At 36.3% G+C, this 112,095-nt stretch overlaps 3 protein-coding genes and 1 non-coding gene across 4 annotated transcripts; 2 read left to right on the top strand and 2 right to left on the bottom strand.

The window, feature by feature from the left end:
- Window positions 1–3,617: 3,617 nt before the first annotated feature.
- On the bottom strand, window positions 3,618–10,757 carry LOC131158180 (codeine O-demethylase-like). Its single transcript, XM_058112854.1, has 4 exons — window positions 10,319–10,757; window positions 6,521–6,768; window positions 5,956–6,283; window positions 3,618–4,163 (listed from the first exon to the last, which is right to left on the bottom strand). Exons 1-4 carry the CDS (start codon window positions 10,565–10,567, stop codon window positions 3,927–3,929), a joined length of 1,062 nt encoding a protein of 353 aa, XP_057968837.1. The 5' UTR covers window positions 10,568–10,757; the 3' UTR covers window positions 3,618–3,926.
- Window positions 10,758–19,983: 9,226 nt separating this feature from the next.
- On the top strand, window positions 19,984–20,091 carry LOC131159053 (small nucleolar RNA R71). The gene has a single exon (XR_009137667.1). It is a non-coding gene; the product is annotated as a small nucleolar RNA R71 (small nucleolar RNA).
- Window positions 20,092–56,841: 36,750 nt separating this feature from the next.
- Window positions 56,842–106,246, top strand: LOC131158181 (probable anion transporter 6, chloroplastic). Its single transcript, XM_058112855.1, has 15 exons — window positions 56,842–57,376; window positions 69,353–69,498; window positions 70,427–70,526; window positions 70,822–70,874; window positions 72,984–73,058; window positions 76,163–76,243; window positions 76,669–76,727; window positions 80,569–80,636; window positions 85,975–86,090; window positions 97,533–97,569; window positions 98,025–98,120; window positions 99,302–99,443; window positions 99,556–99,608; window positions 105,677–105,763; window positions 105,869–106,246. The coding sequence occupies exons 1-15, from the start codon at window positions 57,005–57,007 to the stop codon at window positions 105,965–105,967; spliced, it is 1,584 nt and encodes a 527-aa protein (XP_057968838.1). The 5' UTR covers window positions 56,842–57,004; the 3' UTR covers window positions 105,968–106,246.
- A 418-nt stretch (window positions 106,247–106,664) lies between these two features.
- On the bottom strand, window positions 106,665–110,456 carry LOC131158182 (heparanase-like protein 3). Its single transcript, XM_058112856.1, has 9 exons — window positions 109,968–110,456; window positions 109,254–109,290; window positions 108,805–108,988; window positions 108,563–108,711; window positions 108,237–108,476; window positions 107,959–108,148; window positions 107,746–107,871; window positions 107,179–107,278; window positions 106,665–107,100 (listed from the first exon to the last, which is right to left on the bottom strand). Exons 1-9 carry the CDS (start codon window positions 110,211–110,213, stop codon window positions 106,789–106,791), a joined length of 1,584 nt encoding a protein of 527 aa, XP_057968839.1. The 5' UTR covers window positions 110,214–110,456; the 3' UTR covers window positions 106,665–106,788.
- Window positions 110,457–112,095: the final 1,639 nt, after the last annotated feature.

The raw sequence follows: 112,095 nt of genomic DNA on the forward strand, positions 1-112,095 counted from the left end.
ACAATGGATACATGTGATTTTCATATAAACTATAAAAACCATCACAGTCATCAAAACCAATAAAAAAAAAAAAAAAACCAGTACAATAATCCAAATAAATCAATCTAAACATGCCTATATGGAATCAAAACCAAACAAAACAAACAAAAATAAAAACCAGAGGAAAACCAAAATGATGTCAATTAAAACGAAGGCTTGGAATACTTAACTTATCCATACGAATGAGACCTCTCATTTTAATCGACATCACATCACCTACAAAATATCTCCTCGTATTGCCTCCCTAACCTTGACGAGCCAAGAAATCCGTCACCTGATTACCTTCTCTAAATTGGTGCTTTATAGAGCAATGAAGACCTTGTAACTCCTCCTCTAATAATTCCCAAAAGTCCCATAAGTACCAGGAGGAACAAAGTCTAGATGTGAGTCATCCCACCACCAATTCTGAGTCGCTTTCAATACAAATATTCTGATATTCCAACTCTTTACAGAGCCTAACACCACTAGTAAGAGCTTGCAACTTCACTCTATTGTTAGTACCTGACTCAAATTTTTTGGAGAAAGCAGCCTTGATATTACCAGATGAGTCGCAGATGATACCACCACCACCACAAGAACCTGGATTTCCTCTTCAAAAGCCATCAATATTTAGCTTCAACCAACCTACTAGAGGCTTTTCTCACACTACTTTGCAAGGAGTTCTAAACTTCGACATTTTCTTTTTCACCTGGAGCTCTTCTAATAAATTCTTATTTATAGAGGGCAGAGAACCCTTCACGCATTCTGCAATTTTTACGAGCCAAAACCTCATAGATAACCAAACTGCATTCCCCGACCCATACTTATCTTCCATATAGGCTTTACATCTCAGCCATAGTCTCCAAGAAATTACAGTAGGTAACAAACTGACAATCTTACCTTTTTGAGTTGATTTTTTGGCACATCTAAATCATCTACTAATTTTCACCTTCCATGGTTCAGCATGAAAATTTAGAATTCCCAAGATAGATGCTACTCTCTTCCATACCATGCTTGCGATGGATCTCGTACTCGGAACATGATTGAGACTCTTTTTTTATTCATGCAGCAGTTGCAACAAGATACCATATCAAATCTCAGTTTTTGCACTCTCTCATCTACAGGTAGACATTAGAACATGACTTTCCACATACACAATGATACTTTCTTAGGAAGTAGTTTGTGCTAGACCCATTCCATCCACAGGCATTGCTCCCCTCTAATTCTTATCACCTCCCATGCCAAGGCAATTAAAAATTTTCCATTTATGGAAGGCTTCCAAATAAACACATCAAGCCCTGCTTTGTGCTTTATAGACGACATCAAAATCTCATATGTTTTGGGGACCCCTACCAAATCTTTCAGCACATCGATATCTCAATTCTTAGACTCCCATCAGTCTTGAATCTTTAACTCAAGATGTTGGATCATGTAAGAAGACTCGGCAAGGGGGCCACTGCTCAACCACTTATCAAACCAAAAAGAAGTTTTTCCTTCTCTAATCTTCACATAAACATTCTCATATACCTCTGGAAAAACCATTAAGATTATCTTTCAAAATTGAGAGCCCGTAGGAGTAGACCTGGTTGAAGTCATATGACCTGATTTAACATATTTAGCCTTAAAGAAATGGGTCCAAAGATTATCTAACGTGATAAGTCTCCATGCAAACTTCATATGAAAAGATCTTTGAAGATCATTAACGTCCCTTACGCCAACACCCCTTTCATCTAAGGGTTTACAAATCTTTGACCAAGCACACTATTTCATTTTCACCCTACCATTACTCTCCCCCCCAGAGAAAAGAATAGAGAATGGAATTTATGTTTCTAATCACCATCAAAGGAACTGAAAGAACCCCTAGCGTATGAGTCGTCATGCACGATAAAAAATGTTGAATAAGGACGAGACGACCTCCCTAAGACAACAACCCCATCTTCCAACTCGTCATCTTATTTCTAATTTTTGAGACCAACGGTTCAAGCATTCTAGTAGTAAGTCGTCCAGGAATCAAAGGTGCCCCAAGGTACGTCGCTGGAAATTTTCCTTCCACAAAACCCGTCAAACGAAATAGTTCCCTTCTTCTGGAAATGTTGATCTTGTTGGACAAGAAGACAACTACTCTTTCCTTGTTGATTAATTGGCCAAACCAACTTTCATACAAATCCAACGTCTGTCAAGATCAAGTGCTTACCAATTCACCTAAAAGCAATTGCTATTAGGGAGGGCGGAACTTTATTTCCTTATACTCCTAAAAACGCAGAGCCCTGCACTAAATGGCAGGTGGGCATAGGGGCTGCAACATTTCTGGTGCCAACGGGCGGCCTGCTACGTTCTCCAACAAGTTGGTTAGACTGTTGGCCCCCATAAAGCCAACAATCTCCCCCCCCCCCCCCCAGCAGCTACCTTGGGAGCGCTCAAACCCGTGACCTACTCTGATACCAATTGTCAGGATCAAGCGCTTACCAGTTCACTTAAAAGCAATTGTTATTAGGGAGGGCACAACTTTATTTCCTTATACTCCTGGAAGTGCAGAAGCCCCGCACTAAGTGGCAGGTGAGCATAGGGACTGCACCATTTCTGGTGCCACCAAGCAGCCCGCTATTGCTCTCCAACAAGCTGGGTACCCATTAAGGTGCCCATAAAGTCAACACGAATCCTTTACTGTCTTTATGGAAATAATTCTCTGGCAGTACTTCATTGTTCATGATAAGTTCATCGACAGTCTTGGATGGTGATTTTGTTGTTGCAGGAATTGGAGATCTAGCCATGTTTCTGGTAAGTTGAGTAATGTCTTGTTGCATTTAGTAGAGATATGAATAGTTTGTAGATTTAGCAGTTTCAAGATGATTTAGCTGAGTCTGAGGTGGTGTCCGGGGATGGTAGCTCTTTTCCAAATTTTCTAATCAGTCAAAGGGCCCTGGTTTTTAGATTATGGAGTTGTAAAATAGTGATGGATGACATATGCCTGGTATATTAATTATTTGGTGCATACTTTAGCTTTGCTCAATTTCAGAACTGTTTCAAATTATACAGTTGTTTCATCTGAAGCAGGCTCTATGGTTCATGATGCTTGGCTCATTGTTTTGACTTTTAATTGCACAAATTGCTTTATAGGGAAAAGCATCTTCAATTTCTCAACAGAAACTTTTTCTTTCCTTTTACTTTTGGCTACCTTAAAGAACAAGATACAAGCATATAATCAGTAGAATTAAGATTGGTTTTGGGGAGAAACACAGGCAACAATACCAACACATTAAAATACGACGTTCAGCACATCTGAAAGTATGGTGAAAGTAAAATAAAGAGTTCTTGGGATCAAATTTGATCAATTTCATCCAGACTCCTTTTTCTGCATTTTTCATATTTTTTTCCTTGCAGGGAGGGTAACCTTCTGAAAGAAATGTTTAAAGTGGAAGACCCTACTCCACTAGGAACAACCTTCTGCATCACACAAGATCCTCAGTCCCAACCAGTTCAGTTTTTTGGTGAATTTCATGTATTGCCGCAAGATTATAAATGTGATGTCCGAAGTCATGGGAGTTAATAGTCTGCTGATTAAACATGTTGTAATAAGCATGCAGCTCCTTCATGACAGATTTATGACGACAACCATAACAATGTGCATTTCAATGTATATAACTTCATTTCAAATATACAATCAAAGTGCATTTGTCTTGCCCAATACGGTGATATATTAATTGATTTTAGCAAGAAGGATTAGCAGACGTGCCCGATAGGTTATTGTTACCAAACATTGGCAAAATTATTCAGCGTCCCAAGCTGATACTGATACACAAATCCAATGCATTTCCTGAATGATACATACCATATATCTGCCACCTGATTAAATAAGCATTAGGCTTGTTAAAGACAGGGCGATTGACTTTGTTTTCTCTCAAGGGACTCTAAACTTTCACTGTGTCAAGTGCTATTTTCCCTTTCTGGAAGCATTCATAGTTGATAGCAGCATAGTTCTTCACATTTCTATACAATCTTGGCCTTTTCTCATCTACCAAGCCATTTGCTGGTCCTATCTCTTTTTCTGGATCTGGCTCGTTAAACATCGCAACTGATATCCTCTCATGTTCCGAGTTTGTCACCACCCTGTGCAGTGGGCTTTTGAATATTCCATTACTCATTATCTGCAAGCATTTGGATAATTTTTTTTGGCTTAATGTATACATTCTTAGAAGCTATATATGCATGTCAGTGCAGAATAATTCATTGCAAACATAATAAGAAATGAAGTATATTTTTGTATCAAATTTTATTGTAGATATGCAAAATTTATAGGGGGCTAAAAGCAAGGTGGGTCATATTTATGCAGCAACTATCAGGAGCTACAGTCCAAAACCTCCTAAGCAAAAGACATGGGTGAGTGATGACTTTTAGAAATTAAATTGAACTCGTTTGTCCATTGAGTGGTGTACTTAGTACAATTATTCAGAAAGTCTCCTTGGACTGGGTGATATATCTAAAGTGAATCCATATATCTAGGTACATAGGTAGATACATTTATTGTAATTAATATTAGTACATGTATAAGGCTTCATCTTTGGGCTGTAAAGCAAATCCAGAATAGCACAAGCACTTGGAAAAGGGTTCTGAAAATTAGACAAATTGCATACAGATGGATTAAAGCTGAAATTGGGAATGGAGAAAAGGTTTTCTTATTTCATGATAACTGGATGGACTCATCTCCCATTCTTAATAATTTCAATGATCACCTACCAATGGAGTTGGCCTTTCAATCAATGCACAACTTGCTGATTTCAGCAGGAATGGAAGGGGGAATTGGCCAAGAAGTTCATCTCATAATGCTGCTCAATTAAAATGCAATCTGTCATGCACTTTAATTCCTGGAAAAGAAGAGGAGATATATCTTGTTACACTCTCCCTCAAAGGATTATACATTTAATTCAGCCTGGAACCTTGTTATAAACGAAAAGGATTCAGTCACATGTTCCAAGCCATATGGTTCAAAAAGAATGTGCCAAGATTCTCCTTTATCACTTGGTTGGCTATCTTAAAATGACTTAATACTCTATGCAAATTGACAAAATGGGGTATTGTCAACAATTCAGTTTGCAGAATTTGTAGCAAAGCAGAGGAAGGCAGAAACCATCTCTTTTTCAGCTGTAAAGCATCTAAGAAAGTTTATATGAAGTTTTTTGTTAATTTCAATCTTAACGGACAATGCAAGTTTTGAAATGAAGATTTAGAATGGATTTATTCATTTGGAAAGGAGACAAAAAATTACATATGGAGGCTAATTTGGGCTGCAACTGTATATCAGATCTGGACAGCAAGGAATTCCCTTGTCTATAATCAAATAGCATTCAGTCCTGAAGCTATAATCTGCAAGATTCAACAAGATGTTCAAGTTATTTTCAGTTGTCAGCTCTGATGGCTAACTGTTTTGGCCTTTGATTTCTGTCTTGCTGATGTTGATTTGTTTCTTAGCCTATGGTCTGGTGCTTAGGCTGTTCTTTCTCATTGTATTCTGTGGTATTTCCCTCGGTAATATATTCTCTTACTTTTTGTGGGAAAAAAAAAAGCCTATAAATAGCTATGAAATCAAGCCATTGTAATCAAGGAGAATCAAATTTTCAAAGTGTTCCACATTTCAATTTCCACTTGACTCCATCTATGAATTCTCTATTTGCAAAAGTGACAACCTCAAACCTAAGCATGGGCCTGCCTTTCCTATGTAATGATTACTTATCTTTTTACTTGGAATTGTAATATTGTCAGTAAGAAGAGGAAGAATTCACTATTTTGCATATTTCAATTTCCATTTCTCTCCATCTACAAATTTCTCTATTGTGCAACAGTGACAACCTCAAACCTAAGCACGGGCCTGTCTTACCATGTGATGATTCATGATTGGTTATCTACTTTTATGTAATTATGGCACTTAGACTAAGATTGTACCTGCATTTGATCACCAAGGTTGACAAGAATGGCATACGGGATTATGGGAACCCTGAACCATCTGTCATCTTTGAAAAATTGAAGACCTTCCACTTCTTTGTCTTGCAAGAGAATGGTAATGCCTGATCTATCTGAATGAGGTTTGATACCAAGAACCAAATCAGGTCTCACACAACTTGGGTAAAAATTAAACCTTCCTAGCATTAGTGGTTGGTCTCCAAACTGATCCAAGAAGCTGCTCTCTTCCAACTTCAATGACCTTGCCATGGCCTTAAAGAGAAGATCCATTATAGACTTTGTCTTTATAGCATATTCATTTAAAACCTCCCTGCAATGAACATAGGCAATCTGATTTTGAAAATAAGGTAAACAAGTGGTTATTTAGCTTAAAAATAAAAAGGAAAAAAAATGGCCCGCATCAATAGCAAACAGAGTAGTGGAAGGATATTTCCTGCTAATAATGACTTGAAAACTAGAATTCCAAGATAGTTACTGACACATATTTTAGAAACAATATACTTTTGATCAATATATAGAAAAATTAAAGAAGAGAAAATAAATTCACCTGAAATCATTTGGATTATCTGGCCAAAATTCAAGCCTTCTTTGGTTTTCTGGGAATACCCTAAGACTCAGGCGATCGCACCAGTCAAGAACTTGCTTTTCTGAAACTATTCTGTCATTTCCATACCCTTCGGCACCACCACCACGACGGGAACACTTCTGCTTCTCTTCCACTGGAAGTGCCAAGAAATGTTTTGCAAGCCCACGTACCTTGTCAAGAAACGAATTTGAAATCCCATGTTCTATTGCCTGGATTCATACCATCCTCAAACGTGTTTAATAAGTTTGAAATATCCAAATCATCCCAAAGAAAAATAGCTGGATGTAGTAACCGGGATTAAGAAAATAAAGAAAGAAATAAAAGAAAAGAGAAAGGAAAAGGAAAAAGAGGAAAAAAAGTTTGGCCAGGACTAAACCGTCGCCGGTTTCATGAGGATCAGAAAAATCGTCAACGATTTTCCTGCAGGAAACTATTGAAAGCTGTTTAAGGGTCAAACCTGCGGGCAGTAACTTAAGGGCTAAGTTACTCATTTTTCTTCATAACTCTCTTTTGCTCTCTCTCTCTCTCTCTATCTCTCTCTAAAAATTAGGGTTTTGACTCCCTCTCTCTCTCTAGCCCCGAGAACTCTTCGCAAGTGCTCTCCGGTCCTCTTTCCCTCCTCTGGGCACGTAGGCTGTCAATCTTCGGCGGATTCGTGCAGCTAGGCTTCAGTGGTTTCGAAGGTTTAGATAGTTTTCTTCAGGAACAGGTAAGAGGATTATATTATATCAGTTATTTTTGAAATATGGACCGATTAAATTGCAATTTATGTTTACAAAAACAGTATATATGATTTTCTGAATGAATCGGGTATATGAAAATAGTTGTTTTGACTTATATACGTTTTTGGGGAAAACAAACGTGAATGGTTTAAACATCTCCTATTTTCAATAAAATATGTAGTTTGAATTAAATAAAACCCCGGAGATGCTCATATCCCTATTTTTAACAACTTGTATATTTCCTAGTCAGTTTATTTTACTTATGGTTTATCAGATAAAAATTGTGTGGCATGAGAACAGTTTTTAAATGGCATATATGAACAGAATGTTTTAACTGATATTACACAGTATGATGTGACGGCTATAAGCCGAGATGTGATGTGACGACTATAAACCAATATTTGATATGATAGCTAGATGTCGAGATTTGATATGGCGGTTTTATACCAAGACAGAATATGACAGATATTTTACAGAATTATGAACAGCTTATGTTTTATACAGTATTATGAAAAATGAATTATGATTTCAGTATTATTATGTAAATTGTCATTTATGATTTAAGAACCCTATGGATATGAGATGTTGTATTATGAGCACGGTACCGTAGCTATGTTTTGGCCAGTGAGTGCAATCACACGGGGATGGAAGTGTGATAAGGGATAGTCGATTGGAGACCTGGGTACAATAGTACCCTGAGGCAGTTCCAGGGACCCCATCCGATGTAGTTCCAGGTGACCCTTCCCGATGCAGTTTCAGGTTAAGGGTAAGCACAATCGTACTTACTACCTTTTCTGACTCATCTATGGTCGGCCGACTATATGCTAAATCCAGCCTTCTGGCCGCACAGCCCGTCATGGGGGGAAACATGTCGTATGAGTATGTGAAAGCATGACGACGCTAGTTCAGTAGTCCAGGTTGTATCTTCTAGGCATATATAGGCAAATTTACTATAAAATAGGCTATATTGAGCCAACAATTTATTATTTAGAACTTATGTATTTTCAATATTACAGATCAGTACAGTTTAAATGTTATTTCATATACAGTTAAATAATGGAAGTTATATATTCACATGGGAACTCATATTAGCCACACACTAATAATAATATAATCTGTCTTGCTGAAAAATGTCTTACCTCATTATACAAATCATTTTTCAGGTCCTACAGGGAATCAAGCCTAGCGTAGTACGGGGCTGGGATTAAACAGTTAATAGTGATTGTCAGAGCTGGTGAGACATTAGACAGCAATTTTGTTCTTTTTGGGTTGTAATATCATGATATGGAATTATATATGCATTTGGAAACAGTTAGAACTCTGGTAAAGTGTTTTGATATTTTAGTATTTTTCGCTGTGTGTTTATGTTGGTAATGATAGGACCAACCGGTTTTCATTGGTTAGGGCGGGTTGCAATATATATATGTGTGTGTGTGTGTGTGTGTGTGTGTGTGTGTGTGTGTGTGATATCAAAGAGACGTATATGTTTTAATGGCACTCCGGACCCACTAGTCGGGTCAGGGCGCTACACTGGAACTATCCAAGAATTCAAGAAAGGCGTGAGCAAGAGATGACATTCATGTTTGTGTCTTCTTTAAAGCTCCTAACACAAATTAGATCCAAAAAGGAAAAAAAATATTTAATTGGAAAGTCCATTATCCCTGATTGTTGTATCTTAAATAAGTTAATACATAGCAAATTTTTCTGATATCAATAACAAATAAAGTTCCAAATCAAATGAACGCCAGCTGTAAAATGTAACTGATCAGACAAAAGATTCAATCTTCTCCCTAAAAGGGCACTTATTTGTTTAAAAAAAAAAAAAAGCAGACCATCCATCAAAAGGCCAGGAAATAAGAGAGAATATCGTATAATTAGTGAAAACCATAGGAACCTCCTGGAAATAATAATAATTTTATGTGTGACATAATTTTCCAGCAAACATGGAATTTTTGCCTTTTGGGGTTGCTGCAAATTAAAAGATCAGCTCTTGGAAGTGCAACATGATGCTAACTGGGAAGATGTTGGGAATTAAGAATAAATTCCCGAAACCTGTGAGAAACAAAATAGAGAAAGAATACACGCCAAAGAAAAATCAATCACACGTACAAGACAGTATTTACGTGGTTTGGCAATTTTGCTTATATCCACGGAGTTACAGGGATTTCACTATTATCAGGAAAAATATACAAATAGTGCGGCGGTACAAAAGCCCAACAGAAGAGAGATGTAAACTGCACAAAAAGGTTAAATTAAATTATGTTGGGTGGTGAATTTACACCCTGCAAGTTTGTTACTCGAAAACCAAGCAAGGATACAAACCCAGCTTTACAAACAAAGATATGAGGAAAATTTGATGTTTTTCTAATTAAATTGTGAAGGGGGCCAACGGCTTAAAAGATTATTTGTAGTGTCCAAAATCCTAAAAAAAAAATTCATCACCCCTCCAGTCAACTCATAGAATTCCGAAAAACATGAATGAAGCCAAAAATTATGAAGCACAATCCCTTATAAAATCTCAAAAATTTCTAATGAAGTCTGCATATGAGATGAAAAAATCACTCAAAAATAGGAAGCTACTTAAAAATGACAAAAAAAAAAAAAATTGTCCGTAAGCTGTCGATCCGGGCAAATTTGGGTTAAGGTCCAATATCATAAATGAAACTGATCGCACTATAGAGAATAGAGTTCGTTTGGGGGCTCTCCATGCATAAGCTGTCGAGCTAGTGACTCCTCTCGAATCAAAAACCTACGGACCTATGGTTATTTCAAGGTGAACCTAAACTTTTACATTTTACATGTACTTGTTGAGATCCTGGTGATGAACACTTCGTACCGAGAAACAAGTAAACTTGGAACAGACTATGGAGAATATATATATCAACTTGAATATCAAAACCTGAAATAGAATATGGGTATAAGATTTTTGACCTTGCAAGTTGCAACAGACCATGGATCTGGAAGAACTAACAAGCTAGCATTACAACTTGGCAAGTAGCAAATGGTCAAAAAGGGAAAAATCTGAAATAAGAAGTACCTGAAAGGATCCCCACGAGCTGAGAGCTGACCTTAGTTTATCAAGCTCTTCTTCTTCTTCCTTGGACAGGGTGGACGAAGAGGAGGGTGCAAGAAGAGTGACATTAATGATGGGTATGGAACCCAGTGGAACAGAGGAGCCTATGGATCCAAAGGAGCTTTCTTTGACCAAGTATTGCGGAGGTGGTTCAGTGCCATACATGGACATTTCTTGGACGCTCTTGGACAGTGCTGCTGTGTCCATGGCCATCTCTCTGGGAAATGCCGGCCGGATGAGGACTCAAAGTTGGAGTCTGAGCAGGGCTTTGCCGGGGGCATGTCTCCACCATTCTCATTAATACGTTTCTTTATTCAAAACATTAAAGATGACACACTGTTCTTTCAATGTTTGAAATCTTTTAACAAGTGGGTTCTTAAAATATTTGCCTCCTTGGCCTACCATTTGTAACCCACCCTTTTCTTTACAATATATATATATATATATATATATATATATATATATATATATGTGTGTGTGTGTGTGTGTGTGTGTGTTAGTATATTTTAATATTTAATGTTATTAATTCATAAATAAAGTGAATGCATCTTAGGAAAGGAAATATGTACTTAAATAAGAAATATATCTATATTTAATTGAGACATTCATTCGTGTATTTTATAAATGCATAAATTATATATGTGAGTGTATCTTAACTTAGGTAATGTATCTATTTATTTCACATGTTGTTTTTATCCCACATTGGTGTAAAGTTTTTTTAAACTTTTAGTTTGAAGTTATATACAGAGTTTCCCTCACCATTTGTAATTACACCTCCCATTTAAAAAGTTACAAATATTATTTGTATTCTAGGGTATTTCTAATTACTATTGGTAATTTAAAATTTGTCCAAATAGTAATTTTCTAGAAGTAATGGATTACCGAACCTTGTAAATTCTTGTGTTGTTCTTTATTACTATATTTTATTATTAGTTTCTACATTACTTTAATTTTGTTATACATTCAGTAGCAATAGTTGTTGTATTGGTGTTTGGCATAAATGGGGTGCTCGGTACAACAATCGGTATCAGAGCTTGGCTTAATAGTATCGATACGGAGGTGTTTCTCTGTTAGGATCCTTGATTTTATTTTTGATGTCTAAGAAAAACATTTTTTAAGCAAGTGTTCAAAGACCATTTGACTCGTTCTGAGTTATGCTTCCAAGTGCAGAAGTGTCAAGTTGTATCAAGGATGAGTCCAGGATCGTATTCCACAGGGACCACTGAGTATCAAAGTGTTTACACAAGTTTAGTGAAAACCTGTTGCTGAAAAATGGAGTTTGAAAATCTTTTTGATCTTTTAAGATTTTGAAAACAGTAAACAAGTGAGAGAAGCTTGAGTAAACTATCAAAATGAAACTGAAATTTTATCAATTTTGTTAAAATGTAAATCTAATAACGCGACCAAAACTAAACAAATTAACTGAAACAGTTTTACTAAACACTCGGGTTACGGGTCAATGTCTGCTTGCTTCCACTATTTACTAATTTCCTAGGCCTTACTCCTCTTCTTGTTAATCCAATCAAGGCATTAATAAGATGAAATTTTGTCACTAAAGATCGAGTAAATTGGCCACATCCAAACGGAAGAAAATAAAAACTCTTATTACGCATCAACCGACTGTCGTGTAAATTAGTTGATGAAAATCTTAGATTAAATCAAGGTTTTGATGTGCCTAACGTCAACAATAAAACAAGAAGCAAGAGCTAGGGATTTATCAACGATCCCTTCAATTTTTTTTGGTTTTAACTAAATAAAAGTTTAACAATGATATCATAGGATAACTAATAAACCATGGAACGCAAACGACATCGACCCACACCCCGAGTTACCGAACTTAGCTACTCATGCTTGCAATAGAAAAAAAAATGGAAATCCTACGTCTAATCAAGAAAGTATCAAAACTCACGCTAACTAAAGACAATAACTTTGAACACGAAATTAAAACACGCACCAATAAAAACTCAATCAAACACATACGTAAACAATGAAAATCGAACCTTTAACAAAAATTACGAATAAAAATAATTAAATTAAAACGAATAAAAATTCACTACTAAAATTACTTGAGAATTCAAATAAATAATTGAAATACAATATCATTCAAGATCAATTTTTTTTTTTCAATTAACTTCAATAAATAAAAACATTAATCATAACCAACTTAATAATAAGAGAAGAAATAAAAGAAAAGCAAAGGGAGAGAGAGATAGAGAAAACAGAGGATGGGCGGCTGTGTTCACGGCTGCTGTGGAAGAACCGTGAGGATCTGCTGGAGAGGGCAGCTGCTGGTCTGGCTTTACTGGTGTGGTGAGGCAGCTGTGGAGTGGCTTTACTGGAATTGCAGATATACAGGTGCTGTTGTGTTGCTGATGTGCTCGAGGAATGGAGGCTGGAATAGAGAACAGTTGTTGTGCTGGTGTGGGCGTCCGAGGATGGTGGAGCAGGAGAGCAACAAGGGAGCAAAGACAGGGAGACTAAGAGAAAAAAACTGAGGGGGGAGAGCCAGACAAGAAAAAAAACTAAAATAATAGAAGAAGAAAAGGATGAAGAGGATGAAGAGGATGCGCTCGGGTTCCTTTTAAAAGAACACTGTAGTGCCCTACCCGGATTAACCAACCCAACCCGGCCATGCATGGCCAGATCACATCAAATTCCCTTTCATATATATATATATATATATATATATTTTCATATTATTTGCTCTCTGTTCATCACAAATTCTGCTCTTCTGGGGCTCGTATCTCACAAAATTCAAAACATGAAAGTTGTAGATGATCCTTTCCTCTTTCTCCAGAAATTTGAAAATTCTCAATCGGAGCTTGGACGGAAAATTTATGCATGAAATACCAACAGGTGTCGATTTTAGTTCCCGGGAATTTTCCTGCGACAAAAAATTACCAAAACTTCATAAATAGTGCAATAAAGTTCAAGAATGATAATTTTGGCACTTTGTTAAAATATTGAACAAATTTGGACATTTAATTATAAATATAAACCGTAAAGCCCGAGTTAAGATGCCCAATTACGCTGTTTTGACCCGTAATCACCCCCCCAACTGACGTTTTGCTAGTCTCTTGCAAATGACGTGAATGAATCTTAGGGTGGTGTCTAGAACTATATACTCCGGTGATCATGAAATCAATGCACATGGGACAATATTATACCGCTTCACATACAAGAACATAACTGAATTTCACACAAGCTCGTTCATATTCAATGCACACGACTCTGAAGCACGTCACTTATGCAAGTTTCATCGCTTATATGTCATTTAAGAGTAGTATACTCACATGAAGTTAATCAATGACACATTCATAGTTAATGCAATCATATAAGTTCGAGTATAAACAGGTAAACTCTCGAGGTGTGTGTGATGTGTGTGACTCAGTACACCTAGGACGCCAGTGGACACCTACAGAACGGTCGCTTTGACTTGGCCTAACTGGTATACCCTCAAGAACACTCAAAGAAAATGGGTTCACTCATCATATGTGAGGAGGAGTGTCGCGATCAAACATCCCACATATTAAAAGGAACAATGCTAAGTGTAAGGAGTGGACTAGTCTGGAAGGGATCTAGCCTATTTATGAGGTGTCAGGTCCTTCACCCTAGCATCTGCTCACTTACTCGCCACATCCAACTGAGACCACCCTAGATCAACTTATTCACAAACTTGTCGTGACCACATCTGAGGCATTAACTGGTTGAAGAATCTTCGTACATAGAGAACATGTGTTGTGTCCTTGACTTTTTGTGATATTTCTGTGGAGCAGACATTAGCATTTCATTTCACACGCATTTTTATTTCTTATCCTTTCTTCTGCTCATTTTTCATTTTCTGTCTTTTCTTGATCAATTAGGACAATCATAACACTTCTTTTGTAATCTTCAAACAATCAATGGGAATTGAGCTCGAATAGTGGTCTATGAACTAAGTCTATCTCTAGGGGTGGCTCAGCTTTCATATCTTGAGTAGGCTACAAGACCTAGGTTTCTATCTCCCCACTAGAAGTCACCTCTAGGCTAGCAAATCAAAACATAGACTAGTGTACAAGGAATCATCCAGAAAAAAAAATTGAGTTCCATGAACTCTGATTTGATTTTAACGCTCAAAAGGACGATAATAGCTCAAGAATATCTCACAAGGTGTCATAGTCTCCACGGGTGTTCTCTCGGTGCTCACAAGGAACCCTAAGTGCAATGAATCACGTAACTGTGTTTATTTATCCTCGTGAGATGCATGTAGATACAGGAAATTATATAGCCAAATTAACACGAATGTACTACCAATCAATTATTCATGGAGTCATAAAATCATATAAAGAGAAACCACGCATAAATGACTCAAGTGTTTAGTTCTTAGGTTATATGCAAGTATGTGAAGGGTACGAGTCAATGTTAAAAATGGGATAATGCAGTGTAAATCTTCAATGCTCCTCTTTCTTTCTCTCTTTCTTTTTGTTTTTTTTTTTTTTTTATATAACACCATTTTCCCAAGGCAAACCACATATATTTAAAGCACGCAAACCACAGGGTAAATTCTCTTCCACCCCCCAACTAGAATGTAGCATTGTCCCCAATGATGCAGGAGAATTGAAAGAATTTACCCAAGAGAGTATTTAAACGTAAAGCAAAACAATTCTAAAAATATAAACGAGAAAAAGAAGAAGTACTTGAACTGCTTTGAAAAGAATATAACGCTAGAGAATAAGAAATAACAACTACAGAACAAAGGAAAACAATGAGAAAAATAAAAATATAAATGAGAAAAAAAAAACACAAAAAGGGAAAAGAAAAGAAAAGAAAATGAACTATACTAAGTGGGATCAAGCAAATATAGAGTAGATTCCTCGGGAGCAAAGTTAGAAATAAAAGGCTTGAGCCTTTGACCATTAACCTTAAAAACATTACCATTTTGAGGATTCAGAATCTCTACAGCACCATGAGGAAAAACAGTCTTCACCACAAAAGGTCCACTCCACCGAGACCTTAACTTACCAGGAAACAAGTGTAGGCGAGAGTTGTACAATAGCACCTGTTGGTCGGGCTCAAAAGTCTTACGCTGAATGTGTTTATCATGAAAGTTCTTCATTCTCTCCTTGGACAATTTAGAATTATTGTAGGTATCCATCCTCAACTCGTCCAATTCAGATAACTGCAATTTTCTCACGCAACTAGCATCATCAATGTTAAAATTGCATTGTTTAATTGCCCAATACGCCTTATGTTCCAACTCTACAGGCAAATGGCAAGCCTTACCACACACTAATCTATATGGAGACATGCCTAAAATAGTTTTAAAAGCTGTTTTATAAGCCCACGAGCTATCAGACAATCTCAAAGACCAATCCTTCTTATTTGGGTTAACAGTTTTCTCAAGGATGTGTTTAATTTCCCTATTTGCTAATTCAGCTTGCCCGTTGGTTTGAGGATGGTAGGCAGTAAAGATTTTGTGATGGATACCATACTTCTTCAATAAGGCTGAAACATGTTTGTTGCAAAAGTGCGTGCCTTGATCACTAATTATGGCTTTAGGCATGCCAAACCTTGCAAAAATGTTTTCTTTCAAAAATTTCACAACCACTTGATGGTCATTAGTTCTGCAAGGGACTGCCTCAACCCACTTGGAAACATAATCAACGGCAAGCAAAATGTATAAATAGCCAAAAGAAGAAGGAAATGGTCCCTTGAAATCTATACCCCAACAATCAAAAATTTCAATCACTAGTATAGGTTGTAAAGGCATCATGTTTCTCCTAGTGATTCCCCCTAATTTTTGACAAGGTTCACAAGCTTTACAGAAACTCAAAGCATCCTTAAACATATTTGGCCAATAAAACCCACTTTGAAGAACTTTAGTCACTGTTTTGTGGGCGGAAAAATGCCCACCACAAGCCTCTGTGTGGCAAAAATTTAAAACACTAGAAATTTCATTGTTAGGCACACACTTTCTAATGATCTGATCTGAACAATATTTAAAGAGATAAGGATCATCGTAAAAGAAATTCTTAGCCTCAGTCTTTAACCTTTTTATGTCTTGAGCATTCCAATGAGGTGGCGTTTTCCCTGCAACCAAGAAATTTACAATATCAGCATACCATGGTAAATATTCAACGGCAAATAATTGTTCATTAGGAAATTTATCAGAAATTAAAGAAAACTTCTCAGAAACTTCTGGTTGAAGCCGAGAAAGGTGATCTGCCACCACGTTCTCCACTCCTTTTTTATCTTTTATTGTGAGATCAAATTCTTGAAGCAGAAGTATCCACCTTACCAGTCTTGGCTTAGTGTCTTTTTTTGACAGTAGAAATTTCAAAGCTGCATGGTCAGTGAATATTATGACAGGAGAACCCAGAAGATAAGATCTAAACTTATCCAATGCAAATACTATAGCTAGTAGTTCTTTTTCTGTGGTGGAATAGTTCTTTTGTGCCGCATTTAAAGTTTTACTAGCATAGTATATAACATATGGCAGTTTATCTCTTCGTTGTCCAAGAACAGCCCCCACAGCGAAGTCACTTGCATCACACATTAATTCAAAAGGAAGTGACCAGTCAGGAGATCGAATGATAGGTGCAGTGGTGAGACATGTTTTCAATTCATCGAAACCATTTTGACACTCTTGGGTCCATTCAAATTTAACATCATGCATCAAAAGTTTGCAAAGAGGTTTAGAAATAAAGCTAAAATTCTTTATGAATCTTCTATAAAAACCAGCATGCCCTAAAAATGATTTAACATCTTTCACATTTTTAGGTGCAGGCAAATTTGAAATCAAGTCTATTTTAGCTTTATCCACCTCTATGCCTCAAGAGGATACAATGTGCCCCAAAACTATTCCTTGTTGGACCATAAAGTGACATTTTTCCCAATTTAACAACAATTGCTTTTCTTCACATATTTTCAAAACAACTTGCAAATTAGACAAACATGCATCAAATGTTTTTCCAAAAACTGAAAAATCATCCATGAATACTTCTACACTGTCCTCAATCAAGTTGCTAAAAATACTTAACATGCATCTTTGAAAAGTAGTCGGGGCATTGCATAGCCCAAATGGCATTCTCCTAAAGGCAAAAGTTCCAAAGGGACAAGTGAAGGTAGTCTTCTCTTGGTCCTCTGGAGCTATTTCTATTTGATAATAACCGGAGAATCCATCTAAAAAACAGTAATATTCATGCCCTGCCACTTTTTCTAAAACCTGGTCAAGGAAAGGCAAAGGAAAATGATCCTTCCTAGATGCAGCATTCAATTTCCTATAATCTACACACATCCTCCAACCTGTGGTCTCTCTAGTAGGCACCAATTCTCCCTTATCATTTTCTACAACGGTTATGCCAGATTTTTTTGGGACAACTTGTATTGGACTAATCCATTTACTGTCAGCAATTGGATATATGATGCCTATGTCTAACAATTTCAAAACTTCCTTTTTTACCACTTCTTTCATTGTGGGATTTAGTTTCCTTTGCATTTCTCTAGAGGGTTTTGAATCCTCTTCCAAATATATCCTATGTGTACAAATGAGAGGACTTATACCTTTAATGTCGGCAATGGACCAACCAATGGCTGATTTGTGTTGTGTCAAAATTCTCAACAACTTACTTTCTTGGTCAGGAGTCAACAATGCAGAAATTACCACTGGGAATGAGTTCTCTGGTCCAACGTAGGCATATTTTAGTTCCAGCGGTAGTGGCTTCAATTCTAACACTGGTGCCTTCTCATCGGATGGTTGTGCGGGGGTTTGTATTGCCGGTAATGGTTCAAATTTAAGCTTCCATTGCATCTCAGTTGAGTCACCTGCAACACAAAGCGAAGAAAAATGATCAGTGGACTCAGTTAAATCAAGGGAATCTTCTAATTCCTCCCACTGCTCATCACAATCATAGTTTAACCAAGGAGTGTCTACAATTAAAGATTCCAATGAATTGACTTCTTGGATTTCTTCATGTTCTTGAGATTGCCTGCACAAATTGAAGATATTCAGTTCTAAAGTCATATTTCCAAAACTCAATTTTAAAACACCACTCCTACAATTGATTATGGCATTAGAAGTTGCTAAAAATGGTCTTCCCAAAATCACCGGTGGTGATGAATTTGCGCGGGATGACACTTTCATATCCAAGACCATAAAATCCACAGGGTAGTAAAATTTATCCACTTGGACCAAGATGTCCTCAATGATACCCTTAGGTATTTTTATGGATCTATCAGCAAGCTGCAAGATAATGGATGTGGTTTTCAATTCCCCTAGCCCCAATTGTTCATACACACTATAAGGTAGCAAATTAACCCCCGCACCTAAGTCTAGCAAGGCCTGCCCTATCTTAGAGTTTCCGATGAAACATGAAATAGTAGGTGACCCAGGATCCTTGTACTTAGGTGGTGTGTGATTTTGAATAATAGCACTAACTTGCTCAGTGAGGAAAGCCTTTTTCTGCACATTCAATTTTCGTTTTACAGTGCATAAATCCTTTAGAAATTTAGCATAAGCAGGAATTTGTTTTATAGCATCTAGAAGTGGAATGTTAATCCTAACTTGCTTAAAAATTTCCAAGATTTCAGCATGCTATTTATCCTTGTGCAAAGAAACCAAACGTTGTGGAAACGGTGCAGGTGTGGAACATGCATCATTATGTGAATTTAAAGTACTCGACTCACCACTATCAAGAGGAGGATTAGCATTTTTACCTGAACTCCCTGCACTATGGACAGGGTCACCCAAAACCTTACCATTCCTCAAAGTTGTAATAGCTTTCACTGATTTCACGTTGCTCCCTTCACCTGAATGCTGAGATGATCGATTGTGCCCTTGTGGATTGGGCTGGGGTTGAGCTGGAAACTTTCCTTTCTCCTGGTTACTCAAAGTGGTGGTTACTTTAGTGAGAGTCCCTCTGATGTCATTGATAGCCTGGGAGTTTTGGTTGTTAATCGTGCTCTGACTCTGCATAAACTGTTGCAAGCTAACAGTTAGCTGTTGTATGAAGTCTTCCACTCCTCTTCTTTGCATTTGGGGTGGCTGATTTGGAAAATGAGGTGGCCCCAAGCCTTGGCTAGCGGCTGCATAAGGATTATATTGACTTGGTCCCTGCGTAGATGGTCCCACTTGGTCATTTTTCCAACTGAGATTTGGATGATTTCTCCAACCTGCATTATATGTATTAGAATAAGGTCCAGAAGAATTCTTAGAGACCATATGCACTGGGTTAGATTGATCAAGCAAAACTTCCTTAAAAGCAGGAATAGTTGGACATGCATCAGTCACATGCCCTGGATCCTCACATATGCTGCATTTTTCAGAAGATGATGGCAAAACGTGCATTTCATTTACCTTCTTAAGTTCAATGGACTCTAACCTTTTAGACATTAATGCAAGCCGAGCATTCAAATCATCAACTTCTTTCAATTGATACTTACCACCCCCACCAATGCATTTTTGCTTTTCAGATCTATCATACACATCACAGACATCCCAAGATTGGGCATTTTCAGCCAAGTAATCAAAATAATCAAAAGCTTCTTCAGGCCCTTTATTGAAAAACTCACTATTGCACATTGTTTCTACAAATTGCCTCATCTTTGGTTGCAATCCCTCATAGTAAAAACTGATGACCCTCCAATTTTCATACCCATGGTGAGGACATGCATTTAAGAGATCTTTGAAACGTTCCCAACACTGATAAAATGTCTCCACATCCTTTTGACAAAAATTCATGATTTGTCTTTTCAAAGCATTAGTTCTTTGCATGGGAAAAAATTTCTTTAAAAACTCTGTTTGCATTTCTTGCCAAGTCCCAATGGATCTTGGTCTTAAGGAATTCAACCAGGTTTTTGCTTTGTCTTTTAAAGAAAATGGGAATAATTTCAATCTTATTACCTCCTCAGTGCATGTTCTATCCATGAATATGGAACAAACTTCTTCAAACTCTTTAATATGCAAATATGGGTTTTCAGATTCAATGCCATGAAAATGAGGTAACAATGGAATCATCCCAGGTTTAAAATTAAAAGCATTTGCATTCAAAGGTAGAATAATGCAGGATGGGGTGCTGGTCTTAACAGGTTGCAAATATTCTCTGAGTGTCCTATTAGGGTTCTCCATATCGTGAGGTTCATTTTCAGCCATGATGCTACACGTGTCAGATGGTGATTCAAGTGATTCAAGTGAAACAGGTTCACTCGATGATGAGATGGATGAGTCTGTCCTAACTAGTCTAAATGTGTTATCTCTAGCCCAACCAGTCATACAAACTTAGTATAAATGCAATAAAAGCAAACAGGTCAAAGGAGAGGAAATAGAGATCACCCAGGCTGTGAAGACGTTCACAGCTCTAAAACACCTCTCTGAAATCTGAGAAACACTTCAATGATACCAATTAGTCCCCGGCAACGGCGCCAAAAACTTGACTCGTTCTGAGTTATGCTTCCAAGTGCAGAAGTGTCAAGTTGTATCAAGGATGAGTCCAGGATCGTATTCCACAGGGACCACTGAGTATCAAAGTGTTTACACAAGTTTAGTGAAAACCTGTGCTGAAAAATGGAGTTTGAAAATCTTTTTGATCTTTTAAGATTTTGAAAACAGTAAACACGTGAGAGAAGCTTGAGTAAACTATCAAAATGAAACTGAAATTTTATCAATTTTGCAAAAATGTAAATCTAATAACGCGACCAAAACTAAACAAATTAACTCAAACAGTTTTACTAAACACTCGGGTTACGGGTCAATGTCTGCTTGCTTCCACTATTTACTAATTTCCTAGGCCTTACTCCTCTTCTTGTTAATCCAATCAAGGCATTAATAAGATGAAATTTTGTCACTAAAGATCGAGTAAATTGGCCACATCCAAACAGAAGAAAATAAAAACTCTTATTACGCATCAACCGACTGTCGTGTAAATTAGTTGATGAAAATCTTAGATTAAATCAAGGTTTTGATGTGCCTAACGTCAACAATAAAACAAGAAGCAAGAGCTAGGGATTTATCAACGATCCCTTCAATTTTTTTTGGTTTTAACTAAATAAAAGTTTAACAATGATATCATAGGATAACTAATAAACCATGGAACGCAAACGACATCGACCCACACCCCGAGTTACCGAACTTAGCTACTCATGCTTGCAATAGAAAAAAAAATGGAAATCCTACGTCTAATCAAGAAAGTATCAAAACTCACGCTAACTAAAGACAATAACTTTGAACACGAAATTAAAACACGCACCAATAAAAACTCAATCAAACACATACGTAAACAATGAAAATCGAACCTTTAACAAAAATTACGAATAAAAATAATTAAATTAAAACGAATAAAAATTCACTACTAAAATTACTTGAGAATTCAAATAAATAATTGAAATACAATATCATTCAAGATCAATTTTTTTTTTTTCAATTAACTTCAATAAATAAAAACATTAATCATAACCAACTTAATAATAAGAGAAGAAATAAAAGAAAAGCAAAGGGAGAGAGAGATAGAGAAAACAGAGGATGGGCGGCTGTGTTCACGGCTGCTGTGGAAGAACCGTGAGGATCTGCTGGAGAGGGCAGCTGCTGGTCTGGCTTTACTGGTGTGGTGAGGCAGCTGTGGAGTGGCTTTACTGGAATTGCAGATATACAGGTGCTGTTGTGTTGCTGATGTGCTCGAGGAATGGAGGCTGGAATAGAGAACAGTTGTTGTGCTGGTGTGGGCGTCCGAGGATGGTGGAGCAGGAGAGCAACAAGGGAGCAAAGACAGGGAGACTAAGAGAAAAAAACTGAGGGGGGAGAGCCAGACAAGAAAAAAAACTAAAATAATAGAAGAAGAAGAGGATGAAGAGGATGCGCTCGGGTTCCTTTTAAAAGAACACTGTAGTGCCCTACCCGGATTAACCAACCCAACCCAGCCATGCATGGCCGGATCACATCAAATTCCCTTTCATATATATATATATATATATATTTTTTCATATTATTTGCTCTCTGTTCATCACAAATTCTGCTCTTCTGGGGCCAGTATCTCACAAAACTCAAAACATGAAAGTTGTAGATGATCCTTTCCTCTTTCTCCAGAAATTTGAAAATTCTCAATCGGAGCTCGGACGGAAAAGTTATGCATGAAATACCAACAGGTGTCGATTTTAGTTCCCGGGAATTTTCCTGCGACAAAAACTTACCAAAACTTCATAAATAGTGCAATAAAGTTCAAGAATGATAATTTTGGCACTTTGTTAAAATATTGAACAAATTTGGACATTTAATTATAAATATAAACCGTAAAGCCCGAGTTAAGATGCCCAATTACGCTGTTTTGACCCGTAATCACCATTGCAGCTCAATAGCTCCCTAGAGGTCTATCTGATCAAAATGAAATTTCATAAGATATACAGAGTAGAGATAGTTGGAATAAGTGTGTACTATTCATCCTAGGCCTTCTATTATGTTGGTTTGTTATTCGATATATGGTTTTGGAAGATGGCAGATACTACAACCCCAACAATTTCATCATTATCTTCAAAGACAATAGCTAATGCTCGGTTTGGGGTGGAGAAATTTGATGATACCAATAATTTTGGTATGTGACAATGTGAGGTGGTGGACATCTTGTACTAGCATGAATTAGATATTGTTTTGGATGATAAACTAGAGGACATAGGCAATAAAGATTGGGAAAAGATCAATCATCAAGCATATGGTACAATTCGTATGTGTCTCGCTAAAAATAAAAAAATATTGTGTTATGAGGGAGACATCTGCAAATAAATTGTGGAAGACATTTGAAGATACATATATGACCAAGAGTCTTGAAAATCAACTCTATTTGAAAAAGAAATTGTTTCGCTTCCAGTATCAACCAGGAATTTCTATAAATGACCAAATAAATGCTTTCAATAAACTTTTGGTTGATTTGTTGAATTTGAATGAAAATGTCAAATATGAGAACAATGTCTTATTATTACTGAATTCTCTCCCTGATGATTATGAACATCTCACTACCACTTCATTGTATGGGAAGGATAAAGTTACTTTTGTTGTTGTTTGTATTGCGATGATTAATACTGAATGCATAAAAAAAAGGATGAGATGGTCCAAAAGGAAACAGTAGCAGAAGCACTAACAATAAGGGGACGTTCTCAAAGTCGTAAACCTAGAACAAGGAATAAATCTCGAGGGAGACTTGCTAAAGATGAATGCGCCATTTGTCATGAGAAGGGACATTAAAAGAAAGATTGTCCTACATTGCAGCAAAAGAATAAGGGCAAAACACATTCTAATGGCTATATAGCCAAGCGTGATGGAAGTGAGTCAAATATTTCTCTTGTTGGAACATCTTCGACACATTATTGTAGTGAGTGGATTTTGGATTCTGGTCATCCTTATCACATGTGTCCCAATAGGGAATGATTTTCTAATATTGAAAAATTAGATAGTAGGGTTGTTTTTATAAGAAATGATAATACCTGTAAAACTACTGAAATAGTTTCAATATAGTTGAAATGTCAAGATGGAACTGTTAAAACCTTGACTAATGTTAGATATGTTCTAAACCTAAAAAAAAAATCTAATCTCATTAGGTGCCTTGGAATCTAAAGGGTTAACTATTACTTTGAAAGATGAAACATAACTTAAATGTTAACGCTTGTGGTGATGAAAGGTATTAGGAAAAATAACTTGTATTATTTTCAAGGTAGTATAGTTATTGGCTCAACAACTGTTGTTTTTAAGAAAAATGTAGGTTCAAATACAATCAAGTTATAGCATGTGCGATTGGCACATGCGGGCAAAAAATCTTTACAACAATTGGTTAAGCGAGGTTTATTGAAGGGTGCAAATATATGTAAGCTTGAGTTTTGTGAACATGGTATTATGGGAAAACAAGCAAGAGTGAAATTTGGCACTACAACCCACCGAACTAACTAAATGTATTTTAGACTACATCCACACAGATATATGGGGGCCTACCAAAACTACTTCATTGGATGGTATGCATTATTTTCTCACTTTTATTGATGATTTTTCCGGAAGAGTTTGGGTGTATGTTATGAAGAATAAAAATGAAATGTGTGATATTTTCCTTAAGTGGAAAAAATTAGTTGAAACTCAAACTGGCAAAAATATCAAACGGCTCAGATCAGATAATGGTGGTGAATACATGTGTAAAAACCCCAAAAATAGTTATAGTTGATTTTTTAAAAATAATTAATTAATTATTTAATTTAATTTAATAATTAATTAAATAAAAAATAATTATTATTAATTAAATAATATAATATTATAATATATTAATATAATATAATATAATATATTATTATTATTATTATTATTATTATATATACATATATATATATATATATATATATATATATATGAATGTTAAAAGATCCTAAAGCTAAGAAGCTTTAGGATCAAAATTCTTCCTAGGAGTGCAATTGACCCCCCCCCCCAGCCGAGACATAATCTCTCTCTCTCTCTCTCTCTCTCTCTCTCTCTCTCTCTCTCTCCTCGCCACTCTCGTCTCTCTCTCCTCAATTTCTCGACAAATATTCGGTCGATCAAGAATCGGAAAATACCACTAGACTCCATTCTCCACCACCGACATTTCTACCGAAGTGGATTTTTTGTAGGAGCGACGTAGGCATATCTCCTGGGGTAAGGTAAATTCTCACTCTTACCTCATTTTTTCTTAAATATTAACCCAAATTGATGATCAAACACCACCACAAGAATCTATGGATGATTCTCTATAAGTCTAGTGGAGCGGATTTCTCGTGGGGTCGTCGTAGGCATAGCCCCAAAATTAGGATAAGAAGGTTATTTAGAGATTAATTGTTATTTAATTATTGTAAATTTAGAAATGTTAGAATATTGGGCATTCTGGGGTGGTGTGGAGACCCAAAGAATTACAATAATTAAATAATAAAAGAAAAGAAAGGAAAAGAAAATTTTCAAAAGAGACTCACAGGGTCTCGTCGACGAATGCAAGATTCTCATCGATGAGCATCCTTCTTGGGCTCATCGACGTGGACATGTGTCTCGTCGAAGAGAATTTACCAAGAGGGCTGTTTTCAGGGCCTCAAACTTGTCAACGAGGGTGAGGTGTTTGTCGAAGAACTCCCTTCATGGACTCGTCGACGAGGTGATGTGTCTCGTCGACGAATCCTCAGTTTATAAATAGGCCTAACTCAAGTTTCAGCGAGAAATTCATGCAGAAACTTCCTTCTCTCTCTAAAAACTCGTCTCTCTCCCCTTCTCTCTATGATTCCAACTTCGTTCTTTGCCGGTTCGATAATCGGAAGCCGCTATGCTACTCCTGGGAAGATTCTCTTCAAGTCTACTAAAGTAAATTGTTGGTTAGGCCAACTTGGGCACTATCCCGAAACCAAGGTAAGTTGATTATTTGGGAATTTTCAGTATTACCAAGCTTATCTGAGTTTAGATTCTATGTTGTATGGGAATATACTGGTGTTTTGTGGAGTAAAACTAGGGTATTATGTTTTCACGATTAGGGTGTTTTTAGAACCCTGCAAGTGTGGGTTGAGGACCCTAGCGGGTATATTTCCAGGAACTTAGGTAAATTATAGTTTAGAAATGATGAATATGTGGAGTTGGGGAAAATGTGAATGTGATAGTTATTACGGTAAATTCAGTTGTTTGATTGGGAATTATATGGGTGTTATTTTAGGGAATTGAAAATTATGAATGCTGCATGCGTGAAATTATTAGCAGTATTTCGAGCTAGATAACCAGGTAAGGGGAATACATGTTATGTCAGCCTTATTAGATGTTTTATCAGTATGATATAGTATTTGATCAGAACATATGTATAGAGTTTATTATATTGTGGGGCTTGAGAAATGCTGGAATAATATAGAATATGTAATATAGTTTTACAAAAGCATGATTATATAGCCTAAAGAATTATGAAACACAGCGTATACAGTTTTACATATAGAATTATACAGAAATACAACTTATATGATTATATAGTATTTTACAGAATCATGCTTATACAGTATTTTATAGAATCATGTTTATACAGTATTTTACAGAATCATGCTTATATAGTATTTTACAGAATCATGCTTATACAGTATTTTATAGAAATATGATTTCGTAGTAAATCTCAGAGCATAATTGTACAATATTTTACAGAGTGATCATACAGTGTTTTTATTTACGATGATTATCTAGATTATATAACCCTGATATACAGAATATAGAATCATGATATACAGAAATACAAATTATACAGAATATAGAGCCATGACATACAGAATATAGAATTACAGTTACAGAATTATAGAATATACAGATATACAGTTATTATAGTATCATGGCTATACAGTTTATACAGAATCATGGTTAATAAAGAAATACAGAATCATGGTAAAACAGTTAGATTTATATAGAAATATTATTATACAGTATTAGATCCCAATGGAATACAACAGTTTACAAAGCACGGTATCGTTGCATTACAGTATAGACAGTGCAACCATACATCTTAAATAGAGTATGGTACAACCGATTATGCCTTTGTGTAGAGTTGTTAGCTCCCTGGAGTCCGAACCAGGTAGAGCGGGTCTTTCGTGCTATAGACATCCAAATATGCATACAGTTAGGCTAACACTAGAGAGCCAACCAGTGTTTAGCCCCACCTTCGGGCCGCACAACCCAGTTATGAGGGGCAAAATCATGACATATAGCCATCCAGGAGGAAATTTATAGATATATAGCTACGTATAGTACACACATAAAATAGAGATTACGTATTATAGATAGAATTACTTTTGAATAGAAAACTCAGAAATTTCCATATTTTTATATGATATAAGCATGTGTTATTATACAGATGTTTTCTTGATATATATCTTATACAACATTAATTAAATGATATGTTGCGAACTAACTCATACACCACACACTGGTGATAACATGTTTCTCCTTACTGAGAGGTGTCTCACCCCAAAATTATTAAACATTTCAGGTAATCCAGAGAAGCGAGCAGGGCCGGCTCAGAGATAGTTGGTGTAGAGTCGACGTAGTTTTTGGGGTGAGTTTTGGACTGGTTTGTGGAGCCCATAGTGTTTTTGGGACTTTTTGGGAAGTGTTATGTATGTATGTGTGTATGTGTACAGCTAGGTATATAGTACTCTAGTATTGTACTTTGATATATGTACTTCTACTGCTTAGGAACTATATGAAATGCACAAGATACCACGATCCCATTTCGGGTCATGATGATGTCAGTTATGTTCATGTAAGGTTTCAGAACCCATTTATTAATATAAAAGAAAAAGATGGAAATTTCAGGTTGTTACAGGTGGTACTGTGTAAGTAGGATTTTTTGGATTACAGGGTTTGGGTGAGCACCACAGGCACAATTTTGGGAACCCTGCAGGTGTGGTTTAGGAAACTAGGTAAGGGGAAATAAAATTATATCAGTATTTTATTAAGGTGAACCGGTTGTTTACGAGCATATGAAACCTAGTATGTATCTACATGATTTTCAGAATAGCCTGAGTACTACAAAATGATGATTTTTTGTAAAGTTTATATTTGGGATAATTGCATATGATATTAAATTCGTGTGGTATGAGAACAATTTTTCCTAATAAATTGAATATGAATTACTATGGTATTTGGGCTTGCATATGGGGATGTTTGTAATAATTATGGCATGATGAATGAATTGTTATGTTTGATTCCTATGTGAAGATGTATTGATATGTTGAATTCCTGTGTGAAAATGCATTGATGCGTTTGTGTGAATTACTTGGTGTGGTTATTCGTATGCATCACAATATAACGTTGGCATGAGGAGGTTGTTATATTGCCTAGATATAAATTATGATATGAAGTTGGCAGGCCGAGGAGTTCGTCATATTGTCATTAATATAAGATAGGACTTTGGCAGGCCTGAGGAGCTTGTTCTACTGATGTACTGCGGGCAAGTCATGGGGATTGGATACTGGTGAATAGTTGTGTCTTTATAGGCCACGTTATATCCTATGTGGATGATGGCTCATGTGTGAGCCATGTTATGCATCCTGTGTGGATGATGGTGCCTGTGTGGGTCATGTTATGTATCCTATGTGGATGATGGCATCTATGTGGGCCATCTTATATACCATGTGTGGATAGTGGTGCCTGTGTGGGCCACATATAGATAAGAAGTATATGCGTGCTTGTATGGGCCACGTACTGATATGTACGCAGTTGCTCTATGTGGGCCACATACTAAGGACATTGGAAGACAAAATATATGATGTATGATTCCTGTGTGAATGTGTTGTGCGCGTGTGAATTTAATTATGGCATAATAATAATGGTATAACATGTTTTGAATGCATATGTGTGCATGCGGCGAGGTAAACATATCGTCGGGGGCTTGTTAAGAAAGGCGAGTGCTTTGATAGGTAATTTCTTGGTATCAGTGCAAAGGGATGCTACTTGTATGGGTGGGTAATCATCCCAATCCTCGGAAACCTTTACCTTTTAAAAAATAAAGATGTGTATACTGGCAGCGAGGTAATTCTTCGCCTGAGGGCTTATTGAGTAAGGTGAGTGCTTTAGTAGGTATATTTTAGGTACCATAGCAGAGGGAAGCTACTTATATGGGCGGGTAATCTTCCCTATCTTCGGGGACTTTCGCCTACATTAAAATTATGTACTTGTGCATATTAGATGTGTTTATGATATCAGATGTCAGTGATGTTAATAATGATGCGTTTTCTCAACTGTTATTGATATTATATGAGAAACAAGTTATTTATATATATATATATATATATAAACTCATCTGCCACACACTGTTATAATTTATTCCACCCTTATTGAGAAATGTCTCACCCTAGTGGATTATCAACTTTTCAGGTTCTTCTAGAGATCAGGTTTGAACACCTAGGTTGGGACTATTTTTGGTAGTTTTCTTTTTGGGGTATTGTAAGATACTAGTAAATATATAGATATATATGTGCGGGGTTATGTTTTAAATGCTGGTTGTAGATACAGATATTTGGTTGTTGTAGTGTTCATTTTTGAATATATATATATATATATATATATATATATATATAGAAACTCTAGTATATTATTGAGGTTGTTTAATTTATTTTTCCGCTGCATGATTGAGATTATGGTATCAGACACAGGTGATTGGATCACATCACACCCCGGGCCTCACTTGGCGGGTTCAGGGCGTCACAGAGTGGTATCAGAGCATTAGGTTATAGGTTTTGCGGGCTTTAGGATTGATTAATACTAGAGTTTAGGTACGAATAAGGATAAGGATAGGAATGGGTGGATTAGGATGTTGATAGGAGATTTTGAGTTTTTTTTCGTAGCTTAGAGGCAAAAATCCCTTGATGGACTTTGTGAGTTTATGAATTCGGTCAATTTCAGAAAACCACGGTAAATCTGTTGACGGTGATGTTTTTTAGCAGAGAGACTAGAACTCGGAATTAGAACTTGAGGGTTTGGTTGATTTGGGAATAAGTTGGTTGTTTAATGTTTTAATTGAGGATTTAAATGTTAAACTAATTCGTTGTTCTATAATTGTACCCAATGTGATATGAAGGTTCTAAATTCACTTTTGTCCTGTCTACAGGATGGATTCCAAGGGAAAGGATGTTGATGTCGAAGGGAAGAATGATGTAGGAGCTACCAGTGTGGAAGAGATCGATACCTCCACTCTACTGCGGGGTTTAGCTCAGTAGGTTCGGCAAGATATTAGGCAAGACTCTGAAGGACAGAACTGCCCACCTATGACCTAGGGCTATTCGATTGACTAATTTACTCGCCTAAAACCTTCTACATTTGTGGGTGGTACTGACCCACTCGTAGCGGAGAGCTGGGTGCAAGAAATGGAGAAAATGTTGGTAGTGTTGTCTTACACTGAGGCACAGAAGGTTCGCTTCGCTACCTTTAAGCTAACAGTGGAGGTCGAGCACTGGTGGCAAGCAGTGAAGCTGCTGGAGGAACAGCGGGCAGTAACCACTGATATGATCTGGAGTCGATTTAAGGATCTTTTCTACAATCGGTACTTTCCCGTCACCACCAGGGCTGCAAAGGCGAAGAAATTCTTCAAACTAAATTAGGGGCAGCTCACGATTCAGCAATACGCTGCAAAGTTCATGGAACTCTCCCGATTTGAATCCTTTATGGTTCCAGATGAATGCCAAAAGGCGAGGTGTTTTGAGAGGGTCTAAAACCGAGAATTCATGAGCAAGTGGTAGTCCTAAAAGTTCAGAGCTAGTAGATAGAGCCACCGTGGTAGAATTGAGCCTGTAGAGGAGTGCAGAGATGGCAGAGCAGAGGAAGAGACCTATGCCTCCCAGTTTTTCTTATGATGCCAAATAGAGCTCGTGGAGGAGATACAGAGATGTTGGGGGTTAGAGATCAGATAGGGGAGATTAAGGACATTGGGGTGATTCGTCACACCCCTATTGTGCTCGTTGTATCTGAGGCACTGGGGAGAATGTCAGGCCAGGAGTATTAAGTGATATCGGTGCTGCAGATAAGGCCACATGGCCCATGATTGTCGGAAATCGCCAAACAACGCACCCACTCCTGATCAACACCATAGGAATGAGCCATTGCCTCGTGGTGGTCCGGCGCGTGTGTATACCATGGATCTGGCTAATATGGATACTACTCGTGGTGCAGGTGTAAGAACCTGAATCGTGGTATGTGGATTTTATATTTGAAAGAAGGGTAAAGTGGTAATTTAGGCAAGCTTCATCGACGAAGCCAGAGTTCGTCAACGAAGACCCTTCTGTTCTCAACGAGGAAATTCAGTGTCTCGTCGACGAGAGATCTCGAGGGATTTTGGAAAAATTGGAAATATCCGGCTTGTCGACGAGGCCACTGTCTCGTCAACGAAGGTAATGGCGGACTCATCGACGAGGACACCAATTCGTCGACGAATCCACCCGAGTCAAAGAGCTATAAATATCAGTTTCCATTACTTTGGAGTTTAGTAATCTCAAAATATCCTCTCTCTCTCTCTCTCTAGAACTCGAAGCTCTCTCTCTCTCTCGATTTCTTCGCTATTTGTCACCTAATTCGTAAATCCAACGTTACTGCGAGGATCAGGGAAGGATTCTCTACGTTTCTAGTGGATCCAAATCTCATTTTGAGAGATTTCGGGTTTTAGGCTGAAATCGAGGTAAGGCTTGATTTTCGTTTCTGTTTCAGAATATGTATAGTAGTACGAATTGTAAGCATGTATTGAAGTATGGTTTGTAGGTTTTGGAGTCTCGGTTCATAGTTTTGGGGATCGTAGAGTTCATAGTTGGAATTCGGATTAAGGTAAAGGGATTCAGTTTATATCAGTTTATTTTTGAAATCGGGATTGGTAAGCTTGTAGGCTACGATCGTATGTATGTTTTGGTAACTTATTTGGGGAAGTCTATCGGGTAAAATACAGGATTTTTGGGTTACAGTTTTCGAAAAAATTTGGGGATTTCGAGTTTCATCTCTGGTTTTCTTAGAAAACTGTTTGTTTTGTTTAAACTGTATTATTAAGATGACTGTTATCCGTATTTGTAAAAACTATATACTTGAATTGGAAAACGATATGATTTTCCGTAAACCAAATAAGTGTGGTATGTATGGCTGTATGTAATTGTTCCAGGTATTTTGTAAAACAGCTATGTGATGGCTAATTACCGTACGCTAACATGTATAGGAGTGTGAGCTCCAAAATGATTCCAGGTTTTGTGAAATCGGCTAGGGGCGGCTAATTATCGTATGCCGAAACAGCTATGTGGTGGCTAATTACAGTACGCTGCGCCATGTACCGGTGTGAAAACCGTGGGCGAAAGTGTCCGGCTCTATATACGAGTGTGTGAAATATCACTATGTATCTCAGCTGGTCACCGAGGGATGTGAGCTACACTATATTGGCAATGTAATCACTGTGAAGTTTTGGGTTTCATGGAGTAGTTGCGTGTTAGCAATGTAATCGCTGTGAAACTTCGGATTCATGGAGTAGTTGCGTACTAGTGTGAGCTACATCGTATTGGATATGTAATCACTGTGAAGTTTTGGGTTTCATAGCGTAGTTGCGTATTAGTGTGACGACACTGACCGTATGTTTTGGGTATCGTATGTACTGGAATGAATTTGTGAAAATACTGGAAGTGTATGAAAATGTGTAGAAATGTTTTCGAACTGTATCGTATTGTATAGTGTTATGTTTTGCGTAAAATAACATTGGTATGTCACACACTGATATAACCTGCTTTCTTCCTTACTAAGAGGTGTCTCACCCCGAATGTACGTACAATGTTTTTCAGGTTCATCTGGTAGCCGTATTTAGCATCCTTGCAATCAGAAGCGAGGGTGTCATTAGCTGCTGTTAGTACCTGTTTAGGTACGAGATTTTGTAACCGGGTGGTCGTCATGGTTTTTGTAGACACCCAGAGTATGTACGGTAATTATGGGATTGTATACCTTAGTATTGTATGGGTTCGTGTATCCTAACTTTGTACAGACTCTGGTATGGTATGTTATATAAACAGATGAAGCATTTTCCGTTGCGTAACTGATGAGTATAGATGTATATGTGTATGTGTATAGGGCATCCATGTACCCCACAGGATCGAACCCTCTTATTGTATTGTATCATGTATGTTTGAATTGATATAAAGATAGGTTAGGTTATCATATTCACACTTGGGACCCATCTGCGGGTTTGGGGCATGACAGTAGGAGCAGGTATGATTTTATATTAATGATTGATTTTATTTTAGATTTATATGTTTACTTAGAATTGTGGAGTATACCGAAATGCATGGTGTGTGATTGATTTATTAATAGTAGAATATAGATTGAATTATCAGTTCACAAATTTCAAGGACAAAATTTCTATAAGGAGTGGAGAATGTAACAACCCCAAAAATAGTTATACTTGATTTTAAAAAATTAATTAATTAAATTAAATAAATAAATAAATATTATTATTATTAATCAAATAATATAATATAATAATATATTAATACAATATAATATATTATTATTATTATTATTATTATTATTATTATTATATGAATGTTAAAAGATCCTGAAGTTGAAGCTTTAGGATCAAAATTCTTCCTGAGAGTGCAATTGACCCCCCCGCCCAGCTGAGACATATTCTCTCTCTTTCTCCTCGCCACTCTCGTCTCTCTCTCCTCAATTTCTCGACAAATATTCGGCTAATCAAAGATCGAAAAATACCACTAGGCTCCATTTTTCGCCACCAACATTTCTACCAGAGTGGATTTGTCGTAGGAGCGATGTAGACATATATCTTGGGGTAAGGTATATTCTCACTCTTATCTCAATTTTTCTTAAATCTTAAGCCAAATTGACGATCAGAAACCACCACGAGAATCTAGGAGTGATTCTCTACAAGTCTAGTGGAGCGGATTTCTCGTGGGGTCATTGTAGGCATAGCCCCAAAACTAGGATAAGAGGGTTATTTAGAGATTAATTGTTTTTAATTATTGTAGATTTGGAAATGTTAGAATATTGGGCATTCTGGGGTGGAACTACGTAAGTAGGGTTTTCTGGAATACAAGGTTTGGGTGAGCACCGCATACACAGTTTTGGGAACCCTGCAAGCATGATTCAGGAAACCACGTAAGGGGGAATAAAATTATATCAGTATTTTATTAAAGTGAACCAGTTATTTACGAACATATGAAACCTTGTATGTATCGACAAGATTTTCAGAACAACCTAAGTACTACAAAATGATAATTTTGTTTAAGGTTTATATTTGGGATAATTGCATATGATATTAAATCTATGTGGCATGAGAACAATTTTTCCTAATAAATTGAATATGAATTACTATGGTATTTGGGCTTGCATATGGGGATGTTTGTAATAATTATGTCATGATGAATGAATTGTTATATTTGATTCCTGTGTGGAAATGCATTGATGCGTCTATGTGAATTACCTGGTGTGGTTATTCGCATGCATCACAATATAGCGTTAGCATGAGGAGGTTGTTATATTGTATAGATATAAATCCATGATGTGATGTTGGCAAGCCGAGGAGTTCCTCATACTGTCATTTATATAGGATAGGACATTAGCAGGCCTGAGGAGCTTGTTCTACTGATGTACTATGGGTAGGTCATGGGGATTGGATACTGGTGAATAGTGGTGTCTGTGTGGGCCACGTTATATCCTATGTGGATGATAGCGCTTGTCTGGGCCATATTATGTATCATGTGCGGATGATGACTCTTGTGTGGGCCATATTATGTATCATGTATGGATGATGACGTCTGTATGGGCCATGTTATGTACCCTGTATGGATAGTGGTGCCTGTGTAGGCCACGTGTAGATAAGAAGTACGTGGGTGCTTGTGTGGGCCACATACTAATATGTATGTAGTTGCTCTGTGTGGGCCACGTATTGAGGACATTGGAAGATGAAGTATAAGATGCATGATTCCTGTGTGGATGTGTTGTGCGCATGTGAATTTAATTATGACATAATAATAATGGTATAGCATATTGTGGATGCATGTGTGTTCATGCGGCAAGGTAAACATACCGTCGGGGGCTTGCTAAAAAAGGCGAGTACTCTAATAGGTAGTTTTTTGGTATCAGTGTAAAAGGATGCTACTTGTATGGGCGGGTAATCCTCCCGATCCTCGGAAACTTTCACCTTTAAAAAAATAAAGATGTGTATACTGGTGGTGAGCTAATTCTTCGCCTAAGGGCTTACTAAATAAGGTGAGTGCTCTAGTAAGTATCTTTTAGGTACGAGAGCAACAGGAAGCTATTTGTATGGGCGGGTAATCTTCCCTATCCCCGACTTTCGCCTGCATAAAAATTATGTACTTGTGCATATTGGATGTGTGTATGATATCAAATGTCAGTGATGTTAATAATGATGTGTTTTCTTAGCTGTTATTGATATTATATAAGAACAGTTTATTTCGTTATATATATATATATATATATATATATATATATATATATATAAACTCATATGCCACACACTGTTATAAATTATTCCACCCTTAATGAGAAATGTCTCACCCTAGTGGATTATCAACTTTTCAGGTTTTTTTGGAGATTGGGTTTGAAGGCCTAGGTTGGGACTATTTTTGGTAGTTTTCTTTTTGGGGTATTGTGAGATACTGGTAAATATACAGATATATTTGTGCGGTGTTATATTTTAAATGCTGGTTGTAGATACAGATTTTTGGATATTGTAGTGTTCATTTTTGGAATGTATATATATATATATATATATATATATATATATATACATATATAGAAACTCTGGTATATTATTGAGGTTATTTAATTTATTTTTCTACTGCGTGATTGAGGTTATGGTATCAGACACAGGTGATTGGATCACATCACACCCCGGGCCCCACTTGGCAGGTTCGGGGCGTCACAACATGAGTGATCCGTTTGTGAAGGTATTTCAAGATAAAAGTATTGCTCGACACTTTACTATTAGAAATAATACTATTGATCAACGTGTTGTTAGATATGTGGAATCTGATTTTGCAGGTGATACGGATAAACGTCGATCAACTACTAGATATGTATTTATATTTTCTAATTGTCCAGTGAGTTGGAGGTCTACCTTACAGTCTACTATTACTTTGTCTACTATAAAATTAGGGTACATGCTCCAGAGGTTGTTAAGGAAACTATTTGGTTGTAGGGTTTACTTAAAAATTTGGGAGCTTTTCAAAAGCACATTACTGTTTTATGTGATGGCTAGAAAGCTATTCATCTAACAAAGAACCAAGTGTACCATGCACGAACGAAACATATTGACGTTCGATTTCACTTTATACGGGACATAATTGATGAAGACAAAATACTTATTCAGAAGATTGCTACAGTTGAGAATCTCGCAGATATGTTGAGCAAGATTGTGACAACAATCAAGTTCAAAAATTTTTTGGACTTAATAAATATCCTGCAAGTCTAAATACTTTTGGAAGAAACCAATGATGTAGAACTCCAGAGAATGTTTGTGGCTGAAAATTTTGTTGAATTTATTGTCAAGGTGGAGATTTATTATTTTTATCCCATATTAGAAGAAATTTTTTTAAAACTTTTAGTTTGAAGCTATATAAAGAGATTCCCTCAACATTTGTAATTACACCTTCCATTTGAAAAGCTACAAATAGTATTTGTACTCTGTGGTATTTCTAATTACTATTGGTAATTTGAAATTTTTCCAAGTTATAATTTTCTGAAAGTAGTGTATTGATTATCGGCGCCCAATGACGTAAGTAATTCTGTACCAAACCTTGTAAATTCTTGTGTTGTTCTTTATTACTGTCTTTTATTATTAGTTTATGCATTGCTTTAGTTTTGTTATATATTCAATAACAATAGTTGTTGTATTGGTGTTTGGCATAAGTGGGGTGCTCGACACAACACTAGATACATCATATTTATTAAGTGTATGGATAATGAAAGGTCTAGTATACCTATAAATATATCTTAATAGCATTGGTTCTATACGTAACCTCTACGTTCAGTTCTCTATACAATACTCTCATCACGTTATCCTATCATCCGACTATCCGAGTTTAAAAAGTTTGATAACTTAAGAAATGTGTTTATTTTATGGAGCTTTGTATTATTTCTTTTGTGAAAAAATTGAGAAAGTCATACAATTCAAATCAAGTTATTGTATCATAGGGGAAACAAGTCAAGTGGAGTTATGTTGTACCAATTCGTGGGCTAAATCAAAAAAATCACAAAGGATTTGAATCTCCTTAGAAAACAAAAATATTAGTGTCCTCAACTTAATTGTAAATTGTGTTTTTATTAATTTTTATTTAAGTTTATTGTGATATTTGTACTAAATTGATATCAGTATGAATTTCATTTAAAGGAAAAAAAAATGAAAAAACATACCAACTATGACACTTGTTATTCTTATGTGAAAGATAAAAATATATACTAAACCAGTAAAGTTTAGGCATTAGAAACAATATTAAGTTATTAATTAAAGATTTTGAAGATCAAGGAAGTGGAGAGGAACTCCAGCCACACATAGCAGAGAAGCTATTCCAGTTTCTCGACAAACTTTCAGACACAAAGCACAAAGATTTCTGGGAGTTCTCAATTATGCAAGGAAGTTTATCCATAACCTTGCAGAAAAATCATTTCCCATATAGAAGAAAGTTTATAGTAAAAATCTATGGAAATGGGAAAAGGAGGATACTGAAGTAATCAAAATTTTCAAAAGAGAAATTTAGAATCTACCTAAGTTAGATTACCCAAATGGGACTGAATGAGATATTATCATAGAAACGGATGCATCTAATATAGCACAGGGATGTGTTTTAAAAATAAGAAAGATTGATAAAACAGAGTATCTTAGTAGATATTGGAGTGGATGTTTTAGTAGTGCATAATTGAATTATCCTACACATGTGAAAGAACTTCTCGCTGTAGTTAAGGGCATTTGTAGTAATGAATTATTTCTAGGAAGACATTTTATCGTTAGAATGGATAATTCCTATGTAAATAATTTCATAGGAATTAAACTAATACGATTCACGCAGGCCAGATTAGTTAGATGGAGAAATGAATTGCAATATTACTCCTTTTCTATAGAATGCATTAAAGGTAAAGAAAATATTATTGCAAATACACTAAATGATATCTGAATGCTTGCAGGAACAATGGCCAACGGTAGCAGCTAGATAAGATGCCTTCTTTCTCAAGAAAAACACAAGCCGAAAGAATGTCCAATTGTGATATTTGTTGAAGAAAGATCTTCTAATTCCAGAAAGGGAGGAAGAGGAAGAGGCAATACTTCTCAAAAGACAGAAAGGCCAATTTCAGTTCAAGCTGCAGGTAGTAGCAAAGCAGGAAGAGGGAGCTCATCATCAGGAGGAGATAAAAATCCTAAAAGTAAAAGTCATATTCGGTGCTTTGTATGCAACCAATACGGGCATTACAGCACACACTGCACTTAGAACCCTAAAACCAAAGAGGTAAAATTGAAAGGGGAAGGAGAATTAGCATTGAAAGGCAAAAAAAGAACGTGACATAACAATAGATGAAGACGATTCAGTTTCCAAAAAGGAAGAAGGAATTTGTCTTGAATATTTACTGGGAAGGACTCTAGAAATCTCTAAAAAGAAAAGGGAAATACTAGAAGGTTTGCTAGTAAATCCAGCAAATGCACTTTTCTTAGAAAATGTTAAAAAATAATAGAAATGGTTAAAGAGTTTGAAACCATTTCAGAAGATTACAAAGAAATTTACAAGGATTATATGGCTACCCTCATACATCAGTAGATAATCATAAAAGTAACTATGGAAAATCAACTCAAGAAAGGGTTATTCACCACCAGAACGATAATAGGTGTTGAGGATTATCCAGAGTTAAAGAAATATTTGAAAACAGAATGGAATTTATGTATTCCTTCGATTGAATATTTTGTACACCCCAATCTTACAATATATAATACAATCAAGGATTATAAATAAGTAAATAATCTCCCTACAGAATAATATACAATCTTCTACATTTACTACTTTCCTAATTTACTCAATATACAAGGATACTAGGGATTTCAACACTCCCCCTCAAGTTGGATCATAGATATTAATCATATCCAACTTGCCAATGAAATCATCAAAGTTCTATTCAAGTTGGATCATAGATATTAATCATATCCAACTTGCCAATGAAATCATCAAAGTTCTATCGTGCTAACCCTTTAGTAAAGATGTCTACAGTTTGTTCCTTGGTAGGTACATAAGTCACACAGATGGTTCCTTCTTCAACCTTCTCTTTGATAAAATGTCGGTCCACTTCCACATGTTTAGTCTTGTCATGTTGAACTGGATTGAGATAGATACTGATGGCTACTTTGTTGTCACAATAGAGTTTGATAGGGAATTTCACTGAAATTTGTAACTCTTCCAAAAGTTTCCGTAACCATAATCCTTCACATATTCCTTGTGCAACTGCTCTGAATTCAGCTTCAGCGTTGCTTCGGGCCACTACATTTTGTTTTTTGCTCCTCCAAGTTACAAAATTTCCCCATACAAAGGTACAATATCCAGTGGTAGACCTTCTGTCTTCCGTTGATCCTGCTCAATCTGCATCTGTGAAGATTTCTACTTCCTTGCTTTCACATTTTTTGAATAAAAGTCCTTTTCCCAAAGAACCCTTGAGGTACCTAAGGATCTTATACATAACATCTAGGTGAGTCTTTTTCAATGAATGCATGTGTTGGCTTACCACACTTACGGCAAATGCAATGTTGGGTCTAGTATGCGATAGGTAAATTAGTTTACCAACCAATCTCTGATACCTTTCTTTTTCAACCGGTATTCCACATTCTTTGACCCTCTTTACAGCTTCAATCAGAGTTTCACTAGGTTTGCAACCAAGCATGTCAGTTTCGGTTAGGAGATCACTAATATACTTTCGCTGAGAGACATTGATACCTTTTTTTTTATCTAGCAATTTCCATTCCCAAGAAGTACCGCATTTGTCCTAGGTCTTTAACTTCAAACTCAGCAGCTAGGACTTTATTTAATCTTTCCATCTCCACTGTATCATCTCTAGTTAGGATTATATCATCAACATGTACTATCAAAATTGTTTTCTTACCACTTTCAGACTGTTGGAAGAACATAGTGTGATCTGATTGCCTTTGTCGATATCCCTGATTTTTAATCACTTTTTGCAAACCTATTGAACCATGCTTTGGGAGATTGTTTGACTCCATACAAGGACTTCTTGAGTTTGCATACTCTGTTTTCTTCACCTTTCTTACTGAATCTTGATGGTATAGTCATGTAGACTTTTTTGTTTAGCTCGCCATTTAAAAATGCATTCTTAATGTCGAGTTGTTGTAGTGGCCAATCTAAGTTAGCTGTCAAGGACAGGAGTACCTGAACTGTGTTCAATTTTTCCACTGGTGAAATATGTCTCCATGTAGTTAATACCATAAGTCTGTGTAAGCCCTTTTGCAATGACACTAGCTTTATATCGTTCAACGGTCCCATTAGCTCTATATTTCACTGTGAAGACCCATTTACAACCAACTCGCTTCTTACCTCTCGGCAAATTCATAACGTCCGAAGTTCCATTCTTTTCTAGAGCCCACATTTCCTCCATGATAGCTTTCCTCCATGTGGGAATCTCTAAGGCTTCCTGGATATTCTTTGGAATTTTTATCCTATCAAGGTTAGAAGTAAAAGCACAATATTCAGTAGACTGACTTTTGTAAGATATGTATTTTGAACAGGGATATTGAGTACATAACCTAGTTTGTTTTTTAACAACAATGAGTAAATTGATGTCATCAGGTATAGGCTTATCATAAGGGATCTCATGACCATCTATTACCTTATCGGGATTGGGCGTGGACTCGTGGTTACTCGGAGCTATCACTGGTTCCAACTCTCTTGGTGCCTCAAGTGTGACATTCTCCCTGTTCTTTGTGTTTGACTTTCTTGAGTAAACAAGTATTTCTATGTTGTTTTGCTTTTCTACATCTCCCCCTGTGGTTAAGTGATCTTTTGTACATGTCATGTCAGGAAATGATGCAATGGTAGACTCAATGTATGGCACGAATTCATCAACAGAGAAATCAATGAACCCATTTTCACTCCATTTCTCCCCCTGAAGAGAGGGCTTTGGGAAGTAATGAGTGGTTTCAAAGAACGTGACATCAAGGCTAACAAATAATTTTTTTGTGATAGGATCATAACATTTGTAGCCTTTTAGAGTAGGAGAGTAACCAATGAAAACGCACTTAATAGCACGAGGTTCCAATTTATCGAGATTGTGAGCATGAACATGAGCAAAAGCAGTACATCCAAAGATTTTCAGAGAGAGATTGGAGTGGAGCCGAGTGTTAGGAAACCATTCCTGGAGTTTCTAGAGAGGAGTGACAAAAGAAAGAACTTGACTAGGCATTCAATTAATGAGATGTATAGCTATTAAAATGGCATTGCCCCAAAAATATTTTTTCATATCTGTAGTGAACATCAATGCCCAAGTTACGTCAAGAATATGCCTATTTTTATGTTCAACAACCCCATTTTGTTGAGGGGTATCCACAAAGTAACTTTGATGAACAATTCCATTTTCTTGAAGATAATGTCCTAAGATATCATTGAAATATTTCATACCATTATCAGTACGTAAAATTTAAATGTGTGTTTCGAATTGTGTTGGAATCATGGAATGGAAATTGGTGAAAATAGAATGAACTTTAGTTTTATCTTTCAACAAGTAAACCCAACAAATACGAGTATGGTCATCAATAAAAGTAACAAACCCTTTTGTGTGAGTGTGATTAAGAGAGTAAGAGGGCCCCCATAACTCACTGTGAAGTATAGTAAAGGGACTGGATGGTTTGTATGTGGATTTTGGGAAGGAATTACGTTGGTGTTTTGCAAGTTCACAAATCTCACATTGAAGTTCAGAAGATGTCTTATTTGAAAAAATGGAAGGAAATAAACGTCTTAGATATTGAAAATTTGGATGACCCATCTTAGAATGCCATAACAAAATTTCACTATCCTTAAAAGTAGATGTAGATTCAAAAATAGCAGTTTTACATTATTCACTCACATTTGCCTCCTCAAAGTAGTAGAGTCCCTCACATTCCTTAGCACTGTCAATCGTCTTCCTCGATGATAACTCCTGAAAAACACAATGAGATAGAAGAAATTTAGCAGAACAATTGGAGTTTTTAGTTAACTGACTAATGGATAGTAAGTTGCAGGATAAATTAGGAACAAGAAGAACGGACTTTAGTGTGATAGAGTTAGAGAGTTAGATATTCCATTTGCCTATGACAGACGAGAGTGATCCATCTGCAATTTTAACTTTCAAATTTCCAGCATAGGGTGAATATGATGAGAAAATATGATAGGCATCGGTCATGTGGTCAGAAGCACCAGAATCAATAATCCAAGGAGTTTTGGATTTAGAGGTTATATTCAAGGCTTGCAAAAAATTACCTCTTTGGGCTAAAGAACCCGAAAAAATGTTTGTGGAAGACGAAGTCATACAATAACTAAATGAGGTCTGGTTAGCCGAACTAGGTAGGCTCTACCTCAACATTTTCCAATCAATAAAAGGCACTACCTCGATGACTTTGGGAACGGGGATGGAGACGCAGCTGGCCTTCTTATTTGGCTTCTTCAGCGACTTCTCAAGGCTTTTCTCTTCCTACTTGACCAGGCAGCGAGCCTTGGCCTTGCGTGCAGCGGCCTCGGCGCGCTTCTCAGCATCCTCCTTGCTCTTCTTGGCGGGGGGGGGGGACTTGATGCCCTCGGCGTCATGCCAGTATTGCTCTTCCTTCTTGCAAGCCTCGCGGTCCTTGCAGTCAGCCTCAGTAGCGCTCTTGCGAGCTCTCACTGCTTCGGCTTTGCTATTCGTGCCCATCTTCTTGAGATGGATCTCTGATTAGGAGTCCATTGTCACTGATTGGACAAAGTTGTTGTGAGCAATGAGGCCACAGTGCTTGACAGAGCACTCAAGACACATGAAGACGTCGTACGATACCGACACCCATTGTGAGTTCTTCTGCAAGCAATCGACGTAGATCTTGTTCGCCAACTGCGATTGGAGTTCTCTGAGTCGCCACGATGCCACCATTGGACCCGATCCGAGAGACCCCACGATGGAGGTGGCATTAGAGTCACCAATGAGATAAGAGGAGCACGACCCTCTGCTGTTGATAGTGTTGTCGGCCATTGCTAACTAAGGTTTAGAAACCCTAGCTCTGATACCATAAAAACAAAATGGAATTTGTGTATTCCTTCGATTGAATATTTTGTACATCCCAGTCTTACAATACATAATACAATCAAGGATTATAAATAAGTAAATAATCTCCCTACAGAATAACATACAATCTTCTACATTTACTACTTTCCTAATTTACTCAGTATACAAGGTTACTCAAGATTTCAACAATATTGGACGCAAACTAGACTTGGAATTCCAAAATTGCAGATTCCTAGCCAACTCAATCCTTAAAATATAATTGCGGTTTAGAGAGCCCTTATATTAGGAGATATCCAATTTTTTGAGTTCAAGAAAACTGGACAAGTCTTTAATTGGTTACCACCAATGGTGAAAAACGTATTAAATTTCACCAATCCATGAAGGTAATGGTGGATTGGATATATTGAATCAATTCAATTAAAGACAGGAAGAATTCTTTTTTGGAACCTTTTCTCAAAAGATTAAACAGAGGGACCAGTTTCAGAGTTCTTAGAAGAAGTGCCAAATTGGGATGATTTCCAAAAAGACTGAAAGCTTCATGAAATGGTTAAAATTTTATGGGGAATCTATCTTTTAGAAGCAAGAACTGCTTTAGATTGTGTTCTCTTCACAGATTATGAAACTTTGGTAGCTATTGATGGAAGATTTCTCCAGAATTCTAAGGAATCAAGCTTAGTCGATTATGCTATTGAAGCAAGGAAACTGATTAGTCAGATCAAAAACTGAGAATGTCATCTACCGTCAATTCAAACAATGTAGAATGGACTTAAGCTTGTTTTAGCAGAATTAGCAAAGACATCTGATGATGAAGAAGTCATCAAAGCCTTCAAATATCTCTAAAGAGATTTTTGAAAAAAATTCACCAAATGATAGTCCAGGAAGTCTTCATATCCCCGGCCACGTGATCGGACTAATCAATGTGGTTATATCATCTCTTTTGTTAGAAATATTTACTTTATTAAAGTTAAAGTAGTTAAGTTAGCAAAGCATGTATTGTCCCCTCTATATTAAAGTTACTTTATTAAAGTAGGGATCTTTTGCTTTTACTTGATGTCACATCTACTTTGTCAAGAAAGCAAGTTGTGCTTAAGTAGTTTGCCTATTTAAAGGGAACTCCAACCTTTGTCCGGAAAGGAAAAATTAATAAAAGTATCATTTCTTTCAAAGTATTCTCACTCTTAAATATTTTCCTTTCTAAGCAAACATCACTGTGGTGGTTGAAGTCCTATTTTTGCCTAGAAAAGCCCAAAAGAGAGGCATAGCGGCACCATATAGGCACCAACATAGTGGTGGGATTGGAGAATTGCCTTCTACAGCAACATAAAGGTTTTAAAAGAACGAGACAGGTATTGATTGATGCTTTTATTAATTTAGTCTTCCCCATTTCATTGGTATAACGATTTAATTAGTAGAGTTTTAATAGTTTAGTTGAAATTATTGACCTCTAGAGAAATAGGAATGTAAAACAATATTAAATTATTAATTAAAGGTTTTGAAGATCAACACAATTGGCCAGCGTGAGCTTTTTCCAAACTTTTTCTTCTCTCTATTTTTTTTTTTCGTCAAATCTTTGGGTCTCATTTAAAACTCAAAAGATAAGTAGAAAAGGGAAAGAAAATATTTTTAAAAAAAATCAATATTACATGCTTTTCTATCAATGAAAGCAAATATATATATTTATCAAATCAATGAATAAATTTTTTTAATTTTATACGCTATTAAGAATTTTATTAATTTTTAACCATATTATAACAAAATTCATTTTCAACAATAGTTAATATAGAGAGAAAATATAATGAAAAATGAGTTTTCTTTTCATTTTCATTTAATTTTTTTTCCCAATCAAAATTCATTATCTAAACATACCCTTAGTGTAACGACCTGCTATTTAACTTGGGTTTCTTTTTTTTTTCATACTATAACATTCATAATACTCTGATACCAAACTGAATTAAACCCAACCATTAGCAGCGAGAAGCAAAAATCAAATAAACATAACCACATATAATTATATGCAATACCAGAGTGCTAACATGTTTCCCAAAATATACATATATGACTATTCCCCAAAATACCATCAACTGGCTAGGGTTGTACAAAAATACTCCCAAAAATACTCACTCTACTGTTAGGACAATACTAAGGCCCTTCTATCTGCAAGCCTAATCTACTCGCCTTCCTAGATCACCTGAAAAATATTAAAGTAATGGGATGAGCCAACGCTTAGTAAGACGAAATATACTATTGCTAGTGTGTGGCAAATGAGTTACAATACTGTGAAAATATATTACTATATAATCATGTATCACTGAATTTGTAAATACAATACCAGTAATATCAACCATCACCTTTTTCCTATTGCTTAACATATATGTACTTTAGGTTTCTACTCAAAATACTTATTATATATATATAAATATATTTTCTGTCTCTGTAAAGTTGTATATACATAGTAGTAACTGAAAACTTCCCTGTGGATAACTGTGTGTCATGATTTAACCCCTTATGACTGGATTATGTATCCCGTAGGCGGGATTTATCATGGCTGGCCGTCCAGGATAAATCACTATACTCCATAGGTCTGATCAGCCCTCCTCAACCCATATCTGATGGGGAGCCTGTCCACTCGTGGGCTCTATATGATCGACCTTTATACCACGTATTATCTGAATAAGTGGTTGCACTCTATATACTGTATATAGCTACGGTACCGTGCTCTGTAATCTGTAATGGTCCAATAGGGTCTGATACTATATAATATATTTTTGTATATAACTTATATGTTTTACCATGATTCTGTAACAACTGTATTAACCATGATGTTGTGATAAACTGTATCTGTATAAACTATATTTCTGAAATAAACTGTAAAACTGTATGTCGTGGTACTGTAAACTGTATCTGTATCAACTGCATAATCATGGTATTCTATAATTACTATAAAATATTTCCTCTGTCTATATTTTCTGTAAAATATAACTCTGAAAAATATTGTAAAGCATGTTTCTGTACTATATCTATATTCTCAAGCCACACAGTGAATTTGAAGCATATTAATCATACATGATAAACTGTATAAATTTCTGCTATGAATAATAATCTGGTAGAATATATACATTTTTAACATAGCATATTTCCCTTACCTGATTTCTGCTAAAATCTCCCTACTATAACGGGTCCTACACCCGTAGGGTTCTCCACTCAACACCCTGAAAACAACATTCTCTAGAACAGAATATCAATATTTCTTTGCTTACATCATTTCCTATAACTTCCAAAAGGCCAAAAATTGACTAAAAGGTCTTACCCTAATTCTGGGAAGAAATTCGACCCGATCCCACCAATGATCCGCCCAAGTAGACTTGAAGAGAACTCCGCCAAGAGCATCGTGGTGGCCTCAGATCGTCGATCCGGCTACTAACGAGCCCGAAATCGAAGAGAGATGGAGGTGGAGCCGTAAGAGAGAAAGAGAGAGAAGAGGGTTTCGGTGAGATTTCTGCGCAAGAAAATGAGTTTAGCACTATTTATACTGCGGCCTTTATCGACGAGTCACGTCATTTAGTCGACGAGTCCTGTAGAAAGTTCGTCGACGAACCTGCACCCTCGTCGACGAATTTCAGACTTCCAAAAATCCTCTCTCGGTATCTTCTCGTCAACGAAACTTGCCCTCGTCGACGAGACCCTCTTGTACCCTCGTCGATGAATCCCCTGTGTTCGTCAACGAGGCCATGAAAAAATCCCCTGGGTTATTATATTCAAAATTCAATGTGCGTTCGTCGACGAAGTCGACTGTCTCCTTCTATTACTGTTTCCATTTTTCTTCCTCTTTATTATTTAAATATCATTATTATTCGGGTCGTTACACTTAGGCTCTGTTTGAAACTTGAAAAACGTGAGGGAAAGGAAAGGAAAATGTGAAGGAAACCACTTTTTCATTTTTATTTATTAAGAAAAGTGAGAAAAGAAAACAAAAAAGATACAAAATCAATGAATACAATTTTAGTTTTAGGCATCACTAATATTTAATTTTTCTAAAATTTTAACCATATTAGAATGAACTTTCATTTTTAGAATTATTTGGTAAAGAGAGAAAATATAATAGAAAATTAATTTCCAATCTGTTTTTCCTTTCCTTCCATCAAAATTTTTTATCCAAATATACCCCTAACAAATAGATACTTAAAAAACTTGTTTCCTTTGCCTACCATTCTTAGGAGTGGGTACTTAAAAGACTTTGTTTCCCATAAAGGGAATTGGCATTTAAAGTCTAACTTTTATACTCAAAATCAATAAGCAATTGCATAAATAATTTGTTTCCTTATATAAAAAATAAACAAATTCCAAACCAACAATTTGCTAATGTTTATTAACTTTTTCTTTAAAGAATTTGCAAAATACTTTCATTGATATGAAGATATCTTATATATATGGATTGTATAGAGTATGGTAGTTACAAATTCAAAAATATTCAAATAACATAACAAGAATATCTTACGCTATCGGATATCAACAAATATTCAAATAATGTAACAAAAAGATGCTCCGTTAAATTAGCAATGAACAAAACTATCGACGGTTTCATCAAACCGTCCCCTAGGATCTTATTGTTACATTATTTGAATATTTGTTGATATCTGATAATCTAGGATCTTTTTGTTATGTTATTTGAATATATTTGAATTTGTAACTACCATAATTTGTACAATCCCTATATATAGGACATCTTCCTTATGAATTAGTTTCTGTCTGAAACTGTTGATGTAACCGTCGATGGTCTATGAAAAACTGCCGACGATTTTCAAATAATCTGGTACAACTACATGATTTCCTTTATATGTCCCCTCAAGATAGGCGTGTCATAAGCTAATATTGGTGCACCAAGTTTGAAATTTCTGACGTGATAGAGCTCTATTCAGGAGGTCTGCAAGCTGGTCGTGTGTGCTGACATAGGATACTTGGAGCATTCCTTTGGTGACCAGATCACAAACAAAATGAAGATCAATAGCAATATGTTTCATCCTCGAATGCATTATAGAATTAAGACTTAACTGAGTAGCACCAATATTATCACAAAATAAATGTGGAGGCTTAGTTATTGGAATACCGAGTTCATGAAACAATGAGCGAATCCAAAGAAGCTTAGAGGTGGCTGAAGCAAGAGCTGGTATTTTGCCTCAGTGGAGGAACAGGCCACAACACGCTGCTTCTGTGTGCTCCAGTAAATGGCCAATCACCCAGAAAAATAAAATTAAGCATAACGCGTTTGGCAGTAGTCCAATAAAGCTAAGACAGTTTATGCATGAACTGAACCAACTTATTGACCAGGAAGGCAATGTCAGGCCGAGTAAGAGAGAGATATTTGAGTGCTCCTATAACTTGGTGGTACTTGGTCGGATCACCAGGAGAAGATCCATCATGAAGTTGAAGAAGATCCTTGGTGGCAAGTGGAGTCATCACTACCTTGATACCGTCCATCTTGATGCAAGAAAGAAGATCCTAGATATATTTTTGTTGGGACGGGAACAACATGTGTTTGACTAAAATCACCTCGACACTAAGAAAATAATTTAAGGGACCAAGGTCCTTTAGAGAAAAATGATGACCAAACTACTAAGAACTTTAGGGATAGCAATAGAATTACTTCCAGTGAGTAAAAGATACTTCCAGTGAGTAAAAGATCATCCAAGTATACTAGAAAAAATAGTGTAACTCCATCACAATTATAGATAAATAAAGGTGAGTCAGATTTGGATTGATGAAATCCCAATTGAAGAAGACAAGTACTCAATTCTTGATACCAAGCACGAGGTGCTTGTTTCAAGCCATACAAAGACTTTTTTAACTTGCAAACATGAGAAGACAGATTAGGATCAACAAAACCAGGAGGCTGAACCATGAAGACATCCTTTCGAAGTTGGCCATGCAGAAATGCATTATTAACATCCAACTATTGAAGTGAATAATTTTTTTGAATTGCAGTGGAAAGGACATCTTGAATAGTCACCGGCTTCATAACAGGGCTGAATGTCTCATTATAATCAAAACCATGTCGTTGATGAAAACCTTGGGCCACCAAACTTGCTTTATAGTGAGAAATACTACCATTAGGATTTCGTTTGATGCAGAAAATCCATTTGCATCCAACGGGTTTGATGGTGGAGCATAGTGAAACAAGCTCACATATGCCATGTTTAACCAAAGCAGTGAACTCCTCTTAGCATGCCACCACTTGGGATCCTTCAAGGCTTGAGACATACATGTGGGCTCTACAGGTTCAGGAAGAGGATGTTTTGTGGTAAGGTAAAAGTGTTTGGGTTTATGAATATTATTCATAGATCGGGTAGTCATGGCATGGGTATGGGTGGGCCGGTTCAGAGTTGCAGGTGTGGCGGGTGGAGTTATTTTTGCTGGCCAAGATTGTGCAGGAAAAGAAATGGCCAGGAAAATGAAGTCGGAGCTACAGGAACATTGCTTGTCATGGTGGCAGGAGAGGAGGGTATCGGTCCAATGGAAGGCACCACTAGTATGGCAAGATCTTGTGTGTTAGCACTTGAAACTGACAAAGAGGGCACAGAGACATGGGCAGAGGAAGAAAAAGGAAAAACACACTCATCAAATACCACATGCCTAGACAAAGTAGATGCGAGATGTAACAAGGTTCATACACTTATAGGTACTTCGTGAGCTCGAGTAATTAAGGAAGAGACAAGGCGTTGATTTTGGTTGTAATTTACTTGTGGTATGAGATTTTAGCCATGGGTAACACTGACAACCAAAAATTCACAACTTCTTGTAATGGGGTAAGCGACTAAATAAACACTTGAATGGACTTTTTTTAAAAAAAAAAAATAGTAGTGGACATACGATTTATTAAATGAACCGTTGCCTGAAACGCATAGGACCAATAAGATGGAGGAAGACTCACCCAACTCAATAAAGTTAGGTCTGTTTCAACGATGTGATGATGCCGACGTTCACTTGTACCATTCTGTTTAGGTGTATAAGGAGCGTTGGTTAGCCAATTAATAGAAGTAGAAGAAAGATATTGGCGAAGAGCATGACATTCCCCTCAATAGTGGAGTATAAGTGCTTGATTTGAAAGCCAGATTGTTTTTCAAGTAGCCCTTTTAAGCGAAAAAAAAAAATTGAGCGAACATCACTTTTTCGACGGATGGGAAACAACCAACAATACTTGGTAAAATGATAAACAAAAAAGGCATAAAAACGAAACTCATCAATTGAAGTGGAAGATGTAGGCCCCCAAAGATATGTATAGATATATTCAAGAGGATAAGTACTAATAAGAGAAGTGGAACAAAAAGGCAATTTATGAGTTTTATTGCCAATAAGTACTAATAGATGTTAAAAAGGTACGAGACACTACAACTGGAAGAGAAAATCGATGAATAATGAAATCAAAAATTTTATTCAACCCCAAGTCATCTGTGCCAAGTGTCAAATGTTATTCGTTCACCAACAAGTGCTAAAATAGAAGACTTGGTAATGGGAGAAGCCATTGGCATTGGATAGACACCATCTTGACATTTACTGTGAAGAAGAGTAACCCTTGTGCTTCAATCCTTCATGAGAAAATGAAATGGGTGAAACTCAAAATAGATATTGGAATGGGTGAAATTATGAACAGAGATCAAGTTATTGTGAATATTAGGAACACAAAGAGTATTAGTTAATGTAAAGGGCTTCGAGGAAGAGGGAAGAGTCATAGTGCCAGCATGTGTGACTCGTAAACCTGAGCCATCGCCAATGACAACCTCATCTATGCCATCATACTTCGAGTGAACAGACAAATTGGCAAGATCAGAGGTAATATTGTGGGAAGCAGCTAAATCCACAAGTCACTTTTTGTCGTTGGACTCGGTGGTAGTGGCACAATTCATAGACTTCTCGTCGAAAATCAAGTGACAAGTTGTGGCTGAGTGTCCCACTTTGTCACATAGCTGACAAACAATAAAGAGCTTACCAAACCGCTTTTTGTGATTATAGTGACCAGAGTTGGTGCGATTCTGACTAGAGGAACCGGTGCTGGAGCATTGGTTGCAATTGAATTTGGAAGCAGTAGTGTGGCGCTGAGTGGTGTTTTCAATGGCAACAAGGGCGGAGTTGGAAGCTTCAACACATTTTAAGTAGCTTTCGTGGCTAACCAACATGTCATGAAGCTCTTCAAACGTAAGAGAAGTCTCACGTCCCCGAATAGATGCTGCAATATCACGGAATTCAGGACCGAGGTCGTTGAGGAACACAAAGAGTATTAGTTAATGTAAAGGGCTTCGAGGAAGAGGGAAGAGTCATAGTGCCAACATGTGTGACTCGTAAACCTGAGCCATCGCCAATGACGACCTCATCTATGCCATCATACTCCGAGTGAACAGACAAATTGGTAAGATCAGAGGTAATATTGTGGGAAGCAGCTAAATCCACGTGTCACTTTTTGTCGTTGGACTCGGTGGTAGTGGCACAATTCACAGACTTCTCGTCAAAAATCAAGTGACAAGTTGTGGTTGATTGTCCCACTTTGTCACATAACTGGCAAACAATAAAGGGCTTACCAAACCGCTTTTTGCGATTATAGTGACTAGAGTTGGTGCGATTCTGACTAGAGGAACCAGTGCTGGAGCATTGGTTGTGATTGAATTTGGAAGCAGTAGTGTGGCGCTGAGTGGTGTTTTCAATGGCAACAAGGGCGAAGTTGGAAGCTTCAACACATTTTAAGTAGCTTTCGTGGCTAACCAACATGTCATGAAGCTCTTCAAACATAAGAGAAGTCTCACGTGCCCGAATAGGTGCTGTAATATCACGGAATTCAGGACCGAGGTCGTTGAGGACATAAAGAGTGATGTTATCTACTGAGATGGGAGAATCAATCATCGCAAGTTCATCAACAAGAACCTTGATGGCATGGAGATACTCTAAAACCGAGCGAGACTCTCATTGTGTAATGACCCAAAAAATATATATATGATTAAAGCATAATAATAATAATAATAAAATAATAAAAATGATCATTAAATTAATATTAATACAGAGGTGCCTTTTTGTAGGATCCTTGATTCCATGCTTGATGCCTAAGAAAGACCTTATCTTAGTGAGTGCTCATAGACCATTGCGGCTCGGTCGCTCCCTAGAGGTCGGTTTGGTCAAAATGGAATTTCATAAGATAAATAGGGTAAGCATTGTTTGTACATGTAAATAAGTACATATACATAAAATAATCTTTTGGCTAACATAATTTGTAAAAATATATGATAAAATAATAATAATAAAATAGGTACCCTATGCGGGCCCACATGACCAGGTGGGGCCCACACGAGTCTTGGACTCGAACTTGCTTCGGCATATCAACTGTGATCTTTATGCATCGAAAGTTTTCACGTAATCCATATGTACCTACAAAGAGTTACAAATTGAAGTGTGTTTTGAGTGCATGTGCTTGTCTGAGGGTTGAGCCATAGGACATAAGTCGACCAATTCATTTCTGCATTAGTGTCCTTGTATACACTTCGTAAATCTCGCAATATAGGTGATCATTCCCACATCCAATGCATTTGGGGCCCACAAACCACATGGGGCGCACATGAGTCCCGAAGCTATGTGGGGCCTATAAGACTGCGTAGGGCCCACAAGAGTCCTGAAGTTATGTGGAGTCACAAAATCGTGTAAGACATATTGGAGTTGTGTGAGACCCACATGGGTCTCAAAACTGTTTAGTACTCATAAGAGTTTTGGATTTGAACTTGTTTCTTCCTTTATAATAAATAATAAAAGTCTAATTAATGGTAACTCTTGCTCTACTCATTCTACCGTTCACTTTTTCTTCTCAAATAATATGCACAATAAATATATATAATTATAATAATAAAAAAAAAGGAAGAAAAAAAGAAAGAAAGAAAATGAGTGTCGGCAACCCAATTGCAAAACACATCACCCCACATCCCACATGTCATCCCATCTTCCACCAATAATTTGAAAATATTTAAATTAAAATTTCACCCCTTTCCCCACACTTTTAAAAATGTAATTTTCTCCCCAAAATTTTCCTATAAATAAGAAATTCTCAACCTTCATTTTTCACAAAAAAATTTCAAGAGAAGAGAAGGATTAGTGAGTCAAAGAATTAGTGGTGGAGGGAGAATTTTTATTATAATTAAAATTCTCACTCGCCCACTATTTCTGATATCATTTTTAGAGATATTCATTGTGACCGTATCATAAGGTTAAGTAAGAGGTAAATAAATTTGATTATGTTAGATTTTTTTTAAAATTTATATCCGAGTTCATTTGTAAGTAAATTTTGATTATGTTAGTTGTTTTCATAAAATTCTCCTAAGTTTTTTTTTACACATATTTAATTATACTAGTTTTATCTTTAATATACTTACGTTTATTTTTGAGTTAAGAAATGTTCTAAATCCCTCTGGTATTTTACAACATTAATTTCTATTCAAGAAAATATTTTTAACACCAAAATTGTGTGACATAAGTTTATTTTTATGTTACATATTTCATGAAAATATGAGTAAAGATGATATGGGTTGATTTTTATGTTGCATATTTCACGAAAATATGAGTAAAAATGAGATTTTTATGATATTATTTTAATTGTATAAATTATATAATAAGATGTTTTCAAAACCCCTTACGGCTTAGACGATACAGAAAATTACGAATGCTCGGTACTGCAACTTAAAGTTCAAATGGATCAGAATGCACCTACACTGTTTACAGAGTGATTTTTTATGGTAATGAATTTCTCTTAAGTGCACACCTAGGTCAGACCAGGGTTTACTAGAAAAAATTTCACTTAATAATTATGTACGTTGATTTAGTTTGGCTTGCCAGTCAGCTAAGTCTAGTCATCGAACTGCACAACCCAGTCATGAGGGTAAACATGACTTACGACTAACATAAACATAACTTACGACTAATAGAAATATGACTTATGGCTAACAGGCCTGAGAGTGATTTTTTTACAATATACGAATATACTTATTTAATTACGTGTACAAAACTATTGATGATTTGAAAGAAAAATATATATTTATGTGAATATGGTCATTTTTGTGCTTAAATGATGATCTAAAGGAAACGTATTAAGAAAAGTATATATGTATATAATTAAATATTATAATTACAGTTTTAAAGTTAAAAGTTTAATTTAACAATTACATTATGTGGTTATAAAATTTTATTACTGTAGTTGATGGTAAAAATTTTATGTAGAAATTTTAAAATTTACAATTATTTTAAAAATAGTTTTGAAGTTATAGTATTAAATATTATTTTATGAAAGTATAATATTATGAAAGCTTATTTTGACCACACACTAATAATAATCTTATTTACTTACTGAGCGTCGTCTCACTCCAATCATTATTTTCATTTTAAATAATTTTAAAAAGTGTACCAAAAATTTGGCATAGCAAGTGCATGAGCGAGAGTTGAAAGAGCAGAATATAATAAAAATCTAGCATAATGCAAATTTAGAATATGTTTGTATGTTCTAGAATTTTAGAAATTTTAATTTTAATATTTGAGATGTATATTTGTAATAAAACTAATTAGTACTCTAGTAATAAAGATAATTGAAATTTATTGCATCCGCTGAAAAATTTATATGTAGGAACCCACTTAAGTTCGGGTCCTTACACATTGAATGAGAGTCAACTCTTCCGTAAACTGCATAACACGAGTACGTAAACGATTGACATAGAATCATTACAACTTGGATCATGCATTATGAGTAGTGGATGAAGCAACAATGAGTGACATCACTGGTTCGGAGACAGATGCAAGGATGGCATGAAGGATCAGCTTATCTTGCATGAACCAACGCCAGAAGGTCGAATTGGAGACACTTGTAGAAGATGATCCGGCATAGGAGGTGTTGGTGGAAAGCATCGGTGATGGACATACAGTGGTAACGTTACGATAACCCTAAAGATCATAGCTAATGAGCAAGGACGTCAGTTGGGTGTGCCATGAAGTATAGTTGGAAGGGGTCAACTTCAGATGAAATGGGGATCCGACATTGATGGCAACAAGATGAGTGTTACCACTGCCACGAAGCTCGAAATTGTTGATAATCATATACTCAGGGGATGCGGCCATGTGGAAAAAGAAAACTTGTTAGAGAAATAAGCTTTGATGCCATAAAGAATTTGCATAATACTTTCATTGATATGAAGATGTCCTATTTATAGGGATTGTATAGAGTATGGTAGTTATAAATTCAAAAATAACAAGAAGATCCTAGGCTAAATTGGCAATAGACAAAACCTTCTGAATTAGTTTCTGTTCGAAACCGTTGATGGTCTATGCAAAACTGTTGACGGTTTTCAAATAATCTGGTACAATTTCATGATTTCCTTTATATTATTTACCCTAATTTTTTAGGCTCTTTTTGGAACTTGTAAAAATCTTAGGAAAAGAAAAAGAAAATTTAAAGGAATATATTTTTCCATGTTTGGTTATCAAGGAAAGTAAGAACAAAAAACAAAAAATATATTAAATCAATCAATAAAAATATAATTTTACAAATCATTTACATTTGATTTTTAAAAAATTTGAACCATTTTAAAATATATTTTCGTTCTTAGTAGTATTTGATATAGAGAGAAAATATAATGGAAAATAAGTTTCTTTCTTATTTTTATTTTATTTTATTTTCTAATCAAAATCCTTAATCTAAACAAGCCATTAATGTCGAGATAAAAAATTTGCCTAAGTTTAGAGACATTTGGCCTAGCACAAGGAGTTCAATCATTGCTACATGCATGTTAATATGAGAAATTATTGGGTTAAATTATCTAAATGGATTACATTTAGATAATGAAACAATCCCTAGAATTTGGAAAATCGTAGGAAAACTATATTTAACTCCAAAATTAAAGATTTTGATTGTTGTATAAAATATAACGTGATTAGATAGCATAATATTATTACTGTTGGGTCCATGCTACACGTGGTATAAAAATAGAAGGAAGAAGGACGTTGGAAGTTGATGATTATATGAGACATAAATACTTGGTTGTCAGGCTAAACATATTTTTAAGACTAATTATCCACTGCTTTTGTAGGTATGGTACTATGTATATGGTACAATTATTTACAACAGTGGTAAAATAAAGTGTATATGATACTATGTTTGGTTGGTTGTTGGTATTGTTTCTGGGAAAGTTTTATTTTATTTTTTTATAATCTCCTTTTTACTTATCTTGTAAGTACAGTAGTTTATTAATAAATAAATGGAAGTGTCACATTTTTTTAGTAAAAAAAAGAAAAATTTGTTAGATAGGTATAATATTACTCAAATTTTAATTAGTCATGAACTAGATACGCATGTCGAGTATTATTCTTCTTTAACTCAAACAGTCTGAACTAGTACAGTAGGATTATTTTATATAATTTTTTTCCTACTAATGCTACATTTACTTACCGAATATTACATTTTTTTTACTTACTGTCTTAAATAATTTTACTATATATATATATTCACTGCTATGTGACTATTGCACTATGTATATATTTTAATTATTTAAAATAATAGATAATAAAAAGTGTTTGTAACATTATGTTAAAACAAATCCAATATAAATGTGCCGAGTGTTGAAGTGCTACAATGCCACTTGGCGTATTGAAACAATAATACACGCTTCCAAAACGATGGGTCCCACCAATCGAAGAGACCAAAATGCTTCTGATATTTCCAAATCAAGGAGAGCCGCAAAGCTAATCGCTACTCCGTGGCCACCTCCAGCCCTCCGAGACAAAGCCATGGCTGCTATGAACAGTCACGACCCCCACATAACCCCTTCGACCTTCTTCACTCGTTTCTTCTTATTATTTTCTTCTCGCTTCGTTCTTCTTTTCTTCTTCTTCAAGAAATGGCCAAGCTTGCATTTATAACAGGGGCCTCGTATGGTCTTCCTCACACCACAAACTCTCAGGCCTCATTCTTCAACGCTGCGCTCAAACACCATCAATTACACATATTGCCATCAAACCATTGCTCGAAACCCAGATTTTCCTGCAGAATCAGCGAAAAAGAAAATGTTAAAGAAACAGAGAAAGTTGCCAGCGTGCTCACCGGGCTCCGAGTTGATGAATTTCGTGAATCGGTTTCGAATTCGGACTCAGAGAAAGTCTCTGTAGAAGAGGGTTTTGAATGGAACTGGCCTCCGTGGAAGAACCTTCCTCAGAGATATAAGCTCATTGCCGCGACGTCGCTGGCCTTCGTTGTCTGCAACATGGACAAGGTAATTTCCTTGCGCTTTTTTTTTTTCCTCGCGTGGGTTTTTAGCAATGGGTTATGCTTTTTAGCAATTGGGTTAAGAGAGCTGTTTTTGTTGGGAATTGGAGGTGGGGGATCACAATAAAAGACTTAAGAATCTGTTTGGAAGTTGAAAATTTTTGGGAAAAATGAAGGAAAATGTTAAGGAACCTATATTTTCATGTTTATTATTGAGAAAAGTGAGAAAGAAAATAAAAATATGGTAAATCTATAAACAAAATTTTGATTTTACATATCATTAATATTTATTTTTCTTAATATTAAGTCACATTAAAATAAATTTTCTTTTTTGATTTCTTTAGCTAAATCTGTCTAACTCTTATTGATTTGAGGAAATAAAATAGGTGCTCAGCAGCTTACACTCGGATAAACAATGAAACACTCACACCAAACAACAAACAACCTACGCACTCTAATATACCTCACAATTACAAGATGCCATCGAGCACTCTTAGCTCTCTCACTCACACAACACTTTCTTGCTGCCCACACACAGCACACACTGGCACTTCTTTCTTGTACACTCAGCACACATAGTTCTTCTGCTGTTTGTCTAAGATTGGAGCCTTGAGCTCTGTATATAGGCGCTGAAAGTTGATGCCAGCTAACTAGAAACTTCTAGGCACCTCCATCTGGTGTTTCTAGAGAGAAGGAGAATGAGAGGAAAGTTTTGGAGAAGGGCAGATAATTTTCTATATAAAGGAAGAATTTCTTGAAAGAGAGAGAGGGAGAAGTTTTCGGAAAGGGGAGAGGAAAGAACATTCTAGATAGTGTGTGAGAGAGAATTATGGAGAGAGAGAGAGAGAGAGAGAGAGAGAGAGAGAGAGAGAGAGAGAGAGAGAGAGAGAGCTTTCTAGTGGTAAAAAGCTTTTGGGGAGAGAGAGTTGGTGCTCACTGAACACCTTTCCCAACGACTACTTTGTCTCAATGTCATTCTAGAAGTCTTACAAAGTTGTTTTTTATATCCTCTAAACTTGTCACCTATGAGTCCTTTATTAAATAGGTCTACGACCTTGTCTTCAATGTTATAAATAATTAGGGCTGTTCACGGTTCGGATATCCGAATTGAACTTCTATTTACCAAAACAAATTGATCCCATCGATTCAGAGATTTTATGAATTGAAATGAACCGAATGCTTTGGTTAACTGATTGTTTGGTTCGGATACCTGACGCGATCCGAATGTAATGATGAATGTGGCGAATGGGGACAACTCAATGAGTAGACCTAAAAATGTTCACAGACGGATGTGATGAAGACTTGATGGCTGTGGTTAATGGAGGATGTGAGATTGTTGGTGGAGAATGGAGGGTTGCAATTGGTGTGACAGTCAACAGAGAATGGAGAGCGGAGAGTAGTGAGTTTGGTGAACAATGTGATGGTCGGAGGAGAATTTAGGGTGGCGATTCTAGCAACTGGTGTGACCGTGATGATCACTAGAGGAGAACGAAGAGTGGTGACTGCCTAACTAGCAAGCTGCAATGGCCGGAGGACGAGAAGCTTTGGTGGGTAGCGGGCGGCTATGTTTGTTTGGGACAGGTGGAGCTTGGAGGCTTGGGAGATGATGAGAAGTTGGGATTTGAGATTTGACCTAGCTAGTGTTTCTTTAAATGTTTTTTCTTTTTGTTTTTTGTTTTTTGGTTTTGTTTTGTTTTTTTAGAGCTTTGATTTGCTATGTTTAGTTACAAAGCAATGAATATACAGCCATCTATTTTTATTTTCAATTTTAAAACATTATATGCTCATATTAATAATATAATATATTATATATTCTTATAATATTATAAATAAACATACATATGTATCGGCTCGGTTCAGGACCAAGATAAACTGAAGCTGAACCGATATTTGAAATTCAGGAAAAATATGATCTGAAACTGAACCGAACAAATCGGTTAACTGAATTTTTGGTTCAATTTGGTTCGGTTTTTCAGATCGATTCGATTTTCAAATATTTTTGAACAACCCTAGTATTAATGCACTCTTGTACTCCATCTTTTTCAGTTGTTGTATTAACAATTTAACATGTCTGGGATTTACCTTTCATTGTCTAGTTGACTTGCGAAGTTGAGGTTGAGGTTAAGGAGCTTCTTCTTCTTTCAACTCATCTAATTGATTCGGTCTGTCTTCTTTTGTAGCCTTAGGGTAAATTCCTATCTGCCATGGACTCTTAGTTTTTTTAGGGGTCCTAGTTTTAGATTCTTCTCTGGTTTAACCTTCTAAGAGCTCACCTTCCTCAACTCTCTCTTGACTTGGCTGAACATTGTCACACTCTGAGTCTGCTCCTCTATTTTGTCTTGTAACTTTTCCTTGGTTTCCTATTAGAGAGCAGTTTCTCTCTTTCTAGAAGCTCCTTTCTCTAGAAAGTTCTTTCTCATTCTCTAGAATGTTCGTCCCTCTCCTTCTTGGAAGCTTCTCCTTCTCTCTCTTTCCAGGAAACTTCTCCTTCTTCAAATAATTCTCTGCCCCTCTCCAAAACATTCTTTGTTGGCCTAACAAGACGTAATCTCGTTTTGATGATAACAAATCAAGGTTACTTAACATGTCTTTGTGAGTATAAGTTTTAGGACTTGGTGATCTTATGGTTTCAAGTGGATATACTTGAAGAATCTGAATGGAAAATCACATTCAAGGCTATGAGACATGAGAAACATGAAAGTTCAAGTCATGTGAGACATGAAGCTTGTTGAAGCAGTGTATAAAGCTCAGAAGATATATTGGAAGCTTCACAACAGGAAGACTTAGACACTAAGATAGGAAAATCATATGAAAGTCTCATGTAAGTACTTCAAGACTCAATACTGATTGATTGAAGCTCCTAGGAAAAGTCATTGGACTTAGATACCTGATTTTATTCATGGAAAATATTTTCTCAAAGTCCAAAATGTGTTTTCAAATGGATCAATTAAGTTTGGAACCAAAAATCATTGAAAAACAAGTTTGCTGAAAGGACAGGATGATAAATCATCAGGGGACTGTGGTGCTTCCGTGTTTGAAAATATTCAAACAGAATAGGCACAGGCGACTGACCTATCAGGCACAGTCGACTGACCTCATTCTGACTTTCATAATACGCCGATTTTAAAGGAGCACAGGCGACTGACCCTTCGGGGATAGGCGACTGATGTGAGTGTTTAAACGTTAAACAATGCTGATCTTATTTCCAAATCTTGCGTGAATGGTTTCCAAATTAAGAGAAAAGTCAAGGGAAAGTTTTTGAAACCCTAGTGCTCTATTTAAAAGTATTATTCTCGCACATTAGGGTAAGGAACACAAATTGAAAAGCAATGGCACGCACAACTCTCTTGTATTCTCTTTGCTGAAAGGCTATTGCTGTGTTCTTGATTCTTTCACTTGAAAATACTGATTTGATCTTCAAAACTCACACCTTTCAATCAATTCTGGTGATATACTTCGAGCTTCAACTTTTATATTATTTTTGAATCTAACGTGTACTAATTTGCTCGTTTAAGGAGCTTTTTCTTGTACAAGCAAGTATTTGCTGTTTCTTGTATTTTTGATGGTTCAAGGGATTGAATCGTTGCCTAGCGGGAGGGGATTCTCATTAGAGAGGCGAACACCACCTTTGAGGGAGAGAGGGTGTAACTTCACCTAGTAACGAAGTTGGTAAAGGAAATCCTCGCAGCATGTTGCTAGAGGTAAGGATGTAGGATGTGGCCGAACCTTGTAAAAACAACGGTGTTCAGCTTCCTAGTCCCTACTTTTTTATTTCTGCAGACTGCAAGTTATAAACTGCGTGCATGATTTTATTTTATAAGAACTTGCTGAATATTATCTCGTGCTCAATATTAAATCTTGTTGAATATTTGAGGCTGAGCTAAATATTTGAAAATCTGTTGAAAAGAGGAATTTTGTTAAACATAGTGAACTTGTTGAACATATTTTGTTTGATCAAATATATATCAGTTGTATGAGAGAAGCATTGATTTGACCATGCAAAAGGGTTTACAACTTTGAGTTTGAAAATAAATAATCTGAGGATTAACTCGTTTGTGAACATATTTTGTAAATGAAGTATATGTGCTGAAGTTAAACAAGCATTTTACAAAATCTTTTTTGAAGGAAAATACATGTGCTGAAAGTTAGATCTTAATATTGATTTTCATTAAGGCATAAATCAATCACTGAATTTGTTCTTAAGTACATTATTGTGAATCTTCTTGAATTAAGCTGAAAGTTATAATACGAGCAAGTGCTCAACTGAATGTGTTATCTCTTATTGTAAATTCAGTTTGTATATCCATATTCATATCTAAAGGCTTGTAATTAACATAGTTTTGATTGCTCTATATATACATATATACATATATATATACATATATACATATATATATATATATATATATATATATTGGAAAGTTGAATAGTTAAGGGTTGAAGTAATTAAAATTCCGCGAATAATTTTTAAATAACCCAATTCACTCCCTCTTGGGAATACATCCTAATTTCATTCTTTTCTAGTATTCTATACTTTTCTCTAGAAACACCAGCCTGAAGCTGTCTAGAAATTTCTAGTTGGTTGGCACCAACTTTCAGCACTTATATAAAGAGCTTAAGACTCGAGTGTTGTATAAGCCCAAGGAAATTGTGTGTGCTGTGTGCGATAAGAGAGCAAGTGTAAGCAGTAGAAGAACTCGGTGTGCTGTGTGTACAAGAAAGCAAGAAGTGTGAGTATGCGCTGTGTATGGGCAGCAAGAGAGTGCTGTGTGAGTGAGAGAGTTAAGAGTGCTAGGTGCCATCTTATAATTATGAGGCATATTAGAGTATATAAGGGTGTTTGTTGTTTGACATGAGTGTTTCATTGCTTGTCTGAGTGTAAGGTGCTGGGCACCTATTTTATTTCCTCAAATCAATAAATGTTAGCCTTTTGTTGTGGTCCGCTGCCTCTAATTCCCAACAAGTATTAGAGCTGGCAGTTTGGGACTATTGCAAAGATCGTGGCACGAGGCAATTTCGCTTGTAGGCATATTGGGACTGTGAAGTCAATTGGTTTGGGACAAAACTTACTTGGTAAATTACAAGGCGTTACCAAGTAACAATGGCAGATACTGAACCTCAACAAGCAATATAGTTGTTCAACCACAAAAATTATAAAAATTGGAATATTTGCATGTAGTTTTACCCGCTTAGACAAGACTTATGGGGGATTTTTGGTGGTCGTCAACCTACACCACCAACTGATGTTGAAGAATTGAAGAAATGGAAGGTCAGAGTTGACAAAACATTGTATGTGCTGATAGTAACTGTAGAAGGTGAGCTATTACAACACATCACGGATGCAAAAATGGCCAAGGATGTGTGGGACATTGTAGCAGCTCTATTCGCTAATACAAATGATGCAAAGCTCATAAGGTTAGAAATTGAGCTTTTGTCAGTCTCACAGCAAAACATGACGGTAAGTCAATACTTTATGAAAGTTAAACCTATTTGCGAAGAATTTCAAGGTAAGACCCAGAAAAATAAAAATTTCAGAGACTAGAATGAGAAAAATTATTATTAACTTTCTTAGGCTGGAATATAATATTCTCATCACTATCACTTGTGGATGGGCCAAAGAACCAACTCTAATAGAGTTGGAAAATATATTAGCCAACCAAGAGGCTTTGGACAAACAAATGTCTGCAGTCCCATAGAGGCATGAAGAAAAGACTCTCTTTAGTAAGAGAAGTTTTATAGGAAAGGATAAAGTAGTCATAAAAAAACACGTTGTAGAAGTCAAATCTAGAAGGATGCAAGAATACAGACGAAAAAGGCCAAACAGGAGGAGCCTTCAACTAGGGGGATCTCAGCAAAACCACAACAAAGAAGAAAAAATGAAGATAAGAAATATTGGTAGCAAAATAAACAATGTTGTAGATGCGGGAAGAGAGGACATTTCGCTCGAGATTATTGGTATAAATGAGCTGAAGGGAATCCTGAAACATCCATGTAGAGTAAAAATGATAGTGAAGAAGAGTGGGACCTCGAAGCATCCTTTGCAGTAATGGAGGATATGCCGAATGAAGAGCATACACAACTTTCAAACTAGAGAAGAATCAGCACATATCATAGTAAATTATAAACTCTTAAAGCTTTATATACATTGTTAGCCCACAACCTAATAGCTTAAGCTTTTAGGTAAAGTGGTAATCTAACATGGTATCAGAGCTGGTTACTAGGAGGTTCTGGGTACTAGTCTTGTTGCCTGCGTTTATTTTGTGGTGTTTGAAAAAATAATTATGTTCCCTATCATTGGTGTTATTTATTGTGTGTTTATCTCTCCACGTGCTGTTAGGCTGCACGTGTGAGGGAGTGTGAAAGCTTGATATACATTGTTAGCCCGCAACCTAATAGCTTAAGCTTTTAGGTAAAGTGGCTATCTAACGTAAACTAATTATTTATAATAGTGGATTGGATAGTAGATCCTAGATGTTCCAATCACATGACTGGAGACAAGGAGAAATTAGAAAGTATTTCTAGATATAAAGGCGGGAGGCGGGCAACTCGTGGTAACCACCAACAACTCTAAATTTCCAATAACTTATATTGGCAAGACAATGATAGCACCAAGATTCAGCCTGCAATGATTGTAGCTGTAAAATGTTCTTGGAATGAAGAAAAATCTGCTATCAATATCACAACACACTACTTTCGGGAATTACATGGTGTTTGGCGCAAACAATGTCAAGGTGTACCAGAGTTCCAGCCTTTGGGTACACCAATCATGAAGGGGCGAGGATTGGAGTCTATGTAGTGTCAGCTTAAGACACATGTGTAGATAGGACAAGAAAGAATGAGATAGAGGACTTGTGGCATGCAAGACTTGGGAAGTTATCCCTTGCTCAAGATAATGATGAAGATGTCTATGCTCAAAGGCCTCCCCTAGGTAGATGCTTTTAGAAGACATTGTGTGTGTTGGATGCCAATATGGAAAAAAACACATTAGTTACCATTTGAAGATTCAAAGTCCATAGCCAAGAAGCCTCTTGAAATGATTCACTTAGATGTATTTGGGAGAGTAGACGACTGTACATCAGCTGATTTCAATGCATGATAACCTTCGTAGATGACTTCTCCAGGTATGTATGGGTTAATTTTATGGAAGAAATCAGAATCATTAGACAAATTTAAATAATTCAAGAAGGTGGTGGAAAAAGAAACATGATGAAAGATACAATGCCTACACACAAATAATGGGTGAGAGTATACATCAAAAGATTTTTTAGACTATTTTCAAGAATGTAATATATACTGAAAATTGACTTGGACAAGCGAATCGTAACAAAATGGAGTAGCAGAAATAAAGAATCGGCATCTTGTAGAAATAGGTATAAGTATGTTACATGCCAAGAATGTGAGACCATCTTATTGGATCAAGTGTATGAAGACAACAGTGCATGTGATTAATAGGCTACCTCAATCAAAGTTGGGATTCGCTTCACTCTATAAGAAGTTGTGGTCCATCAAACCCTTTCATGATTGGTGTATTGCATAGGTTGGAAATTCTTGTATCACTAGATATTGTTTGGGCCAAACACCACATATTTCCCTGAAGCAGTGAGTTTTGATACCAATAGTAAATTTTTCTTTGTTCCAAGAATATGCAACACATTTTGCAGCTGCTTTCATTGTAGTCTGAACCTTGGTATTATCACTTTTTTGGCAATATGAGTTATTGGCAATTTAGAATTGTTGGTGGTTCCCACAGCTCGCCCTCCTTTATATTCAAACATACTTTCTAATTTCTCTTTATCCCCAGTCATGTGACTAGAGCATCCAAAATCTACTATCCAGTCATGCAACTTCTCATTATTAGCTAGTTTATCATTTACCATAATAAGTGCTGATTCTTCCTTTGATTCAATAATGCAAGAAGTTGCATGCTCTTCATTAGGCTTGTGCTCATTACTACAAAGAATGCTTCGAGGTCTCATTTTTCTTCATTGTCATTTTTACTCTAAATGGATGTCACAACATTCCCTTTAGCTCGTTTGTACCAAAAAACTAGAGCAAAGTGTCCTTTCTTCCCACAGTTATAACATTGGTTGTTTTGCTGCTGATATTTCTTATCTTTATTTTCTTTTTTGTCATGGTTTTGTTGAGCTCCCCCTCATTGAGAGCTCCTCTTATCTAGCCCTTTTTGCCCGTGTTCTTGCATCCTTGTTGATTTGACTTCTCCAACGTGTGTTCTCCTAGCTGCTTTATCCTTTTCCTTAAAGCGTCTCTTATTGAAGAGAGCCTTTTCCCCATCCTTTATTAAGACTCCAGACATTTGTTGGTCCAAAGCCTCTTGGTTGGCTAATATACTTTTCAAATCTATAGAGTTGGTTCTTTGGCCCATTCATGAGTGGTAGTGATGAGTATTATATTCCGGCCTAAGACTATGAATAATAATTCTTCTCATTCTTGTCTTTGAAATTTTATATTTTGTGTCTAAATATGAAATTTCTTCACAATTAGATTTAACTTCAGAAAATATTGACTTACTATCATGTTTTGTTGCGAGATTGACAGAAGCTCAATTTGTAACAATTGGAGCTTTGCATCATTTGTCCTAACAAAAAGAGTTGCGAGGGCATCCCATGCGTCCTTGGGAGTTTTTGTATCATTGATGTGCTGTAATAGATCGTCTTTTACTGTTACCGACAGCACATATAATACTTTCTCGCCTCTCACTTTTCATTTCTTCAATTCTTTAGCATCAGTTGGTGGTGTAGTTTGATTATTGCCAACGATCTCCTATAAATCTTGTCTCAATAGGTAAAATTGCATTCAAATGCTCCAATTTTTATAATTGTTGTGGTTGAGCTTCTTTATGTTGCTTGCCAAGGTTACAATATCCGCCATTGTTATTTGGTGATTGACTTACTTGAAAAATGAGTAGCTCAGAAGCTATCCCAAGTATAAGAGTTCAGTCGTGTAATAATTAGCTCAAGGGCCAGATCGTCTCCTCCGGGAATGCAATTTAATTCCAAATTTAGTGTAATTCTAAAAGAAAATAAGAAACAAAAGGTTTACTGAACACAGTTCAGATTCGGGTTTTGGGATGTTTGCGATTTTTTTTGACGAATTAAAACAACGTGAAATTTAATTTATGAACCTAACACGCATTAAATTAACGAGAAACGGAAAAAGGCACAATGAAATAGACGATGACAAAATTAAATATCAAACATAACCCTACGTTCAATCAGTCAGGCAAGAAATAAATCCCACGTTTGAACTTCGGACAAAAGACTAAAGACATAACTTTACTACGTAACTTAAGCATGCAACTCTAAAAACCTCAATCAAACACAAAAAGATAAACTTAACACAATCAAGAACTTAAACTTAACTCTTTAAGAACTTAAACAATAAACTAAAACACAATAAACACTTAGACTTTAATTAAACTGAACTTAAAATAAATAGAACCCAACAAAATTTAAATAACTTAACCAAAATTAATTCTAATAATGATATTAAATAAGAAGAGAAAAAATAAATAAATTAAAACTAATAATAATAACCCAACAGAAATTTAAAAGCTCAGATTTTTAATTAAAATTCAACTAAAAATTAACAATGATCATCCAACTATTTAAATGCAAGAAAAAAAAAAAAAAAAACTAGAGAACAAAAGAAGAAGGAAAAAGAGAGAGAGAGAGAGAGAGAGAGATGCAAGCCGTTTGGAGAAAGAGCAGAGCCTCGGGTTCCCACAGGCAGCAACACCAGTTGCAGCAGACAGCAGCACACACTGGTTGAGGCTCTGCTCTTTCTCCATACGGCTTGCATCTTTTCTCTCTCTCTCTCTCTCTCTCTCTCTGAGGAGAGTTACAGCACAGCAGCACGCATGGGTTTAGCAGCAGCAAGAGGAGAGTACTCAGGTCCCCCCTTCCCTGCACACAGCAGCAGGAGCACGGCAGCAGGAGGAGACAGCAGCAGGAGGAGAACCGAGAGAGAGAGCTGAGAGTTGAGGGGTTAAGAAAGGAGAGACAGAGAGGGAGAGAAGAGACCGAAAAAATAAAAGAGGAGAGAGAGAGAAGGGAAGAGACTGAGGAGAGATGAGCAGGAGAGAAGTGGGGGCGAGACAGAAAAGAGAAGGAGAGAGACAGAGAAAGGGAAAGGAGGAAACGGAAAGGAGAGACAGAGGAAGGGAAAAAAAACAGAGAATGAGTGGAGAGAGGCTGAAACAGAGAGCTTTAAAGCCCCCCTTGAGGAAGCCCTACCCAGCGCACACACACACAGATTCTCTTTTTTTTTTTTTTGTTCTTTGCATGGTCGGGTCACATCAAGACCCGGCCTCCCTTTTTTTATTTTTTTCACTTTGGCTTTGCTTTGTCCTTGCTCCAGCTCACTCACGGTCCAACTCACACCTTGCATGGCTGGCCCCTTCTTGGAATTGCATGCAGCCCACTCATGTTAGGCCCACGCGCACACACACAGATTGAAGACCCAGCACGCCTTTGCATGGTTGGGTCACATCAGGCCCAAAGGTATTTATTTATTTTTTTCTTTTCTTGTCTCCTTTAATCTCCACACCAGGCCTGCCTCTCCTTAGCACATTTGTTCCACATGAACGCACAGGCCCAGCTACACAAGCCTACATGCACACAGCTTCTTCACGAACACTTTTAATTCCGGATTTAATTTCCAAATATTTCCTGCAATAATAAAATCCACAAAATCCGTAAATTATTGAATAAAAAGTAATTATTATAAATTGAGCGCAATGTTAAAAATTGAACATAATTAGGCGTTTAATTAAAAATATAACCGTTAATGCATGATTTTAAATACCTAATCACGCAATTTAGGCGCGTAATCAGTGATGCCCCGCACATAACCGAGTTTCTTGGTCCTAGACCACTGAATTCACAGTCTTTGACAGTGTACTAGCGGAATCTATTCGTGCCACGATCTTTGCAACAGTCCTAGACTGCCGGCTCTGATATCACTTGTTAGGAATTGGAGGTGGTGTACCACAACAAAAGAGTAACTCTTATTGATTTGAGGAAATAAAATAGGTGCCCAGCACCCTTCACTTAAACAAACAATGAAGCACTCACACAAAACAACAAACACCATAACACACTCTAATATACCTCACAATTACTAGACGACATCTAGCACTCTTGCCCTTTCACTCACACAGAACTTTCTTGCTGACCACATGCAGCACACACTCACTCTTCTTTCTTGTATACACAGCATGCATAGTTCTGCTGCTTGTCCAACATTGGAGCCTTGAGCTCCTTGTATTGGTGCTGAAAGTTGGTTCCAACTAACTAGAAACTTCTAGGCAGCTCCAGCTGGTGTTTCTAGAGAGAAGTAAGGAGAATTCTAGGGAGGAAAGTTCTGGAGAAGGGCAGAGAATTTTCTACGAAAGGAGAAATTTCTTGAAAGAGAAAGAGTGGGAGAAGTTTCCAGAAAGGAGAGAGGGAAGAACATTCTAGAGAGAGAGAGGGAGAGAATTCTGGAAAGAGAAAGAGCTTCAAGTGGAAGAAGCTTCTGGAGGGAGAGTCGGTGCTCTGTGAACAGTTTTCTTGCCAAATTTTCTTGACCCATATCATGATTACTGTGGCAAGCCCTTTCAAATTAGAGGTAATTTTTTCATCATTTATTTTGAAATGGAAGGGAAGGTAACAGGGCAGGTTATCAAGAGTCAGTCTAGGCTGTTGAACAATGACTCCATGAGGATGAGAAAATGCTACTCTTGTTAGGTGAGTTGTACAACTTCCCCACTATAACTCATATGAGTACTGTTCAATGTTCATATTAACTGATGGTTTACCCGAAAAAATGGTGGGTATTTATTCATTTAAAATGGAAGAAGAAACAAGTCATCGAGCATCGCTTGTTGGTTTAGTGGGTCTGGCGTAATTGTCATTGAACTTTCTTGTCATTTTCTAAATATGGTTGCAATTGAATGAATCATAATGTGCATTTATTTGGTCAGGTGAACTTGAGTGTTGCTATAATTCCAATGTCGCATCAGTTTGGTTGGAATTCATCAGTTGCTGGACTGGTGCAGTCGTCTTTCTTCTGGGGGTATGCATTGAGTCAGTTGCCTGGGGGATTGCTTGCTAAGACATTTGGAGGGAGGTTAGTTTGCAGATAGTTCAAGCTGTGTTATGTGTTTTATGGTAATGGGCACCAGTAGATTTGATTTCTGTGTATGATTAGTTGCACACAATGTACTAACCATGTGTCCTTGTGCAGAAACAATTGCATGTGTTGCTACCACATATCGTAAAAGAAGTTATATTATATCATCAGCCTGTCTCAAATTGTTTAAGTTTGTCATTCTGCTGTTTTTTAGTATTTTGCCTAAACAAATTATTGATTTATCGTTACTTTCGCATTCAATTTTTCTTAAAATCAAAATCCAAGCTGTTGGTTCATTCTTAGGATGCTAATGCAGTTTATTTCATCTGGTCATACTATTGATTGTAATAATATTAGTTGAGTCTGGCATTGAAATGTGTTAAATCCATATTTTCTTATTAGATGTAGCGTGATGACAAATGTATCACTAATAGCAAGATGACAAAGTAGAAGAAAAAGGCAAGCAAATTGGAAAATAATGATTGAATTAAGTTAAAACTTCAAAAGAAAAAAAAAGAAAGCAGATTAAAAGATAAAAATAAAAAGCAGCTCCAGAGGTTGGTTTTTTTATCATATGTATCTAGTCAAAATGGTTGTAACACCAAGGCTTTTTAAATAAAGTTTTTGAACCTGATTGTATCTCCAACAAAAAGTTTACTCCATTGATTGGTAGTGAAAAAAAAACCAAATGATTTCTGAAGCAACTGAGAGGCAACATTAAGATTTCCTAAACATCTGAGAGGGATTGTGATGCAGAAAATGAAAATTAAATGACTAAGTTTTTGAGAAGATAACTGAAAAATAAAAAGTAACTTTTTGAGTAGAAAAATACTAAGTATTGAATCTTGTCCTGAGGTCTAGTGGCTGGCCAGTGTGTTGCTGGCATTGTAAACTTGTAATAAGCAAATATCTTTTCTCTGTGCAGAAAAGTTCTAGAGATAGGAGTGTTCACTTGGTCAGTGGCTACGGTGTTTGTTCCTGTTCTTGCTGGATTTATGCCTGGGCTAGTCTTATCGAGGATTTTGGTATGTATCTTCTTTCTACATCATCAAGATCTGGCATTTTAGCCCAACTTGAGCAAGAATAAATTTGAGATTGAATTTCTATTATGATGATTTTTTTTAATTTTGAGTTATTTGCCAGTTTAGATGCATGAATGTTTTTTCTGTCTCACTGGAATGTGCAGTGTTATTTTGTCCATGCTAATGTTTTGGACATAATCTTCTGATAAACAATTCTTTAAATTACTCTCTGCTCTCTCCCCCTGGGTGGATGGGTGGTGCATTTTTTTCTTAAGCTTTTCTTTTGTCTCCAAACCAGGTTGGAATTGGAGAAGGCGTTTCCCCGTCTGCTGCAACTGATCTCATTGCCAGGCATGTCTGGCATCTAAAGTAGTTTAGGAGTACGTTAATTGGGTTGACTTTAACAATTTGATCAGCATGACGTTCTGATCTCCGTTTTTTATGCTCTGATTCTCCCAGTCTAATGCTTTCCTATTTATTGTAATCCTGTTATGCATGGATCTTTTCTTGATAGCTGCCGAGACTATTTTTCATTTCCTCCATTGACGAGCAGTTTTTCACTGATAACCATATTGTGTTCATTCTCTGAAGCATAATTAAACAACTGAATCACATTGAAAGATCCTGCTGGGAATTCAGAGAGAAATTTGTCAAATGCTAGAAACGAAAAACTGATGAAGGAAAACCCTTCAGAAATTTTGGTTTGGTGGTTTGTTGTCTAATAGGCAACTTCTAGTAATGTATTCAACTGGATAGTTATATGTTTAGCTTTCGTGGGGTTCTTTGCAGTTATGCTTAAGTATGTTGCTGTAGGCCCCCAGGTACTTTTAAGAGTCCTAGATTTCACATATTTGACCATTATTTTTTTAAAGTAATTTGCCCCTCCAGGATCATGAGATATTTATTGCACTTGTATCTTTGCATCAATCCTCTTATTCTCCGAATTAATTTTTTTTTCCTTCATTCTATCCTTCCTCTTCTTCTTCTTCTTCAACATCAATGGTCACAATTTACGGCAATTTTGAGTATGTAGGATGTATAATCTGCATATCCGCATATTGCTGAGCAAGACGTAAAGAACATTCAAATCATCACAAAGTTCATGTGACCTTCATTTTTTTTGATCTTACACAATCTTCATTTTAAATAAGTACTTTTATTATACATTGAATTGAACATCTAGTTTTTTGGTTGCTTGAAATTATATAACACATTTTGTTTATAATAATCGTTTCCATGTTTTATATATTTCCAAATACTAAGTATAGGTGTAAAAGTTTTGTTGATTCATGGTAGTTTATCCATATGATTATCTTGCTTCTCCAAATATTTATGGTTAGGCTGTTCTATAATCATTAGCATGTGGTTGCTAATTTCCACATTGTCATGCCTACTCACGTGCATTTTAGAATGGTTGGTCATACGATGATTGTGAGAAACTATCTTGGGTAGATTGGTAACCACTAGTGAACATCCACCATGGGCAACAATATAATTTTTTCATAAAGATGCAATAAACATGGGCAAGTAGATACCCTATATTCAATCTATGGAGCTTTATACTTTGTAAGCAGTGCAAATATACGTTAGTGCAAACCTGCTACAGAGGGGGCTAGGCTTTGAATCCTGAGGATGGTGTGCATTGTCAATATTACTTAAGAAGGCACGTAGTGTAACTCTTAAGAGAGTGACTTACTCTGTGCCTCGATTATATCACACTCAATTTGTTGGAATTTAGAGTAATTTATTAGTAGTCATACTCTTAAAATGATGCCGAGCTAATATCTTCTACATTTCTAATATGTCTTGAGTTTTTTGAATTATAAATTTATTAAATTTAATATTTAAATTATAATAACATTTTATTTCTTCCATGTTTTTGTTACTGGAACAACATTGAGTCATACAGAATGGTAAAATATTTTGCTGATAAAACTGGAGTGGCACATGCTGACTTTCAGGCAAGTTGCTTGGGTGCTGTTAACAGAAGTCACCTTTTCAGCTGCTCCTGCTCTTTGACTAGAACTGTTTCCCTTTCTTTTTGGTATATTAAAACTAGAGACCTAAACCGAAATCTCACCCCACCCTACTTACTAGGCTAAGATTAGTTCTTTTAAAGGTGCTTTGGTTGTGTCCTTGGTTTTGAGAATTAATTGCATCAAATGATAATATGTTCCTGGATCTTTGTAATATTGTAATATCATCTGTTGTATGCCAAAGTTGAAATGAGGATGTTTATATGGATTAATAACATCAGGATATAATAAGAAATTATTGCATATAGGAGAACTGAGGGTTAGCACCAATTAAACACCTTTGTAACAATATTTGATGCAACATGCCTAACAATAATGCATTTTAAAAATATGATTTACTTTCACCAAACAGCTAATACATACATACTTACATACATACATATATATATGTTCACCTGATTGGCATTTTTGACAATATATGCAGGTCAATACCAATGGAAGAGCGCTCAAGGGCTGTAGCATTCGTCTTTGGTGGTTTGAGTGTAGGAAGTGTCACAGGGTATGTCAAAATGTGGTGCTAAAAATTTAGACTACGACTTCTTGTTCCATAGTAGTTAATACTTGACGTTTAAGTTGAATTTTTTGAAAATGAAATCATAATGGAGAAATTTTACCATGGTGAAAACATCTTAATCATTGACTGATTTGTCAGAATGAAACACTAAGTACAAACATAGGATTTCCCTGGAATGTTGTTTCCTTAGTTGCTCTTATGTTCTTTCCTCTTACACTATTCTAAGTGGTGTTGCCAATAAGAGTCTGGTCTAGGAGGATCTTTGGGCGGTAGAGGTTTTGTTGGAGGTTTTAGTGCCTTGCCTTTTTTGATTATCATCCACTCGTCACGCTCCAGTCACATCTTTTTATTCTTCAGAAGGGGCTGTCTTTCTTGGGATTTCCACTTCTTTAGCAGTCTTAATGAAAGAGAGGTTGGTGAGCTTATTACTCTGGTGAGTGTTTTGGATTCATTCGTTCCTCAAAAATGTCATTCAAGCATTGTTTTAAAACTTGGACCTGGCCAGTGGACAGAGCTGTGGACCAGAAGCAGTCACTTGGTTGGTCTAAGGTCATAGAGAAAATCAGAATTTTACCAAACTAGGATCAAGCTGGCTGGCCTTGGTGAACCGGCAGGACTTGGTCTGAACCTGCATCAGCCAATGACACCCAGCCCACGGCCCATTGTTTTCATTCTTTGACCTTTTTACAAGGAAAATTGGTAGTGAGCAGGATACGAACCTTGCACCACTGGTATAAGAAGACAAGATAATGACCAACTGGGCTTCATGATTTTTGTATCATAAGATTGAGCATGTTTGTATATGAACGTCATTTAACTTATTTTATCATTTTCTACAAAAGCCAAAAAATAAATTTTTTTCCCATATTCGATGTTTATTTCAAACAAAAAATATTTTTTTTACTGGTTCAAATATGTGTAATTTAATTTTTTTTTAGAGAAGTCATAAAAAATGAAGGAAGTTTTTAAAAATAAGAGAGACTTGAACACAACGAGGCTAAGTAAGGTAATGTGATGTTAACTGAGGTCGCCTTTCCATTAAGATCCTCTAACTTGAATTTTAAAAATGTCATGTAGAAAAATATTATAATAAATTTTCTTTTACAATAATGAAGGATAAGATATTATTTGATAATTCTTTGTGTCATCCACCTATAAGAGGACCACTAGTTTGACCCTTTGGTTCAATCATTCTAGTTGGCCACGGTCCAGGATTTAAAATCAAGGATTTGATGGTTTAGCTAGGTGATTCATCAGGCTCTTTCTATTTAATGGTTTTCTTCCTTTATTTATTGAGATCTTCAAACCCTTGTTTATTGAGATCTTCAGACCCTTGTTCTAATTATTCCATTTGGAAGGCGAAGGTTCATTTTTAAGGTCAGGGCTTTCATTTGGACTTTGACCCTTAATAAGATTAATATAAATGACTTGTTTCAAATAAGGGGACTTTACAAGGCTATCAGCCTAGATATTTTCTTGATGTGCCTAGGGTCCAATGAGACTAATGCACATTGCTTTCTACATTGCTAGGTGGCGAGACAACCTTGTACTACCCTTTTCTCTGTTTTGAATGAAATGTGGATAGTATAACAAAATGTGGATGACAACTTGTTGATGCAGCTTTGGGGTTTTGGGACAAGTGAAAAGCTTTGTGGATTTGTACGGTGCATGCTATACTTTGGAGTTTGTAGACTGAGAGTAATGCAAGGATTTTCAATGCCAAAACATCTTTCTAGTTGTTATGCTTGTTTTCCTCACTTCTTATTGGAACATTCTTTGGGTGTTTTTCTTGCGGGATTTAATTCACTGACTTTCGAAGGGGATTGGAGCTCCGCACTTTTGTAATTGCTTTTAGTTGATTGCTGGAGGATATCTCAAAGCTCCGTTTTCTGCAGCATGTATTTTTGTCTCTTCTTTATTGGAAATTTTTATTATCTAGAAAAACAAAACTCTAATAGAGCACTTTTAGCATTTGCCTTTCCACATTATCGAATAAAGTAAGAATCTAGTTTTCAATCCTTAGCTACTTCACTCTCAGGAAGTTGGGTTCAAAGTTCTGCAGAGGAATCTGCTTCTGGAGTTCTCGGATAGGACAGTTAGTGAGATAATTGGGTAATCATTTGGGTTTCCCTTTTTTCTGCCCCATTCAAGATACCCTGTGTTTTGCCCAAAAATATGTGTTGAATCGTCAAATTTTGTATTGCATGCAGTAAAATTGGATCTGTTACTGCAGGGAGTGTCCTGATTTCCCAATGGGAATTTCTATTCCTTTCCTGTCACATGTTAAATGGAGTAACACAAACTCGTGCATGAGTAACATTTGCTTAAAGTGGTATCTCTTATGCAATTTCTTTTCCATTCCGTGACCCAAACATAACCTTATGGTATCATGTTCATTTATATTTGCCTCATTTGGTAAGATTACCCCATAATCCTTGTGCATGCATAGACACTATCTCTTTTTGTGGGTTAATAAAATAACACTGAAAATAGTGTTGCCCATGGTTCCTTAGCACATGTAGACAGTATAGTGCCCGACAATTTCACTTCACAAATATCATAGCTTTTTATTTGTTTGTAATCAGTCCTGATTCATTAGTACCGTGTCTAGATTGCTCAGTCTTCACTAATAAGCATCAAAAAGTCCATATTTGTTAAAACTTGTTACTCAGTGGTTTGTTACTGGCATTTATGTCATTTTGTCTTTTAGCTTTCTTGGGTATTTTGATGTCTTCAAAAAATAGAATGCATTTATCTTATGGATATGAGATGAGCACACATTTCTAAACACTTAATCTTTGAATTGTTTGGTTTTCCATTAGGTTCTGGACTGCCAATGGGGAAGATAAAAAGTGAAATTTCAGTTATTTATTGTAATTAATTTATCAAACAAAAAAAATCATGCAAGATAAATCACCTGGTTAAAAAATCAATAGGAATGTCAAGCAAGCCAAAATATGGTTTTCTTTTAGGTCTGTAAATTGTTGTGCATATTCAAATTTATTCATTGCATGTGGGTTTTGTGGAGTTGTGTTGCATTGGTTGCTCAAGCTTCTTTTTTCACAATCTGACTTCAAAAAATTTTGCAGGCTTCTTCTGGCTCCTTCTCTTATCCAAAATTTTGGTTGGGAATCTGTATTTTACATCTTTGGTGTAGTTGGGATAGCCTGGTAAGAAGCTATCCGTGACTCATAGATTGTTGCACTTGCCTGCTGTTCTGATTTAGGTTGTAACCTGTTGTTATTAGCCACAATATTTTAACACATGGATTTTTTGCACTTACATTTGATCTCCATGTTTTGGCTTTATTTATCATGAACTTACAAGCTTTTAACGATATGTACTTTGGAAGTTTTAATATCTTAGAAACATTCTCTCTAGAATTTAAAACAAAGATTAATTTTAATTTTTGGATTGAAGGTCTCTTTCCTTGTGGAACAAAGAATATTTATTTTGCTTTATCAGGAAATGTGCATTTCATTTTCACCACTAGCTGCTTCCCTCCTTAATTAAAATTACAAGGCTATTTAACTTGCTAGTTCGAAGATTTAATTGAAATATATATGCTGATCTTATTGTCCAAAACATCTTGAAGGTTTTTGGGATTTCAGCTTGTTAAAGGCGAACCTTCACTTGCTGCTGAAACCGCAACATGTAAGAACCCAGCAATGTTTCTCTTGCAGTTATCTGTAACCTGAAGCTGATTTATTATTATGAATGTTGTGATGGTTGACTACTTAATCAGATCGAGGTTGTATCTGTTTTGCACTGAAAAAGCATGTTCCACAGTGCAGTTATGATGAAAAATTTGTTTTGGTTACTCAACCTGGAGCTGCATGCTTGGGGAACCAATTCCTAATTTATGTTCTATGATCACTGGATATTATGATTCGTTACGCTGGATTTTTGTTGTTTAAATAATAAATCTGAAAAACTCAGTCCAAGGGCAATTGTTTGATTCTCAATGAAGATGACAATGTGATAGGTGAGCAAACCTAGCTGGCTGTAGAGAGATGGTGCAGCCAACAGGCTGCCCATTTCTTTTAAGATTTTTTTTTAAAAAAATTTTGTTATTATTTATTTTTATTTTAGCGAAGTAATTCTTTGGTGTTTGTTACCAACTAGGAGAATTAGCTACATCATCTCTAAGCAACAACTCTATATGCGTTTCAGTTGAAATTGTTTCCCTTAGAGAAGTCTTCCCTATGGCTAAAATTTATTAAAACTTGAAAGTAAATTTGGCCTTGTAGGGTAATTGGTGGGTTGCTAATTTGGGGTTGAGATGTTCTCTTGAGAGTCCTTGGAAGTGTATTGTGCAGACATATCTTCTGTTTATTCCTTATACTAAATCTATGCGGGTGATTCTGCACCTTGCAATTCTTTCCATGTTTATATAGGCTGTCCTCATTCCATAATGAACCTATTTATTCCTACTTTATTTCAAATGGGGATGAATTCTCTTGGAATTTTCAATTTTGTAGGTCTCTTAATGATAGGAAGGTATTGGAGTTCATCTCCTTGTTATTTTGGAGGGTAGTGGTTCTTCCTGTAGGAGGGACTATTGGTCTTGGGTATCCTTTGAGGAGTACTCTTGCAAGTCTTTTTTTGAGCATTTGACCCATATGAACATGTCCTTCCCGCTTCATTATGTTGTTTGGAAGGCCAGAGTCCCCTCCAAGATTAAGACTCTATTTGGTTAGTTATTCTTAATAGAGTTAACATTAACAATCTGTTGCAGAGTAGGATGCCTTGTAAGGATTTACCTCCGGATTTATGTTCTTTATAATTTGATAGCTTAGAATTTGTCAATCACTTGTTCCTTTTCATGGAGTGTGTGCCTGAAGTTCATGGAGGATCTATTGTCCAACTCATTTTTAGGTTTTGGGTTGTAGAGATGGTTTAGCATTATGGTGGTGTGGTCGTGCGGGTTTTTTGCTATTTTATGGGGGATTTAGTTGGAGAGGAATGCTTATGTACTCGTGGGAAAGCAGATTTTTCCATCTGTGATTTGGGATAGGATTCAGTATTTGTCTTCATTGTGGTCTTCTATGACTGGTTGTTTCATAGGAGTTCCTTTTTCTGACACGTAGTATGCTTGATGGGCAGTGATTTTGTGATATTTTTCTTTTTTTGCCCTTATTTTTCCTAGGAGGATTTGTTATTCTCCTTCTATACTCTTTTCTCTGCAATAAAATGTCTTCTTTTTTCAATAAAAGGAAAATTTAGGGTTTATATCCTTTTGTAAGGACATGTTTTGCTTCCCCCACCATAACCACCACCACCCCATCATTTTTCAGTGCCACATCCCGCTTCTATGGATCCCAGCTCCTGGTGCCCCCACTCTTGGTGAAAAGAGAAAGGTGGTGAAATAAAGTATTTTACCTTCATCTTGGATTTTTTTTTTTTTTTTAAATTTTAAGGAAGAAAAATGCTTCTTCTAAAGGAAATGAAGGTTTTGAAGAAAAAAAAGATGGATTTTTGGGCGAAAAGTGGTGTTAGATTCTTTTTCAAACCTCAATAGAGATGTTATATTATTCCTAAGTTGTAAAAGTTTGAGAAACCTGGTTACCCTTATAACTTTTGGTCAATATTAAATAATAGGATCTCTCTTGTATCATGTAGATCACTATTTCTTTTTTGAATAATAGGAATCCAAAATGACCATTATTCCTTATACAATTTAGTGGTAGGGACACCTTGGCGCCATCAGTAAAGCAAATAACAAAAGGAGTTGCCATATTATTACTTTATTATTTTTAAAGGAAAAAAAGAAAAAGCAAAAACTAATTTTGACTCCCAAGAATTAGAAAGGCATGAGGAAGACTGGGTCCAGCACCCAGGTTAGTTGGATGCCTAGGCAAGTTATGACTAGGCCAATGCTATTAATGTCCCATTTTGGGCTCCAAGAGGGCACTCAAAATGACTCAAGAGTTACCAACGTGCAAAGGTCCCTGAATTATGGTGAAATTGCACTCAAACTCCTGAATTGTGAGAAAATTGTGTTCAAGCCACTGGATAAATAGGCATTTGCAAATAAGGGGCCACAATGAGCAGTCTACAGCCTCACATACCATTTCTTCTATCCAATATCTCCCATACCATCTCTTCTACATTTCTATTCAAACCTCCATCACTACCATGAAATCACTACTTGCACCAAAAGGCATGAGTGTAGCCACTATTACTGTAGCACCATTATTGACAGCATCAATGCCATTTCCATTCAATACAACTCTCTGCTGCCACTGCGACTACTTTTTCTTTTTAACCCCTTGGTATGCCAAACTGCTTCCATGTTATATAATCATAGGTCGATGTTATACAGATTTGGATCTGGACACGACAAAGTACTCATATTTTTAATCTTAAGCTGTTAAATTATGGGCCAACAAGGTATATCAAGCCTTAACACTCCCCCGCACGTGCAGCCTGATGGCATGTGGAGAGAGACACACAATATCAGATATTTAATAATTTTTTCAAATACCACTCAATAAATGCACACAATAAGACTAGTAGAACCCAAGACATCCTCGTAACCAGCTTTGATACCATGTTAGATTACCACTTTGCCTAAAAGCTTAAGCTGTTAAGTTGTGAGCCAACACTGTATATCAAGCTTTAACACTCCCCATACGTGCAGCCTGACGTCATGTGGAGAGATAAACAAACAATGAATAACATCCATATTGGGGACAATAATTCTTTAACAAACTTACATCAAATGCGAGCAATAAGACTAGAACCCAAAACCTCTTGGTTACCAACTCTAATGCCATGTTAGATTACCATTTCACCTAAAAGCTTAAGCTGTTAGGTTGTGAGCCAACCTTGTATATCAAGCTTTAACAATATGTCTCCTATTTTTTTAATGTAAAATATTTGTTTATATTACATAAATAGTTCAATATGCATTTTCTATTCATTTTGTAGCAAATATATGGTTAAGTTGCACTGACAAACAAATTGTTTGATGGGTGTCAACCAGAACATGCCACACATTCTTTACCCTTTTCGGAACGTTATGTGTTTGATGCGGGTAGTTCAAGCCATATAGAAGTGTCCGTGTGCAATAGATGGTGGCCATGCAGAAAAAAAGTTAAACTTCATAGGAGATTATTCAAAATGGAGTCATCAAAACTATAATGGCCTGGGTGTATGGTTTGACACTTGGGCTTGCTTATGTGTCAATTGATAATTCTGTACAAAACATTGGATAAGAGAACCAATTGAATATAAACATTTCCTCATTTCATGTCATGGTGTTGATTCATTTCACAAGAATAATGTGACACTACAAATACCATTTTTGGAGACAACAGCCCTGTCGATGCCATGTATTTTGAGATTTATGTTGTAATGTGCTCATGGCATAGTCATTGATGATTTTAAATAATAATTTTATTGCTATGTAACATTGTAACCTATGTTTGTGTTTTAGCAGTTACTTGAGATATTCTCTGCAGTCATAAATAGGGGTGCTTCTATTTGACAGGGTCTAGGTCAATCTCTGGGAAGAAAGCATGGAATGCTTCTCTCAATGAGTTGAGTGGCTCATTAAAGGTATGATGGATACTAATTGTGATAGATTATATGGTGGTGTTTGGTAATGCTAGATTGGAATTCAATTTTGTAAACTGTTGATGGATGCTGATATCATTCTGCATATGTCAGAGTCAAATACGACTTGGGTAACCTGTCCTGAATATCATATTTAATGGTTAGGCAATTTTGCTGCTTTCCATGGATGGCAGCTCAGTATCTGGTCTGCCATTTGGCTTATTGGATTGAATTACTATTTAAAAATAAACAAGCAGCGAAAAACAACAGTTACACCACTTTCCTGTTTGTTAGGAACGTCAATTGGCCTCTTGCCCAAGTGCTGCAACTTCAATTGTTAGCCTTGTCAAGGTAGTAGATCTCAAAGAATTCTCCATGTTTTGTTCCCTATTTGACAACACTTTAGAGAATAGAAAGAGGAGAGAAGAATAAGGAAGAATGGGAAGAAAAGAGGAGGAAAAATATGCGAGGTAAGGGGAAAAACTCAATTTTAATTGCTTTCAGTTTAAGACCCAACAATTGAGAGAAGTTGGGAGGGGGGATTCTTCAAATTTCTTTACTACTAAATCCTTTTTCCTTCACCTCTTTGTAAACTCCCTCCACCAATCACTTTTCCAATCACTTGGAGCCAAATCATGTGAAAGACTAAGGAACCTGTTAAGTTAGATGTTCATTTGGATTGGGTTTCACACTAGGCTTAATACACATCGCTTTTTATAATTCAGAAGCCTGCAAGGCCCTCAGCCCTGATATGTGCTCCATGTGCCATAATTCTAATGAAACTAATGCACACCTCTTCCTTCATTGTAGGGTGGCAAACTTACTTTTGAGTGCTCTTTTATCTTGTTTTAGTGAAGCTTGGTGGCTCCTTGGGTTGTGGGGGATTTCTTGCAAGCAATCTGTTGCGGTTTGGGAAAAACCAAAGAAGGAAAAGCCTTATGGAGATGTGTGGTTTTTGCAACCTTTGTGGATCCTTTGGATCAAGATGAATTCAAGAACCTTCTAGGATTGTACAATCTCCCTTCACTTGATGTGGGACAGAGTTGTGTTTCTTGCCTCTTTTTGGGCTCATTCATTTGGGTTTTATGGGGCTATTGCTGCCTGACATATAAAGAGATTGGAGGGCAGCTCTTTTGTAGCTGAGTAAGCTTTTCTTTTTCTTTTTCTTTTTTTCAGAAACATCTTGTTCTCCTGACTCCTAGTACAGCACATTGTTTTTCTGTTGATATTTTTTGTATCCAAAAAAGAAAAAATCCCTTCCCTTATTCTTTGAAATTGATCACGGAATTGGGTCAAAGTGATCCGTCCAATTGCTTGCTTCCCATCCTACATCATACCCCCTTCAACTGTTCTACTCAACATACTGGTCAGGGCCTCCCCGACAATAAAATAAAAAGGTAAGGTGAGATGGGACCCCCTTCCTCAACTTTCTTGAACTACTAAAGTGGCCTTTAGGAATTCCATTAGCCAGATTAGAGAATCTGACAGTACATATGTAGAAGCTGACCGCCTTAGCCTATTCACTCCATCAGATATGAGAGGAACTCTCAATTGACATGGTTATAAACTTTTTCAGTATCCACATTGTGTATCAATTTTGAGTCTTCTCTCCAGAGCTTCAAGTTCACGCGCTCATTGGTGACTACACTGCATTCATGATCTGTCTGCCAGGAAAAGCAAGGACTGTGGCCCTTAACCTTAAATGCTTAATTTCTTACAAAAAATGGCTGAAAACCAGCCATTACGTCAACCTATTCAATGCAGCAGTAGCTCTTGAAGAAAGCCATGTTTATCCTGTTTGGCCAAGGGGCTTTGTTCCCACTATAAGTTTTGAGAACTGCCTACACCTCTTCTGCGAAGGCATTTCTGACCAAATGCCGTCCTCTTTGTTGGAGCCAAATCTGAAATCATGGAGCTTGGATCTCCAACCTTCAGTTTATGCTAGAATTCATATAACACTGTTCCTTCACAACTCTCTTCATCCTCACTTAAGATCCCACGCTCCCCCCCCCCCTTCACCTCCAAAAAACAATAAAAAATAAAAAGGGAAAAAAAACCTTGTTAATATAGTTGGCCATTCTAAAAATGTATAACCTGCTCTCAACCAAAGGGATCTGGATTCTATCTTTAAGGAACTTCTACTTTAATTAAAAGGCTTGTGACCTCTCTTTTAAGTTTATCTCAAGAGATTTCTCTATTTCTTCTTGACTGAAATGGATTCTTCCCCTTTCTTTATATCCAGTTCTTTAATTTAATCAATATCCTAAGCAGCTGTATACCTGCGATCTGCCTGACTAAACTCCAACTTATTCCACCTTTTCAAGTCATTTTTTATGCATCTTGTATTTTTTGGTCAGCTGTCTAGGGTCTTGGTTATTCTACTTTCTACCATTCTTCAATTATATCTCCTAAACCTCCTTGAGTTTTGGCTGTTGAACAAATTGGTACAGCCAACAATAGAATCTGTATCCACAGAGCATCCTAGGTTATGCATTGTTGTTAATGAGGAATCCATTTGCCATGGTGATGAATTTTATGAAGTTCAAAATATCAAAATTCCATTTCATTGATTCACGTAAATTGCCCAATATATGTACAAGGTGGTGATGGCAAGCTCAACAATTAAGGCTCACTGTATCATTTTTCGGGACAATTATTTATTGGGACACAATTGTGCACCTTGTAGTTTTTTATGTGGACTGCCACATTGTCTGTTGTCCCTGAATTATCTCTTGTATTCTTGCTTCCTAACTACAAGTGCATAGGGTTTTTCCAAGGAAAGAGTATTGAATTTGGTGATGAGGAGGCAGAGATGCCAAGAGTGAATTGTTGAAGGGATAGGGCTTGTGACTTGTGGGATTGCAATATCAATGAATGTTAAATTAGAGAATTGTGATTTTTCAATGTTATAAAAAAACAGTATGGAACCTGACATCTAAGAACTGGTTTAAGGGAAAAAACTACAATCAATGGAAACTTTATTTCGCCTCAGAGGTTTATATTTGTTCTTGCCGTTTTTGGAATTTAAAAGGAGAAAAAATAGTAAAATTTAAAGATAAAATGATCAAAGAGGGTGATTGAACAATAGGGGATAAGATAGATGCAAACACTCTGCAGAGTAAGATGGCTAGCTCTGTTAAAAAGATAGCAAAAGAGATTTTAGGTGAATCCACAAGAAGGTTCTCGGCTAGTAAAGAAAGTTGGTGGTGGTATCAAGATGTCCAAAAAATCTATAAAGACAGAATTTGATATAAAACATGACAAAAGTGCAGAAACATAGAAAATTTTTAAAAGTATAAAAAGACAAGAAAAGGTGCAAAAAAGGCCATTAGTGAAGCTAAACTAGAGCTTATGATAATTTATATGCTAGGCTAGATACAGAAGAAGGGGAAAGAGACATGTACAAGCTTGCTTGGGCTAGAGAAAGAAAGTGCAAGGATTTAGGTAATGTAAAATGTATAAAGAATGAAGATTATAATGTCTTGGCTAAAGAAGACATAAAAAAGAGGTGCCAAAGCCACTAATAAGTTGTTTAACTATATCCAAATTGAATCTTAAACTTAGAAGTGACAAAATGAGTTAAAGGCTAAAAATCTGAGATTTATTCGCAAAATTGGAATCATTGAAGTTAATATGAATTTGGAAAAGATGAGAATGGGAAATCTATAGGGCTAGATAACATCCCAATTGAAGTTTGGAAATATCTAGGGGATAATGGAAGTATATGGTTAACTAATTTATTCAACACAATTATAAAAACTGAGAAAATACCATATGAATGGAGGAAAAACACATTGATACCTGTATACAAAAACAAAGGTGATATTCAAAATTTTAATAACTATCGTAGAATTAAACATATGAGTCATACAATGAAATTGTAGAAAAGTGAATTGAACATAGAATAAGGTTAGAAACGAGGGTCCTAGAGAATCAATTTGGTTTTTATTCCTCAGAGATCAATTCATAAGCTGTTTATCTTTTAAGAAGGTTAGTGGAAAAGTTTAGCGAAAATAAAAGGGACTTGCATATGGTTTTTATTGACTTAGAAAATCCTATGATAGGGTACCTAGAGAAGTTATATGGTGGGTTTAGAAAAGAAGGGAGTATGCACTAGGTACACAGATGTCATTAAGGATATGTATGATAGAGTAACGACTAGCGTTAGGACTACAGGTGGAGAGTCCGCAATAGGTGTGCATCTAAGGTCCTATTGAGTCATTGTCTTTTCACCTTAGTGATTGGTGAACTCACTATGAGTATCCAAAACAAGATCCCATGGTGTATATCGTTTGTAGATGATATTGTTTTGATTGATGAAAGCAGGAGTGGAGTAGAATTTGAGTTAGAATTATAGACAAAAGCTTTAGATTCTAGAAGTTTTTTGATTGATGAAAGTAGGAGTGGAGTAGAATTTGAGTTAGAATTATAGACAAAAGCTTTAGACTCTAGAAGTTTTTGGATAAGTAGAAATAAGATAGAATATATGAGATGTAATTTCAACCATGATAGGAGGAATACTGGAGAAAAGATTAAAGTCAAGAAATTAATAGCACAAGTAGATTTTGATACCTAGGATTTATTATGCAAGCCGAAAGAGAAATCATAAAGGATGTAAGACATAGAGTTAAAGCAGGTTGTGTAAAATAGAAGAGTGTTTTAGGTGTGCCATGTGATCACAATCCCTAAAATTAAAGTGAAAGTTCTACAGGATGGGGTTGGACGACTATAAGACCCACCACACTATATGAATTAGAATGTTGGGCTACTAAGCAACAGAATTATCTAAAAAGTAAAAATTATTGAAATATGAATACTAAGGTGGATGAGTGGTATAACATTAAAGGTTAAATTAAGGAAGGAACATATGTGCAAAAATTTAGGCATAGCACCACTAGAAGATAAGATAAGGGAGGGGCAATATAGATGGTTTGGGTATTTGAAACATAGTCCCAATAGTGCACTAGCGAGGAGTGATCTAGTCAATGTTACTGGTAGTAGAAGGGGTAGGGGTGGGTGTGGACCTAAAACAACATGGAATAAAATAATGAGTAATGATTTAGTAGCTTTTAAGTTGTCTAAGGGAAATGTTCTTGATCGTTTGAATTGGTGGAAAAAGATTCATGTAGCTGACCCCACCTCGTGGGACTTAAGGCTTGGTTTTGTTGTTTGTTATTATCAGCTTCTTCTATCTGGTTCAATTGTTTTGTGAATTGCACATGATAACTTTTGCTAATGCTGTCAAGAGTATTTCTGCAGTATTATAAAGTAAGAGCAGCCTAATTTTGGGTACGAAGTTGTAACATTGGCATTGTTTTCCTAAATGACTTTTGGATTGTAGAATGTACCATGGAAGGCATTTTTCCAGAGTCAAGCTGTTTGGGCAATGATATATACTCATTTTTGTGGAAGTTGGGGTCACTACACTTGTTTGTCTTGGCTTCCTACTTATTTTAGGTATTTTTGTAACTTTAAACTATTTCATTTTTTCAGTTTTTATTTCTATTATTTACAAGTTATACGGACACTTTTCAAGTGCTGTGCTCTATATCTTTACCATTTAGCTCCTTACCATTTTTCTCTGTTCTTTATTTAGCTTTAATCTTATGTCACATGGCACTATTTATACCACACAAAAAAATGTATAGGCTTTTGAATGGCTAAACATCATTTACAAGCAACAACTATTGTATGTTCTAAATAAGTTATGCATAGTGTCATCCTCACTTGAAGATGTGGTCTACCCTTGATAATATTGTGGGATCTACAAAAAAAAAATGAATATCTCATTAGAATAATCAGGAGCAATTCCTTCACTCATACAAAGAATGGCCAGCAAGAATTATTGAGGCACATACATAAGACTTCTTAAATACTTAGGGTTTCCTATGCATGTCAGACTAACTGACTAAGTATGGAAACCCATGTGAAAAATAAAAAGACTCTTGGGGTTTCCTATACTATACACAAGACTAAATATGGAAACTGATATAATAAATAATAGAAACATGGTTTATTTCCTACATAGCATCCCTTAAACCAAGTTCTTCAAAACTGATCATGCACATCAATTCCTTGAGTTATAGAAAAATATTCACTTTAAGCAGTTTCCTGAAAATATTTGCAACTTGATCTTTGAATGAACAAAATTCAATAATAATTTCTTTGCCACGCACCAAGTCTTGGATGTAGTGATACTTGATGTCAGTTTGCTTGCTTCTATGAAAAACTAGATTCTTTTCAAAGCAATTGCATACCTATTATCAACAAAAAAAAAAAAAATCTTTGTAGGATTATCTTGGTGATGCTGTAATACACCAAGTATCCCATGCAGCCATACTCCTTGAGTAGCACTACCCTGTCTCAGCCATAGAAAGTGCAACCACCTGCTGTTTTTCAGAAGATCAAGAGAAAATTCTAGAACCAAGATGAAAAATATAACCCGAAGTACTGTCTCCATCCAAGTTACTATTTGTGTAACCAACAACCACTTTGTCAACACAACAACAACAACAACAAAACCAAGCCTTAAGTCCCACTAGGTGGGGTCGGCTATATGAATCCTTTTCCGCCACTTTGTCAACACATGAATAAAAAATTCCATAAGATGGTTACTGTTAGAGGTTATATATGTCTTTTAGTATTATTATTATTATTATTGAGTGTGTTAGTATGTTAATTAGTGAGAGTTAGTAAGGGTATTGTTGTCATTATAATGTATTTAAATTTGTATTATAAATAGAGGGAGACCTATCTTCAAGTTAGGTCATTCATTTTTAATCAAATCTTAACATGGTAACAGAGCATGATCCTATCTAAACCCTGTTTCCCTCAGCTGTCGCTGGAAAACACCATTCCCGCCGCTGTTCTTCCCTACTTCACCTCCATCTCATACTAAATCACAAAACCAACCATATGCCCATAGTCAGACCCCCCTGACGACCCACTGCACAAGACCCCATCGCTGGAGGGCACCCCACGCACCGGCCAAATGCTGGCAGGGCCGACCCCATGCGCTGGCATGTGAGAACAGTTCTGGCCACTTTTTTAGTTTTTTTTTTTTCTTCTTCTGTCATGCTCCGATTCCTTCTTTCGAATATATTTTCAAGCCGTTAGGCCAGTTTTTTGCTAAAAAAATTCAGCCTTTTTCGACCATGCACTCACGGTATTCCGTTAATTTTTGTTCAGGGTTTGTGAAGGCTTCCTTGTGAGTTTTTTGGAGCTGTGGCAGCGTTCATATGTTCAGTTGTGAGGCTGTGGAGGTGCTATTTCCGTCGGTGAGTTGTTCACCTTGTCCATGGTTGCGTCGGTGCTTCACATGGTTTGTGATTTTTCTGAATATTGATTGTTCTTTTTTTTTTTTGGTGTGGTTGCTGTTTGTGAGTGCTGTGGCAGCACTATATCCATCAGTGAGTTGTTCACCTCGCCCTTCGTTGTGTCGATGCTTCACATAGTTTGTGATTGTCCCGATTAGTTTTGATTGTTCTTCTTGTTTTTGGTGTGATTGCTGATTAGTGAGTGTTGGGATGGAATCTATAACTCCCAAAAATTTGTTTCCTACATTGCTGCCGCAAATAATGACTCAAAAGTTGGATGGAAAGAACTATGTTCAATGGTCTAAAGCTGTTCGGATTTATTTAGCAGGATTATGGAAATCTGCCACTTGCTCCAATCTAAGTCTTCTGTTGAGAAGAGAAAAGACGTGTGGGTTTAGGAAGATGCCTTAATTGTTTCCTTTTATGGAATTCAATGGAGCCACAGATTGCACAGATGTGTATGCATCTAGAGACGTGCGAGGAGATTTGGGATTGTGTCAAATTTCTTTACTCTAGTAACATTTCATGTATGTAGTACAACAAGGAGATAGGAGCATTGCAGATTATTTTGGAGAGATAAAGCATATTCATGAGGAGCTTAATGTCGTGCGGCCTATAACTGCCAACGTTTGTGAGATGCAGAAGCAGAGGAAGCAGATGATAGTTCTTCATGTTCGAGCAGGCTTAAGACCTGAGTTTGAGGCAGTTCGGTCCCAGATACTTAGTAGTGCCGAGCTGCCATCATTTGCTGATGTTTATTCTTATATTCTTCATGCTTTCTTTAGCACACATTCTCTTGTTCTTGCATTTAGCTCTGAGAGGACAGCCTTTGCTACACAGAGTGATTCTAGTTCTTTATCAAACAACCGCAAAAGTTATCATGGTGGTTCGAGTAGTCGTAGTGGTAAAGACGGACAAGGTAGAGGTACTCCTCGCAAGTGCACTCATTGTGGATGGAATAATCATAGTATTGAGCAGTGTTTGGATCTTCACGACAGACCTTCACGTGTTGCCAATGCAGCCACCACCGAATCCTCACCTTTGATGTCAAGTGGGGGGCAACGTACTGTCTTTATGTCAAGGGAAGAGTATTCCAAGTTCCAACAATATCAAGCGTCACAACAATTTTCTCTTCCCATTGCATCTCTGGCCCAATCAGGTAAGCACACAGTATACTGTCATCCAGTACTTCTTGTCCTAGTCCTTGGGTCATAGACTCCACTGCCACTGATCATATCACAGGTATACCTAGCTTTTTCTCCACTCTTCAATATCCTACAGATTTACCTTGTGTTACTCATGTTGATGGATCCACACTTCAATCAAGGGAAATGGGACTGTAAATCCCACTTCTATTTATCTTCCTTCAGTTTTATATATTCCCAAATTTCCTTTCAATCTTATGCCTGTTGGCAAAATTACTAAATCCATGAATTGTTTAGTGACATTCTTCCCCGATCTTGTGGTTATTCAGGTTTTGAAGACAAGGAAGACGATTGGCGGAGGGTGTGAAGCTGGTGGACTCTATCACTTTGAGCTGTTATCTCATTCTATTGCCTGTTCCATTGCTGCCACACCTTTCCAAATTCGTTGTCCCTTGGGTCATCCTTCATTGGAAAAGTTAAAATGTCTTGTTCCTAGTTTTAGTTCCGTGTCTAGTTTCGATTGTGAGTCTTGTTAGTTGGGAAAGCACCATCGTGTTTCTTTCACTTCCCGAGTCAATAAACGTGCTACAAGCCCTTTTATGTTAGTTCATTCAGATGTATGAGGTCCTAGTAGGGTTGTGTCTAAGTTGGGTTTCTGGTTCTTTGTAACCTTTGTAGATGATTATTCAAGAATGACTTGGTTATATTTAATAAGAGATCGTTATGAGTTATTTCATGTATTTTGTGCCTTTTGTTATGAAATAAAGACTCAATTTGGTTTGCCAGTTCGAATACTTCGAAGTGATAATGCTAAAGAGTTTTTCAGCGCACAATTCACTACTTATATGACTCAGTTTGGTATTGTTCATCAATTGTCCTGTGCCTACACTCCTCAACAAAATGGGGTTGCAAAGCGGAAATATAGACATATTCTTGAAGTCACTCACACTTTTTACTTTATCAAATGCATGTACCTAAAGTGTTTTGGAGCAATGTTGTACTTACTGCTTATTATCTGATCAACAAAATTCCGTCCTTTGTTCTTAGTGGTAAAATTCCGTACTCCATTCTCTTTCATAATTCACCTTTATTTTCTCTTTCTCCTCGTATATTTGGGTGTGTCATTTTTTCATCAACTAACTCTTGGGGTGGATAAGTGTTGGGCTTTTGTGGAGCCTAGTTGTGTTTTAATTTGGATGACGACCCGACCTCTATTTAATTAGAGATTTCTATCCTAAGGCTTAGTCCATGGAGCCCATTCGGAACGGAACCCTAGGCGCAACATATAGAAAATGATTGCTTTCGGGTGGTTAGGTTTTGTGTTGTTGTACCTGCGAGAGAGCGAGAGGGAGAGCATTGTATCGCCGCACTCTCTGTGTTTTCTTCCTGATAATATTGAAATCCCTGCAACTCCGTGGACGTAGGCAAACTTGCCGAACCACGTAAATATTGTCTTGAGCGTGTGATTGATTTTTCTTTGGCGTTATTTTTCTCTATTTTGTTTCTCACAGGTTTTGGGAATTTTTTCTTTATTCCCAACAATAAGTTGGATTCTCGTGCTATAAAATGTCTTTTTGGGCTACTCGTATACTCAAAAGGGATATTGTTGTTATAGTCCTGTGCTGCATCGCTTCTTTGTTTCTGTCAATGTTACCTTCTTTGAGTCTACACCTTACTACACCTAGTCACTGAGCGGTTCTAAGCTCAATGAGTCTCTTCCTTTGCCTAATCTTCCCGATTCTACGTTGTTGTCCTTGCCCAACCAACCATTTGAGTCTCCATGTTGTTCGAGTCCTTCTCATTGCCTTGATCATCCTAATTTGCAGGTGTATTCACGACGACGACTCCAAGGAAAAGAGTCCCCTCTAGCTTCTACTACCACACCTTTGGTTTCCTCGTCTGATGGTCATACTTTCTATAATCCTATTGTTTTTCGGAAAGGAAAACATGTGCGTACTCAACACCCCATTTCCATTTATGTTTCTAATAGCTCCTTATCACCCTCCTATTATTGTTTTGGTATTGTTAGTGCTTTGTCTTCTACTACCCTTCCTAAATCTGTATTCAAGGTGGAGGGATGCTATGGTTGAAGAGATGAATGCTTTACATGACAATGGTACTTGGGACTTAGTACTCTTCCTCCTAACAAGTCTATGGTTGGGTTGTTGGGTTTACACTATGAAAGTCAACCCTAATGGTTTTGTAGCTCGTCTTGTTGCTAAGGGATACACTCGGGTGTATGGTCTGGATTATTTTGATACTTTTTCTATGGTTGCCAAACTTACATTAGTACGTCTGTTCATCTCCTTGGCTACTACTTGTCACTGGTCTTTGCATCAGTTAGATGTAAAAAATGTCTTCTTGCATGGTAACCTTGAGGAGGAGGTTTATATGGAGCAACCACCTAGGTTTGTTGCTTAGGGGGAGTTAGGCTTAGTATGGTTTGGTCTTTTTAGTGTTATAGTACTTGAGTATGGTTTGGTCGTTTCACTGTTATAGTACTTGAGTTTGGTCTTCGACAGCGTGTTGTGGATCATTCCATGTTTTATAGTCATACTTCATCGGGTAGGATCCTTCTTGTTGTTTATATGGATGATATTGTTTTTCTAGGTGATGATGATAAAGGTATTTAGAGTCTTAAACTTCTTCTGCAGACTAAATTTTAGACCAAAGATTTGGGACCATTGAAATACTTCTTGGGGATAGAAGTATCTAGACCAAAGATTTGAGACTGTTGAAATACTTCTTGGGTATAGAATTATTGAAATCTCGTATCGGAACTGTTGTGTCACAAAGGAAGTATGTTCTTGATCTGTTAGATGAAACTAGCTTGTTGGGATCTAAACCGGTTGATACACCCATGGATCCTAACAGCAAGTTAATGTTGGATATGGGTGAGGTCAATTTCTAGATTCTCTGAGGACAAGTCATTGGGACGTATTAATTTGCATCTTGAGATATCTCAAAGGTGCACGTAGGAGAGGTCTTTTATATCGTGATCGGGGTCACACTTATATCCATGAATATATAGATGTAGATTGGGCTGGATCACCTTTCGATTAGAGATCCACTACCGGGTACTGTACCTTGGTTGGTGGTAATTTGGTTTCTTGGAAAAGTAAGAAACAAACTGTGGAGGCAAGGTCAATTGCTGAATCAAAATATACAGCTATGGCTCACACTACCTGTGAACTTCTCTAGTTGAAGAACATGTTGGAAGAATTGGGTTTTCCGCATTCTTAGCCTATGAAGTTGATGTGTAATAATCAAGCTGTTCTTCATATCGCCTCCAACCCAGTCTTTCATGAGTGGATGAAGCACATTGAAGTTGATCGCCACTTTGTTCGGGAGAAACTTGTGCAGAAGCTTACTACAACCGCTTATGTGAAGTTGGATATGCAGCTTTCTGATTCGTTTACAAAAGCGTTGGTGGGGTGCTCGTGTTAGATTCATTTACATGCTAGGAGCTTATGACATTTATGCTCCAACATGAGGGGGAGTGTTGGAGGTTATATATGTCTTTTAGTATTATCATTATTGAGTGTGTTAGTATGTTAATTAGCGAGAGTTAGTAAGGGTATTGTCATTAGAATGTATTTAAATTTGTATTATAAATAGAGGGAGACATTTATCTTCAAGTTAGGTCATTCATTTTTAATCAAATCTTAACAATTACTTTTAATGTATCTCATAATACACTTAGCCACTTGCATATGTGACTGACTTGGAAGCTTCATGAATCTACTAATTAGAGTATAAGACCAACTCCATAAACGATATCAAGTCTAGTGGAAGTTAAGTATCGCAAACTGCCCACTAATCTTTTGAAATATATAGCATCAACTAAATTACTTGGATCATCCTCGACAAGTTTTACTTTGTCTTCAAATGGAGTCAAAATCGATTTGCAGGACTCCATTTGAAGTCTTTTCAAAATATCACTTGCATATTTTTTTTGGGAAATAAATATTTCATCATTTGTTTTAACAACTTCAATACCTAGAAGTTATGATATCAAACCCCATCTGTCATCTCAAAATGATGAATCATGGTCTCCCTAAAATTTGCAATCATCTTTGGAGTATCATCAGTAAAAATCAAATCATCCATATATAAGCATATAAGAATACCACACTGAAAATCAAATTTAACATATAACATATGCTCATAAGGACATCTCTGAAATCCATGATCTAGGAAATAAGAATATATCCGTGTATCTCTTGGGACTTGCTTTAATCCATACAAAGCTCTTTTAAGCCTGTAAACTTTATCCACTTCACATTTTTTCGCATAACCAGGCTGCTCCACATATACTTCCTCTTCAAGAGCACCATTCAAAAATGTAGATTTTAAATCCATTTGAAAATTTCTCCAAGAATTATGAGCAACAAGGGAAAAATCATATGCACAATATCAAGTTGGGAAACAAGTGCAAACACCTCAAAACAATCAATACCTACAATTTGTTTGTAGCCTTTCACTACCAAATGCACTTTGAAGTGATTTACCTCTCCATTATGCTTGTACTTTGTTTTATACACCCATTTAACACCAATGAGCTTCTTCCCATGAAGAAGAGTAAGTGAACTTCCAAGTATTATTTTTTTCCAATTGTTTGAATTTCCTCATTTATAGCTTGAATCCATCAATCATCACTAGCAACTTCTTCATAAGATAATGGATCACAATCTGCAAATAAGACAAAATTTACAACATCTTCATCAGTTAAATAATTATCATTATTGATGACATAATCCTGCCATCTAGCCGGCAAGTGGTGCTAATGTTGCAAATGACTAGATGATTTCTGCAGGAGTAGGCAAAAATTGTAGAAGATGATGGGTCGCCAGCTGGGAATTCTCCGAACTTGTCAAAATTTCCATAAAAAATTTCTTGAGGCTTTGATGGCAATTCTAATTAATTTGTAGACTAATCCCAAGCAGCTTGCTCATCAAAAGTGACATCCTTGCTAACTATCACTTTTCTAGTAACTAGATTGAATAGCTTATATCCTTTTGTTTTACGAATGTAGCCAATGAAAATACATTCTCTTGCTTTTTCATCCAACTTCTTCCAAATTGCATCAAGCACGTGAGCATAAGCACTGCATCCAAACACGTTAGCATGTCCAATATTTGGCTTACATCCAGTTTAGGCTTCTTGTGGAGTCTTTCCATTATTGCTTTTGGTAGGACATCTATTTAGAAATTAACTTAAATTGCACAAGCAACAACTTCTGCCTAGAGACTTTTAGGCAAATTTTTTGAGTGCATCATTGATCAAACCACATCTGTTATTGTCCTATTCTTCCTATCCGCCATCCCATTTTGCAATGGAGTGCATTTGGTTGTTAATTGGTGTTTAATACCATTTTTCATTAAAAACAAAATCATGACAAACAATTTACTTTGTGGCTCAATCAGTTCTCAAAATTTTAATTGAAATCCTATTTTGTTTCTCCACATAAAATTTAAATTTCTTAAATACATCACAAGCTTTAGATTTATTTTTTCAAAAAATAAACATATGTAATCAACAATATAAGTAACAAAATACCTGCCGACCACAATTGGAAGGAACCTTCATAGAACACATATCTAAATGAATCCACTCTAACAACTTCGTTGCTCTCAAAGAATTATATTTAGGAAAAGAATCTCTATGTTTCTTTCCTAAAACATAGGACTCAAACTTTCCTCGAACTATCAATAAATGGTAAATCCAAAACTAAATTTTTTTTTTTAGCACGAATTTTCAAGCTACCAAAATTCAAGTCCAAAGCGCATATGCCAAAACCAATTATCATAAAAAATAACTAAACTAAAGGAAGGTAAATTTCCACAATTGATGTTAAGCGGAAACAAAAGATTCCGAGTCATATTTACATTTGCTATTAGTCTGCCCTGACCATCATTGATAGTACAACTCCTATTGCAGATGTGCATGTCAAGAGTTGCGTTTAGATATTTGTCCCATACTCAACAAATTATGAAGTCTAGGAACATAAAATACATCCGAGATAAATTTTTAAGGTCCATCCTTCAAGTTTACAGATATTCTTCCCATACCCAAAACTAGCACCGTTGCATTATTTCCAAATTTTACTTTCAATCTGGATGACTCGTCTAACTCAAAAAATACCTTTCTTACCACATGTAATTGTTGCAGCCCAATCCACTGGTTCTATCGCTTTTCCTTTGCTCTGTAGCATGTGAATAATATTTTCTAATTTTTCTTCATCATTTTCTGCAACCTTTGCGTGATATTTCCCAAGATTATTTTCATTGTACCAACACTCCAATTTGTAATAACCATGGCAATAAACTTGAGATTTATCCCTTTTTGTTGAGTATTATGGTTGCATTCTTTCTTGAACCTGATATGTAATTTTTCCACCATTCTCAAATAGTTGATTTCTTTGGAATGATTTCAGTTGTTCGTGAGACCTATCCTTATCACCTTTATATTTACTGAAGTTGCAAGTCTTCCTCTACTCCAACTTGTAGTTTTTCATTTAACCACTGTTCATGGGCCTACGATATGCCAATAACTCTTCTAGCTTCATCACAGTCAAATCCTTAGATTCCTCAATTGCAGTCAGCCAGTCAAAATATATTCATACCGGATTGTAAAAGTCCAAAGGATTTTCTTCATAATATGAACATCCTTTTCCTTCTCGCCATGAGCTCTCATCTGATTGACAGCAACTAATGTCTTCGAAAAAAAAAATCAGAAATTGTTTTTGATTTATCCATCTGTAAAAGCTCGTACTCCGTTGTAGAGTTTGCTATTGAACCTTTTTAATTCTTTCAACACCTTAGTAAGACTTCAATAATGCATCACATGCCTCCTTTGCAGTTTTTGTGTGAACAACCTTCTAAAAAAATTGATGGATCAATTGCCCGAAAAATATATTGTGGCGCCTTTATACATTTTTGTCTGGCAATCAACACCATTTTCTGTTTTGTTGTTAGATTTGCTTCATCTTGCAACTCTCTCTAACCTTAATCTATAATATCCTAGAATTGAAAGAATACTTGTATCTGTATTCTCCAAGCTCAAAATATATTTTCCATTGAATCTTGGAATTGTAGACTGAATCAACACCATCTTGATTCTTGATTAACAGGCTCTAAATACTGACGTGGGATTCATAAAATTAATTCATCAAGGGTGAGTATTTCGTCAGAATAATTAGAAGCAATTTCTTCACTCACAGGAAGAATAGCTACCAATAATTATGCAAGCAGGTACATAAGACTCCTTAAATACCTAGTGTTTCCTACACACACCAGACTAAATATGGGAACCCATGTAACAAATAAAGACTTCTAGGCTTTCTACACTCAAGACTAAATATGGAACCCATATAATAAATAAGAAGAAACTTGGTTGATCTCCTACAAATATTCTGTTCAGCCTCAAGTTGGAAATATAGTGAGTGAAGAAGTCTAAATTTGCATGGAGAAAACACTAGTTTAATGAATGGAAATTCTTGTCTCTGTTTGTTAGTTTTCCACATCATCAGAACTGCAGAAACCTCAAAAAAAAAAAAAGAAGCTTGATTTAAACATTTTTTTTTATGGTTATTATCTCTGTAAGTTTTCTTGATGTCTAATTTAAAATCCTGCTGGAAGATTGTTATTAGCCTCTTAAAATAATGAGGGGTGCAATTGAATATTTTTGTGGCTACCTCTGTAAAATTATGTCAAAGGGTAATGCTGAAGGCCTTCCTTGACCATTGGGTTAATGGTGGGCAGTGAAACTAGTTCAAATGCCCCCTTTAACCTATTTTTTATTTTTCTACATTTTTTTGTTAAACCTGCCAGGTCAATACACACACACACACACACACACACACAATATCTATAGAAGTGGCTAGTTTAAAGAAAAATATAAGTAAGTTTCAGTCAATATTCTTTATTTTATCAGCTGTAGGCGTTCACTGGTATATGAAAGAATATGTGGAGCATTGTTTGTACCTATCATGTGTCATGGCTTGCTTACATTGTTAGCTCAAAACCTCATATCTTAAGATTTTAGTTTTAGGTAAAATGGTGATATAACATGGTGTCAACTTTGAAGCCATAGTTGCCGGGTGGTCCTGGGTACTAGTCTTGTTGCCTATGATTTTTAAAAATTGTCTTATCCCTTGTAATGAGGGTGTTGCTTGTTTATTTCTCCTCATGCAATTGGGCTGCATATGGGGGAAATGTTAACCCTTGAGTGCTTGATATACATTGTTCGCCCACAAGCTAACTGCTTAAGCTTTTACTAAAGTGAACCAATGATTTGCATCACCTTTTGTTTTCTTAAATTTCATTTCAGATCATTTACCATATCCAGGACTCTATTTGTTTTACACGTATTCATATTATCATTCGTAAATACATTGAATCACAGAAATTGAAGTTTCAATTTACATTCCCATGCAGTGAGGAGCTGAATCTTAATTTGACAGAAGCAGCATGGGTAAGCCAATGATACATTTGTGTGTGTGTGCATGTGAATTTTTATTTACTTTATATCTTAAGCATATTCTTCCAAGTATCTGAGAAAAATTGGAATTCTCTTCTTCATGTGAGGTTTTGTATGACTAGCACCATGATTTTTTAGCAGATCAGGGAACTAAACATGCAAGTGTAATACTTGTGCAAATTATTTTATTTCTCGAGTACCTGCAAAGTTTATGCTTACATATTATCATGTGCAAATTATTTTTTTCCCTAGATCCCTGATGGCGTGGGAACCTTGTGCACTAGGTGTTACATTTATATTATTATCATGTGCATTTGTTGTGTTCTCCTCAATATGTTTGTGAAAGTTTTGAAAATAATAAAAAGTTAATGGCTTTCAAGTGCAACCATCTTGTAAAGAGTTCATTTTCTCGTCACTTATGTGTATATGGGTGTGTGTCTTCATTTCAGGTTTCTGTTCTTCCCCCGTTGGCTTCAATCTTTGTGACCAGCATTGCGGCACAATTTGCTGACAACTTGATTGCCAATGGAGTTGATACCACAATGGTATGGAGATCATGGATGCATTTTTATCGTTATTTATCTTTTTCATCTTTTCATGGATATATTTTGGTGATTATTTTTCATATTTTAAATGAGGATAAAACATTAAATTTTTTCATTGATTACTGAAACATGCTTTTTCAACTAAAATGGCCCTGACATTGTGATTCTTAAAGAGTCTAGCCTTCAAATTTAATTTTAATTCTCAAGATGACGGTGGAATTGTAGCCTTGTAAAGCTTTATTATTTTACAGAATCCTTTCTATAAACCGTGTTACTGTTATCATTCAAGCCAAGAGGGTTCTTAGATGTGGGGTGGTCTAGATGTGATCCTAAGATTCGGCTCTGAAGACTCAAACCTCTGTGCTTGTACTTTACAGCCTACCGGTTTTACCATTGCAGCATATGGTAATACGAGTTAAACCCCACAAATCAACTATAAAAGAAAGTGAAGGAAATGCTAAAGAGTGGAGCTGCAAATTGTTGGTGTAAAATATAGATATCATGTGTTGGTAGTTGGTACAAGATTCTTTTTTATAAATTACAAATTTGTTATACTCATGTGTATATAATTTATCAAATCACTGCTCACATGAGCTTACTATGATTGGCCCAATACCAGGCATACTATGATAGAGATGAACTACATGGAGGCACCATTGATCTGTGGCCCAATGGATCCCACATGGACTTGCTGATGGTTTCATGTAGAGTCCTGTCTGCTCAGGAGAGAGGACCTGGGGAAATGCATATGTTAGCTGTTCTTTTTAATAGATAGAAAGACACATGAATAATAGCATCTTCACAAATGTGTTGATCATGATGGTATCAATTCAAGCAATCTACCCTGGACCTTAAAAAAAAAAAAAGGGAAAAGAAACAGAAATTGAGATATAATTGATTACATCGGTTATTAGTTTCTCTGATAAGCTAACGAGCTATTATATTTTATCCAAGTTCAATTTTTCACATTAATTTATATTCACAGAATTTTTTTTTTTTTAAATTCATTTTCCATCATACATGCTGGTTTTGGTCCAGTCTAAGCTTCCATGATAATAACTTCCTTGTTACATATAAAGTTATTGTTTCAATTATCATTCATTGACTTGGAGGTTGGCAATTATCCATATTAATAGCAACTTGTATTCTTAAAAATGTTTACCCAATTTTTGTGTGCTTAGGTGCGAAAGATTTGCCAAACAATTGCCTTTTTGTCTCCTGCAGTCTGCATGACTCTTTCCTCTGTGGATCTAGGATTACAACCTTGGGAAATTGTGGGGATTCTGACAGGTGGCTTAGCTCTTTCTAGCTTTGCCTTGTCAGGTAGCCAGTGATTCAAAGTTGATACTTGATTGTTTATGAAACGCAATAGAAGTGTAACATTAATTTTCCTTATATTTGCTACCGTAAATTCTTTTATTTGTTTTTTATGCAGGACTCTATTGTACCCATCAGGATATGTCACCTGAATATGCAAGTGTACTTTTGGTATGATATTTATATTGCATCCAACTATTAGCTGTCAAAGTATTGTGTGAATGGCTGAATGGTTTGGCCCTGAGTTGTGTATATTATATATAGACTTTACAAGAATGCTATACATGGAAAGTAAATAAGTTCTAGCATGATTCTAGCCCAATACATGTAAACTATAATATGTCAAGCCCTATACATGTAAACTAAATATATACTAACTGTACAAAATAATGAATGGAGAAATAAGGAAATAATTGTGGGTTGAAATAAGGAAAGAAATCTTTTGCTGTTTGCTGTTCCATTGACAGCCCCCCTCAAATTGATGCAGGTTGATCAACAAGCATCAATTTGCTACTTAGGAAGCAATGTCGATGACGAGTGAGAGCCTTGGTGAAGATATTAGAAATTTGTAATTTAGTGGAAATATGTGGAAGAGTGATAACACGAGCTTCAAATGCTTCACGGATAGAGTGACAATCGACTTCAATATGCTTTGTGTGTTCATGATTGACAAGATTGGCCGTGATCTAGATAGCACTCGTATTATCGGCATGTAGAGGTGTAGGATTGGTCTCGGCAAAATATAGCTCAACAAGCAAACCTCGAAGTCAAATAATTTCTAAACAAGCAAGAGACATCGCTTGGTATTCAGATTCCGTCTATGACTAAGAACTCTGTCTTGCTTCTTACTCTTCCAAGAGATCAATGCATCACCTAAGAACGCTCAACAACCAGTGATGGAGCAACGTGTATCCGCACAACCAGCCCAATTAGCATTGCTAATAAGCAGCAAGGCGAGTAGAATTGCCTGCAAGGAAGAATAAACTACGGGCAGAAGTGCCTTGAACATAGCGTATGATCCTACAGACAGCAGCCAAATGAAATGACGAGGAGTCTGAAGAAACTAGTTGACTTGCTGTACAACAAAAGAAATGTCCGGTCTAGTAATGGTGAGAGAGACAAGACTACACACCAACTTTTGGTATAAACTGGGATCAGCAAGTAAGTCACCCTCCTCTTTGCGAAGCTTGATATTTAATTCCATGGGAGTATCAACAGAAGTACCCTCCTGAAGGCCAGCTGTAGCCACCAAGTCACTAGCATACTTATGTTGATTGAGTGAAATACTAGAGGAACTACGATTCACCTCAAGACCAAGAAAATATGTGAGAGACCCAAGATCTTTCATATGAAAGGACTCTGAGAGATGAGTCTTGAGCTGAGCAAGTAAATCAAAATTGGAACCAGTAATCACAATATCATTAACATAAACCAAAAGAACAACAATACCCATGTTTGATTTTTGAAGAAACAATGAAGTGTCATACTTGCTCTGCTTGAATGAAAATTGTAATAAAGTGGTGCGGAATTTATCAAATCAAGCACTCGAAGCTTGTTTAAGACCATAAAGAGAACGACAAAGCTTACACACATGTGAGGTCGGAGGGGGAAACAAGCCCGGAGGTGGCTTCATATAAATACACTCTTTAAGATCCCCGCGAAGAAAAACATTCTTGACATCCATTTGATGTAGTGGCCAATTACTAGAACCAGCAATAGCTAGAATTGTACGAACAGTAGTCATCTTAGCCACAGGAGCAAAGGTCTCTCATAATTGACACCATATTCCTGATTATTCCCAAGTGCAACAAGGTGAGCTTTGTAACGATCCAAACTTCCATCATATCGGACCTTGACTGAGTAAACCCATTTACAACCTAGAGGAACAATGGTGGGAGGACAAGGCTCAATGTCCTAGGTGTGATTGGCCTCTAGAGCAGCAATTTCTTCGTGCATAGCTTGTCGCCAACAATCATGCTTTTGGCAGCATGTGAGTAGGATGTGGGAATATCTAAATTAGAAAATGCAACAATAAGAGCTGAAACAAAATTTCTAGAACTAGAAGCGGGAAACCCATACCTATCTGGGGGTACAGACACTCGAGAAGAGCGACGTACCAAAGGCTCTGGAGGTGCTGCGACTGACTGAATCTGGAGCGTGGTAGGATCAAATATCGGATGAGCCACCAGAAGAGACTGTGGGCGGGAGCGTCGTGTATACACAATACCTGGTTTAAAACGAGAACTGACTTGATGAGGATCTGAGAATTGCTCCTCGAAGGAGGGGAGAATCACAGTAGAAGAGGAGGGTACAGAGGATACAGGAAAGAAATGTTGATTTTCAAAGAAAATAACATTCCTAGAAATGCGTGTATGATGTAATGTAGGATCATAGCAAATAAATCCCTTTTGACGCACATTATATCCCAAGAATGCACATTGGACAGATTGAGCAGATAATTTATGTCGCTCATGAGGAGGTAAATGAACAAAACATACACAAATGAAGGTACGAAGGTTATCGTAACTAGGTTGCTTAGCAAATAAGTGAAAATAGGGAGACTCCATGAGTAGGACTTGAGAAGGTAAACGATTAATCAAGTAGCAGTTTTTAGAGCCTCAACCCAGAACAAGGATGGAACAGAAGATTCCAGTAAGAGAGTACATACCACATCTAGGAGATGATGATTTTTGCATTCGACTACTCCATTCGGTTGGGAAGTAGCGGGACATGAACGTTGATGAATAATACCTTTAAAAGTAAAAAATGCTTGAAACTTAGTAGACAAATATTCACCACTGAAATCTGTGCGTAATGTCTTAATAGACGCAGAAAATTGATTGTCAACATATGCTAAAAACTCAATGAAAGTACGAAAAACCTCAGTTTTAGAGTGAAGAAAGTAGACCCAAGTAAATCTGTTATGATCATCAATGAAAGTCACATAGTATTTAAATTTTTCATGTGAACTAATCGGGGAAGGTCCCCAAACATCACTATGGATAACATCAAAGCATTGAGAAGCTCTACTAGCATGCAAAGGGAAGGGAAGAGTTTTGCTTTTACCAAATTTGCAAGGAACACCCTCAAGAGATAAAGAACGTTCTTTATTACCAAGTAAATCAGAGTTCAATACATGAGATAAGATCCGAGTATTAAGATTGCCTAAACGATGATGCCACACTATACTAAGATCTGAAACATTATTACAAGCAAAAGACTTAATAGAAGAAACTGGAGAAAGTGGTGGAACAGGCAAAAGTAGTGGGAACAAGCGCCCCACTTTAGGCCCCTTCGCAATAGGCTTCCACGTTACTTGGTCCTGCACAACACAACCATCACCGGAAAAATTAACAGCACAATTGTTATCAACTAATTAAACAATAGAAATAAGATTTGTGGAAAGCTGAGGAGCAAGAAACACATAAGTAAACTTAGAAGAGGCATCTCTAACAACAGCTATTGGCAAAGAACTGCCATTGGCAGTCTGAATAGCAGATTTGACCAGCGTAGGGCTGAACATGACATAGTGTAGTAGGATTATTTGTCATGTGATTAAAGGCACCCGAGTCCACATACCAGAGTTTAGTAGAATTGTTACCTTGGAGCCCCATTGTTGATAATGCCGAAATTAGCATCTGTTGCACCATTTCGGGTGTACAGTAATTTGCTGTAGGAGGTGCAAGAACAGAGGAGTCACTTGAAAAAGAGCCAGGGACTGCAAAAGTCACTGTGGGGGGTACAATAACAGAAGTCTGTAATGCCTGGGCCTGACGATTTTGTCGGCAGATACGCCAATATTTGATAATGTGACCCTTCTTCTTGCAATAAGAGCAGTATTTCTTGAACAATTAGCAGCGATATGCCCAAATTCTTTGCAGCAAAAACACTGCAAGGTGCTAGAATGCGTAGATGGTCCTTGTCATTAAGCAGCATAAGCCACAGGGTTGGACCCTGAACTACCATGAGATTGTGCCAGAGTAACTTGAGTACTAAGTCGTTCTTCACGAAGTAATTCACCAAAACAAACATCAATAGAAGGAACAGGAGAGCGATTCAGCAGAGAAGAGCGAACAGATTCATACTCGGGGCGGAGTTTCATAAGAAACTGATCACGACGACTAGTCTCGTGAAGACGTTGAATAATGGAAAGAGAGGCAACAGGAACATCCGCGATAACCAAATCAGAATATTTGTTCCAAAGAGTTAGAAACGCCGAATAATAGTCTTGGATGGAGCGATTGTCATGTTGAAACATGGCAATTGCATGCTCTAACTGAAAACGACGGGCACCGTTATCTTGATGATATATTGTTTTTAAGTAAGTCCACATGGATTGAGCGGTGCGATAAGGTCGCAAGTTGGGGACCATATGTGGCTGAACCAAGCCAAGAAGCCAAAACATAATCCGAGCATCAAGCACAGCCCATGAAGGACAAGCCGCTGAATCCTTGGCATCAAACACAGCCCATGAAGGACAAGCCGCTAAATCTTTGGCTTTATCAAGATTGGGTGCACAATCTGTGCCATCAATATGACCCCAAAGATCTTTTCGCTTCAGGAAAAGTTCAAATTGAAAAGTCAATGTAGAATAATTGTTGCCTATAAACTTGGCACACATAGGTGCAGAGTCTATGCTAAATAAAGGAGAAAATTGAGAAGCCCAAAAAAAACAGACTGCCGAAAGAAAAATACTACCAGAAAATCCAGAAGCCCAAAAATAGATCAATGCAGGTACAAAGAAAACCAAGATCAACTTGCTGGCACTAAAAAATAAATCTTGAACCAAGAAACCTGCTGTGCCGAGAATCACAAGGACAGAGAAGCACGAGAAACAGCAATAGAAAGGACCAAGATCCTGCACTGAAAAATAAATCTTGAACTAAGAAACCTGCTGTGCTAAGAATCACAAGGACAGAGAAGCACCAGAAACAGCAACCAAAAGCTGTTCCATTCGACCTGCCTGCACTAAAAATAAATTGCAAACCAAGAAACCTGTCGTGCCAAGAATCACAAGGACAGAGAAGCGCCGGAACCGCAACAGAAAGCTGTTCTGACAGCCACTCAGCCACAGAAATACCGAAAAACAGAGAACCAAAAAATTGTAGAAGAGAATAGAACCACAACAGCCACAAAAACGAGAGACACCTCCGAAACCGAGAAGGCAAAAAAAACAAAATTTGAAGGGAAAAAAATTAGCAGTCGGCAGGCTCTGATACCATTTCAAAGTATTGTGTGAATGACTTAATGGTTTGGCCTTAAGTTATGCATATTATATATAGACTTTACAAGAATGCTATACATGGAAAGTAAATAAGTTCTAGCATGATTCTAGCTCTATACATGTAAACTATAATCTGTCAAGCCCTATACATGTCAACTAAATATATACGAACTGTACAAAATAATGAATGGAGAAAGAAGGAAATAATTGTGGGTTGAAATAAGGAAAGAAATCTTTTGCTGTTTGCTGTTCCGTTGACATTAGCAGCCCATGATGAGCGATGTTGGATGTTCACTGCTTGCTTAATGAATCTCATGTTCCTCATCCCTTCTAGAGTTGCACTCAACAACTCTTTTTTGGTTCATATGTTAGCATTGTTATTTGTCTGCAATGTTAACCATGGATATATGAAAATTTTATTTCCTTCTAGTGCAAAAGCAGAACATCTGAAATTTGCGACTCCATTACTGTTCTGAACTCTATGCTATCCTTTTTCAGCACTTCTTGATGGGCCATTGCTCGTTGTCCGAAGCACTATGATCAGGGTTTTATTATAGTGTGAATTTTGCTCTAGTAATAAATCAATTGAATGTGATCCATTTTGCAACTTTTTGACAGTAGTATGCAAACCATAACAAATTGGTGATTGTTACTTTGAAACTTTGTAGACTTCTACAAACAATTAACCATTTGAGTTTCAGCTTCCTACTCAAAGCTCCAGTTCATGACAATAAGATTCTGAATCTGAGTAGAGTAGCGGTGCACTTCATGAATGGTTTGAGGAAAGTTCAGGGTTGAGTGGATAGTATTGAATGGGAAACACTGACTTTATTTATCTAGTATTTGTCCTATTGGATGTTGGATGTCAGGTGTTGTTAGTCAGCTATGTCAATCCATTCATCTTCATTAAAGTTTCCAGCCATGTTTTTGCATTTGATTTGCTTTACACAAAGAAATATGAGTTTCCATATATTCCACTGTTATACCAAAATGATTTTTGAAAGTTTCTACTCAGGGTATTACCAACACTGTAGGGGCAGTGCCTGGAATTGTAGGGGTTGCTCTCACAGGTTATCTTCTTGATTCAACTCATTCGTGGAGTGTAAGTTACTATCCTTGAAGGGTTATTTCTCTATTGTTTACTCATGTTCTTTCTGTAATTAACTATTCTTGTGTTATTTTAAAATTTAAAACTTTTTCTGTGTAGATATCATTATTTGCGCCATCAATCTTCTTCTACTCAACTGGAACAATAGTATGGTTGATGTTTGCCAGCAGTAAGCCCCAAACCTTTTCCAAGAATTGATCATATTATTATGGTCCGGATTGATTGTCCTGAATGAAGCTCTGAAATTGAAACGGACTTCACACAGTGCATGACCGATCTGAATTCTTCGACAATGCCGGATGAAAATTTTTCTCAGCAATCAAGATTCTTTAGTTGCATATGTACACATGAAAATAGCATTTGTAAATTCCCAAGTACAATTATACAGAATATAATTTTGTATATCTATAGTAATTGGTGTTGCATTCTCAAATGCAATTGGCTTGATGTAATATAATTGTTTGCATATTTTGACTATTTTGTGTTGGTTGGGGCTAACAATTCATGCACTTGTTAGAGAGTTGTTTTGAAGACAAAATGTTATAATAGAGTTCTGAAAAGTCAAGAAAATGTCTCACCAACCATCTATACTCTATCCTTGAGTTGCTGTTGCTATCAATTCAAGCAAGGACCGCAAAGATTTCCTTAATTTAAGTTTTTTTTTCTTTCTTCTTTTATGGTAGTTAAGATGGTGTCCTCAGTCCATGTATATTCCTTTGCAGCCTGTCATTTGGTAAATGTCATGATATGCAGACCAGAAACTGACTTTTCGAGCTGACGATAAGCTGTTAAGTTTGGGCTGTACTTTCCTCTCATGACATGGCCACCATTTTCATTGATTCCTTTGTATCTTTACAGAACTTGGACTTGTTTCTAAAGAAAAACATCTAGGTGGTTTCTAACCAAAAAATTTGCATTTTATTTCTTGTAAAACAAAAATGAAAAATTTGCATTGTATTCTGTTTCTTTATAGACCAAATATCCATGTGGATCTGCTTCAGTTCCCTACTGGCCCTACCCTATCTGCAAGCATGGAGAACAATATTTGGCAGGTGAACAAATGAAATAGAGAAAGGTGCGATCTTTATGGGAGTCAATGGATTTACATGTTGAGGCTGCAAGGCAGGTATGTTCCCAAATGCATCTACAGTTAAAATTTTTCCATTAAGCAGCATGGTTTGGCTGTGTAAATTCCTATCCTTCGCTGTTAGATGGTATTCCTCTCTTGTGTATCTTCTTCCATGTTCTTGTTTCAATGTCCATGTGTGAGTAACATTGGCCTGAACGGTAGTGTTGCCATCTAGGTTGAGCAATAGTAATGTGATCCCTTTCTGCAAGAAAGAATGTGATCAGTCACAGGAAAAATAGCTGTCTGTTTTTGGCTGATTAGGAAGTTTGGATCTGCTTACAGATTGTTTAGCACAATGAGTGTATGCACGTATTTTATCTGTCCCATTAAAGCTGGTTGCCAAAACCCTTCTTCCCATCAATCGGTGCCATAGAAGAGCACTGAAAAGGTGAAAGCAAAATGTGAAATACAAATATCTGCAGCAGGTAATGATAACAGTTGTATATAACAGCTGCGGTTTTTTTTTTAAAAAGCTTGTGGGGACATAAGTTGCTAATTTAGTCCCATTGGAGTGTGACTGCTGAACAACAGGTCACAAATCTATTTTTCTCATGAATTTGTCATTAATCAGGATAACTTTTCATTTCTGATTTATTTATTTTTAGAAGAAAATGAACCTGAAACACATTAAAAACTGGGTTCCTTAATAGGAAACACTCAATATCTTGTGCATTATGGATAACTTCTTTCCTAAACTATTCTATTAGCCACTTTATGTTAAATAAATTGAAGAAATGTGTTGCAGATGAGCAGCCAAAAAAATAAATAAATAATGATTATGATAAAAAAATAATTTTGTGATTCTCTGATTAGGGCTGTGTAATGTGGAAAGTTGATCATCATTAACCTGTAATAGTCTGGATTTGGTACAAACGTAGTTGTATTGAGTAAACCATAGTTTCCCCCAATCAATGTCTGTCTGCAGTATGTTTTTGTATCGTGAGCTGATGCCATTCCAAGCTGGTCCAAATACCTGTTGGTCATGCCCAAAAGAACATTACTCACTACCAAAGCAATCAAAGAAAGCCAAAGAAATCCATCATAGAAAAGGATAAGTTACCAGAAACTGAACACAAAAGCGTTGGTTACTCTATCATGGCCGCTGTTGTAAGCCCCTCCTGCCTCACCAACCCAAGCCTTTGTGTTAGTTTTAGATTTCTTGAGAATGTTTCGGAGATTGTTGAATGTATCAGCTTCGCGATCAAGGTACGATGGATCAAGAATCCTTCCAATGAGATGCTCATCGACTCCTGTGAACAAAATTAACAAAATCAAATACAACTCGAACTGAGATTATTATGAGATTCGAGTCTTGAAATAGTGCAAAAGTTTGGTTACCTGCACCGAGATTATATATGTGGCGAGTGACCACATCTAGGGATTTACTTGTTTTATTTATGAATTCTTCGAACCAGTCTGAAGAACCATCATCAAAGAATCCTCCAGGCCCTATGACTAATGGCTTGTGTTTAGAATCTTTGTAGATATCTTGCACAAGCTTCTTAAGAGAGATTGTATCAGAAGCATACTGATTTGCTGCAATGCTTGTTCCAATTCCACCACCACTCAGCTCATTTCCTGACAAAGGGCAAAGAGAGAAACTTTTACCTCGTGTTCTTATTCTGGGTGTGTTTTTCAAAAGCAACATGTACAAGTACTCTTACCTAGCTCCCAACCATGAATGGTGTATCCCTTCTTATGGGTATAATGCATAAAACCTCTAGCATTGCTGGAGTCCCAAGCTCCGGCCGTGGAGCCATCGGACTGTATTGATCTTCCGGTGAGAGCATTTAACCCGAAAACAACCAAAGCCCTGCAGAGGAATTACAAAACTGAGTCAATCTGCAGAAACAGAGACAACCCTCCCCCCCAATCACCACCAACGAGAGCAAGAAATTTGTGTTACCTTGATTTGTTGAAGAAGTAATTCAGTTCATCCCATCTATGAATGGGCAAGCACCCTTGGGTGAAGCCAAACATGGCGGACTCATTTTTGGAAAATGGAGTGCAGGGTTGTCTGCCATCTTCACTCTGATATATGACTTTATCTTGCAGAGTGCCACCTAACCTGATCTTCAGTGGCGAAAAAGCTGCACCATTATTTCAATTGAGGAAAGGAAACTGCATTTAGCACTAAAAATGTACAACTAGTAACGGTCATGTTTAGTTTGCTGGTAGAATGAGAGTATGAAAGGAATGGAGTTAAAATTGAATTCAAAGTATGATAAAATCAAACGATAAATTCTATTCCATTCCCTTCAATGTCATTTCATTTTCCTCCAGACCAAAGATGTAAGTAATAAGGGGAGAAAACTGTGATTTGAGGAGTAAATTGCACAATAAATGGGTTCGTACCTTTTACAGCATTTAATAAGATAGTGTTGCTTAGATCCTACACAAAAGAAAGAACAATGTTAAGAAACAAATCTCAGTAAAAATTGAGAAAACAAAAATGAAGACAAAACACAGAATATCAAGGTTGACCAGAGAAGCTACATACATACATATATAATGCACAGAATGCCAAGAAACGTTTTTAGTTTTTATGTGTATATATATATATATATATATATATATATATATATATATATATATAAATATTTTTGGAGAACAAAAAAAATTTTGAAAAGCAACAGGGTCCCGTAAAATTTTAACACAAAAATCCTACTAAAATAGGATGGAAACTTTTTTTTTTCTTTTTTTCTTTTTACTTGGCAGAAAAGAAATAGACCATGTTTATTAAAATAAAAAGGACATGAAAGATAAATAAATACATAAATTAAATAACAAAGTACATTCTCTGCCAATTGAAAAAATATGTTAACCCAATCAGTAGTGTCTGCAGAAAAGGTGAGTTCATCCCATTTCCCCCCTAGCAACAAATACCATTATAACATTTAGTTCTGAAATCTTTAAAGAAATCGTAGATTAAAAGTGACTAAGTGGTGATTATGTTATTTCCCAATTTACTTTTCTCGTATTTCAAAACATTTCTGATATACCAAAAGAAAGAAAAAAAAGGGACAGAAAAGGAAGAAGAAGATGGAGAGAGAGAGAGAAAGAGAGAACCAGGTTGAGGAGAGAGGCATGACCCCAGCTGCAATGGCCATAGTCACATTTCTGATCAGGCCACCAATCCAAAGTGGCACAAATGAAGTTCTTGTCTGTTCTTCCAATGGGAACCTTCCCATGGATCACAACTGTCCCTTCAACACTTCCATTCACCTCCTCTGCTCCATTTGCACTAACCACGAAACCCCAACTCAAAAAAAACACCCAAATACACAACCCCATCCTCCAAATCCCAAAACTCATTTTCAGATTCACCCAAACACCCCCTCGAGATCTGAATTCTCCGTCTGCTAATTTGCCCACATGGGCTAACACAAAACAGAACAGAACAGAGCAAGCTAGCCCCTGAACACCTCTCAGAGACAGAGGAAGCTTTTATAGGACCAAAAAGCAGACCCAATTAGCAATCACCCAACCCAGATAAACAAACACGAAGATATGAAGAAGCCATTGATGTTTGGAGGTGGGAAAGGGAATAAAAAATATGGTAGTGTTTACAGATTTTAATAAGGAATTGTTTGTTGAAAGTGGGCCATGGCTTTGCTTCCACCGAGGTGGAGAGAAATGTTGCTGACCAGAAAGGGAGAGTGAAAAATAAGCACTCTTACAAGATGCAGCTGAGGCAGAGGAACTCCATCTGCTGTAAATACTAAAAACTGTTGGTCATGTGAAAAAAAATTAGCTGTTCATTAGGAGAAAATATTGGATATCAATAGTTATACGACAGTTGTAAAGTAGAGATTCATAAAATTTTCAAGATAGTGTCTAACTAAATATTAGGGTGTATAGTCATTGTGACAACCAACTAAATATTACGCGTATAGGTAACAACTAGTTGGTACTTAAAATTTTCTCTAAAAGGGAGATAGGAAATTAATTATATTTTCTTAAGTATATCATAATTTATCTTTTAAAGAAAGAGGGAAATATTGCTAATGATATGTTAGCTCTTTTTTCATTTAATTAAGGTTTTATTTTATTATTTAATACGAAATTATCAAAAAGCAAAAGTCTTTGTTGAGTGTTTGACAAAAAAGAAATTATGAATTGGCATTAGAAAATAAGAGGAAGGGTATCTTTAGAAAGACATAAGAAGCCCATTTTTTGACATTTAAAAAAAGAATATTTCTTGGTTTTCAAAGGGTAAAAGGAGATATATTTTGATTTTTAAATGCAAAAAAATTATAATTTTTAACATTTAAAAATGAATATTTCTTGGGTTTCAAAGGCTAAAAAGAGATATATTTTGATTTTTAAATGTAAAAACATATAATTTTAAAGTATGACGGTCGTGCTATTACTTTCTCGTGTTTTCTGCATGTACATTTTCATGTGAACTTGATCCCACTTGCAAGAGGGGATATAATGTGACGCTACGCTCATAATTAATCGATAGTAGTCAGTATTTCTTTTTCATAAATCGCAAGTAGGCAAACAATTCAAAATGAACTTTTCTTGCATTGTGATTGATATAGGATGAAAGATTTTGCAATAATAAAAAAGGTAAATTAGTAATGATATAATTGAGAACTAAAAAAGAAGGTAAATAACTCTGAATATCCTTAAATATCTTAAACTTGAAAATCAGGGTCCGTTCTCGTTTCTCCTCTCAATATTTTTGGGACACTCCTCGATTCAAATTGAATCATGAATTTTATTTTTCAATTCAAGTCCTCAATCCTACTTTTGCATGCCAATCAATCTATTTATTTAGGATTCGAAGCTCCCATATTTTTTCAAAAAAATAAAAAAGCATTGAATTCCAAATTTGCATCTAAAAATGAAATTTTTTTTAGTTGTGTTTAGCATCTTCTCTGTAAAACTCCATAATTTTCCAAAATAAAAAATCCATTTTATTTCTTAAATTCTTTTATTTTCCACTTAAAATGTCAAAAACACCTTAAATTTAATTTATTTTCCCATTAACTCTTTAGACACCCCATTTTATCCGGGAGCCAAATATAACAAGAGTGCATTTTATATTACACTGTTTGTACAAATACACTAGAGAAAAAGACTCAAAAGAAGAAATATATCAGAAAAATGCAAAAAAAATACATACAAGAAAAACACAAAACAATTGATACAACAGAAATAAATGCAAAAGGGGGAGAAGGCAGGAGTC

Source organism: Malania oleifera, chromosome 6 (genome assembly GCF_029873635.1).
Source record: "Malania oleifera isolate guangnan ecotype guangnan chromosome 6, ASM2987363v1, whole genome shotgun sequence".
NCBI lineage: Eukaryota > Viridiplantae > Streptophyta > Magnoliopsida > Santalales > Ximeniaceae > Malania > Malania oleifera.

Excerpts from the sequence above, each read along its gene's own strand:
- LOC131158180 (XM_058112854.1), bottom strand. The coding sequence starts at position 10,567 with ATGGCCATGGACACAGCAGCACTGTCCAAGAGCGTCCAAGAAATGTCC. Across the intron at positions 6,284-6,520 it reads GATAATCCAAATGATTTCAG|GGAGGTTTTAAATGAATATG; the intron begins GTGAATTTATTT and ends TGTTCATTGCAG. Across the intron at positions 4,164-5,955 it reads ACCTTGGTGATCAAATGCAG|ATAATGAGTAATGGAATATT; the intron begins GTACAATCTTAG and ends AAATGCTTGCAG.
- LOC131158181 (XM_058112855.1), top strand. The coding sequence starts at position 57,005 with ATGGCCAAGCTTGCATTTATAACAGGGGCCTCGTATGGTCTTCCTCAC. Across the intron at positions 70,875-72,983 it reads GCAACTGATCTCATTGCCAG|GTCAATACCAATGGAAGAGC; the intron begins GCATGTCTGGCA and ends CAATATATGCAG. Across the intron at positions 99,609-105,676 it reads AATATGCAAGTGTACTTTTG|GGTATTACCAACACTGTAGG; the intron begins GTATGATATTTA and ends GTTTCTACTCAG.
- LOC131158182 (XM_058112856.1), bottom strand. The coding sequence starts at position 110,213 with ATGAGTTTTGGGATTTGGAGGATGGGGTTGTGTATTTGGGTGTTTTTT. Across the intron at positions 108,712-108,804 it reads TACTTCTTCAACAAATCAAG|GGCTTTGGTTGTTTTCGGGT; the intron begins GTAACACAAATT and ends ATTCCTCTGCAG. Across the intron at positions 108,149-108,236 it reads CATATATAATCTCGGTGCAG|GAGTCGATGAGCATCTCATT; the intron begins GTAACCAAACTT and ends TTTTGTTCACAG.